The sequence below is a fragment of the Erythrolamprus reginae genome, chromosome 5 (assembly GCF_031021105.1).
Source record: "Erythrolamprus reginae isolate rEryReg1 chromosome 5, rEryReg1.hap1, whole genome shotgun sequence".
NCBI lineage: Eukaryota > Metazoa > Chordata > Lepidosauria > Squamata > Dipsadidae > Erythrolamprus > Erythrolamprus reginae.
In genome coordinates, this window is record NC_091954.1 from 18,782,495 (window position 1) to 18,908,008 (window position 125,514).

Below are 125,514 nucleotides of genomic sequence, written 5' to 3' on the forward strand. Positions count from 1 at the left end.
CTTTAGATTCTCATATTTGTAAAATTATTTAGAATATGTGTTATTAAGCACATGGAGATGGAAATTGTTGGAACTTGTTTGGTGACTAATATAGTTCAAACTCATAAGTAATGCTGACAGGTTTCAGAACATTGGCCTTACAATAATTTTTAGAGTTAAGCATTAAGTTTGATATATAACATGTAAAAATTCCTTCTAGTGGATCTAATTAGAAATGGCATTGACATCCTGGTTGGGACTCCTGGTCGAATAAAAGATCACCTCCAAAATAATAAATTGGACATCTCTAAATTGAAACATGTCGTCTTGGATGAAGTTGATCAGATGTTAGATATGGGATTTGCTGAACAAGTAGAAGAAATCTTAGTGAATTCTTACAAGAAAGGTAAGCATGTGGTCTGTGTATCTATCTGTTCCATTTTGGAATCTTCTGTTCCTGGGTTTTAATGTTCAGTGCAGGACTAGGAAAACCAGTTGGTCCATTCGATCACTGGTTCTATTTCAAATTTAACTTCATAGGGTTAATTTAATTTAATTTGGAGCAAATTGTAATGTGTCGTAGGGCCTGAATACAAAGAACTGGAATGTAGTTAAAAACCTGTATCAAAATAACCTGGGATACAGGTTATCAAAGGCATTTGGGAGTAGAATTAAAATCACTAAGCAACATGGTTGTAAAATGGGATGCCACATGACTGCCTTGCTTAACGACAGCCATTGTAGCGCTTCCTAATTGCAGTCTTGTAAGAGAATTCCATGCTGTTGATAAGCAAGGACATCATGTCATCATTTGCGACCCTATTGGTTCTCCACTGATTTTGCTTGTAGGAAATTGGCAAAAAATGTCACAAATAATGACCAGTAGTAGGCATGCTACAACAGTCGAAACTTTTGAAGACTGTTCATAAGTACCACTTATTCAGAGACATTGCAAGTTTGAATGAGTGGTTGTTAAGCGAGGATCACCTGTATATTAAAAGCCATTATAACTTATTTCTTTATTTCTTTTCTTGTTGTCCCATCCAAAAGTATTGGAAGTACAGTATGTGACAATAATGACAGCATACAAATTGTCAATTTGGTTTTTGTTCTGAGATGTGTCCTCTTGTTGATTATGTTTTACATAACTGTCAGGCTGAAGCCATTTTTGGACTCTTTAGCCTGCCACATTATATATTACTATATCATGCATTTTCTATTGTGGGAAAATGGGAGGGGAGGATAGTATGAGGTTGTTAGCATGTAGCCATAACAAATCCCTTTCTAGAAAGTCAGGGTCATCCTTTGTCTCTGCGCCCCTGCACCTGCGTGGAAGGAGATGGGTAGATTCTGCCAGCCTGGCACTTGATGATTGGAGAACTTGTGGGTGTAGTGGGGGCAGAAATTTGAACTTTCAACTGGGTGGTGAAACTCTTAAGGACTTCAGATTTGGTTTTCACCCAGATGTGCTAACATGACTCTGAGAATGAATTGAGACTTTGAGGAATGCTTTGAGACTAGCAGTGATTAGTGATGTACAAAACATTGTGAATTCAAATCATTGGATGCTAATTTGCTCATTATATGTGTTATTTATTTATAGATTCTGAAGATAATCCACAGACACTCTTGTTTTCTGCAACCTGCCCTCAGTGGGTTTACAATGTAGCAAAGAAATATATGAAAACCAAATATGAGCAAGTTGATCTTATTGGAAAGAAGACTAAAAAAACTGCTATGACTGTAGAGGTAAATTAACTTTTTATAATAGCATAAGTTCAGCACTGTTACTGCATCTGGATGGAAATTATGAACATGTAGGCATACACATTGCTTTTTTTTCAAAAAGGTTTTTATTTTTTCTCCACGATAAAAACATGCTTATAATATCATATATCTTCAATAAAGTTTACCCTTTGGTATATATTTCTTAATATTTGCTACCTCCTTTTCTAATTTTGTCATCTGGATAAACAAATTTACAAATTAAATGTACCTTCACATGCTAAGTAATATATCTCTAACTTCTTAAATCTGAGCCGTAGTGCCTCCTTCTCATCCTTATTTACTTACCTAATAACTAAAACCCCTTATCCCATTAAAAAGAATCTACTTTTACTTATATTTAATATTCAACATCAAATTATAAATTATTTGTATATAATATCTAATTATTAACCTATCTAATAGGAAAACAAATTCCAAATTCACAATCATTTCCTTCATTTTCATCATAATTTATCTTCCTTTTGGTGGTATAATATATATTCACTAAATCTAAATTTAATCAAAATCCAATTAATAATCATTCAAATTACATAAATTTATAGACTATATCATTTACTTTATTTGTGGTCAATCTTTCTTCCAGTAACATATAGATATTTACCAATTTTAAACTTAATTATATCAATTTATATCCCATTAATATATTCCATTCACTTTGTTTATATTTCTTCCTTTTAATTCATGCAAATATTTAACAATTTTAAGTTTTTGTTAGTAGTCATATTTGCTTATAGTAAACAATTTGTGATACCTATAATAATACTAAAAAAGAGAAAAAAGATTAATGTGTAATGATCAAATCCCAATCACCTATTTTCTTTAAATTCCCATTCTCTTTTTCTAAACTCCCCCAGTTTCTTGTCATTTTGTACCCCCAATTTCTTTCCCTTTTCTTTTTTCTCCTCTTTATGTATAATCTTATTGTTCTTCCCAATCTCTCCTATTTCTTTGGCTAGACCATTAGCCTATCCATTTTCATCCTTTTTAAGGGTGTCCATAGAATCTAATGGAAAGTATTGGGATGTCGGGCATGAATATGCAACCAGAATTTCACATTTTTAATGTCTATCACCCCCATCCTTTTCTCTTTGCTAATAGCTAATGAATATCACTTTACTTTGCCAGCATTTAGCCATCGAATGTCATTGGTCCCAAAGAGCTGCAGTGATTGGAGATGTCCTTCAAGTCTACAGCGGGAGTCATGGACGAACTATAGTATTTTGTGAGACGAAAAAAGAAGCAACTGAACTGGCTCTTAATGCCTCAATAAAACAGGTAGAGTGACCCAAAAGTATGAAAAGAAATAAATATAATAGAACACAAGAGAGTGATTAATAACTTATTTAGATATGGAACATTCATTAGAGCAGTTTGTTTCAAAATACTTTCAAATTCACAACCTGATTGATCCTTTCTTTTTCTTTTTTAAGCTTTGATTATAAGATTATTTACGATCCATAACTGCAATGCCTCTTGATCCTTCAAAAGTTTCTGAACACAATTTTTGGTGCTTATCTGACCTCCTTTACTTCTCTGCTATTGAACTCTTCTTTGATTTGTCCCCCTTGAACCTTTATCTTTTTTCCAAAGGATAGTTTCAATCCCAATCCCAATTTACATTTATATATTTTATTTATTTATTTATTACTTAGATTTGTATGCCGCCCCTCTCCGAAGACTCGGGGCGGCTCACAACATGTAAAAACAAATCATAAGCAATCAGACAAATTTAAAATATTTAAATATTTAAAAAACCCCATATGCTAACAGTCACACACACAGACATACCATGCATAAATTAAACGTGCCCAGGGGGAGATGTTTCAGTTCCCCCATGCCTGACGGCAAAGGTGGGTTTTAAGGAGTTTACGGAAGGCAGGAAGAGTAGGGGCAGTTCTAATCTCCGGGGGGAGTTGGTTCCAGAGGGCCGGGGCCGCCACAGAGAAGGCTCTTCCCCTGGGGCCCGCCAACCGACATTGTTTAGTTGACGGGACCCGGAGAAGGCCAACTCTGTGGGACCTAATCGGTCGCTGGGATTCGTGCGGCAGGAGGCGGTCTCGGAGATATTCTGGTCCGATGCCATGAAGGGCTTTAAAGGTCATAACCAACACTTTGAATTGTGACCGGAAACTGATCGGCAACCAATGCAGACTGCGGAGTGATGGTGAAACATGGGCATACCTAGGTAGGCCCATGACTGCTCTCGCAGCTGCATTTTGCACGATCTGAAGTTTCCGAACACTTTTCAAAGGTAGCCCCATGTAGAGAGCATTACAGTAGTCGAACCTCGAGGTGATGAGGGCATGAGTGACTGTGAGCAATGAGTCCCGGTCCAGATAGGGCCGCAACTGGTGCACCAGGCGAACCTGGGCAAACGCCCCCCTCGCCACAGCTGAAAGATGTTGTTCTAATGTGAGCTGTGGATCGAGGAGGACGCCCAAGTTGCGGACCCTCTCTGAGGGGGTCAATAATTCCCCCCCCAGGGTGATGGACGGACAGATGGGATTGTCCTTGGGAGGCAGAACCCACAGCCACTCCGTCTTATCCGGGTTGAGCTTGAGTCTGTTGACACCCATCCAGGCCCCAACAGCCTCCAGGCACCGGCACATCACTTCCACCGCTTCGTTGACTGGGCATGGGGTGGAGATGTATATATACTTTTTGTTCAGTTTGTGACTTAATATAATTGACTACAAAACCTGATGCATAGAGTTCAAGTAAAATAAGGCTTGTGACAGATTTCCATATTGTATTTCTTTCTTCTTTATTTTAATATACCTCAGTTGTTCTTTAATAATGTTTCTAACCATTACTTTCTGATTTTTCAAATGTTCTAAATGATTTTTGGGGGAATATTCTGGGGTGGCAGCCATAGTCATTGGAGTAAAATTCTTTGCACATATTTGAAAGGTAGGTGTCAGAATCAAGGGAAAAGGCGGAATCCAGGAATTGGGTGCAGATTGGCTGTGGTCTGTCATTGTGAGCAGCAGCAATAGAGGAGAGATTGAGTAAATGAGACATAACTAGGTATCATTCAAAAGGAGAGCAAGACAAGGGAAAAGGAAGTTTAGCTCTGCAATGTATAACATCCTGGAGTTTAGCTGAAGGAAAATATAGGAACTTCTGATGAGTCTTTTCTAATTCTAAAATATGTATTACGATGTTATCTACAGTGCTTTTGTCTTGAGGCAGTTTAACTTTCAAAATATTAGGAGTTAACTCTAATATAGTCAAGCGAAGATTTTTGCTATTTCAGTTGAATTGAAGAAAATCAATCCTGTTATTTGGACAATTCTCTTAGTTTATTTCTTTTATGTCTGCAGGATGCACAATCTTTACATGGTGATATTCCACAAAAGCAAAGAGAGGTCACTTTGAAAGGCTTTCGTAATGGAGTCTTTGGAGTACTGGTTGCAACTAATGTGGCTGCCCGTGGCTTAGATATTCCAGAAGTTGATCTAGTAATACAGGCTTCCCCACCAAAGGTAAAATAACTGGTTCTGGGCAGAGGGAAAAGTTATTTGTACCAAAAGATGCTGTTGCTTAGTTAATATGACACAAAAAAATTGCTAAAGCTTGCTGCAAAGAAGACTTGGGGTCCTCGTTTGAATTACTTTGCCTTTTCTGCTTGAAAACTCAGCACAGTTGGAGTGATAAAGTTGGAAAATTATTTTTATTTCTTCAAAAATAGAACTTTATTCTGTCTCTTAGACTGCTAGCTAAAATTCGCTATACTGTCTTATCAGTATATTGAGGTGTGAGGGTGGGCCAAATTCCAAATGTTTTACAAGGATTCCAAAGCAGCTATTACTCCAGGCACGTTCACAAATACTTGGTAATTCTTCATAAATTCTACCTATAATTGTGTAAATTTATTCAAATATCATCTTCCTGTTCCAAGTGGTTTCCAAGTAGATTTTTTTAATCTATTAATTTTAACATTCTTAAAATTTGTTGAATTCTCATTATAAATGTCACACAATGGTAATAACATAATTAATTTTCTGTTGAGGCAATTCATAGTTTACACAAATATAGCTTCATTTCATTTTTCTGCTCTCATTAATAGTGTATTTTAGGGAGTATACCATTCTGTATATTTGTAAGTAAAATGTTGGCTTTTCTGTAACATGCATACCATTTGAATGTTTCTTTGTAAAGGATGTAGAATCTTACATTCATCGCTCTGGACGCACAGGCCGAGCTGGACGTACTGGGATGTGTATCTGTTTCTATCAACGCAGGGAAGATTATCAGCTGAAACAAGTAGAACAGAAAGCGGTAATCATTTCTGAATTTCTTAGTGGAAATTGTGACACCACTGTATGTTGTAGTTTTTTAAAAAGCTTTAAAGTCTTTAAAGTGCTTTTTATCATTTCAACTAAAGTGTTTAGGACTAGTTTTCTGACCAACGTTTGTCAGTGAAATGGTGTGCCTTCTATTTTCAGGGCATTACATTTAAACGTGTAGGTGTTCCTACAGCAACAGACATAATTAAAGCTTCCAGTAAAGATGCAATCAGGTACGTTAATCCTAAATATTAAGTAAAAGTTAGTACAGTGGTACCTCGTGATACGAACCCCCCTTGATACGAACATTTTGAGATACGAACCCGGGATTCGGAAAATTTTTGCCTCTTCTTACGAACTTTTTTCGACTTACGAACCCACCGCAGATTGCAAAATGGCACTCCGCTGGGCGGTGCCACCCGGCTGTCACCTTTTGAAACAGCTGGGGGGCTTCTCGGCATTCTCCCGAACCTGAACTTTTGCCAAACTTTTCGGGTTTGGGTTCGGGAGAAACCCGAGAAGCCCCCCGGCTGTTTCAGAAGGTGATAGGCGGGCGGCGGCGCTTCTCGGCGGCCTACCGAAACCGAAACCGAAAAGTTCGGCAAAAGTTCGGGTTCGGGAGAACGCCGAGAAGCCCCCCGGCTGTTTTAAAAGGTGACAGCCGGGCGCCGGCGCCCAGCGGAGCGCCATTTTGTGATCCCCCCCCCTTGCATGCATTAATCGCTTTTACATTGTTTCTTATGGGAAACGTTTCGTGTTACAAACTTTTCGCCTTATGAACCTCCTTCCGGAACCAATTAGGTTCGTAAGACGAGGTATTACTGTATCTGAAATGAGATAAACAGCTTTATGACAGAATCCACACACTTTTTCTCACCATGTATGTTATACGGATGCTGCTACCACTGTACATTAGTTTCCGTTTGAACATTTCATAAATGGTTCATTCTTCATTTTAGTGGTTTTGTAAATATTCTTTAACATTTTCATTCAGATCTTTGGATTCTGTTCCCCCATCTGCCATTGACTACTTCAGACAATCTGCTGAACAGCTAATAGAAGAAAAAGGGGCTGTAGAAGCTCTGGCTGCAGCCCTGGCTCATATCTCAGGAGCTACAGCTATTGAGCAGCGCTCTTTGCTCAACTCTGATGCGGTAATAAATATACGGAGTTTAATAGTTACTTATGCACATCCTGATTTTCCTAATGCATTATGTGTAATCTGAGGAATTATTTAAAATTCATGCATTATACATATGTTTTCAAAGAGGTCTTCACAGGTACAGTTTTTAATCACAATTAAGAAAATATAAACACAGCTTTGGCAATGATTTCCCCACGGCTAGTGTTGAATAACTAGCTAAATAACAACACCTTTAAGGATTTGACTGGCCAATCTTCCTGGGCATAGAAGCTTAGTACATGGGTGGATACTGAGGAGAGTGAGGAAGATGACCTTGATGGCAATTGGCAGGATGCTACCAGGGAATGGATTATTGTAATCTATCCAAGTGTAACTGGCTAGTAAATTGGTGTAAAGTCATAAAAAGCATTGTGTCTCCAAAGTTAAGTAAATATTCCTGGAATTATTTAATATTTACTACAATGAAGGCATTTAAATACATTTAGTCATTACAGGGTAAGAAATTCAAATGTAAACTTCATGTAAACTTGTTGCCATGTAAACTTGATTTGGTGGAATTACCCTTATTTTTTTAAAAAATCAGCAAAAATGTTTTCTTTGCAAAATAAATTAATCAGTTATTAATGATACTTTAAAACTACAAGGAATGTGCCAAAGCAATTGAATGGCAATATATTCAATTAAAACGTCATATGTTTGCTGTTTGGTCCAAATGCTTTCCTTACTTCTAAAACCTGTGATTTTGAATGTACAGTATTTCAAAGAGATTTAAAGAAAGTATAAAAATAAATATGGTAATTGTATAAGAAATTTACAATTAAGAATTGGAGTTTCCTATATTACAAATCAATGACTTCAGTATCAAGAAATATTAAATGTGCTTCATGAAGTAAATAGAATAGAATAGAATAGAATTTTTTATTGGCCAAGTGTGATTGGACACACAAGGAATTTGTCTTGGTGCATATGCTCTCAACGTACATAAAATAAAATATACATTTGTCAAGAATAATGTGTAAATTAAAAATAATGGACTATTATCCTTATACTGTTGATGAACACATTCAGAGATACATTAGTAATGTCCAAATATGTACGGTAATAATATACATGTGTAATTGGACAACCATTTGACTGGGATAGTAGTGGGTCTTCTGTCTTGAGCAAGGAGAGGTTGGACTCCCAAGCCCCTTCCAGCCCTATTCTTCTACTGTATATTCTATCTATGTATTTCCTTTTTAAATTTTTATTATGTTGCCACTGCCATGCTGTTATACCATTTTTCAGTTGTTCATTGAAAAAATAGTTTTGCAGATCTTTCAGCACTCTTTAATCAAGTTTAATTGATTATTCAATATGGTAATAGTTTTAGTAATTGGTATGTTTGTACATGCACTAATAATAGCATTCTGTATTATAAATGTATGTCATTTTTTTTTTTTTAAACAAAGGGTTATGTGACCATGCTACTTGAGTGCTCGGTAGAAATGCATGCCACTGGTTATGCTTGGCGGGGTCTGAAAGAACAATTGGGTGAGGACATAGACAACAAAATATCCAGAATGTGTTTTCTCAAGGGAAAAATGGTAAGAAACATTTTTTTTCCTGCCTATACAGTTTATAGTAATTGCTTCCTTTCTTGCCTAATCTGGCAGTGAGTGAAACTTAAATCAGGCATTCAGTGTCGATAAGATATTGGAGAAAGTTTGTATAGCCAGATAATTTTATCTTAAAGAGAGTTTTGGACTTAAATAGGAGAAACTCGGACTTGAATGATTGTTTAAAAATTATGAATAAATTACAATTCAGAATGCCTGTGTGGGTCAACTATTAAAACCGTGACAGTAGATTAAATGCAGGTGTTCCTGATTAATCTGTTGCTTGAAACATGTATATTAATGCAAGTATCCTGCTCGTTAAAAGTTTTGAATTTTGTCAGTGACTGATACTCTGTCTCTTTCTTGTATTAAGGGTGTATGTTTTGATATTCCAAAAGCTGAATTAAGTAAAATAAAGGTAAGATTTTATTTTCCAATGTGACTCAATCTTGAGTGGCTCATGCTTACATATTTACTTGTATGCTTGTTTCACAGTCCACTATTAATATTAATAATAATAATAATTTATTGGATTTGTATGCCACCCCTCTCCATAGACCCGTAGAAGTCTTGCAAAAGACTTCATAAAATGCCAGAATGAACTTGGAGTCTGTACAGGTGGCCCCTGCTTAACAACCCTAATTAGACCCAGAATTTTCACTGCTAAGTGATGTAGTCATTAGATGAAACACCATGGGACCACACCAGTTTGCAATGGCAATTTTAGTGATCCAGGTTGCATTTATTAAGCCAGGACCTCATGTTTCTCCTGATCTGCTGCACTTGCCTCTGCTTTGTGTCAAATCAAATCTTAATCACAATCAAAGAACTGTATAAGAAAGAGGATGGGGCACAGAAATTTAAAAAGAATAGAAACAAAGAAGTTACATCAGAGTCTAAAAAATGATTAAAAACCTAGGAGATACTAAACAGAAAGTATACATAAAAGTCTTTAAGAGTCTAAAAGAAAAGTTAGGAGCATTAGATGGTGTAGGGGAGCATAAAAGGTTAGTATGTGAAAGACTATATCAGATTACAGAGCATTCTAATAGATACTCATAAAGTCTAGTTTATAGCACAGCCCATCATCCAAGCAATTTAGAGCACTGCTGCATAGAATCCTGAATAACTGAAAGCAGCAGGGATGTAAAATTGTCCAATACGTCCTGGGTATTTATGCTTCAATGGTGAGAAAAAGCTAGTGGTGTGCTAGCAATGATGGATGCATGTCTTTTTTAATATCTGGGGTTTAAAACTTTGTGATTTTGTTTTATTCTGTATGCTGCCCTGAATCCATTGGGAGAAGGGCAACATATACATTTAAATAATAAATAATAAATATAAATGTCTTTGTAGTACAGGCACTGGGGGAGCACATGCTTTGTTGCTTCTTTGGATTCAAGGTCACAGGGCTACTATCTTTATCATCCTTCAAGGACAGCTGAGTTGGGGGCATGTCATTTTGCCCAGTAAAGGCTCTTGGTGGTTAGGGATTTTGAGGTTAGTTAGGTATGTTGTAGGTAAGGCAAGGCTACCCGTCGATTGACTGGCAGCAAACGTTGGATCCTGGCTAGATCCAAGTTGATAATGCTGTGTCTGCTTCATGCTGTTTAATGAATGCTTTGGCTTGATTGTTCCGTATTCATGCAGCAAGACGTTGCTGCATTGTCTTGACTTTAAATAATGAGTGCTGTAGGTATATAATGACTACTTATTAAGAATTTTTTTTAAAGATAGCCTAACTCCTTTACATTTTCAGCAAAACATTTAGTCCCTATGGGTTTTCCTAATGCTAGAAGAAAAAAGGACTGATTTGTTACAGGGGCTAATAAGTCATGTTGTAAGTACCTCTGGTTCAATTCTCCCACCCACCTATCTTCCCCCTCCCTGCCCATTTAACCACTTTGCAGTGTGTCCTGCACCCCCACTGCCCTGCACTTCAATGCCCCTGCCCCCAGCTACCTTCTTTCTCCCAAGGCTGATGAGTCACATATGACCTGGCCCTTCATGAGGCAGTTGCTGGCTATTTGATGCCTTTCCAAGCCTGTACAAAATTCCTCTATCACCTTAGGGATGAAGTTTTATCCACATAGTTTAAACCAGAGGTTGGTTCTGCTTTTTTCCCCCCTGCTGGTTTGCTCAGTGGCACCCTGTGCTGATGTGCGGGTGCACAGTGCTTAAAACAAGATGGCCCTGACTAGGCTGAGAGAGCTGGTTCGGGGGCGTGGCAGGCCTGGGTCGCTGCCAGTTCTAGCAACTTTGGCCACCAAATTACTACTGTTTCTATAGAACCTGTCAGAACTGGTAGGAACCCACCTCTGGTTTAAACCTTTTATATTTTTTCTGGACGGCTGAATAGGAGATACAGTAAACTGGAATGTTAGTTGATCTACACCAGGATTTCCTTGAGGACCAGATCAGCATTATAGTTCTCTGCAGGCCAGCTGTTGGGGGATGCCCCCTACAGCAGTGTTTCCCAGCCTTGGCAGCTTGAAGATATTTGGACTTCAACTCCCAGAATTCCCCAGCCAGCGAATGCTGGCTGGGGAATTCTGGGAGTTGAAATCCAGATATCTTCAAGTTGCCAAGGTTGGGAAACACTGTCCTACAGCACCTTGCTCGCCAAAACAGGGTACCTGTGTGTGTGTGTGCCTGCGCCCCCACCCAGGTACCTTTGCTCTTTCCAGGCCAGCCCCGTGAGCCATTTTTAACCTCCCTGTGGGCCAGATCCAGCCTACCAGCATTGAGTTTGACACCTCTGATCTACATTATAGGCCATTGGAGGAGCAAATGATGACATCATAATGCCCATTTTGTCACTCTGATGAATCCCCTGAAACTATTGTGGAGAATCTCATGATCTCAAACTTAGGATGAGGATGTGCTGGTGGTGGTTGTACATCCCTTTTTAAAAGAACGGATTTTTCTTATTCAAGGGTCAAATAAGTTGCCTTTTCCTATTATTGTTTTATGAGGGTGTTTCAAACTTATGAAAGCAACCGTCATTTACAGTTTTCTCAGTGTTATCTTAAATACCAAGTTTTGAAATGTCCTGAAAACATTGTTCTGAAAGAAGGCAAAATACTTCTTGAATTCAGGTACAAAAAGTAGTTCATAATAATTCATGTTATTTTTAAAATTATTGTCTGTTTAGTAGTTTATGTTAGTCAGCATGCAAGTTTGTCAACTCTGCTCTCCTTATAGAATAATATTTTTTTAAAATTAGGAAACATGGCAAGATACAAGACGCTGGCAACTTTCCGTAGCAACAGAGTTGCCTGAGCTTGAAAATTTACCACGTGAAGGAGGCCGGAATCCAAGCTCGGACTTCAGGAATGGAAGACGAAACGGTGGTTTCAACAGACATGATCGATTCAGAAACCGGGGCCAAAAACGGAGCTTTAACCAAGCTTTTTGATAATTTGTTAATATGTCAAAATGGGACTCGAACCTCTTCTATAAGTAAAATTAATTTACACTTTATTTATTAGCCTGGTAATTCGTGTTTTAATTATTAGCCTGGATGTGTCTCGTTCATTCAGTTTTGGGCTGCAAAAGTTCAGGTTGAAAAGATTTAAGCACAAGAACTGCTTACTGTCACAATTAGTTGCAGTGCCCCTTATATCTTGGGCAAGAGTAAATCTCTAGCCTTTGTAGCACATTAGAAATTTTGAGAATATGTTGTGGATGCTCCCAATGGCTTTCAATGACTTTTTCTTTTTTTGCATATGCCCTAAGATGGAGGAAGGAGACACTCGGTATTCAATTTAAATTGAAATTGCAAAAGTTGAAATTGTATTATTGTTTTATTTTTTCTATAATACATTCCTTTACTGGTATAAGTAAATATTGACTTTTATTAAAAGATGTTACCTGACTTTTTTCAGGTGATATTTAAAAATTAAATAGAATTTGTATTTTATTTGGGAAACATGCAGATCTCTTTCTGATACATTGTGTATATCATGCTGCTCAGAGATGCCAATCTCTGGCTCACACAATATCTCTCAAAAGTTTTTTTATTATAGAACATGGGTTACAATAAAAAAAAATCCAGGAAGCACTGGTCTAATTAAAATTTGCTTCATGTAAACGGTTGGATGAAATCCCCTATCAGGGATAGGCAAAGTTGGTTCTTCTATGACATGTGGACTTCAACCCACAGAATTCTTGAACTAGCATGGTTGGCTCAGGAATTCTGGGAGTTGAAGTCCATAAATCATAGAAGAGCCAACTTTGCCTACCCCTGCCTTGGGTGATTTGCTTAAGTTAGATTTTTTTTAATACCGTGCATAGTGTAAGGACAGTAATAGAATTACACTGATACCTCTACCTAAGAACGCCTCTACTTATGAACTTTTCTAGATAAGAACTGGGTGTTCATGATTTTTTTGCCTCTTCTCAAGAACCATTTTCAAGAACCCGAGCCTCCGAAACTGTAACCGGAAAAGGCAGGGAGAAGCCTCCGTGGGGCCTCTCTAGGAATCTCCTGGGAGGAAGCAGGGCCGGAAAAGCCGGGGAGAAATCTCCATGGGGCCTCTCGAGGAATCTTCTGGGAGGAAACAGGGTCTCCACCCTCCCTGTGGTTTCCCCAATCGCACACATTACTGTATTTGCTTTTACATTAATTCCTATGGGAAAAATTGCTTATTCTTACAAACTTTTCTACTTAAGAATCTGGTCACAGAACAAATTAATTTCATAAGTAGAGGTACCACTGTATTCCTTTCTTGCCCATAATAGTGCTCTGAAGTGAAGAAAGCATAGGGGGAATTCCCAGGTAATGGATTTGGAGATAAAGTTTTTGCAAGCTCTATGCTATGGTATTCAAACTTGTGGGCACAATTCTTTCTAGTTACTGAGCTGTTGAAGTTTAGTATAAGAAATAGATCTTGCAAGACTGGAGTTGACTTGTTTTATAGAAGTAAGATTTTAAGGTTAATCCCTTGAAATAATAAATTGTTGTCTTGATCTTTTTCTGCTGCTTAAGAGTGTTTTACAATACTTAAAAAAAAGATTTACAGCATGTGTTCTGGATACATCACAGTTAGATCAGGTCTGATCATGATGGCTTACATGGAATGCTATCCTGCCCCTATTTGAAAATTCTCAATATGGATATGGATATAACCAAGGTAAGAGAGTAGAGGAGTCCACCACTATCACCGAGGCAAGCTTGGGAAGTCAGATTTGTGCAATGGGACAAAGCACATACAAAATTCTCAAAATGGCAAATTATCAGATGGTGCTAACTGGTTGATGACATAGAATTCTTCTATATCATTTTTCTTAACCTCGATAATTTTTAAGAGGTGGACTTCAATTTCCAGAATTTCTTAGCCACAATGTCTGGATGGAGAACTCTGGCAGTTAGTCCATCAGGTTGCTGGTTAAGAAACACTATTATCTACCATTGTTTTTCAACTTCAGCAACTTTGTGATGTGCAGATGTGTTCTGTCCCACCCCCCAGCAAGAGTGCTATATTCAATCCTCCCCAAAGAGGCCCTAAGAAATTCAATTCAATTCAATTTATTAGATTTGTATGATGCCCCTCTCCAAAGACTCGCGGCTCACAACAACGATAAAAACAATATTATAATGGCACAAATCTAATATTAAAAATAACTAAAAACCCTATCATAATTAAAAAACCAAACAGCACATACATACCAAACATAAATTATAAGGAGCCTGGGGGAAAGATGTCTTAAGTCCCCCATGCCTGGTGGTATAGGTGGGTCTTAAGTAGTTTACGGAAGACAAGGAGGGTGGGAGCAGTTCTAATCTCCGGGGGGGAGTTGATTCCAGAGGGCCAGGGCCGCCACAGAGAAGGGTCTTCCCCTGGGGCTCGCCAGACGACATTGTTTAGTCGACGGGACCCGGAGAAGGCCAACTCTGTGGGACCTTATCAGTCGCTGGGATTCACCCCCATTGTACAGGTTCAGATTCCAAGCTCAGCATGGCAAGAATCCCTACATAAATCAAGTCCAATAGACACACACAAAGTCCAGGAAAGCAGTCGAGGAGTCAGACAAGATACATAGCACAACCACCCAAGGCACAGAACTGGGCACATTGCTATAGCAATACTTAAGTCCCCAGGGGAGGATTAAGTAGGTAACCCTGGCATACCCCTTCATGAGAGGTGAAGTTTCATCCTCCTGAGTAGTGTAGCTGATCAGCATTATGCCTACCCACTGGAAGTGACCTTGATCAGGAGGATGTTTAGACTCCACCTCAGTGCTAAAGGGTGGCAGCTTCTCCTCACCTGGAGTTCCTGGCCAACTTGCTGCAGCTGTGGCTCACCTCCTTCAGCCTGTCTCCTCTGATGGACCCAGCCGCTTTCTCAGGTTTAGCACTCTGAATCCTGATCCTGACCAACTCAGCTCCATGATTTCTTCTACAGACTCCTACTCTCCATCCTTAAACTCCATCTGGGGAGGGCTTCCAGGAGAGGATCCATGACAAGACTTCATGCGGCTGAAGAATTCTGAAAGGCGAAGTATACATCATTAAAGTTACTGAGGTTGAAAATGATTTCTAGACTGGCTTAGGAATCCATTTATCAATCCTTTTAAAGAAAATGCTAAATATTCTAAATGCCCGAGGAGTGTGTGTAATATTTAAAAAACCACCACACTGTTGGGAAACTTACCATGGCTTTGAATGAGGAAAAAGTTGGGTAATTTCAATAATGAATTTAATTTAAAAATAACAAAAATTGAAATGGCTAGAGTTTGCGCTGCTTATTTTCTTTGTAGAATTATAGTTCTCAGGGTTTTTCAGCTAGAAGTCAAAGTAATTTTTATACTGTGGAACTAGGCTGTTTTTAATGAATTTTTTAGTTTAAAATTGTAATTGGATTGGTGGGTATTGGATTTGTTATTATGTATTGTTTTTACCTTGTTGTGAGCCGCCCCGAGTTTGCGGAGAGGGGCGGCATATAAATCCAATAAATCTAATCTAATCTGCATTAATAGAAAGGTAGAATCAAGATCATATGAAGTGTTAGTGCTGCTTCATGATTTGACAAGACCATACTTGGAATACTATATCCAATTTTAATCACAACATAAAAAAAGATGTTGAGATGCTGGAAAGAGTGCAGAGCAACAATGAGGACATTAGGGAGCTGAAGGTTAAAACATGAAGAATGGTTGCAGGAATTGGGCATATCTAGTGTAGTGAAATGGAGAAAGAGTGAATTTATAGCAATCATCCTATATTTGAAAGGAGTCAACCCATTTTCCAAAACAGCAGAAGGCAAAGCAAGGAGCGATGGATGGAAACTAATTAAGAAGCCAAGCAACCTAGAACTAAGGAGAAGTTTCCTGACAGAACTATTAATGAGTGGAACCACTTGCCTTCGGAGAGGGGCGGCATACAAAAATAAATAAATAAATAAATAAATAAATAAATAAATAAATAAATAAATAAAAGTTGTGGGTGCTCCATCACTGGGGTTTTTTAAGAAAAGGCTGGACAGCCACTTCTTTGAAATGGTATAGGGTTCTTGCTTGCTTAGAAGACCTCCCAGGTCCCTTCGAATTCTGTTATATAAATAGAAGCTAACTTGGAAAAAAAGCTAATCAGTCTGATTAATATCCGGATGGGCAACCCCAAAGAAATGCTAGGGCTATAGTTTAGGAAGGAAGTCGAAAAGAACACCGGAAAAAAAAGCAATGGCAAAATCCCTTTCCATTTTGGTGTCAGAAAAAAAATACATACTCGGCCATATCCCTCTGGGCCAGGAGTAGGCAAAGTTGGCTCTTCTATGACTTGTGGACTTCAATTTCCAGAATTCCTGAGCCAAATACAGTATGCTAGCTCAGGAATTCTGGGAGTTGAAGTCCACATGTCATAAACGACCCAACTTTGTCTACCCTTGTTCTGGGCAAACCTCCTAGGTCAGGGGTCTCTAACCTTGGCCACTTGAAGACTTATGGACTTCAACTCCCAGAATTCCTGAGCCGGCAAAGCTGAGGAATTCTGGAAGCAAAGCTGGCTGAGGAATTCTGGGAGTTGAAGTCCACATGTCATAAACGACCCAACTTTGTCTACCCTTGTTCTGGGCAAACCTCCTAGGTCAGGGGTCTCTAACCTTGGCCACTTGAAGACTTATGGACTTCAACTCCCAGAATTCCTGAGCCGGCAAAGCTGAGGAATTCTGGAAGCAAAGCTGGCTGAGGAATTCTGGGAGTTGAAGTCCACATGTCATAAACGACCCAACTTTGTCTACCCTTGTTCTGGGCAAACCTCCTAGGTCAGGGGTCTCTAACCTTGGCCACTTGAAGACTTATGGACTTCAACTCCCAGAATTCCTGAGCCGGCAAAGCTGAGGAATTCTGGAAGCAAAGCTGGCTGAGGAATTCTGGGAGTTGAAGTCCACAAGTTTTCAAGTGGCCAAGGTTGGAGACCCCTGTCCTAAATGATGGAGACCCTTGAACGAAGACGTTTCTCTCCTAGAGTGCGACGTTGCCTAGCGACCGTTGCCAGCAGCAATTTTCCGCGGTGGCGGTTTCATTTTGACTGAGGGCAAGACGGCCGCGCGAGCGAATAGGCATTATCTCTCCGCGCATGCGGACTATTTGCGAGAGCGCGAGACAGCGCCGGGCGGGGGGGGGGGATCCGGCGACGACAGCCGAGAGCAGCTGCGAACGGCGGCGGCGTCCTCCGAGAAAGCAGCACTGAGAGAGCAAATGGCGGCGGCGGCGGAGGCCGAGTGGCCCTCCCTGTGCGAAACTTTCCTCAGCGCCCTCAACCTCTCCTATGTGGAGTCCAAGAAGGATCCGGACACCGAGCCCTACCGCTCCAAGTACAGCGCGCGGGAGCTGCTCGAAGGCCTCAAGCAGCTGCTCGGCGCCGGAGAGGCTGGAGAGGCCGAGGGCGTTCGCGGCCCTGCCGAGGAGGAGGAGGAGGCGGCGGCGGCCGAGGGCGAACAGCGGCTACGCGCCGTGCGGCTGGCCGTGGTCGAATACGAGCTGGGGGTGAACCACACCGACACCCAGGAATGCTCTGCCGGCGAGGAGCACCTGGCCAAGTGCCTGCAGCTGCTGGAGCGACACCGCATCTCTCGCGACTGCGTCTCCCTCTACATCCAGGCCCAGGTGCGGGATCATCCAACAGGAGCCTGCAGCGAATGGAAGCTCGTTGGCAACTTTAACATTTGTGGACTTCAGGTCCCAGAATTCTCCAGCCAGCATAGCATATCTGGAGCATAGCTGGCTGGAGAATTCTGGGACTTGAAGTCCACAAGTCTTAAAAAATTGCCCAGCTTGAAGGACCTGTGGTTTTGGTGAATTCTTTTGTTTATTTATCTTTGGAATTTTGTAGTGTTAACATCGCTTTTTGTTTCATGTATTGATTCTTGATTTAACTGTGCTTTATTTAGGCAGTAGCTACTCTAAGATAAATAATATGCATCTCAGTGTAATTCCTTCTGTTTTGGTTCTTTCTTTAAAAAATTTTCTATTTCTGTGTATGAATTCCATCCTTCCGAGGTGGGTAAAATGAGGAGCCGGATTGTGGGGGCAATATGTTGGCTCTGTTAAAAAGTGCTATTGCTAACATGTTGTAAGCCGCCCTGAGTGTAAGGAGAAGGGCGGCATAAAAATTGAATAAATAAATAAATAAATTATATTTTTCTGAATGGGTTGACATAATTTTCTCTCATGGAGATTTGTATAAAGTCTTCAGAGAGGGGCGGCATACAAATATAATAATAATAGTAGTAGTAGTAGTAGAAGAAGAAGAATGACTCCTTGTAAGACATAAAAGAGAAACACCAGGGATATATCTATTTCATGCTACTCCAAAACAATAATAGAACTAGAAAATATCCCAAGAATTCTGGGAGTTGAAGTCTTATAGTTGTCAAGTTTGAAGACCTCTGTGATATACAGCAAGACAAGGATGGAAGTATTGCATTCTGCAAACTTTCCCCTTAAGTCAACCAGGATCTTGAGCCGCTTTTGCATGCATTGACTGACTCCCAGAATTTCCCCATGGGTTGAGTTTTTGACATTGGAAGGCCTATTTAGAGGAGTGTGCCATGTTAAAGACACTAGTTTGGCACTTATGTAGAATAGAATGAGAGTTGGAAGGAACCTTGGAGGTCTTCTAGTCCAACCCCCTGCTTAGGCAGGAAACCCTACACCACTTCAAACAAATGGTTATCCAACCTCATCTTTAAAACTTGCAGTGTTTGAGCGTTCACAACTTTTGGAGGCAAGCTGTTCCATGGATTAGTTGTTCTGACTGTCAGGAAATTTGTGTGTGTGTGCTTGTATTTTTGAGTTCTAAAAGAAAATAGTTGACAAAAGGCATGGCTGGATGGTGATGCAAAATTATGAGAGTTGGGTAATAAGACTTTAGTCTGTATGAGCTGGTAAAAGCAGAATATTGCAGTGTGGATGGTGTTTCAGTATTGACAGAAGCATTGTTTTCACCCATTTAATGATCTGTTTCAGCTGTGATCAGACAGCAGTATTGCCTTGATCAATTCCTCAGCTTTGCAATTTGCTAATTAAGAGACCCAGTGAAAGGGGTTGGCTCCTTTGCATCTTTCACAAATCAGAATAAGAACTTTACAATTTAATTATTAGAATTTTTCCCTACTTCATACTGGAAGCCTGCAAAAGAAATATCTATTCTAGGCGATATAAGGGTTGGAGTGGTGTGAGAATAGTAACAGTCTAGCATGCTGTGTCTCTTTGCTGTCATCAGTTCTGTGTTTGTGTTAGTCATCAAGGAAATTCAGCTGTTCTATGTAGCATACATAGACTGGCAGTAAGGAAACTAGTACATACTGCTTGTTGGAAGCCAGCATCCAATATCCTATGCTGTTGAAGGCAGAGTTGAATGCCTGTTCGGTTATTTACCAGATTACTCTGGTCAGCCAGGAATTTTATGCATTACATTATTAAAAATCCCTTTATTGTATTTCCTGCCAAATAACATTTCAGTGATAGGAACCATTGTTCGTAACATCCGGTTTAAATTACGCCTTCAGTGACACAATATTTTCCTTAAAATTATAGAATTGAAAAGAATACCTGATGCAATATTTTAGATTGTTTTTACTGCTCCTAATAGGTAAAATTGACATTAAACACAGCTTGTTTCCTAGGAGCTGTCCCTGACTAAAGCATGATATGTTTCCAGCCCTTGAAATGATTCTGGTATTTCTGTTTAGTGCAGTTTATACAGTATTTATTTCTGAAATGACCCCATGTCATTCCTATGTAATTTCAATTTTAGGTTATCTGCCATTTGTCATTTTAAAAAAATAAACCCATTTGTCCCTCATGTTTTGTAGAATAATCTGGGTATCCTCTGGTCAGAAAGAAATGACATTAAAACAGCACAGACTTATCTGGAATCTGCAGAGGCTTTATATAATCAGTACATGAAAGAGGTAATATGTGAATCCATTTACTTCATAATTTTGTGTTATTCCTTGAATGTGGATGATTGAGTTTTCCGAGAAAATGCACCCAACAATATTTAAAGGTTTTCCTTTTATGTGTCATGCTTTTTAAAATCAATAGCTAAACCTAGATGTATCAAATGTTGCAATTGCAAAAAAAATATTTAAGCATTGGTGCAAAAAACTGCTTAGATTGTTAGCATCAGTACAACATTAAATTGTATTAATATTTTAAACATTTTAACTACTAAAGAATTTCCAAAACAAACTTACTATTACTTCTGTTAGTTTTACTAGTTGTATTGAAATATTATAGTAAGAGTATTGTGTGGCTATAATGCTACAAAGAACAATCAAATTTCATTGTTTTTTTTATAAAGCACTTTGTAATGGGACAGACTCACCATGCATTACAATCAGTTGCTTTTGTTACATTGTTACATTAGTACAACTGACCTATTGTTATAGCCATCTTTGGCTCTATTTATATATGGAGCTACTCCAGGAGATATTTTCAGACACATTTTAATGAATTATAGCAGAAAATTGGTGAATGAATGAATATAAATGTAGAAAATATTTCCCTTGGTTTGTGTTATTGTTCAGGTCTTATGTAACTGCATTTTCGTTCTCCTTTGTTGGACCAAGGAAAACAGAATCTACCCGATGTTAAACAAGTGGCTAACAGAATATGCTATACCAGTGATGGCAAACCTTTTTTTTCCTTGGGTGCCAAAAGAGTGTGGGCAAGTGCTACTGTGCATGCACGAGTGCCCATACCCATAATTCAATGCCCGGGAGGGCGAAAACAGCTTCCCCCACCCACCCCAGAGGCCCTCTGGAGGCCAGAAACGGCCTGTTTCCTAACTTCTGGTGGGCCCATTAGGCTCGTGTTTCACTCTCTCTAGGCTCCAAAGGCTTCCCTGGAGCTGAGGAAGGGTAGAAACACTCTCCCCCACCCCCTCAGAGGCTCTCTGGAAACCAAAAACGCCTGCCCAGAGCCTCTGGGAGCCAAAAATCAGCTGCCCGGCACACACATGCATGCTGGAGCTGAGCTAGGGCAACGGCTCGCATGCCAGCAGATATGGCTCCGCGTGCCACATGTGGCACCCGTGACATAGGTTCGCCATCACTGTGCATTGCAATAAAGTTCACTGATCTGGATGTGTGCTAGAGCCAGTATTGCTGTTTTTACTTTGTGTTTTTAATTGCTTTGTGTTTTTGATTAGTGCCCTTATCTATTGTTAACTGCCCAGGGTCATGACAGTCATATGAATTTAAATATTTTTTTTTCTCATGAAGAAAAATAATTTAATTGCTTTTAATTTCTGCTATTTCATTTTGTTTCTATGTTTGGAATGATTCCTTAGAGCAGAGGTGTCAAACTCTATTTCATTGAGGGCCGCATCAGGGTTGTGTTTGACCTCAGGGGCCAGGGTGGGTGTGGCCAACTGGACTTAACTCGTCTCAGGGGCACCTGTGTGGCCTCCTACTCTCTATTTTCAGCCTGGATGGCCTCCTACAACTCTACCACAGAAAACGGAGCTTGAGAGGGCTGCGGGCAGCCCTCCCTAGCTCCATTTTCCCTTGCAGAGGCACCACAGGCTGGTCCTTCACTCTTTCTAGGGTGGCCCTGCAGGCCAGATCTAAGCACCGGGCAAGCTGGATCCAGCCCCTGGGCCTTGAGTTTGACACCCCTGCCTTAGAGTCTTTCCTAGTTCTAAACAATTTTGCCGTAGTACTCAAATGCAGCCAGCAGAGGGGGCACAGGTTTGCTACATAATGTTACCTTCAGCACACGCTGTCTTTTGCAGAATGGGAACCCTCCCCTTGATTCCAGTGAGCACTTCATGACAGAAGAGAAACTCTCAGACCAAGAGCGATCAAAAAGGTGGGTGAACTGAGGGCTAGAATGGAAATTGGTGAAAGGGTTAATTTTGTATCATTAAAACTAAGACGTTGTTTCTCCAGGTTTGAGAAAGTCTACACTCACACACTGTACTATCTGGCCCAAGTCTACCAACACCTGGAAATGACTGAGAAAGCTGCACAGTATTGCCACACTACTCTCAAACGGCAGCTTGAATATAGTGGTTACTACCCAATAGAATGGGCTCTCAATGCGGCCATTTTGTCTCAATATTATCTCACCAAGGTAATTATTTCCATGTTTTCCTCTATGTATCAAATTTGTTAAATCAAAATATTAAAAGGATGGTGCTTATTGGCAGGCATTAGTTTCTGCATGGACTCATCTGGTTGAACTGGATTGCTGTTAAAATTATTTTGTCAAGCAAATAGATCTGACATTGATTTTCAGTTATATAACTTGTTTTCGTGCATTTGATCAAAACTGGGTCAGTAATGTATAATAATTAGACATATTCAGTAAGAGTTGGTATGAAATCTCAAAATAAATTTGCTACTGTTTTTATTTATTTTTATTTGCTGAGGAGTTTCCTTCAGCCTTGGGCGACATTTGCTTACTGTTAAATGACACCTATTATAGGATATGTCAGTTTAGTGAGTTTTATTTTATGATTACAATATAAAATAGATGAACATATTTATGCCCACATACCCTTACACTCAGATCAGTAAAATATTGCTACAGAAATTATCTCAAATTTTAGGATTCAGGAAGCATGTTTTATCTCCCAAAAGGTAGAGAAGGGAACTAGAGGATTTAATTCTTACTGACAGAGATGACACTAACTCTTATTCTGTATACTGTTCTATACACTCCCTTTGACAAAAATGACTGCAAGTTGCCCACGTCCACATATGACACCCCCTTCTATGATGTACCAATGCATGCTTTGATTGCATCAACCATTTCCAAATAAGAGGGCCATGCAGATTGGTGTGTATTATTTTAAGGGACGCATACAAATCAGGTGACCATTATTTTTACCAGGTCAAACAGCTGTGCAAAAATTTTTAATTAGACATGTTGTTTTATTGTCCCATTGTGTTTTTCTTCAAGATCTGATTGTTGTATTAAACCATTCTTTCTTTTACTGTATTTTTTTTAGTATAAAAGCTAGTCAAAGACTAATCAAGACCATAATGAAAATATTTGGCAAAGTGCTATGCCTTTTTAGAGTGTCTGGCTTTTATATAAGTGAAAGTTATACTCAATAATAAGTAGCAAAAGATTGGTGGTGACAATCATATAAGTATTTATTCATTTTTTAATGATATTCTCTTTTGGAGCAATTTTTATGCAGGCAAAATTTCATTTGCTCTGTGGGTTTTCAGCACTTGATGCTATAAAATCAAGCCACATAGATCATCTAATTTAAATGATTTACAATTAAATAAAATCTAGGAGCGTATTATGGTCCAGACACAAACACTGCTATATTGTTTCCCTACAGCAATGTTTCATGGAATCTAGGCATTGTTTAGCAGCTGCCAGTGTCATCATTGGCCAAGCTGGACAGATGCCATCTGCAGAAGACAGTAAGTAAGCTCATTCCAGTTTCAACTGGGCTGATACTGATTTTGGCTTAGTGTCAATGCTAAAGGCCTTGCTTTCTTTTCATGACTTCAGCCATTGTCCCCCTTCATCCCTGTTTGTAATCCAATCAGTTTCACTATTCAGTTGTTTTTTGTAAGATTAAAATGAGGCTTCAGTTCAGAAAGAAAGTAAAATTACCTCTTTCTTTTTACCAAACTAGAATACGGATAGCTTATAAATGTTTTTGCCCCTACTGTTTCTCTTGCATCAGTAGGAGTAAAAATGATCAGAGGGAAGAGTAGCAGCATGAGAGGAAATTTCACAATGAGCAAGACCTGCTCTTATAGCAGCCATTTCCTCTGAAATCTTCCATGGCCCAGAGATTAAGTAACACAATACTTTCTGAGGTGAGGGGAAAACTTATACTAACCGTATTGGCTATCCCTAATAATTTTTACATTGTTTTAAAATGTTCACTTACGTTGAGAAGGTTCTTTATAAGTACTCCAAATAAGATTTTATTTTCAACGTTACGCTTATATCATTGTGAAGGTTTTGGTGTGGATTTAGGCTATTGCCATGCTAATGCTAGGGGGAAAAGGTTTTGGCTATTTTGCTGTTAGGAAAGAAAACATTTGATAGGTTCTTCATTAATATAATTTATGTTTCCAACACACTCTGCTCCTTTTTATTTATTTAGTTTACTTGAAGAGTTGATATAGAAATTGATTTAAATTATTTTAATCCTACTAGGAAAACTATATTTCACTTCTAAATTATGTTTATATCCTGCTTTCCCAAATGGAAATTAGCGGCGCCAAGGAAGTGTCAAGAAATTGATCCATGTTAATATATGGAATAGCTTCAGAATCAGATTTTGGCTACACAATCAGCTTTTCTTTATAACTGTTGTATAGTTATTAAGAATGAAAGTTGGAATCTTGAAACAATAACTTGTTCTTTTCTTGGGAAAACTCTTCCAGGCCTAGCTGGAGGGGGGGCAGCTTAACATATGGTATATTTTTAAAATCAGATGAATCGGAGCAAGACCAGCAAGATCTTCAACAGAAAAGAGCTGAAATTGCGAGATGTTGGATTAAATACTGTTTGAACCTGTTACAGGAGGCCCGAAAACTGCTTGAGGTATGCAAGGGAACATATGCAAATAACTCTGACTTGTTGCTGTTTACTATTGTAACTATAATCCTAAATAATTACACACCGCCTACTGTAACAGAAGCACTAAGAGAGCTGTTTCATCCTAGCCCTACATTACTTTAAGACTAATCTTCAGTAGCAGTTCTTTACCAGTGGGTGGATCAGGACAAAGGGGCAAAAATGTGAATGTAGAATTCAGTTTTTCTCATATATCAAGCTGTTTTCATATCTTACATGTACACTATTTTGTTCTTGCCTAAGCATAGTACAAGCATCTCATTCAAAACTCTTCCCCATCTCATGCAGTAACAGACGACATTACAAAAAACCTGTTTGCTGTGCAATGAAATATCAGTGGAGTAGAAGTAAATGTTAAGGACTTTTTAAAAAGAAGAAAAAAAGTGGGGAGGGAGAAATCCTATGGGTTTCCTTGGAGGGCTTATTTGAAGCCTAATTTCTCAGGCAGACAATAAAAAGGGAAGGCTATGAGCCAGTTTTGGATGCTTGAAAGCCACAAATTGCTCATCCCTAAGATATCTATTACATCTACAACAATGGGAGCTAGTTGTTAGGTTCTAGAAATTGTGTGGTGTATAAAAGCACACAAGGGCTTCTGTTTCCGTAACAAACATTTAATTGTGTGTCTGTCAACTATAAATACAAAAAAGGCAGCATCGAGTACAGTTAAAAGAAAAGCATACAAATGTGTGATGATAGATTTTGCCCATTCTATTACTTTTGAGTTTAAAGAGATGTTTTAAATTATTTTTGCTTTCATCCTAATAATTAGTCACAGTTTCTTCTTGGAATATTAAGCTTGTCTGTTTCTGTACCTAAATATGCATCTAAAAATTGAAAAAGAGGCCTCATGGAAGAACGTAAAGGGCTGTGTGATTGTTTAACTCTGCTATGTGCATCTAAAGTAGCAAATCGCTCTTAGTACTGCTTTCTTATTAAAGAATTGACTATGTTTGTACAGAGTGGTAATGTAACCATTACCATACTAACTCACAATGCTTGGATTGTTTTCCTGGCACATCCTGATAGCAGGCATAGCCAACAACTGCTCCCTCTGTGATTTGTTTCCCAAGTCAAGATAAAAGAAGAGTTTTGGATTATTTCTCTTGAAAGATTGGAAAAAGGATCATATTTGGCTATCAAGTACAACACAATTAAGAAATTGCAGCTCAAAGTGGAATCGGGGCACAACCAAGTCAGCCGGCATTAAGCAGAACTCATTCATGTCTGTTAATTTCTTTTCAGGCAGGATGGATATTTGTCAGGTTACCAAGATGTCTTTCCAGGTATCTTGGCAGATGTGAATATGTCAACATTTCACAAATATTCACATAAACTGCAAGTGTGCAGTGCGCTGCTTTATGAGAGTTCCTTTAGATATATAATTCTAGTTTTAATTCTTCTATTTGAGTTGTAATATACAGTAATTCAAGTGAAGTCTGAGAAACTAGTTGTAATACACAGAGAATTGTTGCAAAGTTTAGATGCAGATTCTTTCAAATTGCAAATGAAAAGATAGGAAACACCTTCTAAGAAAAAGAAGTAAACAATGTTGGAATTAGTCTAATTAAAATTATAAACAATTGGAGTGGTCTTTGTCATGCTAAGAACTTAGAGCTGTTCTTATGTAAGGAATTAATTCATTCTGTGATATTCAAGCCCATTATTTAAAATCAATTCTGCTGATTTTAGGACAACATTGGTGAATTCGATCCCGACAGGCAAGTGGAACTGAAAGCCCAGCAGGAAAAAGAGGAGGATGAGAAGGAAAAAGAAAGAAAGAAGGCTGTTCTTTTTGGAACTAGTGATTTGTGCGATTCTATATTGGCCATGGAAGAGAAAGTGAGTTGTGTGTTTCCATTAGACTTCAAAGAAGCCAGAGAAGTCTTCTTAGTAGGTCAAAACTATGTCAATGAAGCAAAAGAGTTTTTTCAGGTAGATGGGTATGTCACTGATCACATTGAAATTGTCCAAGACCACAGTGCTTTATTTAAAGTACTGGCTTTCTTTGAAGAAGATTTTGAGAGGCGTTGCAAGATGCATAAGCGTAGGGTCGATATGCTGGAGCCACTGTACTCAGGCTTAAATCCTCAATATTATCTGCTGCTTAGTAGGCAACTTCAGTTTGAAATGGCAGATACCTATTATGAAATGATGGATTTAAAAGTGGCCATTGGCAATAAACTAGAAGAGCTCGACTCCCACACAGTAAAGAAAATAAATTCACTTGCTCAGATGGCAATGAAATTCTATGAACTCTTCTTAGATTCACTGAGAAACCCTGATAAGATCTTCCCAGAGACACTTGAGGAAGATGTCCTGCGCCCTGCAATGGTGGCCAAATTCCACATTGCACGCCTTTATGGCAAGCTTATTACTGCAGATGGCAAAAAGCAGTTGGAGAATATGCAGACCTCTTTGGAATATTACTCATTTCTAGTAGATTATTGTGAGAAGCACACAGAAGCAGTGCAAGCTATTGAAACTGAGCTAGAACTGAGTAAAGAAATGGTTGATCTTCTTCCAGCCAGAATGGAAAGGCTAAAGGCAAAGCTTTTAACTTCCGCGTAACTGCTTTTGTTTCCATGGCATTGTGCAATATTAATATGATGTCTGTCTAAAAAGAGAGTGTCCCTTATGGCAGTTTCTTTGTAGTAATTGAACACCTTTTCTTGCAAATACCTGATGTGACAGGCAGCATGGAACCTTTCACGGGCAGCATGGAACTTGCTACAGGCTGAAAACTGTCCAATGTAGTTGCTCTCCCACACTTCAATATTAAATTATACAGTGAGTGGTCAACTGATGCTCTGTATTATTTGCACCCTTCTGACATGCAAGCCTTCCTGCCTTATCTTTTTCTCCTTCCACTGCATGGCCAGTTTCCAGCTGCAGTGTTGTTTTCCAGCTATTTCCTATACTAGGGAACGTTTTGTACAGTCCTAGCTATCACCATAATCTAGGCACTTGGCTGTGTGGCACTGATCCAGATTTAGATTTACCTTTAAGATTTTTGTTAACGAATCACTAATTTAATTGTGTCATTTTTTGTATATGTTGTCTTTCTATCCCCTTTTAGAGGAATCCATAAATAAACGTACTTGATGGCATATTGTCTTGGCATTTTTTTGTGTGTGCAAAATAATTTCATTCATTTCATTTGATTTATTAGACTTGTATGCCACCCTTCTCCGAGAACCCGGAGCAGCTCACAACATGCAATACAAACAATATGTATAGAAATCTAATAGTTAAAAAAAACAGTAACTAAAATCCCATTATATAAAAAACAGTCTACTCAATCGCATCCATACATAACATTTAACGGTCAGAGAAGAAGGGGGATGATCTAGCTCTCCCATGCCTGGCGACATAGATGGGTCTTAAGGGTCTTGCAGAAGGCGAGGAGGGTGGGGACAGTACGAATCTCCGGAGGGAGCTGATTCCAGAAGCCCAGAGCCACCACAGAGAAGGCTCTTCCCCTAGGTCCTGCCAGACGACATTGTTTGGTTGACGATACCTGGAGAAGGCCAACTCTGTGGGACCTTATCGGTCGCTGGGATGTATGCGGCAAAAGGCAGTCCCATAAGTATTCTGGTCCGATGCCATGTAGGGCTTTATAGGTCATCACCAACACTTTGAATTGTTGTTAATAGCGGTGGAAACTGTCAATTTCTTTTAATATTCTCTTCAACTTTAGATTGGGGGCTTTTTTCACTGTGCCCTAAAATTTACAAACATTCATTTGTTTTCATTTTGCATAATTCCAGCTATGGGAAAGATATTTAAGGGAGGAAAAAGAGAGAGAAATTGATTGGGGAGGAAAAACTCACTTTAGTTCCACAGGAATATCATTTTTAATTGATAAATTCATAAGAACAGAGTTTTTCTACATTTCAAGTTAAGAGGTTTCCCACATATTTAAAGCCTTTTCTATATGAACTGCTAATTAACACCGTTGAATGCTTTCTGTGAATCTAGGAACATCGGTGCCATTTGTTTACACAGGTGCATCTCGTAATATGCCAATGCATATATGGACTTTGGGGAGAGATTAATCAACATGATCACAACAATACATTATAAACAACTAGCTAAGGTAAATGAAGACATGATAGAGAATAGCTACTATAAAAATGCATATTTTGCCAAGACTACTTATTTCAAACAAATAAAACTGGAGAGAAAATATTTGGAAGAATTAAATAACATCAAGGTATTTATGATTAGGAAAGAAAGCAAGAATAGGTTTGAAAACATTGCAGGAATCAGAAAAGATGAGGCTTTGGGCTACCAGATTGGGAATTGTACTACCACGCCTTGGTACTTACATGGGTAAAACAATGGATTAATTTGAGAGACATGAGAGACTACTAACGTTAGAAGGGTATGACCTCCAACTAGGCTGGCATTCTTTCTTATGTATGGGAAGAAAAAAATACATATCTACTTTATGTAAGGAATGTATTTAGTCTGGACTAAAAAGAACAACACTTGGTATTTCAATATCAATTTGACTTTCAACTGTGGGGGCATTGGTACATCCTAACGTTATTAACATGGAAAAAATTACAAGATACAAGTATATATAGAATGACAAAGGGGAATTAACTTAGTTGCCATGGGATAGATATTGCAGGGTGGCCTCATATGAAGATACAATATTGTTATAAGAAAAATGCTAAAATGTATGATTTCAACAAAGATTTATTTATTTTATTTTATTTATTTATTTGATTTCTATGCCGCCCCTCCGAAGACTTGGGGCAGCTTACAACATATAAAAACAGTAAGTTATAATAAGATTAATCCAATTAATTTAATTATTTAGAAGATTGTTTTCACCATAATCTGGTCAATATATAAATATATATAAAATCATATGTTTTAACCCATGATCTACACATTAAGTCAATATGAATAGTTTCCATATATAGCCCATTAACCAGACCTTAACAGTCCCCAGTGAATCGAGACCAAGCTGCTTTGCTGCTTGTTTCAGAATTTTCAAACTAATCTGCATTTATAAATGTGTAGACTTGTTATAAATGTGCCATCTGCTGTGGGGGACATTTTTTGACTTTAGAGTGTTAAATATTCTTGTATTATTTTTTCCCAGATTTTTTTATTTATTTTGGGGTCAGTTATGTGCAGTTTTATTGACTAAGCAGGTGGCATTCTTCTGAAGAAGAAAAGCTTTTGATCCAATGCATCATTCCATTGGTGGAACAGGGAAAGAGAACATTTATCAAACATTTCCATTTTCCTTTGATTTCATGTTTTTAGACAAAATTAAAAGGTTTAAATTTCAGCTATGATGGTAGGATGAACACAAACAGTGGTATACAGTTAACATTAATGTTTAAATGTGGAGCAAACACCAATTTGATTTTTTTTAAACTGAAGAAAGTTGTTTATCTTATTTTAAATTTCAAAATTTGAAATCGAAAGTTTTGCTTTTCAAACAAGGAACCTCAAATGGGTTAACTTACAAAATGTGTCCAAAATCCAGGACCCATGAGTTTTGTAGAATTGATATTTGGCAAATTTTATAAAACATTTTTTGACATAAAATTATCACTAAGCATTTTTTGACATAAAATGTCATAAAACATTTCCTGTGGTCAACACAGATGTCTGACTTCTGTGGAGTTCAACATGGACTACTTTCACTTCTGATTAAGTCTTTGGATTTTTAAGAACTTTTGTAGGTACAGTAAGAAATTTTGGAATAGTTTATCATACAACATCCTAAAATGTGATGTGGTTCCTTGAGCTCCATGACATGGTCTTCAATTGAATCTATTGCACAATTTAGCACCTGAAATTGTTCTATAGGATATCACATATCTCCTAATTATATGTTTTCTTCGTTGACTCTGGCATTCTTTTTTTTAAAAAAATTAATTGAATATAAACATAAAAGACAAACTACACATTGAAATGTACAAACAAAACAAAATACATTAAACATTTTTACTCCTTTTTCGATAAATTGTGTTGATGTTGTATATAAGTACATATAAGTTAAACTATTCCTTCTAGTTTTCAATTTCTAATTAATATCACCTCTTATATATAACTTATATTATTTATATATCTTTACTTATATATTCATTTTTCATTTTAAAACATTTATTTCCCCCCATATTTATACCTATAACTAATACTTTATGTACCCTCCTTTCCCTCTGATTTCTTTTTTCTCTATCCATTGGTAAAACATGTTCCAAACCTCATGAAATTCTGAATCTTCTTTGTCATATGTTAGTTCATCTAATTTTGCATGTTCTAGTATTTTTCTAATAATTAGAAGTTTTCTTCATTGACTCAGGTATTCTTAAATAGTTTCTTCATAACATTCTTTTTACAACACTTCAAAGATTTTGAAACCTCTCATCTCAAAAATATAACTTTGGAGTCTCTTACAACATTTGTTTCAAACAGTAAGTGTGGCAACATGAACCACACAGAAATTGGACGTTAGCTATGCTTTTGGTAATTCCATTTCCCCGTTTCCCCAAGAATGTTGAAGCACTGTTTCCCCAAAATGGCAAATGTGGCATCATCATTAACATTGCCCCAATTTACTCTTTGATAGGCATCATAGCCCCCAGTTTTCTTATTCTGCAGCATTCAGTTTTTTCAGAATGAAAAGTTCTCCAATGTCATTTCAAAAATTGCCTTTCTTGCATCAATGTAGAGCAGGGGTATCAAACTCAAGGCACGCAGGATGGAAATATCAAAGAATGCCTCTGCCGGCCTGTTGTGGTTGGCTCTTGGCCAGCTTCTGTAGCTGGGGATTTTGATATGGATCTGTGAGAGTCCTCTGTTTATAGAAGACCTGTCTTCTTGCCAACTGCCTCAAACAGTGAAGATGAATCACTAGCAGAAGGAGGCGGGGAGGGGGAAGACAGGGGAATGGGTGCAGCTAGCCCACCAGCTAGTTCCCTAGCTAAAGAATCCTCGGACTCAGAAGGGTAAGATGTCATAGATGACCCTATCTTGAATCCCCATGTGCGCAGGATGCTGGGAAGGAGGGAACAGCTGCGCAGGCGCCAAAACAGATAATGGAGTACAGCTGTTCAGGGGTTAATTACACTGCGGAGACTCTGATAAATAAGGGAGATTTGGAGTGCTGGGCGTGGCCGTTTATCGTGTGTTTGGAAGAAGGAAGAAGATTGAGCAGCGTGGGGCTGCTTTCTGTTTCAGAATTTTTGTGAAATCTGACACACTTAAGCTGGAAAGGGATGTGAGTATTGGAGTGTGAAACTCTTGCTTTATTGCTCCATAAATTACTCCTCTGCTTTGGCACACGCCTCAATGTCAAGTGAACTGTTGGTGTGAGTAACTGTCACCTCTTGGGACTAATAAAACAGTAATTGGTTTTTGTGCTTTTCCAAACAAGTATTTTTGCCTCGAAATATAAGAGCCTTTCTGAATTTCCTTGCTGTGTGTTTGAATTCATTCTGAACTCGTAGGTGGCTAATTGCCATTAGCCAGGCAGAACACGGCCAAAATGGGCCACATGTGCTCCCCCACGGGCTGTTTTCTAGCTCCCTGGCTTTCTGCAGCACTCTTCTGGTCAAAAACGGGTTCCATGGAGGCCTCGGGAGACCTCCACATGCCCCACTTTGGCTAACAGAGTGCTGCAGGAAGCATCCATCCTGTCCCCACCTCCATTCCCTGCCAGCCCACGGAAGAGAACTACAATACTGATTTTAAAAAATCCAGTTTGACACCCCTGATGTAAAGTAAAATACACACCTGCCTTGAATTGCTTCTAAAATATCAGTCTCACCAGAAGCTGCTGAAGGCATAGAAAGAGAGAAAAGATCTTAGCTTTTGGATCCGTCTCAACATCACCACGATAAGGAAATGTTTAATTAGGAATTGTTTTTAGAAGAGGAACCATTCAAATTCTTTCATTGTTAGAGATGATGTCCAGAATAACAATACAGTGTTCCCTCGATTTTTGCGAGTTCGAACTTCGTGAATAGCCCATACCATGGTTTTTCAAAAAATATTAATTAAAAAATACTTCACAGGTTTTTTCCTATACCATGGTTTTTCCCGCCTGATGACGTCATACGTCATCGCCAAACTAATAATTTTTGCAAATAAATAACAAAAAAAATAATTATTGTTAATAAATAATTATGTTTATAAATATCAGGATCACTAAGTGTCTTATTCAATGGTGAGTACCAGTAATAATGATGAGTAAATTATTGTTAAGGGAATGGGAAATGGTAATTTAGGGGTTTAAAGTGTTAAGGGATGGCTTGTGATACCGTCCATAGCCAAAAATGGTGTATTTACTTCCGCATCTCTACTTTGCGGAAATTTGGCTTTCGCAGGTGGTCTCGGAACGCATTCCCCGTGGAAATCGAGGGAACACTGTACAGTAAAACCTCTGGTCATGGATGCTTCTGACCACGATCAAATCAGACTGATCAAAAAATTCACTTTTTTTTTTCACGGCCGATTTTGCCTTCCACGCCATTTTTTTTTTGGTAAGCACCAAATTTCCAAAATTAAGTTTAGATCACAACCAAATCGGGTTGTGACCAAAGTTATAGAATGAATTATGGTCATGACCAGAGGTTCTACTGTAATGTCTTGCTGACTGCAGACCTACCATTCCCTCCCCCCAAGCATACACACAACCACCCTGCACATGCACACCAGCCTCACTGAAGCCTGGGACAGTGAAAAATGGGCAAATCGAAAGTTTGGAAAAACGGACTTCCGGTTTACACTGCTGTTTTTGGCACTACAGAGACTTCGTGGAAGCTTCCTGAAGCCACAGAATGCAAAAAACAGCACACTGGGCAACCTGGAAGTCCGTTTTTCCAAACTTCTGGTTTGCCCATTTTTTGCATGTATGAAAGCAAAAAAAAATGCTAAAGTCTCTCGCACGCATCCCCTTGTGAAATTTTGCTTCCTTCCCACCTCATTACCGGACTCTGTAGTATCTTCCCCTAACCCCTAACATTTTACCTTTAGACTATCCACAGTTGACCTCTCCAGATTACTAAGAGGTCAGTAAGTGCACTAATGTGCCTCCCGTCCCCTGTCCTATTGTCTCTCCTATATTATTATTATTATTATTATTATTATTATTATTATTATTATTATTATTTATTAGATTTGTATACCGCCCCTCTCCGAAGACTCGGGGCGGCTCACAACAATAGTAGAAACAATATAACAGTGAAACAAATCTAATATTAAAAATAAAACATATATAAAACCCCAGCAATTATATCTCCTATATCGTATCTACTATTCTTCTATTCTATTCTTATACTACTCTCATAATATCCTTCTATTCTAAGTGATATATTCTATTCCTAAATTTTCACTTCTATTCTTTCTCTAATATATTTTACTCGAGTATAACCTCTATAACCTTCATTGTGTATTATTGTGCATTGGACAAAATAAATAAATAAATAAAGTTGAGGTGAAGCAGTGGGTAGAGTACAGTACTGCAGGCCACTAAAACTGACTGCTAGATCTGAAGGTCAGCGGTTCAAATCTCATCACCCGCTCAAGGTTGACTCATCCTTCCATCCTTCCGAGGTGGTAAAACGGGGACCTGGAAAATATACTGGCTCTATAAAAAGTGCTATCGCTAACATGTTGTAAGCTGCCCTGAGTCTAAGGAGAATGATGGCATTAAAAAAATCGAATAAATAAATGAATCTTGCTCGGACACATGCACATGCTGGGGTCACAGAGTTTAGCAGGAAGTGCACCGGTAGTGGCCGTAAATCGCAACCTCCACCTGGAGATGATACTGGGGCAGTTCCCTGGAGCGTTTAAGTGACTCAGAAGAGGTTTCTCCTGTTTTCCTGAAGCTCCCACCTCTTAGCTCTCCTGCTGCTGCCTGGGGCGTTCTGGAGTTGAAGTCATTAGATCTTAAAATTGCCAAGATTGAGAAGCACTGATCTACAGGCCAGCAAATACACTTCCATAGCGGTAGACACTTTCTTAGGCCTGAGGCCGGGCTGCCTTGTTTCACCTCAAACTAAAATCAACCTCAAGAAAAGATGATCACATCCGCTTAGAAAACACGCAAAGGTGGGCTACTGCAGGAATGCTTAATTGTGCGCAATCCCGTGGCTCTAGAACATGAGTGCGGAATCAAGCACAATTATGCTTCCTGCACCTGTGCAGGTAGCAAAATCGTGTACAGGGACACCCATGCGGGCACATTTTGGCAAGTTTTTTTGCTTCCCTGCATGCAACCATGCCAAAACGCACCTGCATGGGCATCCTTGTGCACGGTTTTGCTACCTGCACAGATGCAACAGGGCTGCACAAAATTAGGCGTTCCGGCAGCAGCCCACCTCTGAAAACACATCTCTAGATAGCCTAGATCAGGGGTCTCCAATCATGGCAGCTTTAAGACTTTAAGCAAAGCTGGCTGAGGAACCCTGGGAGTTGAAGTCCACAAGTCTTAAAGTTGCCAAGGTTGGAGACCCCTGGGCTAGATAACATATCTGAGAAGAATTCTAATAAATCAGAAGTATGAAAATGCAGTAACACAGAGGTGACTCCAGAGACCAAGACAAAATGAAGCCTCCAATACATATCCACTGGTTTGGGGGCTAAAGACACAAATGCAGTGGTACCTCTACCTAAGAATGCCTCTGCTTATGAACTTTTCTAGATAAAAACCGGTTGTTCAATATTTTTTTGCCTCTTCTCAAGAACCATTTTCTACTTACAAACCCAAGCCTCCAAAACTGTAACCGGAAAAGGTGGGAAGAAGCCTCCGTGGGGCCTGTCTAGGAATCTCCTGGGAGGAAACAGGGCTGGAGAAGGTGAGGAGAAGCCTCTGTGGGGCCTCTCAAGGAATCTCCTGGGAGGAATCAGGGCTGGAGAAGGTGGGGAGAAGCCTCCATGGGGCCTCTCTAGGAATCTCCTGGGAGGAATCAGGGCTGGAAAAGGCAGGGAGAAGCCTCCGTGGGGCCTCTCAGGGAATCTCTTGGGAGGAAACAGGGCTGGAAAAGGCAGGGAGAAGCCTCCGTGGGGCCTCTCTAGGAATCTCCTGGGAGGAAACAGGGTCTCCAAAATTCCTGTGGTTTCCCCAATCGCACACATTACAGTGGTCCCTCGACTTGCGCGTTCTCGATTAGCGCGAAACGCTGCAACGCGGTTTTTCAAAAAATATTATTTAAAAAATAAAATATTAAAATATTATTTAAAAAAAAAATTTTTTTTTTTAAAATTTTTTTTTTTATTCTGTTCCCTGAATGGAGACCGCCGGCCGCTCAATCGGGCCGGCAGGGAACAGAATGGAGCCTTCCGCGGCGGGGCTGGTAAGGGGGGGAGCCGAGGGGGGAGCCGAGCCCAGCCCTGTGGCATTCGCTTTCCTCCCGCCGGCAGCCGACTGATCGTGGGCTCCTTCGCAACCTCGGAGAGCTTCCTGGTTTTCGTGAGCTTTCATGCCCCGGAAGCTCTCCGAGGTTGCGAAGGAGCCCACAATCAGTCTCGGCTGCGGGTGGGAGGAAGGCGAATCCCCCGTGGGCTCCGTTACATTTTCCGCTGCCAGCCAGGCCATGCTGGCGGCAGCGGAACAATCGCTGGGTGGAAGGCGTGCTCGGCTCTGCCGCTCCAGCCGCTTTCGGACGAGCCTCCCCGGCCAAGCGACTGCCTTCCGTCGCAGCGGGGAACATCGGCGCAGGCCGCCGCCACGCCTGGCTCAACTTCCCTGGCTGCTCGGCCGAAAGGGGCTGGAGCGGCAGAGCCGAGCACGCCTTCCACCCAGGGAGTCCTGCCCTTTCATTCCCGCCGACCACAGGGGCGAGGGGTGGGGATGAAGGGGCAGGACTTCCCGGGCGGAAGGCGTGCTCAGCTCTGCCGCTCCAGCCGCTTTCGGCCGAGCCTCCCTAGCCAAGCGACTGCCTTCCGTCGCAGCGGGGAACATCGGCGCAGGCCGCCGCCACGCCTGGCTCGACTTCCCTGGCTGCTCGGCCGAAAGGAACTTGAGGATTACTCTAATCAGGTACCATCCAAATACTACCTTCTCTTTATGTTTTGGTTGGAGGTTTATTTGGATATGAATATTGTGCTCACGTTAATCGCATTTGTGATTTAAACAAAATTGTCATTCATTGAAATTTTCTTCCCTGGCTGCTCCTGCCCCTTCATCCCCACCCCTCGCCCCTGTGGCCGGCTCATCCAGGGGGGCGTGTGTGGACTGGCAAGCGGCAAGCGGGAAGACCAAGGGAAGGTTCCTTCAGCCGCCCAACACCTGATCCGCTCCGCAGCGCGGCAGCAGCGAGGAGCCGAAGATGGGGTTTCCCCTTTGCCTTTACCCCATCTTCGGCTCCTCGCTGCTTCCGCGCTGCGGAGCAGATCAGCTGTTGGGCGGCTGAAGGAATCTTCCCTTGGTCTTCCCCGCCGCCCACACGCAAACTCCACCATCTGCGCATGTGCGGCCATGAAAAAAAATGGCGCACATGCGCAGAAGGTTTTTTACTTCCGCATCCAGTATAACGCGGAAATCGGTTAGCGCGGGAGGTCTTGGAACGTAACCCCCGCGCTAATCGAGAGATCACTGTACTTGCTTTTACATTGATTCCTATGGGAAAATATGCTCCTTTTTACAAGCTTTTCTACTTAAGAACCTGGTCACTGAATGAATTAAGTTCATAAGTAGAGATACCACTGTATATAATCCGGTGTGTTTAGAGACTCCAATCCACTTATTGGATTCTGGGTCTCATGCTTTTGCCAACCATTCAAATCTTCATATTCCCTCGTAAGTATGGAGGAAATGGATACATGGGTGAACTTGAAGGCATTCACCACCCAGCATTTAACTGTCCCTATTCCCTCCGAGGTGCATTCCAGCCCATTAAACCAACACAATAACTATATTCAAGTGGGACACAATGGCAGAGGAAGGCTTAAATGGTAAGTTAATAGCAACTTCATGGATAAATGTAGGTTGCCACGAGGCAGTAAATTATAATTGGAAAGCACATTATTTGGTGTCACTTCTCTGTAATTTCTCTCTCCTACTGGTGTTATTTCGGTCTTTGGCTGATGTAGGATTCTTCAATAACAGATCAAGATTTGTGAATAGACACCCTGGGAATTAGAAGGCAGGGTTTGGTTTGTTGTTTTAAATATTTCAAGGGAATTTGGTGACACCAAAAGGTTTTTGACCTCCTTGCTCATACAAAAGCCACCTATTGTTTTGTTTTGTTCCTAGCAAAGCTCCAGGTTGCTACAACCGGTGAACCTAGAAACCTATGGAATTCTCAGCCTTAATTTTGTACAGTACAATGTTCCCTCGACTTTTGCGGGGGATGCGTTCCGAGACCTCCCGCGAAAGTCGAATTTCCGCGAAGTAGACATGCGGAAGTAAATACACTATTTTTGGCTATGAACAGTATCTCAAGCCTTCCCTTAACACTTTAAACCCCTAAATTACCATTTCCCATTCCCTTAGCAACCATTTAGATTATTACTCACCATGTTTATTAAAGTTTATTTAAAAAAATATTTATTAAAGGCGGGTGAAAGTTTGGTGATGACATATGACATCATCGGGCGGGAAAAACCGTGGTATAGGAAAAAAAACCTGCGAAGTAGTTTTTAATTAATAGAAACATAGAAACATAGAAGTCTGACAGCAGAAAAAGAGCTCATGGTCCATCTAGTCTGCCCTTATACTATTTTCTGTATTTTATCTTAGGATGGATATATGTTTATCCCAGGCATGTTTAAATTCAGTTATCTACCACGTCTGCAGGAAGTTTGTTCCAAGGATCTACTACTCTTTCAGTAAAATAATATTTTCTCATGTTGCTTTTGATCTTTCCCCCAACTAACTTCAGATTGTGTCCCCTTGTTCTTGTGTTCACTTTCCTATTAAAAACACTTCCCGCCTGGACCTTATTTAACCCTTTAATATATTTAAATGTTTCGATCATGTCCCCCCTTTTCCTTCTGTCCTCCAGACTATACAGATTGAGTTCATTCAGTCTTTCCTGATACGTTTTATGCTTAAGGCCTTCCACCATTCTTGTAGCCCGTCTTTGGACCCGTTCAATTTTGTCAATATCTTTTAATATTTTTGAAAAAACGTGGTATAGACTTTTCACGAAGTTTGAACCCACGAAAATCGAGGGAACACCGTATTACATTCTGAACTTTTTTAATGGTTAGCAACTAAATCATGGATTTCTGACACGTTGCAAAGTAAAAATTGGTAATAAAGTTCTATTTGTTCAACTTAATCTGCAACATTCTGTGGATTTTTAAAAAAAACAGAACGATTTTAGTATTTAGTGGTTGATCAATTCAGAAAAATGTTGGAATGCTCTTCCTACTTTCATATTACTCTGTAGCAGTGCATTTTTTCCAGGTTTGCTTTGCAGCTGCTCTTAGATTCCCTCTCAGCTACTGCATTTGCTTTGGGGTAGACTTTTTTTAAAAAGGGGGAATGGCTGTTTTAGGTTTTCTGCATTGTTTTAGTGATTTCTGGCACTGTCCTTATGGGGTATACTTCCCTTACTCTTTTTGAAAGCCCCTAGTGATGGCAAGCTATTCCATTGGTTCATTGCTCTCACCATTAGGAAATTTCTCCTTAGACCTAGGATGCATCTCTCTTTAGTGAGTTTCCATCTATTTATTTATTCGATTTTTATGCTGCCCTTCTCCTTAGACTCAGGGCGACTTACAACATGTTAGCAATAGCACTTTTTAACAGAGCCAGCATATTGCCCCTACAATCCGGGTCCTCATTTTACCCACCTCGGAAGGATGGAAGGCTGAGTCAACCTTGAGCCGGTGATGAGATTTGAACCACTGACCTTCAGATCTACAAGTCAGCTTCAATGGCCTGCAGTACAGCACTCTTCCTGCTGCGCCACCCCGGCTCCTTCTATTGTTCCTTGTTGTGCCTTTTGGTGCTTTGGAAAACAGATTGACTCCTGGATTTTTGCAGGAGCCCCTCAAATTTCCTGACCGAACAGTTAATCAGTGGAACAACATGCCTCCAGAAGTTGTAAATGCTCCGACTGGAAGTTTTAAACAAAATATTGCATACCATTTGTCTGAAGTGGTGTAAGGTTTCCTGCCTAAGCAAGAGGGCAGACTAGAAGACCTCCAAGTCCCTTCCAACTCTGTTATTCTATCCTATTTTAAGTATTGGAACTTTGCTATTTTATTGGGAGTTGCACTAAGAATAAATTTCGTAACAGTGAGAGCAACCTGCGGAGGAGTCTGTGGAGAGGGGCGGCATACAAATCTAAATAATAAATAAATAATAAAAATAAATAAAACCTCAGTTTCCTAGGTTGTAGTAATAGCAGGAATGGAGGGGGGGCATGGAGATGGGTGGCTGATCGAGACAAGAAACAAATTCAAATTTGGAATGGATTCAGAAGGATGGTTTTTAGTCGCCGAGTCCAGTTAAAGATCTTGTGAACTCATGCAATTATGCCAAAACTATGATGTGTTAGCAAAGGGAGGACTTGCCTATTAAAATGGCTGCATGAGGAAACATCATCAATGACCAAATAATGTCAAATAATGTCATTCACATCCTTCCATGCAGAGGTGGGAAGCAGGCAGGATGGAGTGGAACACAATTCCACTGGTGGAAATGAAGATGTGTGCGCAGCTCCAGTTGATCGGCGGCTGTCACTTCCTGGATTACTGGTCTTGGCTCGGTTCTCCTTTTTCCCCCTGCTGCTGTGTCTGCAGTCCTTGCTTTTTTCCTCTTTCCTCCTTCCTGGCCTCGGACGAGCTTCCCTCTCTCCTGCCTGGCTCCCCTCCAGCCTCATGTGGCCACCTCCTGCCTGAGGTGCAAGCAGAAGGTGTGGGTAGAAGCGGCATGGCAGCATTTATGCTTCTGGCAGGACCCGTTCGCCTAGCTATCGAATCTGAGGCAGGGGAGAAGTGAACCAGGAGGGAGAGTACGGGACACATGAAACAAATTTTTGCGAGCAACACTGGTAAGGTTGTAAGTCGGGGAGTTAGCAGTTCACTTGAATGATGATGATCGTTCAAGCCATTCCCATCTGGTTACATGGCCAGGAAGCCACTCTTACCTGGTTGCATGACCATTAAGCCACACCCACAAAATAAACCACACCCACAGTGTGGCAGCAAAACTTTTGGCTGCCCATTACTGCTTGTCTGTATGTACAAGAAGTGATTGACTTACAACCATTTTCTTAGCGACTATTCCAAGTTAAAATGGCATGAGAAAAATGACTGTCCTTGCACATGACCGTCCCAGCATCCCTATGGTCACATGTATGCGGGGGTTGCCACTCCCGCCAGTCCCAGTGCGCTGCGCATGCAGCTTCATGTCTCCAGCATGTGTGTCCAAGCGAGATTTTGCTTCTGTGCATGCGCAGGAAGCAAAATGAGGGGACGTGATATTTTGGTGGGGTTTTTTGCTCCTGCGCATGCACAGAAGCAAAAAATGGCTGAAATATCACCCACACGCTTGTAAGATTTTACTTCCTGCACATATGCAGAAGCAAAATCTCGCTCGGATGTGCACGCGCGCACAAAAGAGACGCAAAGGTGAACACACAGCTCCAATTTTACTAGTAGTGCGGGCGTCCTCATTCGTGCCAGTAGGAACCCGATACTGGTCATGTGATCAAAATTCAGTTGCTTGGCAACCAGCTTGCAGTTACGTTGCTTGCAATGTTCCAGGGCATATAATCATCCTTTGCAACCAGCTCCCGACAAACAAAACTACTGGGGGACGCTTGATTGGCTTAATGCAGTGATTTTCAACCTTTTTTGAGCCGCGGCACATTTTTTACATTTACAAAATCCTGGGGCACACCACCAACCAAAATGACACAAAATGACACCCTAAGACACTCTCCTCTTTTTCCCATCCCTGTCTCCTCTCCCCCCCTTGTGTGTGTGTGTGTATATATACACACTCTTGAACCATTTCCAAAAACAGGTGAGGGCTGGGTTTTTTCTCTCTCTTATTCTTTGGGTGCTTTTTATCATATGCTTTAAATCAAGAGTCACTTCTCTCTCTCTTTTGTTTCTCTCTCTTTCCTCTCATTCTCTGTCTCAATCATTTTCCCATTTCTCTTTTTTCCTCCCCTTTTTGCTCATTTCTCTCTCTCTCCCTTCCTCTCCTTTTCTCTCTCTCCTCTCTTGCTTTCTTTCTCTCTCTTTCTCTCTTGCTTTCTTTCTCTCTCTCGCTCACTCTCTCTTTCTCTCTCAGCAAAAAGTTGCGAGACCGGAACCTGAGCTTCCTGCTTCGCGGCACACCTGACCATGTCTTGCGGCACACTAGTGTGCCACGGCACACTGGTTGAAAAACACTGGCTTAATGACTGCAATGATCTACATAACAAACATGGCCAAACAGTAATAAAATCACGCATGATTAACTTGCCTTGCTTACCAATGGAAAGTCTGGTCCCAATTCTTGGTTGTAAATTGCATATGCATGCATCTTAAATATGATTATTTTTGCTGGGTATCTCAGCCAATATTTAAGAAAGCTTATGGCGCCTCCTTCATGTTTTGGACTGATTCTTGGAAGATGGTAGTGGAGACCAGCACTCTGCCTTGACAGAACTGCAGTTTGTGAGATGATGCAAGTCCTCACTGCAGAGACGTCGCAATACAGTTCCATATTCCATATGTACTTTAGAGCAGAGGTCTCCAACCTTGGCAATTTTAGGCCTGGAGGATTTCAACTCCCAGAATATTGGGAGTTGAGGTCCGGCAGGCTTAAAATTGCCAAGGTTGGAGACCTTTGCTTTAGAGTTTCATAAATGTGCATAAATGGGGCTGCAAGTGGTTATTGCTGTGTTTTCATTTATTGCATGGCTTTGCAACACCTATGCTTAACGTCCACTGTAGCCTCAGAATGAAGCAATCTGAATGAGAAACAAGGGAATTACAGAAATCATCACATTAACTGCTAACCCACAAGGGCCCGGAAAGAATTATGCAGAAATCTCCACTAACAAGTTGACTTATTTTTTTTAAAAAAACCAGATGAGGTAGAGCACTTCAGAAGTGCTGATAGGATTCATAAAATCGAATGATTCCGTCTACTTTAAATACTATCCAGCCCGGAAGAGCTAATTATCAGAAGAAAGGCTAATGTTTTCTAGGGCTGAGATGGGTCTGTAAATATCTAGACCACCACTGGGTGCAACAAAGGAATATACAATATATATAAAACCCTAGCTTCTTGCTGCCATCTACTGACCATCTGGATTTTTGCAGTCCTGTCACTCTTAGAGAGGGGGGGAGAGTGAAAGAGAGAGAGAGAGAAGCCTCCATGGGGCCTCTCCAAGAGTCTCCTGGGAAGAAACAGGGACGGAAAAGGCAGGGAGAAGCCTCTGTGGGGCCTCTCTAGGAATCTCCTGGGAAGAAACAGGGCCTCCACCCTCCCTGTGATTTCCGCAATCGCACATATTATTTGCTTTTACATTGATTCCTATGGGAAAAATTGCTTCTTCTTACAAACTTTTCTACTTAAGAACCTGGTCACAGAACAAATTAAGTTCGTAAGTAGAGGTACCAGAGGCTGAGGCAGGAATGAGAGGTACCAGAGGCTGAGTGAGAGAAGAAAGGTACTGTAAAAGCCATTTTCTATTTCTGTTGCTTGAATTCAAAGGGGCTGGTGAGAAACTAGTGGCTGTTAAAGCCATTTTAACTAGTATTGTAACTGTAGCTGTAAACCAAAAATAGTAATAATACATTCAGGGGTACTGCGTTTGAGACTGTGATTCTATTTGACTTCAAAATTACTGGCTTTGTTCAGTGTTATACTTGTTTTACAGCTGTGTAAAATTTTAAAATTTTAATTACAGGGGTTGTTGATTTTCTTGGCAAGTACTTGTTTTTCAATAAATTGTTAAGATGTCTGGTTTGGTGCAGTGTGTTCCGTAGTACCTTGTGGAACTTGGGGTGCTGCCCTCTTTGCATAAGGACATCTAGTTTATATGGTGAGATATCTAGGTTGCAGTCCTTAGTTTGTACCCTGCAGTTAGAAGTGGAAAGATTGTCCAAGCCACATGCTGTAATGCCTCCACTTCTTCAGCGCCCCTCGAGGAGAAGGGCTGTGTGGACAACTGTTGGTTCAGGAAGATTGCGTGCAGTGGAGCACAGACAGCAATTTTGGCCTCTCTTTATCTAATTCCTATAATGTTCTTGCAGATTTAAATAGTGAGGTTGCTGCGGACATTAGCGAGGTCCCCCAGGTAGAGGATATGGGGATGTTCCAAAGGGAAGTTGTAAGAGAGGTGCATAGTGTTACCAAACCATCAGATGTAGTTAGTGGAAATAAAAAGAGGATGCATTTTCTTGTGGGTGACTCGACTGTTAGAGGTGTTGATTTGGGACAGGGTAAGGATGTGGTGAGGCTGATGAAGTATCTCCCAGGGGTCACTGCCAGCAGGGACAGGAGGCAGATTACAAATATTGTGAAGGCTGTAAGTAAAGATGTGGTGGTGCATCTTGGCACAAATGATTTGTCCCAGAGAAATGTTAATCGAGTGAAAAGAGATTTCCAATGTCTTAGTGTGGAGCTGGGCAGAATAACCGATTCAGTGACTTTCTCAGAGGTGTTACTGGTTCGTGGTCAGGAGGATAAAACAACTTGTATTGCAGAGTTTAATGAGTAGTTAAGGCAGTGGTGTCAAGCGGAAGGTTTTGGATATGTTAGTCATGATGTCAGTAGGTGGTCTAATAGGGAGTTGTTTAAGAGGGATGGTTTGCATCCATCATACAGAGGTACCCAGGTGCTTGGTGAGGAGTTCAGAACTTTTTTTGACAGGCATTTAAACTAGGTAAAGGGGACAGAGATATAACTGATGTGGGTGATTTCTACCCTCGGACAATGAGGATAAATCAGTTTGTTGAAATTTATGAAAAGGGAGCTGTAAATGAAATGGATGTAGTTGTTGAGGATAAGGGACAAACAAATAATGTTAATAATGTTCTTCGGGTAATGTGCACAAATGCTCGAAGCTTGAGCAACATGCTCTGTGAGTTAATGGCCATAATATCAAGAGATAACTTGGATCTGGTTGTCATAACTGAGACATGGTTTAAGGATTCTAATGAATGGGAAATATCCATACCAGGATATACATTGTATAGGAAGGATAGAGTAGAGAGAAGGGGAGGTGGAGTAGCCATTTATGTTAAGGAAAGTCTAAAAGGAACACTAATTCAAAATACATGTAAAGAGCTGGAGACTCTCTGGGTTTGCATGCAAACTAAAGAGGGTTCTGTCATTAGATTTGGGGTTATCTATAGGCCTCCAGGGCAATCTGAGGAATATGACAACAAGATGGTGGATGAAATTACCCAAATGGCACTAAAGGGAGATATTGTGGTTATGGGTGATTTCAACATGCCTGATGTTGACTGGAATATCCCCAGTGCCCTTACATGCAAAAGCAAGAATATAGTAGAGGCTCTTACAGGAGCCGCTTTGGCACAGCTGGTTAAGACACCAACTAGAGGGGAGAATATTCTAGATGTAGTTTTTACGAATGGGAATTGGGTTTCAGAGGTTAAGATGGGAGAAAACCTAGGTTGCGGTGATCACCTATATTTGTAGTTTGATGTAAAAACTGATTGTGAGCAATCCTACACTACAACCAAAGTATTGGATTTCAGAAAAACAAATTTTAATAAAATGGGGAAATATTTAAATAATGAATTAAAGGGCAGGATAAAATGGCAGGAACAAGTGCCCAATGGACTGTATTAAAAAAGGCCATCTTAAAAGCCACTGGACTGTATGTAAGGCAAATAACTAAAGGTAAAAGGAAGAAGAAACCGCTATGGTTTAGTAATAATGTAAGGGCTATAGTCAATTTTATACACTAATGACTGCATCTCATGCGATCCATCTGTTGGACTACTGGGGTTTGCAGATGATACAACAGTGATCGGACTCATTCGAGACAATGATGAATCTGCATACAGACGGGAAGTTGAACGACTATCCTTGTGGTGTGACCAGAACAATCTGGGGCTGAACACACTCAAAACCATAGAAATGGTGGTAGACTTTGGGAGAAACCCTTCCACCCTTCCACCTCTCACAATACTGGACGGCACAGTGTCGGCAGTGGAGACCTTTGGATTTCTAGGTTCTGTCATATCTCAAGACCTAAGGTGGTCACCTAACATCAAGGGCATCATCAAGAGAGCACGGCAAAGAATGTTCTTTCTGCGCCGGCTCGGGAGGCTCGGACTGCCCAGGGAGCTGCTGATTCAGTTCTATAGAGGAATCGTTGAGTCTGTCATCTGCACCTCTATGGCTGTCTGGTTTGGTGCTGCAACCCAAGAGGACCGACACAGACTTCGGAGGATGGTCAGAATTGCAGAGAGAACAATTGCTGCCAATCTGCCTTCCATTGAGGACCTGTATACTGCACGAGTCAAAAAGAGGGCGGGTAAAATATTTACTGACCCCTCACATCCTGGACACAAATTGTTTCGGCTCCTACCCTCAAAACGTCGCTGCAGAGCGCTGCACGCCAAGAAAACTAGACACAAGAACAGTTTTTTCCCGAACGCCATTACTCTGCTAAACAAATAATTCCCTCAACACTGTCAGACTTTCTACTAAATCTGCACTTCTATTCTACTAGTTTTTCTCATCATTCCTATCACCCATTTCCTCCCATGTTGACTGTATGGCTGTAACTTGTTGCGTATATCCTAAGATTTTTATTAATATTGCTTCTTCATTGCTTATTTGACCCCTATGACAATCATTAAGTGTTGTACTACATGATTCTTGACAAATGTATATTTTATGTTATGTACGTTGAGAGCATATGCACCAAGACAAATTCCTTGTGTGTCCAATCACACTTGGCCAATAAAATTCTATTCTATTCTATTCTATTAAAAGTCTGCCTATAGGAGGTATAAAGAGTCTGGAAGTATAGCTGACAGAGAGGTGTATAAAATGAGACAGAAGGAGGCTAAACAGATAATATATGTTGCTAAAGAGGGATAAAACCTTTTTCAGATATATTAGTGATAGGAAAAAGAAAAACTGCAGCATCACAGAGCTTAATACTGGAGATAATACATACATTGATGGGAATAAGGAGATCGCTGACCATTTGAATAGATACTTCTGTTCAGTTTTTTCAGAAGGCAGCTTACAATATAATACTATGGGTGGATATAGCATTGCTTCCAGCTGTAGGGATTCAGCTACAGTGATCTCGGAGGCCGATGTTTTAGAAGAACTTGAACAATTAAAAACAAATAAGGCAATGGGTCCAGATGGCATCCACCCCAGAGTTCTTAAATAACTCAGATATGTGATTGCTACCCCCCTGACTGATTTGTTTAACCAATCCTGGAGATGTTCCTGATTGGAGAATGGTCAGTGTTGTGCCTATCCACAAGAAGGGCAGTAGAGAAGAAGCTAATAACTACAGCCCATTTAGCTTAACATCAGTTATAGTTAAAATGATGGGACTCTACTCAAAAAGAGGTGCTGGGCAGCAGAGAGGGAAGCTCGTCCGAGGCCAGGAAGGAGGAAAGAGGAAAAAAGCAAGGAGCACAGACACAGCAGCAGCAGCAGCAGGGAAAAAAGGGGAGCTGTGCCAAGACCAGTAATCCAGGAAGTGACAGCTGCCGATCAGCTGGAGCTGTGCACGCATCTTCATTTCCGCCGTTGGAACTGCGTTCCACCCCGTCCTGCCTGCTGCCCCTCCGCTTTCCCCTCCCTTCTTCTCCCTGACCTTCTCATGGTCTATCTTCTGCTCCCTATGCACATATAGCTCTTCCCCGCTCTTTTTCTTTACTCTCCACTCCCGCTCCTCATCTCTCCTTTGCTTTCCCTCCTTCGCTTTCCACTCTTCCCCTTTCTTCTGCTTTTCACTCCCTTTTGCCTCCCCTCCTCCCATCCCATTCCCCTCTGTCCTCTTCTCTTTGTCCACCTTCCTCCTTTCCATCTTCCTCTTTCTCCATCTGACTAATCCCCCTTATCTCGATCTTCAACCTCACTCTCCTTCTCCCCCTCTTACCCCCCTGAAAAATTTGTTACAAAAAGAGGGAAGAGCCCACCTGAAGACCAGCTTACCTCTTCGCTCTGATAACTGACAATAACTGACAATTTAGCCTGCAGGGATGAGGTCATAAAGCCATCAGAATTTCCAAGGAGATGACAGGCCTCCCTTGGCATCCAATCAAAGGTCAGCTGCCCTTCCTTTTCTATATGCAACAAGGCCAGCGAAATGTCTCTAGAAAGCTGATCACTAAAGCTGATCTCCCCTCTCTCTTTCTCAGAGTAGGCTGGGGAATCTTGTTTAAAAACCTGGCAAAATTGGCAATGGCACAATTAACATTAGCTATATCAATTCTTTTCTTTAATAACAAATAGTCAAACTTCCCCTCCATGTCTCTGAATAATTCATTTAAAAGCCAGCATCTATTTATTCTCTACATCAACGATCTATGCGATCATATCACCAGCAACTGTGTTCTTTTCGCCGACGATGTAAAACTTTTCAACACCACGGACAACACATCTACTCTCCAAAAAGACCTCGACTTTGTCTCACATTGGTCTAGCACATGGCAACTTCAAATATCAACCAGCAAATGTTCTCCCCTCCACATCGGCAAAAAGAATCCGAACCTCATATATAAACTGAATAAACAAAATCTCACAGCCAACCCCCACTCAGTAAAAGACCTTGGAATATTAATATCAAATGATCTAAGTGCCAAAGCCCACTGCAACAATATCGCTAAAAAGGCTTCTAGAGTTGTTAACCTGATCCTACACAGCTTCTGCTCTGGCAATCTCACGCTACTCACCAGAGCCTACAAAACTTTTGCCAGATCCATCCTTCAATACATCCTGTTGTGAGCCGCCCCGAGTTGTTGTGAGCCGCCCCGAGTCTTCGGAGAGGGGCGGCATACAAATCCAAATAATAAATAAATAAATAAATACATACATAAATAAACAAACCCATACCACATCTCGGACATCAACAGCCTTGAAAATGTCCAAAGATACTTCACCAGAAGAGCCCTTCACTCCTCCACTCGAAACAGAATACCCTACGAAAGCAGACTATCAATCCTTGGTCTTGAAAGCTTAGAACTATGTCGCCTAAAACATGATCTAAGTATTGCCCACAAGATCATCTACCTGTCAATGACTATTTCAGCTTCAATCGCAACAACACAAGAGCGCACAACAGATTCAAACTTAATATTAACCCCTCCAAACTTGACTGTTAAAAATATGACTTCAGCAATCGAGTTGTCAAAGCGTGGAACTCATTACCTGACTCAGTAGTGTCAACCCCTAACCCCCAACATTTTCCCCTTAGACTATCCACGATTGACCTCTCCAGGTTCCTTAGAGGTCAGTAAGGGGCGTGCATAAGTGCACCAGTGTGCCTTCCGTCCCCTGTCCAATTGTCTCTCCTTATCTCATTTATCTTTTCTTCCTTTCAAATATGTTCACCTATACTTTTATATCTTTTCTTCTATTCTTTTCTTTACTTATATTATTACATATCTTTCTCCTCAATGTGTATTATGTGTTGGACTAACTAACTAACTAACTAACTAACTAACTAACTAACTAACTAACTAACTAACTAAATAAATAAATAAATAAATAAATAAATAAATAGTCATAGAGACTCTTTTACCACTCCAAATCACATATCCCAGAATAACAAGAGTTGGAGCAGACCTCGGAGGTCTTCTAATTTTCTCCAACCCCCTGTTCAAACAGGAGACCTTATACCATTCCAGACAAACTCCCTAGAGAACAGTGAAGTTACAGGAGGGGAAAAAACCTAATAGTGATTACTGTGCTTTTTGGCACTAACTCACTATGTTATTACAGCAACCTCATTTTGCTAAGCCTACATTATATACAGTACAGCTGAAATCATCACAAATCTAAATCTCTTACTGTATGCACACTTCAATTATTGAAAGATGCACAGACGAAATGCTGACAAAAGGGACCTTGTGGTGGAAGGAGGCAATCAAAGGCATCCCAAAGGCCAGAATTCTGTTCTAATAAAATCTCTCTCTTTTCATACTAAGCTCAGGACATAACTGTGTGTAAAACACATAGAACTGATGTATTACATTAGATTAGCAATTGGAAGGGACCTTGTAGGCCATCTAGTCCAACCCCATGACCAAGCAGGAGACCTTATTTATTTATTTATTTATTTATTTATTTATTTATTTATTTATTTATTTATTTATTTATTTATTTATTTATTTATTTATTTATTTATTTATTTATTTAATTTGTATGCCGCCCCTCTCCGCAGACTCGGGGCGGCTCACAACAGCAACAGAAAAACAGTATAAAATACAAATTCAATAATTAGAAAACTAAAAACCCATAATTTAAAAAACATTCACACAACATACCATACATGTTGTGATTCCTTCTGAGGCTCCTCAGAGAACGGCTGAACTTCTGCCGGCTCTATGCTGAGATGGGGAGGATGAGGAACAGGAGGAGGAGGAGGAGGCCCAGGCAGACGGGGAGGAGGAATATCAGGCCGAGGGAGAGGGAGAACAGCCTGAGTCCCCCGGGGTGGAGCTCTCCCCAGCAAGCAGCCTGGAGTCCTTGGATGAAAATGCACAAGCCATCATCGATCTCAGGCAGAGAAGAGCAGCACAACGAAGGGGACAATTAGCCAGGTATTTCCAGCCCTAAATAGGCAACAGCTGGGTTTGGGTGTGGTTCTCCCCAGAAAGGCTGAAAAGGCAGACCCACCCTTCATGTATTGTGGAGTATTATCTTTGGGAGTCCTGGGACCTGGCTGTGATCTTTGGCGTTTCTGACTCTGGCTTGTGGCCCTGAAGGCTGAAACCTTGGGGGGAAAGACGTGGGTCTTATTCTCTACAGTGGTGTGTGTGCCAGCAAGAAGTCTGCTGTATTGTCTGGTCGTCATGACTATGCTGTGAAGCCTCATAGCCTGTCTGTTGGGAAGAACAGGTTTTTCTCTGTGTTTGTTTTTCCAACTATAAAGTGCCTTTGCTTTTACCAGCGTGTCTGGCTGCTTTTTTCAGTTGGTGTTGAAGTCTGGGGGCACCCAGACAGAACAATACATAAACAGTAGAGGCCTGGGGAAGATATTTCAATTCCCCCATGCCTGATGACAGAGGTGGGTCTTAAGGAGTTTGCGAAAGGCAAGGAGGGTGGGGGCTGTTCTAATCTCAGGGGGGAGCTGGTTCCAGAGGGTCGGGGCCGCCACAGAGAAGGCTCTTCCCCTGGGACCCGCCAAATGACATTGTTTGGTCGACTGGTCTGACAAATGGCGGTCCAGTCTCTTCTTGAAAGCCTCCAGTGATGAATCTCCCACAACTTCTGAAGGCAAGCTGTTTCACTGGTTGATAGGTCAGAAAACTTCTCCTTGAGGGGTGGGGCCAATGGCCGCAGCGGCATGGAGTTCCCCTTCACCCGTGAGGGTGCTCCAAATCCCCGCTGCCTGGGCCAGATCCTCCCTGGAGGGAAGTTGAAGATGGGGTCACTGCTGGGATCTGGTTTGGGGTCAGCATACCCCCCCAGATAAACTGGCTTGACCTCCACCGGCAGCGGTACGAAATCAGCCAGACTGCCATGCCTGAGCAGACCCAAGCTGTGACGCCGACACCGCAATGCAGTGTTTGAAGCAGTGAGGAAACACCTGAGAAGAGATTTAAGAACTGTGCTGGAGAGGTGAAGAAGGAATAAAAACTTATGCTGGTGAGTGAAGTGGCCAAAGAGAGATTTGAGAGCTTTTTTTAGCTTATTTGGAAATTGGGAACAAATTCAGCCTGAAATGGAATGAAGCAGCTGTTTAGTAGTGAAGCTTTGAGAGTTGTGAAGAGCCCAGAATCAGATTTAATATGTAAGGACATTCAAATTGGACCATTGTAATATCCTAAAAAAAAATTCAGAAGATTTTAGAAGATTTATTTGTTAAGACACTGAGATATAGTAATTATGGAATAAATGGAGTAAGAAACGATACAGTGAAAAAATATAAATAGATTAGGAAAGATGATTACACTGGGTTTACAGTGGAAAAATAAAAATAGATTAGGGAAGATGATTACACTGAGTTCGCAGTGAAAAAATACAAATAGACTAGGGAAGATGATTATACTGGGTTTACAGTGAAAAAAATATAAATAGAGTACGGAAGAGGACACTGAAGTATCAATAGAGTAGGGCATGATAATTACACTGAGTTGGCAGTGAACGCACAATTAGAATTGAATACTATATTTACATTAAGTACTGAATAATGGTTTATTGAATCAATGGTTTTGATATGTAATGATAGAAATTAAGTAGATTTAATAGATTTATTATGGCTTTGGATGCCTTGGAGAATAGGTTGACCCTCTCTTCTTTGTGGCATGGAGATGCACACATACCTAAGAGGAATGGTCACTTGGTAGATGGGAAGTTTCCTTGGATAGCAAACGCTCAGCTGTTGTTTCTATTTTGCAAACCACTAAACAATTTCATAAACACACCAAAAACCTGAGCTAGGAGTCACTAGAATGTGTTTTATTTTCTGGGGGGCGGGGGTGGTAGGTAGAGGAGGGGATTTTTGCTATAATGGGATTGGCTCAAGCTCAGGAGATGAAATGTGGTTGGTCTAACTTTGACAGTCTTCTACAGAGTTGCAGCATTGATTTGATCATTGTGTCCCTCTGTGTATTTCCTGCATTTCAGAGTTATTTCTTTTCTGCACTTCAAAATAGAAGACTCCTCTGTGTCAGCTGTAAATTAACAGATTAAAGAAGGATTTAAAACTAGAAATGGCCTGGGGTGGAAGTGCTAGAGAACTGGACTCTGGAGACGGGATTGAATCAAGCCAAGGAGAGAAAATCTTAAATTTATGAAAAGATTGCCGTTAAACCAGAAAGACCATATCCTCGAAGGAGGCATTTATTATCATCAATACTCATATCAGATTTTGCCTGGCAGTTATTTTAAAAGCAGACCTCAATATGCACCCATGGAGGCCGTTGCTTCAAATCTTTTTAAAGAACCCATCTCCTAAGATTTATGCTTAAATCAATTAAAAAATTACAATAGATTATGCTAAGAATGTTATATTTCTATTACCAAAAGTATTTCCTATTTAACTTAACAACATTCATCTCAGAAAATTGCAATGTACCGGAGATGCTAATGCATTTTGTTAAAGTCAAACTACAGGCTAGTCACAAATGCTCATCTGTCTGGAACCCATACCACATCTCAGACATCAACACCCATGAAAATGTTCAAAGATATTTCACCAGAAGAGCCCTTCACTCCTCCCCTCGAAACAGACTATCTTACGAAAATAGACTAACAATCCTGGGCCTAGAAAGCCTAGAACTACGGCGCCTAACACACGATTTGAGTATTGCCCACAAGATCATATGCTGCAACGTCCTACCGGTCAATGAATACTTCACCTTCAACCGTAATAACACAAGAGCACGCAACAGATTCAAACTTAATACGAACCACTCCAAACATGACTGTAAAAAATATGATTTCAACAATCGAGTTATCGAAGCGTGGAACTCATTACCGGACTCAATTGTGTCAACCCCTAACCCCCAACATTTCTCCCTTAGACTCTCCACGATTGACCTCTCCAGGTTCCTAAGAGGCCAGTAAGGGGCGTACATAAGTGCACTGGTGTGCCTTTCACCCCCTGTCCAATTGTCTTTCCTTTCTTTCACCTATCTTATATATTCTCTTCCTTTCATATATCCTCTCCTCTAAGTTCACTTTACCCTTATATATATTACCACATGTCTATTTTTCTCCCTATGTATTTGTGTATTGGACAAATGAATAAATAAAATAAATAAATAGAATTCCTTATGGACTGAGGAATCATAGAATCACAGCACTGCAAGAGACCTTGGAGGTAATCTAATCCTAATGTACACGTAGTGAAAGTTGCTGGAACATGCCTGCATTATTTGGAAGGAGGCAGCAACGGAGGGATGCTTCTTAAGCCTTCTCCGTTTGTAATGGTTAGCTTTTGTGCAGACAATGACCCATTAAGATATGGTGTTATGTATTGGATACAATATATAATTTAATTTGTGGACATGTCAATTAAGGTAATTACAGAGTAATTACAGATTCTGCCTTATTCGGCAAATCACATTTCTCTCTTCTTGCTGAATAATGTAATTTTATCTGAACATGATCTTGTGTTGAGACTTCTTGAGAACACGTAGCCAGGGTTCAATCTCCTTTGAAAGAACAGCTCGCTGAACTAGAATGGCTAGGGATGTATTTTTATTTATTTATTTGATTGGTTTTGTCAAGTACGTACTATACAAAGAGATAACAATGTTTATATACATGATGCTAGTAAGAAAGAAACATCAGGACAGGGGACGGAAGGCACGTTGGTGCACTTATGCACGCCCTTTACTGACCTCTTAGGAATTGGGAGATAGTCTAAAGCAGTAATGGCAAACCTTTTTTTCCTCAGGTGCCGAAAGAACATGTGTGCAGGCTATCGTGCATTTGCGAGTGCCCACACCCATAATTCAATCCTTGGGGAGGGCGAAAAAAATTTTCCGCACCCGCCAGAGGCCCTCTGCAGAAATAGGACAACATAGAGCCGGGGTAGGTGGGCCCACTCTCAAATCACCACTACCGCTTTTCCCAAACTGGTCCAAACTGGTAGAATTACCACCTCTGAAGTACAGATACTCCTTGACTTATGACCAGAATTGATCCCATAAATTCTGTTGCTAAGCAAGTCAGTCGTTCAATGAGTTTTGCCTCATTTTACAATCCCTTTTTTGCCGGTTGCTGTTGTGAATGTTCCCTGTTGTTGTGGTTGGCTCTGGCCCAGCTCGTGCCCCAGGGAATGGGGAAGTGGATGCAGGGGAAAATTCAACATGTCACAGGCCTGTGTTATTGCTGACAGAATCAGATCAGAGTTTAGTTTCCTCGGACGAAGAAGAAGGTGGGAGTGATTTGGAAGAGGAGGGCTTGGCACACAGCCAGGGCAGTCAATCTTCCTTATCTTCTATAGCTTCAGATGATGACATTTTGGATCCATGCAAGCGCAGAATTATGCGTAGAAGAGACCAAGTAAGAACATGTTACAGGAAATAAGGGAGGCCACTGTGTTTGGGGGGGCTTCAGTAATTAGGGCTGCTGCTATAAATAGCAGCATGTGGGTTTGCCCATTGTGGAAGAATATCTGTTGCAGTTTCGTCAGGAATCTTGTGTGCTGGACTTTGTTGCTTTTTCACACCTTTGAAACCAAAGCAGAGCAGCGTGTGTGTGTGTCTCCCTTCCTTGGAAGAAGAAGGGGTGTGAAGTTTCTTCCCAGCTGCGGGCTAAGTACTTCATGACTGCTTAAGGGAAATTGTACAGACTACCTGATTGTTTTGGGAAGAGTGCTCTTTGCAATACAAAAAGAGTTCTTAGTTTATTTTTACTTTTGCGATAAAGAACATTGTTTTGAATTTTCAAACGTGTGTGTGTCTGAAATTTGTATCCTTGAATTTTCGGGGGGCTCCTATCAGAGAGCCCGACAGAACACCTGTCAGCCTTTGGAAATGTCAGATTCAGAGGAGGACGAAGACATAGAAGCTGTCAATTACCCTGATTTAAGAGATGTGGAGGAGCCTAGTGGGGACGAGAATTTGATAGAAGAGCCATCAGATGATAGTATGCATAGTAATAATTCTTCAGATAATGGGGGTATAGAGGAGAGTCCTTGGTTAAGTGCCAAATTTAGAAGGTCAGAGAAGAGAAGGGAAGAACTTGGGGGAAAGAGGTTTTGAAATACTATTCCGAGTGTGTAAATTAATTAATTACCTCACATCCGAGATTGACCGGAAAAGATGGGTGTTTTCGGCAAAGTGAAATAAACAATATGGATGCTTTTGCCGTTTCTCCAGATAAAACTGTTTTTAAGTAGTGTGAACCTGACTCAGAGATAAGAAGATGTTTGAAGTAGACAGCCTGTTCATTTAGAAAGAATTATGACTCTGTAGTCCTGCTTGTAAGTTTGAAATGCATTTTGCATGCCGGAGCTTTATACTGACACATTCTAATATGGAAGAAAGTAAATAAATGAAATATGATGAAAATTACAAGCCTCTAAAGATTGTATTCTTGGAGCAGCCAGCCAGACCCCAGCCAGACTCAGAACAGTTACTAAGGGAATCATTTTATTTATTTATTTATTTATTTTATTTATTCAATTTTTATGCCGCTCTTCTCCTTAGACTCAGGGCGGCTTACATATTAGCAATAGCACTTTTGAACAGAGCCAGCATATTGCCCCCACAATTTGGGTCCTCATTTTACCCACCTTGGAAGAATGGAAGGCTGAGTCAACCTTGAGCTGGTGATGAGATTTGAACCACTGACCTGCAGATCTACAGTCAGCTTCAATGGCCTGCAGTACAGCACTCTACCTGCTGCGCCACCCTGGCTCATCAATGCAGTTGTTATGTGAATCACGCTGTCATTAAGCAAATCTGCCTTCCCCCATTGACTTTGCTTGTCAAAAGCTGGCTGGGAAGGTCACAAACAGTGATCACATGACTCTGGGACAGTGAAACTGTCATAAGTACATGCCAGTTGCCAAGAATTTTGATCATGTGACCATGGGGATGCTGCAACAGTTGAAGTGTGAAAACTGGTCACAACACTTATTTTCAGCACTGTTGAATAGTCCCTAATTGAATGTCTGTAAGTCAAGGACTACTGTAATGATGACTTCCTATTTTGTTAATAAATGTTACATTAAGAGGTGAGAAAGAGCATCAATTGGAAATAAACTGGGTAGAATGACTCTGTGGTATGCATATTTGTTGAGTGCAACTTCCTTTATGCTACACAAAACGTTCTTTCATATCAATTTTTCCAATGAATACTTTTCACACTGCTGGCCCAGAGTCATAAAAACACATGAGCTGTTTTTTTCGATATAAGTGTTTGTTAGAGTAGGCAGCTTTCATTTTCTCTGCTCTGGCCATGTTCTGGAAAAAACACACATTGGTGTTGCGGTTATGAACATACCAGTCGCCGAATCCCATTTACCAAAGCCAAGCCAACCATGCTAAAAGTTTAAAAAATAGATGCAAGAGTAAGGCACTTCTGGTGTCAGCTGCAACCCACATAACGCCTTTTAAGATTAATCTTAATTAATTAATCCGTGGAACAGCTTGCCTCCAGAACTTGTAAATGCTCCAACACTGGAAGTTTTAAGAAGATGTTGGATTAATTTGTCTGAAATGGTGTAGGGTTTCTGTTAGATATTTGCCTGGGTGACCTACCCAGACAAGGTAAAAGTCAAAACTTCAGATTTGTTTATTGCATGTTGATTGGTTGCCTTCTTTTGGCGCTAAAAATGTATCTTTGTAAAACTGCCCTGTTGCTGGGCTAGATTGTATAAATAGGAGAACTGTCATTGTACAGAGCTCTCAATACTCCATTGCTTCTTGACTGAATTGACTTCCTTGTCCTGTTAGCGAAATAAACCTTGCTTGATTCAACCTTGCTTTGAGAGTTATTACATTGGCGACGAGGAAACCGACCCTCCGTGTGCTATCATGGCTACTCCATCGGTAGTCCAGCCACCTGAATTCTTTGACCCAGAAAGAATGACCTGGACAGCCTACATGGCGAAGTTTGAAATATTTTTGGAAGCGGCCAGCATGAAAGACGCCGACAGCGGCCGCAAACGTGCCCTTTTCCTCAATTACTGTGGCACACAGATTTTTGAGCTGGCAGAAACCCTCACTGACCCTGAACCGACGAACTCAGTTTCCTGGGACACTCTCTCATCCAAGCTAGCCAATCACTTCAAGCCTACAAAGCCAGCTAGAATTTTTCGCCATCAATTCTCCTGGATGTCACAAGCAGAGGGGGAAACGATCAATCAGTTCGCGACTTGCCTCAGAACTGTTCTTTCTAAATGCCAATTTGATAATCCAGAGGCTCGTCTCACTGATGCCTTAATCTTTGGCATGCGTAACATTACGATCCGGAACAAGCTCCTCTCTGAGGAGGAATTCTCGCTACAGGATGTCATTAAAGCCGCACAAACTTTTGAAGTTGCCCAAGCCACGGCTGCGGAACTTAAGAGCAATGACAAACATACCACCGAAGATATTGACAAAATTGAACGGGTCCAAAGATGGGCTATAAGAATGGTGGAAGGTCTTAAGCATAAAACATATCAGGAAAGACTTAATGAACTCAATCTGTATAGTCTGGAGGACAGAAGGAAAAGGGGGGACATGATCAAAACATTTAAATATGTTAAAGGGTTAAATAAGGTCCAGGAGGGAAGTGTTTTTAATAGGAAAGTGAACACAAGAACAAGGGGACACAATCTGAAGTTAGTTGGGGGAAAGATCAAGAGCAACATGTGAAAATATTATTTGACTGAAAGAGTAGTAGATCCTTGGAACAAACTTCCAGCAGATGTGGTTGGTAAATCCACAGTAACTGAATTTAAACATGCCTGGGATAAACATAGATCCATTGTAAGATAAAATACAGGAAATAGTATAAGGGCAGACTAGATGGACCAGGAGGTCTTTTTCTGCCGTCAGTCTTCTATGTTTCTATGTTTCGAAGAAGGAGAAGGAGAAGGAGAAGGAGAAGGAGAAGAAGAAGAAGAAGAAGAAGAAGAAGAAGAAGAAGATGATGATGATGATGATAATAATAATAATAATAATAATAATAATAATAATAATAATAATAATACAGAGAGAAGCTTGATATGCATACTGCCAATGTTTCTTCAGTAGCAAAGCATTATGACTGACAGACTTTATGTTTTGGGGGTTCCTTGAACATGCCTGTAATGTTCCCACCACTTATGTACTGGTATTTCTTGACTTACAATCATTTGTTTAATGAACTTTTGAAAACTACCACAGCACTGAAAAAAGTCTTAAGGTTGCCAAGGTTGGAGATCCCTAGACTAATCTGAATGCAGGTCTTTACATTTCCACGACTAGGAAACCACTATTGATGGCTCAGCTTCATGGCGGCAGATATGTTTTTGCAAGAAGGAGGAGTTTGGCTGTGTCAGAACCTATAACATCTGCTCTTTGTTCTCAGAATTTTAGTAAGGCAGAAGGAAAGCCAGTTACAAGTTCCCTTCACACTGTTTCCAAGGATTTAGAAGATGAATTCAGAGACAGTATTGATGTGTGAGTTATACACCCTCTGCTCTGATTAACAACCTGTGTAGTCAATGACTGCATCAGGGAGAGCAGGGATAAGGAGTCATTAAGTGAGGTGATCACATGGACACTTTGTTTAACAGCCCTCATGACTTGTGGCTATCATGGCAGGCTCCATTTCAGCCATAACCATAGTTCCCTCTAAGCTGAGCAGTGAGCAATCGCTCACTTAAAAATCATCATCAACTCAGAGTTTTCCAAACCTGCCCAGAAGCTGAGAGGGAAAGAGTGAGAGGGAAGGAGAGAGAGAGGAAGAGAGGAAGAGAGAGAAACAGATAGAAAAAAGAGAGGAAGGAAAAGAGAAAGAAAAAGAATGGGAGTAAGGAAGAGAGAAAGAAAATCAAAATCTAGTTTGAAACTAGCTCAACTATTTAAGTGGCATTTTGATATTGATAGAGTTGCCCTATTATGAGCTCACTGTTATAGACACACAGTACAGTAAGCCCTCACCTATCGCTGGTGTTACGTTCCAGACCTGGCCACGATAGGTGAAATCCGCGATGGGGAATTTATCGACTGATAGTACTTATTTAAGTATTTATATTGTAATTGTTTGGTAAGTTTTCATTGTTTTAAGTGTTTCTAAACCCTTCCCACACAGTATTTATTTTAGATACAGTATTTAAATACAGTATTTACAATTTTAGATATATTTTTTTTGAAAAACCTGCCGATCGATTTCCGCGGGCTGTTTAAATCTGCTGATCGACTTCCTCAGAAACCCGAGAACCAGCGAAGATCCGCGAATGATTTTTCTCATTAATATTTCTTGAAAACCCGCGATGAAGTGAAGCCGCAGTAGGTGAAGCGCGATATAGCGAGGGACTACTGTATTTTATTTTGAAATTCTCTGAGGCAAAACAGGGTGGGTTTTTTATTTATTTGTTTCTTTCTTTCTTTTATTTATTATTTCTGTGCCACCCAGTCCCGAAGGGACTGCCACTCAGAGACTATACTTTTCTGCCCACCCCCCAAAAAAATTAGAGGGAACACTGGCCATAACTCGAGGGCTACCTGTAGGTTACGATGGTACAGTTTTATATCAATAAGTGTTACTTTATTTTAATACAGTATATTCTGACATGAATTAATTTACAATAAGGAATGATAGCTTTAATTTACGGTAATTTACAGACTGTAAGACATACCATTCCCCCCCTAAAAGAAGTTGAAAATTTGGGTGCGTCTTATATTCCAAATGTAGCTTTTTGAAGCTTTTTTTTCCAGCCCTAATGTGGTACTAATGATCTTCTCGGCTCTTCCCGGCTCTTCCCGGCTTACAGGCTTCTTTTCATTGCTACTCCCTCCGAAAAAGGTTTTTTCAGCCCTAAGGATCTAACAATCTAACAGTCTTCCTGGCTTGCAGGATTTTTTCATTCCTACTCCTTCCAGAGAACTTTTTTCCAGCCCTAAGTCTTTGCAGGCTTGTTTTCATTGCTATCCCCTCCAAATAAGAATTTTTTCAACCCTGACCAGGGGATAAAATAATGTTCTGAAGCTGACCAGAATAAGGACGCTAGCCAGATGAATACCTCTTAGGTAGATTCCCCCCTACCCACTCCTATTTTCCTCACCCAAAACTAAGGTGCGTCTTATACTCCAAAAATACAGTATATTAAATATTCTTCATAGAAATTTGGCTGCTGATAGAGGAGAACTTCCAAAACTGCTAAATATTCTCGTATTATGAAAGCCAATGGGTACCAATTCATTTACTCCTAGGTAAATGATCCCCGCAATATTGAAACCAATGCTGCAAACAATAAAGAAACTTGTTCTTTACTGAATCTGGTAAGATTTTACTCTGAGTAGACCTTCTACACTTTATCTGCAGAGGAAACCTTGGCTTCCTGTAGCAACTACATCAAGAGTTTAGAATTAGGATCTAGGCTTTGTTAGTAGAGGTGTCCCTTTTCTGAGCTCAGGAAGTCGTGATGCAAGGAAAGGGTTGGGTTTGAGGTTTGGAAACCTTTTGTAAAGGCAGCCACTCGCCTGCCCCTGTTTCATTTCCACATCAGCAGTGACGGTTGGCAGAGTGTGGACGTGCCCAAGCCAAATTGGAGATGCTTGTCAAACCTTTTGGAAGGATCTTTGTGGCTCTTGGTGTAATCCTCTTTCTGGGATGCCCAGGACAAGGTAAAATTTCCGGTGGCTGTTCTTTTCCTAATCTCCTTGATAAGAGGCGTTAACAAAGATGAGATTTGAGCAGCAATTCCGTACATGTTGATTCAGGAATAGGCTTCAGAGAGTTCCGATGGGTTTACATCCAAAGAAACGAAGGCAAAATCTTGGGCTCTGGCTGATGTTTTCCCCCCTGAAGTTTACGCTTAGCATGTGACAGCCACATCCCTTCCCCAAATAGGAATGGGGAGGCTCATAAATATAGGGGACTGAAAGGTGGCATTGACATTCCAATATGGTTTTTTTAAAAAAAATAAATTCTTCAGACAAAAAGGCACAATCCCTGAAGCTTAACAAGTGCAACAAAAATGACTTTGTTAAAGGAAAGCAAACAGAGTTTTGGACAATTTCTTTATGATTATGTTGGTGTTTAATATTTCTATTTGTTGTTCTGTCTTTAAATGTTTTCAAGGGCACTTCTGGAGGGGGGGGGTTGAGCAGGATGGGGCAATTGTCTCACCCCCTTTTATGAAAAAATGTCCTTAGGGGTGCCATAGCAGCTCACCATATTCCATGCGGGGTCTATAGCAGCAATAGAGGTGGAGGCTGGGTGGGTACGAAGGTGCTTTAATCATAAACGTTGGGAGCAACATCTGTAAATAAAAGTACAGTTTCTTATTGCAATTTTAAAAATATGATTGTCTTAAAGATGATCTTATTTTCTTGCAAGTAATAAGTTGTTGCAAGTTGTTAGCCGCCCCGAGTCTGTGGAGAGGGGCGGCATACAAATCCAATAAATAAATAAATAATAAATAAATAAATAAATAACACAAATAAAATTAAAGATGATGATGATGATAATAATAATGATAATAATAATTTAAAAATTAATCCACCCAAAATTATAATCTCTGGAATACTGATTGCAGAACTAACTACACAAATTTGGAAGGATTAAGCATACGGTTTTACCATTATAAAAAAAATTATGTGCATACTTTATTACAATTGCTAATCATAACTTAAAATATGGTACATGTGATAAAATACAGGAAAGTTAAATTTCAAAAGCTGTTTATTTATTCATTTATTCATTTACTTATTTACTTATTTACTTATTTACTTATTTACTTATTTATTTATTTACTTACTTACTTACTTACTTATTTACTTATTTACTTACTTATTTACTTACTTATTTACTTACTTATTTACTTACTTATTTACTTACTTACTTACTTACTTATTTATTTATTTATTAGATTTGTATGCCGCCCCTCTCCGAAGACTTAGAGTTTAATGTGACACTAATGTGACACTATCTAAGGGCACTTTTATTTTATATATCAGAACCAAGAATCCACTGGACAACTGAATTCTATACATTTTTACTCCCATGTCAATGGAGATTCTCAATCAGCCAGCTCATGGTTATCCCACATGTGCTTTTCTAAAAGGCAACTGGACTTCCAAAAAGCATGATCAGTTCTGACACAATGGTAGGGGTAATTTTCCCCACCATTCAGTCATAAATGAAGAAGTTTCTTGGATGAGAAGTAAAATGTTTTCAAGGGAAAAAGCCAAGGAAGTCCAGTTGCCTTTTAGAAAACCATCTCGGGGACATATTTACTCAGAACTTAATAGGATTTATGCTGAACTAGTTGCAGCTAGCTGTAAAGATTGATCTGCTAGTTATGTGCCAAAGACATTTGTTCTGTGCCAGTTACATAGAGAGAAACATTCAAAACGTTAATTGGAAAAGGGGAAACAGTTACATTATCCATTTTTAGTTCTTGGATATCTAGGCTGCAAAACTCCTTGTTTCTGCTAGATGACAGCAGTGTGATACAATTTTCTGGTTCATTATTACCCTTCTATTCCCTCTGGAATTGGCCTGAATTGTGGTGCAATAAACCATATTAGATTAAAAACACAACTGTACATAGCCAGCTTAATATGTCTTCACGCTTAACCCTTGTAAGGAAAGACAAACTGAGCAGGAACAGACTTACAATACAATGGTTATCAAGAATAAAGATGATTTTAAGCCAGTGTTTGCTATTGGCTTACAAATGGTGGTTTGTTTGGGGACTTAACTATAATCCTGATATAATGGGAAGTTACATGTTACACTTTCAGAAATATGTACTTGAGTCCTTTGGGATTGAGCAGCATAAAAGTCAAACAAATAAACAAACAAACAAACAAAACAAAACAAATAAAACAAACAAATAAATAAAAAAAGCAATCATGCTCCCTTGATCACATAGCTTAGAAGGATCCATTTTATTCCCTGTTTCTTCCTGCTTGGCATCTTTTAAGAAACAACTTTAGCAGCTCATTTGGCATCCTAGCAAGATATTTCAAAAGGTAATTTTTCTGTTAGAGCATTAGGTTTGTCTTGTGATGCAAAAGGAAATTGGTGTAAGTGTGAAGAAATTGAGGTCTCTGTTCTTTACAGGTTACCACACAGGATGTATTTGCTGTCTTTATTCAGAACAAACTCCCACTTTCAGTGAGCTAAATTCCTGCTGGATATATGAGCACAATTTTCAAAAGCTAAAAGACAAATCATAAATGATCCAAATAGATCATATTTTCTAACCCCGGTCTCATTTTTAAAATGTGGATTTGCTCCGCTCAGTCAGAAGTGCTTCTGTACATAGCATAGTGATAATAGTGAGGTCATACAATTTGCAAAAATAGTATGAACACAATCGCCTTTAAAAAGTAATATAGGAAGGGAATTTCAAGGCCATTTGTTCATTAGTGATTTATAGATTATTCAACTATTTATTTATTTATTTATTCATTTGTTCAATACACAAATACATAGGAAGAAAAATAGACATGTAGTAATATATATAAGGGTAAAGTGAACTTAGAGGAGAGGATATATGAAAGAAAGAGAATATATATGATAACAGAGAGAAAGGAAAGACAATTGGACAGGGGACGAAAGGCACACCAGTGCACTTATGTACGCCCCTTATTGTAATTTATATTATCCTAGTCAGATAAAATCTAGAATTCTTGGTGCTTTCTGAGCTTGGATGCTTGCTTGCACATGATTGATGATGATCGATGATGTTATCTAGCTGGGTAATGAAATGTCTGCAAAAGAACAACTAAGCTCAGAAAGCACCAAGAACTCCACAATTCAACCCTTAGCTATAGATATTCTTTTATTGGGGATGAAGTCTGTCTTTGTAGGGATCTGCAACTATGATGAAATAGTTGAGTGATGCTGCACGGTGCTAGAAATCACTAGGTCTAATTTTAAAGTCATTCAATAAATATTAAGTAAGTATCATTAAGTATGATTAATGTTGTAGAGGTTAATAAAATAGCACTGTGAAGAGTATGACTGGCTGAAACTTTGAAGAAAGGCACCTAGTAGTAAATATTAAAAAAAGCTAACACACTGTGCAAAATTTTCTCTTTTGTACCAGTCTTATTGGTACCCCTGGTAATCCACCAAGAAATTTCTGATGCAGCAAATCTTTGAGTTACACTTTCACTGTTGAGCAAATTTAATTACGACTTTATTTAATTGTATACAATGCAGTATGCAATTAAAAAAGGCTACTTGCTGAGTTCTGTTCTTGTGTTGTCTCTCTCATGTATAATATCATAATATATCATTTTGGATTCAACCAACAGTGGGCTACTAGCCGGAATGCTAAATTGTGCTCGTCGCCGCGGCTCATAAGTGCTTGCGGGGCCAGCGCCATTTTGCTTCTGGACCTGTGGAGGTAGCAAAATCTGGCACGGAGCCGCAGGTGCGCCCATGTTTCAGTGAGTTTTTTTGCTTCCGCGCATGCCGAAACACGGGGGCACCTGTGGCTCCATGCGCGATTTTGCTACCTGCGCAGATGCAGAAGCAAAATCGCACTGGCTGGATTCAACCCACTCAACTCTGGAGCATGGCATGATACAGCTCATCTGTTTGGAACCCATATCGCATCTCAGACATTAACACCCTTGAAAATGTCCAAAGATACTTCACCAGAAGAGCCCTTCACTCCTCCACTCGAAATAGAATACCCTATGAGACTAGACTTTCAATCCTGGGCCTAGAAAGTTTAGAACTAAGACGCCTTAAACAAGATCTAAGTATTGTCCACAAGATCATATGCTCCAACATCCTGCCTGTTGGCGACTACTTCAGCTTCAACCACAACAACACAAGAGCATACAACAGATTTAAACTTAATATTAACCCCTCCAAACTTGACTGTAAAAAATATGACTTCAGTAACCAAGTTGTCGAAGTGTGGAACTCACTACCGGACTCCATAGTGTCATCCCCAAACCCCCAACACTTTACCCTTAGATTATCTACTGGTTGACCTATCCAGATTCCTAAGAGGTCAGTAAGGGGCGAGTACAAGTGCACTAGAGTGCCTTCCGTCCCCTGTCCTATTGCTCTCCTATATCTCCTATACCTTTCTTCTATTCCTATATCTCTTCTTCTTTTCTTTCATTGATATGTTCTATTACTTTATCTTCTTTTCTATTATTTCTTAGATATATTTTACTATGAGTATCTCCTCTATAACCTTCATCATGTATTTTACTATGTATATATAGATATATACCCACTAAAACCCTCATTGCGTATTGGACAAAATAAATAAATAAATAATAAATACAAGAGAGTTAATCCCACATATCTCACCTCCTCTCTGACAGTTTGAAAGGCAGACATAGCTCAACTCTCTTTTGTAACTTCCTTCAGGTTTACAATTAGGCTACTGCTGAAGGAAGGCTAAGAAATGCTGAAGGAATGATGTAAGATCCTGTATGTTGGGGCAGTCAGCGTCATCCGTTTGGGTTCTTAATCAGTTAGTGTTGATGACAAAAATTGACAAAAATTATCCTTCGTAGCTAGTATAAAAGAGTTTTCTGGGGGTATGGTTGAAGATAGCTTTAATCTAAGAAATCAACTTCCAGTGGTTTTTCTTTTTCTTTTACTGACATGTGATTCTCTAAAGAATAGGGAAATCATTTAACGCCTTAAACCGAAGGAAATGTAACAGAAAAATGCGACCGTAAAAGCTCAGTGAGACTGAGTTAAAAACAGCAGTGGATTGAACACTGCTCAAAAATGTCTGCTCTATAACCAACTAATATTTCTGAGAGAGGAATGGAAGTGTAAGTCTATAAATTGTTCAGCAAGATTTCAAATACTACTTGCTGTTAGAAATAGAAGCAGAAAAGGCTTCAAGGGAATGTGGTTAATCTAAAAAAAAAAAAAGAGGAGGTTAAATGATTTCAATGATTCAGTCACTTAAATCTTCAAATATCAAGGAAACATCTGCACTCATGGTTTCACTACTGATAAGCAGGTGTAAGAATGTAAAATGCTCCTAATGATCCAAAAGAGGGGTATTTGGGTGGTGGACATTAGGGGATAAGGTCCAGTCTGGTACTCTGTAGATGGGAGGTGTGTTTGGAATTATACTTATTTATTTTATTTATCTATTTTTTAATTTATTTTGTCAAGTACATATCGGTAGTATACAAAGATATAACAATGTTTATATACTGTATATGATACTAGTAAGAGATAAATATTAGGACAGGGGACGGTGGCACCCCCCTTACTGACCTCTTAGGAATTGGGTGAGGTCAACTGTGGATAGTCTAAGGGTAAAGTTTTGGGTAAACTTCTGCGTGCCTGGTGGACAACAGATTGAAAAAGCTGAGTTGTCCTTTTCCCATCATCTCTTTTTCTGCTAAATCTCCCCACCTTCTGAGTTTGGGTTTGCGCTACATCAGATTACAGATTAACAGAGTTGGAAGGGACCCTATAGGTCATCTAGTCCAACCCCCCACTCAAGCAGAAGACCCTACACTATATTTGACAAATGGCAGAAAACTGATACCCGTCCCTGGGTGGACTCAAACCACCAACCTTTTAGTAAACAGCTGAATGTGCTAACTGATTGTGCCACATCAAGATAGCTTAACGGTTAACCAAGGCCTTCTCCATTACTGAATTCCACCTCATGTGCTCTTCAGGCAACGTGGACCTCTATGGAAGCTCTCTAGAGAAAATTGAGCTAAATGGAGGACCTGATGTGGGAAGGGTTTTGAAGTGATTCTCATTTCTTTTTATTTGTGCTACCTACATTTCCAGGATCTTCTCCCATTATAATGTCATGATTTAGATGAGTGGCCCCACTAATCATTAGCAATAATTTATTTGCTGAGAAATTGTAAAGAAGGAATTGTATAAATTCCTGGTCATGCACAGTTCACTTAGTTTTTAGTTTTCCTTCTAGCTATTCACCAACCTAAACTAACACAAAACAAAGTACAGTTTGATTACTTCTTTTCTCATATAAACCTATCCCAGGATCCTACCAGGTTTTGTGCATTTCTTGATTTACCGGGATTGTGTCTTGGGATAAATGTGAGAATAATACCTCCTGTGTTCACAAGGAAATGTGGTCTTTTCAGCATTATCAGTTCATCGTTATGATGTTCTTCCTTGAAACTGAAGTTATGCTAGAATTATAAACAATCCACAGTGCAGTCAAATAGAAGGAGTAAGAGATTTGAGAATAGATGACTTGGCTCCCCACAATACAGGTAGTCCTTGACTTGCAACAGTTTGTTTAGTGACTGTTCAACATTGCAACAGCATTGAAAAAATGTTATTTATGGCCATTTTTCACTTTTCACAACAGTTGCAGCTTCCCCATGGTCATGCGATCAAAATTCAGATACTTGGCAAGTGACTCATATTTCTGACAGTTGTAATGTCTTAGGATTGTAGGATAGCCTTTTATGGTCTTCTGACAATCAAAATCCATGGGAAAATCAGATTCACTTAACAACCGTGCTACTAAGATAACAATTGCAGTGATTCACTTAACATCTGGCAAAATTGTAGCTATTAGAAGAGGACTATCTGTACTTTGGAACATCAACTTTCGGCTGTGGCGAGGAGGGCATTTGCCCAGGTTCGCCTAGTGTACCAGTTGTGGCCCTATCTGGACAGGGAGTCATTGCTCACAGTCGCTCATGCCCTCTTTACCTCGAGGTTCGACTACTGCAATGCTCTCTACATGGGGCTACCTTTGAAAAGTGTTCAGAAACTTCAGATCGTGCAGAACGCAGCCACGAGAGCCATCGTGGGGCTTCAAAGATTCACCCACGTTTCTTCAACACTCCGTGGCTTGCATTGGCTGCTGATCGGTTTCCGGTCACAATTCAAAGTGTTGGTCATGACCTTTAAAGCCCTACATGGCATTGGACCAGAGTACCTCCGGAACCGCCTGCTACCGCACGAATCCCAGTGACCGTTAAGGTCCCACAGAGTTGGCCTTCTCCAGGTCCCGTTGACTAAACAATGTCGTTTGGCGGGCCCCAGGGGAAGAGTCTTCTGTGTGGCGGCCCCGGCCCTCTGGAACCAACTCCCCCCGGAGATTAGAACCGCCCCCACCCTCCTTGTCTTTTGTAAACTACTCAAGACTCACTTATACCGCCAGGCATGGGGGAGTTGAGACACCTTTCCCCCAGGCTTTTTAATACTTTGTTTTATGTTTGGCATGAATGTGCTGTTTGGTTTTTAAAATAATGATAGGGCTTTATATGTTTTTTAATATTAGATTTGTTCCACTACTATATTGTTTTTATTACAGTTGTGAGCCGCCCTGAGTCTTCAGAGAGGGGCGACATACAAATCTAATAAACATACAACATACTTTCGTATGTGTTTACTATTAAGTTAGTTCTATCCCATTTTCATACATTTATTTATTTGTTTGTTTGTTTGTTTGTATGCCGCCCCTCTCCAGAGACTCGGTGCGGCTAACAGCAACGTGAAACAGCATATAACAATAATCCAATACTAAAAACAGTTAAAAACCCATTATTATAAAAAAACAATCATACATACGGACATACCATGCATAAAATTGTAAAGGCCTAGGGGGAAAGAGTATCTCAATTCCCCCATGCCTAAAATACATATATACAGTATTTTAAAAAACAGAGCAATATTGCATATCCTTCTAGGCATTTTTTTTAAACCAGCGTCATCGTTTGATCAGGAAATGTGCCCTTCTACACCATCAGGATTTTCATTTCTCCAAATTTAGGAAATAATTGTCTTTACTTCTGCCAGTTTGAAATGGTAACAAGCTGCCAATTTTGACTCTGTTACAAGATTAGAAATAGAAGCTGAAGTCAGCAGATATCTATGGAAAGAAATCACTGATAAATAGGTTTATCGTCAAAATAACGTTTATGAACGGTTGCAGGAACTGCGCATATCTAATCTAATGAAGAGAAGGACTCGGGGTGACATGACAACAGTGTTCCAATATTTGAGATACTATCACAAAAAAGAGGAAGACAATCTATTTTTGGTCACTAAAAAAAGATGTTGAGACTCTAGAACAGTGATGGCGAATCTATGGCATGTGTGCCACAAATTGCACACTGAGCCATATCGGTGGGCATGTGACATCAAGTCTGGTGCACATGAGTACACCGGCCAGCTAATTTTTGAACTTTTCTAGGCCTACTGGGAGTTGGGAAACAGGCTGTTTCCACCCTCCAGAGGGGCAGGGAAGGTCCATTTTTTGCTTTCCCCAATCTCCAGAGCATGAAAACAGCCTCCCCTACCATCCCGGAGGTCCTCCGGAGATTGGAAACGGCCTGTTTGCTGACTTCCAGTTGGACTGGAGGTCCAGGGTTTTTTTCTGCTTTCCCCAGGCTCCAGAGGCTTTCTAGGAGCCTGGGAGGGTGAAAATGGCCTTCCCCACACATCCTGGAGGCCCTCTGGAGGCCAGAAATGGTCCATTTGAAGTTGGGAAGTGGGCCATTTCTGGCCTCTGGGGGCCTCTAGGGGTGTGGAGAAGGCCGTTTTCACCCTCCCCAGGCTCCTAGAAAGCCTCTGAAGCCTAAGGAGACTGAAAAACAGCTATGCCATTGCATGCTGGGAGTGGCGGGGGTTCACGCAACAGATAGAGTGCTGTACTGCAGGCCACTGAAGCTGACTGTAGATCTGTAAGTCAGCGGTTCAAATCTCATCACCGGCTCAAGGTTGACTCAGCCTTCCATCCTTCCGAGGTGGGTAAAATGAGGACCCGGATTGTGGGGGCTGTCTCTGTTAAGAAGCGCTATTGCTAACATGTTGTAAGCCGCCCTGAGTCTAAGGAGAAGGGCGGCATAAAAATTGAATGAATGAATGAATGAATGAATGAATGAATGAATGAATGAATAAATAAATAAATGTGCAGGGGCTATGGAATTATGGATATGGGTGTGGATGGGTGTGACCCCCGTGCTGCCCCCCTTTTGAAATGCAAACCAAAAAAGGTTCACTATCACTGCTCTAGAAAAAGTGTTGAGAAGAGCAATCGTGATGCTTAGGGGACTGGAAACTAAAGCATATGAAGAACGGTTACAGGAATTTGACATGACTAGCCTAGTGAAGGGAAGACATGATAGCAGTGTTCCAATATTTGAGGGGCTCCCACAGAAAGGAGGTGATCAAACTATTTTCCATAGCACCTGAAGGCCAGACAAGGAGTAACAGATTTAAGCTGTTAAGTTTCCATCCACACTGAAGAGACAGGAGACTGGTGGAGTGACTTCAGTTCTTTATTAAGTTACAGGGAATAACTTCCAGCAGCAGTATACAAAAGGAAGGGGCTTTAAATAGGGAACCAGTCCGGCAGGAAACCAATGAGAATTTTCCTATCTTCTGTTGTGGTTAGCTCTGGCCCAGCTCCTGCCCCAAGGAATGTGGAGGTGGATGTGGGGGAGACATCCACATGCCGCAGGCCTGTTTTGCTCCCAGTAGAATCTGACGATGAAGTCTCCTCTGACCAAGGAAGCGTGAGTGACAGGGAAGAGGCAAGTTTGGCAGACAGCCCAGGAGGAGATCAGTCATCTGTATCATCCCTGGATTCTGAACAAGAATTAATGACACATCCACGCATGCGTAGAGTGATGCATAGGAGACAACAACTGAAGGATTATTACAAGAGAAAATGAGGCCACCTGTGGTTGGGTGGGGCTGCTGTAATTAGTGCTACAGATAAAAGTGCAGCCTGGTGTTTTAGCCTCATGGCAGTTTATCTGATTCATTGTTTCGTCAAGATCGTGGTTTTTGCTGTTCAGGATTGTGTGTGTGGACTCTCTGGACTTTAGAATTGGACTCAATTTCCCATTTATTGGGTGAGCAATTGGACTGCATTTAACCTGTGCCTTGTGTGTACCAGGAAATCCCTTTGACATTTAAAAAGGGAGCTGTTTCTGTTTTTCTGTTTATAAAAACTTTTGGGTTTTCCTTTTATCGTGTGGTGTGTGTCTTCCTGGACTAATTACCCTGTAATTACGGATGATTGAGACACGCCAGCAGAACATCTTCCTTCCCTGTTGGATTGGAATGAAAACTTCCCAGCTTTTTTGGGACATAACAGAAACTAACCAAGGAGAGATTCAACCTAAAAATAAAGAGGAACTTTTTGACAGTGAGAACGATCTACCAGCGGAACAGTTTGCCTTCAGAAGTTGTGGGAGCTTCAACACTTGAGATTTTTCAAGAAGAGGTTGGACTGCCATTTGTTGGAAATGGTGTAGGATTTCCTCCTTGAGCGGGGGGTTGGACTAGATGACCTAAAAGGTCCCTTCCAACTCTGTTAATTGCTCTGCCTCAAAGCATCTGAGGGCAGGACAAGAAGTAATGAATGGAAAGTTATCAAAGGGAAATTCAACCTAAAATTAATGTCAATGAGAGCAACTAATTCGTAGAACCATTTGCCTCCAGAAGCTGTGGGTACTAAATCAGTGAAGGATTTAAATAACAGTTTGGACAACCATTTGTCCAGAATGGTACAGGATATTCTGCTTGGGCAGGGGATTGGACTAAGAGATCTCCAACATCCCTTCCAACTCTGTTATTCTTTACTGTGTAAGCCATTGCAAAAGAATTCCAGTGACATTTATAGTGACATCTTAGTGGTACAAATGGCTTAACCCAAGTTGATTGTTGGTAATGGACTAGATTTCTGAGCATATGCGAGTTATCTCTTTGCCCTGAGCTGGTTCAGAATAACCTACGATAAAAAATCCCCTCTTATTCCACAGGAAAAGACACTTGACACCTTCAAGCTGCAAAGGCAATGAATGAGCTTTGTAATTTCTCTTACAAGATCTCAAGCTGAATGAAGAAACGAACAAACAAACAAATGAACGAATGATAACTTTGCAGTCTGACAATTACACCACAATTTAAACTGCACATTGGCACAACCTTCCAATTCTCTCTTGTGGGAACGTCAATACCAGGAACTTTTTTCAACCTATCCCAGAACTCTTATGGAGTTCATTTATAATGGAAGTTTCAGAAATTCCCATTCTGAAACTTTGAAAATGATTCCTCTCCATTGACGTGGGGATTCCTGATTGCGTGCCTAGACGTGCAAGGAACTTAACTAGGGGAACTATCCACAACGATCCACAGCTCACATTAGAGAAACATCTTTCAGCTGTGGCGAGGGGGGTGCTCGCCCAGGTCCGCCTTGTGCACCAGTTGCGACCCTACTTGGACCGGGAGTCACTGCTCACAGTCACTCATGCCCTCATCACCTCAAGACTTGACTACTGTAACGCTCTCTACATGGCGCTACCTTTGAAAAATGTTCGGAAACTTCAGATCGTGCAGAATGCAGCTACGAGAGCAATCATGGGCTTTCCCAAATATGCCCATGTTACACCAACATTCCACAGTCTGCATTGGTTGCCGATCAGTTTCCGGTCACAATTCAAAGTGTTGGTTATGACCTATAAAGCCCTACATGGCACCGGACCAGATTATCTCAGGGACCACCTTCTGCCTCACGAATCCCAGCAACCAGTTAGGTCCAACAGAGTGGATCTTCTCCGGGTCCCGTCAACTAAGCAATGTCGCTTGGCGGGACCCAGGGGAAGAGCCTTCTCTGTGGTGGCCCCGGCCCTCTGGAACCAACTCCCCCTGAAGATTAGAATTGCCCCCACCCTCCTTGCCTTTCGTAAGCTACTTAAAACCCACCTCTGCCATCAGGCATGGGGGAAATGAGATCCTCTTTCCCCCTAGACCTTTACAATTCTATGCATGGTATGTATGTATACATGTTTGGTTTTTTATATTAATGGGTTTTTTAATCATCTCTAGTATCAGATTACTATTGTACACTGTTTTATTGTTGCTGTTAGCCGCCCCGAGTCTCCGGAGAGGGGCGGCATACAAATCCAATAAATAAATAAATAAATAAATAAACTTAACTAGGGTAACTTAAATCTCAGCCATGTCATGGAAACTCAGTTATCTATGTTGTGGTGAGAAAAAGGAAATGGGCTGAGTTTTTATATTAAGGTCACCCAGATCTGTTATACAGTTTGAAAAGAATGGTGTTTGCAGTTTTCTTTAACCTGGTGCTTGCTAGCAATGATGTTACTTTGACACATTTGGAAAGCAGTAGTGGGTTCAAAAACCCGTTGCTACCGGTTCGCACACATGCAGTGAAGGGCTACCAGATTTTTTATTACCACACTGTGGGTATGGCTTATGCAGGACGCCCTGCATTTTCTTTCAACATCTTTCAGTGCAAAATGGGTGCTCCGGAGTGGAGCACCATTTTCGCTACCCCGCTGCGTTCCCCCTCGTCCAGGGAGTAGCCCACCCTTGCACGCATGTGTGATGCTTCTGCACATTCACCAAACCTGGCTGAACCAGGACCAACTCACCACTGATGGAAAGCACCTGGTTTGGGAGGTGGATTAAAAACTAATATATCCTCCTACCCCAACCTGAACACTATTTGCTAGAACATTTGATATACAGGGGTTATCCACAGGGGTGGACAGCAGGCAGGACAGGATGGAACACAGTTCCACTGGCGGAAATGAAGTTGCATGCACAGCTGCAGCTGACCGGCGACAGTCACTTCCTGGATTACCGACAGTCACTTCCTGGATTACCGACAGTCACTTCCTGGATTACCGGTCTCGGCTCAGCTCTCCTTTTTTTACCTCCTGCTGCTGCTGTATCTGCGCTCCTTGCTTTTTTCCTCTTTCCTCCTTCCTGGCCTCAGATGAGCTTACCTCTCTCCTGCCTGGCTCCCCTCCAGCCTCACGCGGCCACCTCCTGAGTCCAGGAAGGAGGAAAAAGGAAGAAAGCAAGGAGCGCACAGCAGCAGCAACAGGAGAAAAAAGGAGAGCTGAACCAAGCCGAGTCATGCCAAAGCGATCTGGGCTGTGGTCTTTTTCCCCTTGCAAAGCCCTTGCAAAGCGCCACGGAGAGGTCGCAAAGGCGCAATCCGGTCAAGAGCCTCCGCCGCAGCCCTGTTCCAGGCCTCCGCAAGAGACTCCGCCGAACTGTGGACGAGTGCCTCTGGAATAACCCCAAGCGCCGTCTGAAAGCCCTCTGGGTCCATCAGGCGTCTGGGGCGGAACATCTTGATTGGTTCCGCCTCCCTGCGGGGAAGGATTTGTGCCCACCAGATGCATCTAGATCATGGGTGTCAAATTCAAGGCTCAGGGGCTGGATGCAGCCTGCGGGGTACTTAGATCTGGCTTGCAGGGCTGCCCTGGAAACAGCAAAGGACCGGCTTGTGCCAGAAAAAAAGGACCCTCCATTGTGTTGAAAGATGCCATCACAACTGAAAACGGAGCTCGGGAGACTGTTTTTGCTGGCAGAGTGCTCGGGCCACTACAGGCACCCCCCCCCCGACACGAGTGATGCCAAGCTGGTAATGCCCATTCTGGCCACACCCATCATTGCCCCCCACCCTGAGGTCAAATACAACCCTGAATGATGCGGCACTCAATGAAATTCATTTTGAAATCTCTGATCTGAGAATTTTGAATGAATGTAGCCAATGGAAATTTAGGAATATTTTCCCACTCATCTGGAATTTTACAGTTTAGCTGCTTAGTTATTACTTCTAAATTTATTTCATTTCATACCTTTATATCAGTTTTTCTTTTCAATAAGGTACTGAAGCCCCTAATCTATTTAAATCTATTCGTCTAGCAGGACCCAGGGGAAGAGCCTTCTCTGTGGCGGCCCTGGCCCTCTGGAATCAACTCCACCCAGAGATTAGGACTGCCCCCACCCTCCTTGCCTTCTGCAAACTCCTGAAAACCCACCTATGGCACCAGGCATGGGGAAATTGATATACACATAGCTGTTCCGGTTTATGTATGGTTTGTTTGGGCTGTATGATTGTTTTTTATAAGGGTTTTTAAAATTGTTTTTAATATTGGATTTGTATACTATGTATTGCTTGTTGTGAGTTGCTCTGAGTCCTCGGAGAGGGGCGGCATACAAATCTAATTAATAATAATAATAATAATAATAATAATAATAAAATAATAATAATAATAATAATAATAATAATAATAATAATAATAATAGAAATTAGTGAAATACGAAGATCTAAAAATCGAGCTGCAACGACTCTGGCATAAGCCAGTGAAAGTGGTCCCAGTGGTACTTGGCATACTGAGCGCAGTACCAAAGGATCTCAGCGGACATTTGAAAACCATCGGAATTGACAAAATCTCCATCTGTCAATTACAAAAGGCCGCTTTACTGGGATCGGCAAACATAATTCGCCACTATATCATGCAGTCCTAGGTGCTTGGGAAGCGCCCGACTGGTGATGAAATACGAAATCCAGCATAGTAATCTCATTTGCTGTGTTGTACTGACATAATAATAATAATAATAATAATAATAATAATAATAATAATAATAATAATAATAATAATATGGAACAAAATATTTGCTGGGTAAGATGCCTACATCATGTTTAGGTTTATTGTTCCTAAATAGTCTCTCTTAACTAAGATCTTTTAAAATATAAAATTAAATCTTAAACACTTCTGCAAGAGTTTTCTTGTGAAAGGAAAACCATTTTGACTTGGTTATTTGAGGGACCGCCTGTCTCTGTCCATTTCTGCCTATCCCATAAGATCGGGCAATGTGGTGTTCCCTTCAATCAAATAGTGCCATCTATTGGGACCGAGGAAGCAACATCTCCCAAAGGATCTCTGCCTCCCAGCCTGACATTGTTCAAAAAGGCATTGAAAACTCACCTGATTCCCCAGAACCTAGGGAAAGATGGCTGCAGCTCCTTTGGAATTTTTATTTAATAAAGTATTCCTCTTTTTCCTGACATGCACAATAGTTTTTACTTTGTAAATTTGGTTTTCTTGCTTTGCCAATAGCAAGCCACCCAGGGTCTTGGTAGCCTCTGTTTTGAATTGTTGGATGGATGGATGGATGGATGGATGGATGAGCGATCTATCTATCTATCTATCTATCTATCTATCTATCTATCTATCTATCTATCTATCTATCTATCTATCTATCTATCTATCAATCAATCGAGGGAAGCTCAAGTTTATTTTATTTATTTATTTTTTGTTTATTTATTTTGTCCAATACACAATGAGGGTTTTAGTGGGTGTATATCTATATACACAAAGTAAAATACATGATGAAGGTTATAGAGGAGATACTCATAGTAAAATATATCTAAGAAATAATAGAAAAGAAGATAAAGTAATAGAACATATCAATGAAAGAAAAGAAGAAGAGATATAGGAATAGAAGAAAGGTATAGGAGATATAGGAGAGCAATAGGACAGGGGACGGAAGGCACTCTAGTGCACTTGTACTCGCCCCTTACTGACCTCTTAGGAATCTGGATAGGTCAACCGTAGATAATCTAAGGGTAAAGTGTTGGGGGTTTGGGGATGACACTATGGAGTCCGGTAATGAGTTCCATGCTTCGACAACTCGGTTACTGAAGTCATATTTTTTACAGTCAAGTTTGGAGCGGTTAATATTAAGTTTAAATTGATGTTGATGGTTAAAGTTGATGGTCCTTTGGTTTTGACAAAGATTATCATGGTTTATACAGTTTTCTGTTATTATTTTTGCAGAGTATGGTGGGCACATTGAATCAGCAATGCTATTCCAACATTACGAAATGGTCATAGTAATACTGAATAAGTTATAAGCTTGATTTTAACAGAAATCCCCTTTTTAAAAAATTTAAATTAGGAGCTCCTCAAAAAGGCCGGTACATGTGGGTCCGATGTAAGCCTGGTGCCAATTCTGCCAACTGCATTGAAGAAAAGGGGCCAAGTTTTGTCATGACAGATGAGGATGGGAAGATCCTCTATGAGCCAAATCCCACACGGTAAGATAAAATAAACCTTCACGATTGTACTTTAGCATCTTGAAAATGGTCTGAGCATGCAAAATGGTCAATCCACCCAAAATCACCCTGTGATGAGATGAGTGGAAGACAAATTTATAAATAAATAAATAAATAATCGTTGCTATTTACAGGGCCATTATGCAAAATCATATATTTATTACATAATAAAAGACATCTATTCATATATTTCAGTTTTTCATCGTGTTTTATTTTTATACTGCCTACAGTTGCCTTGGTGATTGAGCCGGCTATCTACTTGAAATAAATAAAACCAATCAATTAATACTACCGGCAGTGATGTTACAAAATAACATTATTTTTGGCAATATATAAATTGGTATGATGAAAGTTGTAACGATCTGTTTCTTTATAACTTGGACTTTAAAAATAGAGGTGGTCCTTGACTTATGACTTGAACTGAGCCTGGCAATTATGGTCATAAGTCATGATGATTGTAAACTGGGTCACCAGTTACTACTTTTTCTCACTGGTTGTTAGATTTCAGATTTAGATTTAATTGGATTTGTATGCCGCCCCTCTCCAAGGACACTGTTAAGCAAACACTGTGATCATTAAGTGAAGCCTTTTTTTGTTTTGTTATGGGCCAGTTTTTGCCAGAAACTGGAAGTCAAGGTTCCAGGTAGCATCCAAACTAAATCAAAGTCAAAGTACAAGTGCACTAGAGTGCCTTCCGTCCCCTGTCCTATTGTTCTCCTATATCTCCTATACCTTTCTTCTATTCCTATATCTCTTCTTCTATTCTTTCATTGATATGTTCTATTACTATATCTTCTTTTCTATTCTTTCATAGATATATTTTACTATGAGTATCTCCTCTGTAACCTTCATCATGTATTTTACTATGTGTGTATATATATATATACCCACTAAAACCCTCATTGTGTATTGGACTAACTAACTAACTAACTAACTAACTAACTAACTAAAATAAAATAAAATAAAATAAAATAAAATAAAATAAAATAAAATAAAATAAAATAAAATAAAATAAAATAAAATAAAATAAAATAAAATAAAATAAAATAAAATAAAATAAAATAAAATAAAATAAAATAAAATAAAATAAAATAAAATAAAATAAAATAAAATAAAATAAAATAAAATAAAATAAAATAATAAAATAAATAAATGCTCCTCAAAGTTCCAATTTATTGCCGGAGACCATTCTGGCACCTACACTGGGAATCCTGAATCTGCGTTTTCCCCGGTTGAAAGTTCACATCCCTTGTCCCCCACCCACAAACATGTCAAATTCCCCACTCAGATTGTGCCAGCCTGACCAGTCCTTCTTCCACTTCCGCCCAGGTGGGTGGGCATGGGATGGCCTTGAACCACTTGAAAGAATGCTTGGTGGCTACATTTGTTCCCTCATGAAAATCACTCCTTCTAAGTTCCCATAAGCATCAGGCCTTCTGTAGAAAGTGTGGCAAGCCGTTAATTTATCCCCAACGTCTGCATTGGCTTGACGCTGGAAGTAAAAGCTGATATATTATGGTCACATGACTCCAAAATGCATTATGTGACAAGGGGGAAGTTGACGCTGTAGCTTTGAAATAGGGTTGCAAGTAGATTTTCAATAATCCATTATACCCTCAGATGGTTATGGAGTGATTGGTCACAGATCAAGAACTATATGTGATCTGTGGGGCGTGCATAAGTGCACTAGAGCAGTGTTTCCCAACCTTGGCAACTTGAAGCTATTTTGACTTCAACTCCCAGAATTCCCCAGCCAGCGAATGCTGGCTGGGGAATTCTGGGAGTTGAAGTCCAAATAGCTTCAAGTTGCCAAGGTTGGGAAACACTGCACTAGAGTGCCTTCCGACCCCTGTCCTATTGTCTCTCTTATATCCCATATATCCTCTCTTCTATCCCTATATCTTTTTTCTATTATCTCATTGATTATTTTATCCTATACTGTATCGTCTATTCTTTCTCTAATTCTATTGCTTCGAAGGTGTCCTCTATTACCTTCATTGTGTATTATTGTGTATTGGACTAAATAAATGAATAAATGAATAAATGAATGAATGAATGAATGAATGAATAAATAAACAAATAAATAAAACAAATAAATAAAATAAATCAATCTTTTTTTCTTTCTTTGCCGGCAGTACCTGTTTAACAAATTAGGCTAAGCTTTCTCCCCTGCCCCCAATCAGGAAAAGCCATGTGGGGCACAGGCAGGGGTGGACTGCTGCCCGGACCAGTGTGTGTGTGGGAGGGGGGCGGGGGGGAAACGCAGTGGGGTAGCAAAAATGGAGCTCCACCCCAGAGCACCCCATTTGCACTGAAAGATGTTGAAAGAAAATGCAGGGCGTCCTGCATAAGCAACACCCCCAGTGTAGAAGTAAAAAATTTGGTAGCCCTTCACTGGGCACAGGATTCCAACCCACCAATAGAAGCACACCTTATTGAGAGATGAAAACTTAGATGAAGTATCTGACTCTCAATGAGGCCCATCTGCATTAGAGAGCTAGAAGCTGGTATGTGGCTTTCGAGTCAAGGAACGATGAAACCATCACCTTTTTAATGTGGTTGAATTCTGATTTATCCTGAATCTATTTTGCAGCATCACTTCTAAAATAAGTATAAAGAATAGGCTGTCTTATTACATTGTTAGACCTTCTCTTTTTCTCACATGCTTTTGGAGATGATGCTTTTAATTTAACCCCTTTTTTCTAGGTATATTTTTTTCAAAAAATAGATTTGCTCCATTTCCATTGGTTCACTCATTCCTTATATTTAGTTGGCAAGCTCTGAATGATAGGGAGGGAACCAGAAAAACCTGAGAGGTAGGTGTGTCTTTTAGGAAAGTTTGTGCCGTTACTACTTTATTTATAAAATAGAAAGGATTTATGTGTGCTTTTGTTGCAAAGTAGTTAGTTGTGTTTATATTATTATTATTATTATTATTATTATTATTATTATTATTATTATTATTATTATTATTATTAATTAGGTTTGTATGCCGCCCCTCTCCGTAAACTCGGGGCGGCTCACAGCAATGATAAAAAATATATATAACAACAAATCTAATAGTTAAACTCTAAAATAACAATAATACATTTAAAAAGTCTAAAAAATAAGAAACCCCAATATATAAAAAACATACATACAGTCATATCATACACAGAAAACTACATGGGCAAGGGGGAGATGTCTCAGTTCCCCCACGCTTGACGACAGAAGTGGGTTTTAAGGAGTTTACGAAAGGCAAGGAGGGTGGGGGCAGTTCTAATCTCTGGAGGGAGCTGATTCCAGAGGGTCGGAGCCGCCACAGAGAAGGTTCTTCCTCTGGGTCCCGCCAAACGACATTATCTGAATCAGCCTTTGACTATACTGGCTGGGGATGATGAAAATCAAATATTCAACTAATAGTTAATAGTAATAACTGATAGCAGATCCACCGATTCTCCAAAGCACTTGAGGGTGGAACAAAAAGTAAGGGATAGAAATTAAACAATTAAAACAATTAACCAATGGAACAATTTGCCTCCAGAGGTTGTGGGTGCTCCATTGTTAGAGGTTTTAAGAAGAAATTGGACACTCATTTTCTGGAATGGTATAGGGCCATGATGCCGAACATATGGTACTGTGCCACAGGTAGCACATGGAGCCATATCGTAGGGCATGCAAGAAGTTGCCATATGCAAGCTCCAATGCGCATACACATACTAGCCAGATGATTTTTGGCCTTGGGGAAGACCGTTTTGCCCTCTGGAGGCTTCCCTGAAGCCCCAGAGGGCAAAAAAACACCCAATGGGCAAATCGGAAGTTCAGAAAAACTTCCGGTTTGCCCATTGTGCTGTTTTTTTTGCACTCCAGAAGCTTCAGGGAAGCTTCCTGAAGCCCCGGAGTGCAAAAAACAGCCCATCAGGCAAACTGGAAGTGTGGAAAACAAAAGGTTGTGGATTGCTAGATTGTACTAACTATCTGAAAGAGGCTAGCGAAAAAACGTAACAGTTAACAGAAAAATGCATACTGTGTTTCCCCGAAAATAAGACACTGTCTTATATTAATTTTTGCTCCAAAAGTTGTGCTACGTCTTATTTTCGGGGGGTGCCTTATATTTCTCAAATAAGACAAATTCACAGGCAGAAAAGCTGACACCCCCAAAGAAAGTGTACCATACGGTACACTGATTACGGTACGGTACCTGTCAGTATGGCACCCACCCACACAAACGACGGCACTTATATGGTACAACAGTATACTCCCGCTATTGCAGCTTCCGGCCACCAGAGGAGCTACAGTCTAGGCACTGTAGTGGAGACTGTAATGACGGTGAGACAGCAGCAGACTGTGTCTGCTGTACTGGACGGTACAAAGCGATGGAAGGGGCCAGCAGGGGACGCCACATTATTACAGTACCGCTATGAACAGCTGTGAATGGTACCGTATGTTTTTCCACCGTAAACTTGACTACGCCTTATTTTCGGGGTACGTCTTATTTTCGGGGAAACAGGGTATTTAATTTTTGTCTGCTCTACACATAAATTTGCCTGATGTTTTCAAACCGACAAATAGAACAGACACCTTTTAAAACTTTATTTTCATATCATGCATTACACATTTGCTTATTTCCAGCTAGGGAATAAAGAAAATCTAAACAGTGTAGCTAAGACTTAATGATTCTTTTAAAAAATGTGTATTTTCAGAGAGCCACTTCAAGACCAACTCAGTACTTTGCCATTTTCTGGAGATGAAGAAGGATCTGGCAATGAAGTTGATCCCGAGAGAGGATCGGGCTTTGACTATGATCCGGAAGAGCCCGATGGGTCTGACTTTGTGAAAGAACCAAATGTGAATCTGAACCTTAAGCTATCAACTGAAGGCTTACTTCCCCAGTATGGGAAAAACTTACTGTGATTTCTCTTACGGCTCAATGTGATTTTTTCTTTTTACATATCATAGGTTTTGATAAAATGCAAACCCTAGACCAGGCATATATGTTATAAAAATATTACAGCTAATCGTGTATATCTTAAAATGTCTACTGCTTTTCTTTGATAAAATTTATATTGTTTGTAAGCTGAAAAACAGAAGCAAACAAAACAAAACAGTTAAACTAAATTCAAAATCATCATGAAGGAATGAGTCATACTAGGAGATGGAATGCTAGACAAACTCTTTTTATGTCAACATTTCATTTCTTTGGCTATCCAGGTAGTCCTCAACTTATAACCATTCATTTAGTGACCGTTCAAAGTTACAACAGCCCTAAAAATGTAAATGATTGTTTTTTATGCCTACGACCACTGCGGCATCCCCCATGGTTACATGATCAAAATTTGGATACCTGGCAACTGGCATGTGTTTATGACAATTGCACTGTTCCCAGATTCGTGTGATCACTTTTTGGCGACATTCTGACAAGCAAAGTCAATAGGGAAACCAGAGCCATGTAACAATGTTAATAACTTAACAGCAGTAGTGATTCACTTAACAACGGTGTTGTGAGAAAGATCGTAAAATGGCACAACATTCACGTGATGACTGCCTTGTTTAGCCATGGAAATTTATGGCTCAATTGTGTAAGTTGAGGACTGCTTGTAATGTAGGAAAAGATCAGTTCCCAGGGCAAATAAACGGGAACGTGCCATATCATTCTGGAATATTTTGTGAACTTTTTTTGTACAAGAAATTTGCCAAAAGCAATGCAAGAACCTGTTTAGGAATTATCTCTAGAAATACGAAAGGCCAGAAAAAACCCATGAAGTTTCTGTTTTTCCTACCAGCCCCTATATATTGTGTTTCTCCAAAAATAAAACCCTGTCTTATATTTTTTTGAACTCTGAAATAAGCGCTTGGCCTTATTTCAGGAGGAAATAAGCTGTATTTGGGGTGCTTGCATTGCTTTTAAGAAAGAGAGGATCAGCAGCTTTCTATTTTACAAAACAGTAACATTGCCTTCCTTCAAAAGTTGTTGCTTGCAAACATGCTAAAGAACCAGTTTTAAAATGCATTCATGCCTTGTGTTATTTTGCTACATCGTAAATCGCCCTTATATTTACAAATTTGACATATTTCGTATTTTATTTCTTCAATGCAAACAATAGTGCTTGTTTTGAAACTATTTCAGCCACTTGATAAGCATTTTCTCATGCCCGCAATTATTCAGCTATCTTTCTATTAAAATCTAATGCAACTAAGGACTCATATTTATTTCTTAAATATTATTTATTAATCAGATGTATTATCCCACCTCAATTGTAAAACACCCTTCAATGGCTAATTAATAATTATTACTAGTCTATTACTTTACATGTACATTGAGAGCTTCTGCATCAGAGACAATTGGCCAAATGAAGTACAGTGGTACCTCATCATACGAACTTAATTGGTTCCAGGAGGAGGTTCGTAAGGTGAAAAGTTCGTAAGATGAAACAATGTTTCCCATAGGAATCAATGTAAAAGCAAATAATGCGTGCAAATCCTTCAGGAAAATCCCAAACTTTAGAAGGGAGGCAAACAGAGGGCAGGGAGGAGCAGCTAAAGGGGGCGGGTGGAAGAAGCAAGGCTAGGCTAAAGGGTGAGTGGGAAGGAAGAAAGGCAAGGGGGGCGCCCCTCCATTTTCTTTCTTAAAAAGACACCCTTTCAATTCCTTTGCAAGCACCTTGTTCTCGGCGAAATTTTCCTACTCCAAGCAGCCCCTCCCTCCTCCCGTTTCTTTCTTAAAAAGACACCCTTTCAATTCCTTTGCAAGCACCTTGTTCTCGGCAAAATTTTCCTACTCCAAGCAGCCCCTCCCTCCTCCCTTTTCTTTCTTAAAAAGACACCCTTTCAATTCCTTTGCAAGCACCTTGTTCTCGGCAAAATTTTCCTACTCCAAGCAGCCCCTCCCTCCTCCCGTTTCTTTCTTAAAAGGACACCCTTTCAATTCCTTTGCAAGCACCTTGTTCTCGGCAAAATTTTCCTACTCCAAGCAGCCCCTCCCTTTTCTTTCTTCAAAAAAGGGGGAAAAAAGAAACCCCTTCATCCCAGCAGCAGCTGCTTGGGTTCGTAAGGTGAAAATAGTTCGGAAGAAGAGGCAAAAAAATCTTAAACACCGGGTTCGTATCTTGAAAAGTTCGTTAGAAGAGGCGTTCGTAAGATGAGGTACCACTGCATTTATTTATTTATTGGATTTGTATGCTGTCCCTCTCCGGAGATTCCTCTCCACATCACTCTACAGACCACTCCATTCTATTTTAGGAGCAATAACTTAATCAATAATATTTTTTTAAAAAAAATAAAATACAATTTTTACAGAATACATGGCCAAAATAATACACAATGTCAACTTTCAAATGTTGTGTGGAAACCAACTGAAATATTAGATTAGTGATGGTGAACCTATGGCACGCCTTTCGCAAACTCCTTAAAACCCACCTCTGCAGACAGGCATGGGAAAATTGATTCCCCTGGGCTGTTCCGTTTTATGCATGGTTTGTCTGGGATGTATGACTGTTTTTATATTAAGGGTTTTAAACTGTTTTTAATCATTGGATTTGTACTGTGTTTTGTTGTTGTGAGCCATTCCGAGTCTCCGGAGAGGGGCGGCATACAAATCTAAATAATAATAATAATAATAATAATAATAATAATAATAATAATAGAAAAATCAACAGACGATCCAAAGTGCAGACTCTGTAAAAGAACAGATGAAACAATCGATCACATACTCAGCTGTTGCAAAAAGATCGCACAGACTGACTACAAGCATAGACATGATGCTGTGGCACAGATGGTCCACTGGAACTTGTGCCGGAACTACCATTTACCAGTGTCAAAGAACTGTTGGGATCATAAGCCCAAAAAAGTGGTTGAAAATGAGCATGCAAAACTACTGTGGGACTTCCGACTTCCGACTGACCGAATTCTAAAGCATAACATACCAGATATCCTGATTGTGGAGAAAAAGAAAGTATGGATCATCGACATCGCAATCCCAGGAAGCAGCAGAATTGAGGAGAAGCAGCTAGAGAAAATAGTGAAATACGAAGATCTAAAAATCGAGCTGCAACGACTCTGGCATAAGCTAGTGAAAGTGGTCCCGGTGGTACTTGGCACGCTGGGCGCAGTACCAAAAGATCTCAGGGGACATTTGAAAACCATCGGAATTGACAAAATCTCCATCTGTCAATTGCAAAAGGCTGCTTTACTGGGATCAGCAAACATAATTCGCCGCTACATCACGCAGTCCTAGGTGCTTGGGAAGCGCCCGACAGGGGATGAAATACGAAATCCAGCATAGTGATCTCATTTGCTGAGTTGTATTGACATAATAATAATAATAATAATAATAATAATAATAATAATAATAATAATGAGGGTCATGTAAGGCATTGCTCTATGTCAGCTCAAGCTACATGCACACACTGGCCAGCTGATTTTCATCTGTTTTTGCTGTCCCCAGGCTTCAAGAAAGCCTCCTGAAGCCTTTGGGTGGAAAAAAACAGGCCAACGGGCCAATGGAAGTTTATTTCTAAACTTCTGGTTGGGCCATTTTTCGTTCTCCTAAGGTTTGAGGAGGCTTTCTAAACCCTGGCGATAGTGAAAAATTGCCCAATGGGCCTACCAGAAATCTGGAGGGTTCAATGAGGCCTGAGAGCATGCGCAGGGGGGGTAGTGCAGGGGTGGTGCACATGCATAGGGGGGAGGGCATTGCATTATGGGTATGGGCACACACGCTCACACTATTTATTTATTTATTTATTGATTGATTGATTGATTGGATTTGTTTGCCGCCCCTCTCCGTAGACTCGGGGCGGCTAACAACAGTGGTAAAACAACATGTAACAATCCAATTTAATAAAACAACTAAAAACACTTATTATAAAAAACCAAACATACACACAAACATTCCATGCATAACCTGTAATGGCCTAGGGGAAAGAATAATTTAACTCCCCCATGCCTGGCGACAAAGGTGGGTCTTAAGAAGTTTGCGAAAGACAAGGAGGGTGGGGGCCGTTCTAATCTCTGGGGGGAGCTGATTCCAGAGGGCCGGGGCCGCCACAGAGAAGGCTCTTCCCCTGGGGCCCACCAAATGACATTGTTTGGTCGACGGGACCCGGAGAAGGCCAACTCTGTGGGACCTTATCGGCCGCTGGGATTCGTGCGGTAGAAGTCGGTTCCGGATGTATTCTGGCCCAATGCCATGTAGGGCTTTAAAGGTCATTACCAACCCTTTGAATTGTGACCGGAAACCGATCAGCAGCCAGTGCAGGCCGCGGAGTGTTGCAGAAATGTGGGCGAATCTAGGAAGCCCCACGATGGCTCTCGCGGCCGCATTCTGCACAATCTGAAGTTTACGAACACTTTTCAAAGGTAGCCCCATGTAGAGAGCATTGCAGTAATCGAACCTCGAAGTGATGAGGGCATGAGTGACTGTGAGCAGTGACTCCCTGTCCAAATACGGCCGCAACTGGTGCACCAGGCGAACCTGGGCAAACGCCCCCCTCGCCACATATTGCTCACATGCGCACCCTTTTGGCACCTGACCCAAAAAAGGTTTGCCATCGCCGAACTAGATGAAAACAGTATTATTGAAATTTTTATTATGCTATTCAGTATAGAAAATCTAAGATGTGAAATCCATTAAAATGATAATTAAGTCAGAGAACAAAAATGCACTTGAAATAACATTTAAGGAAGCAGAACATGTATGCATGAAATCATTTCCATGGGGCATGCAAGGGTCATAGCTAACTTTATAGGCTGTCTTGAGTCCCGGTCTGGGTTGAAGCTTGCTGATGCAATGAGGGGGCTTGTAGTGCTCTAGCTATGGTGGCTGAATGGCTTTGCCCTGAAGGATAATCCCATCACCATGGAGCTTTAGGTCTTTTGTTTTGTAGATAGGCTGGCCCAGTCTTTTCTCTTGTAGATAGATTGGCATCAAAATACCTGCTGGGGGCGGGGCACTGGGGCTGAGCTTTGTCTCCCTTAAGATTTCTCTTTCTCTTTTAGGGGAAATATTTTGCCTTTTTTATATTTCCTAAAATATTTCATTCTTCTTGGAGAGAGGTGGGTGCTAACTTTCTACAGAATATAGGTAACTAAGAAGAGCTATTGACCTAATCTTACTGTAAGTTTTTTTTCCTACATTCAATCATTTTCCCCACTTGTAACTTTTAATCTATCTGTCTGTCTGTCTGTCTGTCTGTCTGTCTGTCTGTCTGTCTGTCTGTCTATCTATTTATTCCAATACACAATGAGGGTTTTAGTGGGGATATATCTATATACACATAGTAAAATACATGATGATGTAAAATAATGTACTTGGGGAAAAGGAATCCTCAATCTGAGTATTGCATTGGCAGTTCTGTGTTAGCAAAAACTTCAGAAGAGAAGGATTTAGGGGTAGTGATTCCTGACAGTCTCAAAATGGGTGAGCAGTGTGGTCGGGTGGTAGGAAAAGCAAGTAGGATGCTTGACTGCATAGCTAGAGGTATAACAAGCAAGAAGAGGGAGATTGTGATCCCCTTATATAGAGCGCTGGTGAGACCACATTTGGAGTACTGTGTTCAGTTCTGGAGACCTCACCTACAAAAAGATATTGACAAAATTGAATGGGTCCAAAGATGGGCTACAAGAATGGTGGAAGGTCTTAAGCATAAAACGTATCAGAAAAGACTTAATGAACTCAATCTGTATAGTCTGGAGGACAGAAGGAAAAGGGGGGACATGATCAAAACATTTAAATATGTTAAAGAGTTAAATAAGGTTCAGGAGGGAAGTGTTTTTAATAGGAAAGTGAACACAAGAACAAGGGGACACAATCTGAAGTTAGTTGGGGGAAAGATCAAAGGCAACATGAGAAAATATTATTTTACTGAAAGAGTAGTAGATCCTTGGAACAAACTTCCAGCAGACGTGGTTGGTAAATCCACAGTAACTGAATTTAAAGATGCCTGGGATAAACATATATCCATTGTAAGATAAAATACAGGAAATAGTATAAGGGCAGACTAGATGGACCATGAGGTCTTTTTCTGCCGTCAGTCTTCTATGTTTCTATGATGAAGGTTATAGAGGAGATACTCATAGTAAAATATATCTAAGAAAGAATAGAAAAGAAGATATAGTAATAGAACATATCAATGAAAGAATAAAAGAAGAGATTCTATATTCTTATTCTATATTTTAATTTCTGATATATGAGTTGTCTCAGGCATCACTTAGACTCATTTAGGTGTTTGAATGTGGGCAGCTAGGAAGCTTTCAGACATTCTCCCTTTCTCTCTAAAAAGAAGGAAAGAGCGAAGCACTTCTGAAAATGTTTGCCAAGAAAATGGTGTGGGTTTATCCATGAAAAGCAGTCCGTGGTTTAAGAACATACAGTTTAAGAACAATCCCTATATAGAAATGGTGGATGACGGTAAAGCATTGAAGTAAATGCTAAAGTAGCGGTGCCAGCTTTCTCTTTCCTCTCCTCTCCCCTTACGGCCCCGTGCAGCTGGACGCCAAGAAGAGCCCGCTGGCTTTCCTCGCGCAGACCTGCTCCCAGATCGGCAACCCGGACCCGTCGCCTTCTTCCAAGCTCACCAGCGTCGCGTCCAGTGGCGCCGACAAAGAGACGTCCAAAGGTGGACCCTTGAAGCTCAGCGACATCCTGGGTAGCTGACCAAATGGAGTGGAGAGTGAGATATACTTTATACACTCTCTTGGGCTTTGAACTTGCTTCCTGTTCCTGTGAAAGAAATGTATTCTGATTGGTTGTCAGACTCCCATTGTGATGCAGGGACGACCTTTCTAGGTTGTATTGAATACCAGGCTTGGTTGAATCCTGTTGGGTTATGTAATCTTCCCAGGTGCCATGTGGTATAGGGCTAATCCTATTATGTTCTGAGGTTGAAGATCTTTTGTGTTGTAGATAAGCTGGCCCAGCCTTTTGTCCTGTAGAGTCCCAGTCTTTCTGGGGCTATTAACAAAGCTGGGAGCTGCTTTCCAAGAGCATGTATCTCCTTTTCTCATCCGGGGAAGTATAATATTCTGCCGTACAAACGGCTGTGAAAGCTGCGCCTCCCAAAACCTGAGCCCTTTAAAAAAGGGAAACCCGAGCCGCATGTAGTCACATGCTGTTACATGTTGGTAGCTCCTGGGATTTTTCAAAGCCTCATGGAGCGGCTACTAAACGGCTGCCAGGCATCATCCCATATTTTGATGTGTATTAATATCAGGGGACTCAAAAGCACAACTGGAATCTAGAATAAGGGCCGTGCTTAAAAAATTCCAAGAAAGGGGTCTCCGGTTGAGAGCAGATAAATGTTCCTGGGGAGTTCCGAGCGTAGAGTTCCTCGGCTTTAGAATAGACGCCGCTGGAATTCACCCGACCGAGGAAAAGGTGCAGGCAATTAAGGAAGCGCCGGAATTGCAAAACAAAACAGACCCACAGGCGTTTTGGGGGCTATTAAATTTGGGTAGCTACATGACACCGTGTCAACAGTCTAGACCAAACCCACCAAAGACTTCGCCCTCAGAGAACCATGGTCAAGACTTCACATAGACTTTGCAGGACCATTCCCTGCTCAGACCTTCCTTATAGTTGTAGATGCATACTCCAAATGGCTAGAAGTGATTCTGATGAATTCAACGATAACCGCAACCGTAAAAGCGTTGCACAGACTGTTCTCTACCCTGATGTCATTGTCTCCGATAATGACCCGCAATTCACAGCCAGGCAAATGGAAGTGTTTTTAGTGGAACTAGGCATTAGGCATGTCTTGACTCCCCCCTTCTCACCAGCCGCCAATGGCCAAGCGGAACGGATGGTAAGAACTATCAAAGAAGCTCTCAGCCGAGTTACGGGGGGATTGGCAAAATAAAATTGACCAGTGCTTATTTTTGCAACATATCACACCCAGTGAAACAACCAACAAAAGCCCAGCTGAACTACTCATGGGCAGGAAACTTAGATCCAGCCTGGATTGCATCAATCCAATATATTTAACACCAACAGAAAGGATTTAAAAAGCCCCAGAAAGAGCCTTTGAAGTGGGGGACAAAGTTTATGCAATAAACTTTGATGGGGGCCAGAACTGGCAACTGGGAACAATTATACATAAAGTGGGCATAAAACCATACACAGTTACATTAGACGATGGACGAGAGTGGAGGAGGCACATCGACCACCTCCGACAAAGACTAGAAAGAAACCATTACCAACATACAGGAGATAAAGGCATTAACTCTCCAATTCTTGCAGGAAACAGTGACACCCAGCAAAACCAAGGAAACGTAGATGTCCTACCTTTGCCACCACGGAGCTCCAGCGAAGGGAGCAGAGAGACCCAGGAGGCCGGCGTTGGTATTGCTCACTCGACATGGAACTCTCTGGTTAGCTTTAGCACAATATTTTATCCCGATTAGTGCTGAAAAATTCTTTTTCAGAGGGAGTAGCAATGAAAACAAGCCTGCAAGCTCAGAAGAGCCAGGAAGATAGGGGGGAAAAAGCTTAGAAAAAGCTACATTCGGAGTATTAGACACACCAAAATTTTCAGACTTTTTTAGGGAGGGGAGTTGTGTCTTATACTTCAAAAAATGCAGTATTTTCCCCGTATCTGAAAACCTTTGCAGGTCAACAAATTAATCGCTTTCAACCCCATTACAGTATTGATTATAGTACAAGTAGTACTAATGCAATAACACAAGAGCACGCAACAGATTCAAACTTAATACGAACTGCTCCAAACTTGACTGTAAAAAATATGATTTCAACAATCGAGTTATCGAAGCGTGGAACTCATTACCGGACTCAATTGTGTCAACCCCTAACCCCCAACACTTCTCCCTTAGACTCTCCACGATTGACCTCTCCAGGTTCCTAAGAGGCCAGTAAGGGGCGTACATGTGCACTGGTGTGCCTTTCGTCCCCTGTCCAATTGTCTTTCCTTTCTTTCACCTATCTTATATATTCTCTTCCTTTCATATATCCTCTCCTCTAAGTTCACTTTCACCCTCATATATATTACCATATGTCTATTTTTCTTCCTATGTATTTGTGTATTGGACAAATGAATAAATAAAATAAATAAATAGTTCTTGACTTACAATCACAATGGAGTCCTAAACTTCCATTGCTACCGTGTTTCCCCGAAAGTAAGGCAGTGTCTTACTTTCTTTTTATCCCCAAAAGTCCCACTATGTCTTACTTTCGGGGTATGTCTTATATTGTCCCGGGCACTGGGGCCGGCTCGTCTTCGGGCTTCGGCCCGGGCGAGGCCTCTTTGGGCGCCGGAGCCGGCGGCGACTTCCTGACGGGCTACCGGCTGGTGTCGTCTAAGCTCCGACTGCGCTTCCTGCGCAAGCCCAATGTGTCGGAGGCGTCGGAGCAGTTCGCGGCGCTGGAGAGGGAGCTTCACGCCCAGGAGAGTCTCCCTTACGCAGCCTGGTGCCAGCTTTCTCTTTCCTCTCCTCTCCCCTTACGGCCCCGTGCAGCTGGACGCCAAGAAGAGCCCGCTGGCTCTCCTCGCGCAGACCTGCTCCCAGATCGGCAACCCGGACCCGTCGCCTTCTTCCAAGCTCTCCAGCGTCGCGTCGAGCGGCGCTGACAAAGAGACGTCCAAAGGCGGACCCTTGAAGCTCAGCGACATCGGCGCCGAGGACAAGTCCAGCTTCAAGCCTTACTCCAAACCCGGCGCGGATAAGAAGGACTCCTCGGCCGGCGGAGGAAGCACGGCGGCGGCGGCAGACTCCGGAGGGAGCTCGGGTGGTGGCAAGAAGATGGGATTCCGGGTGCCGAGCGCCACCTGCCCGCCGTTCACGCCAAGGACAGGCAGCCCCAGTTCCAGCGCCTCGGCCTGCTCGCCCAGCCTCTTGCCCGGCGGGGAGAGCAAAGGCGGCGGCGGGAGTAGCGGAGGCGAGGCGGAGAAGAAAGAAGCGGCGGATAGCTGGCGAGGCGCCGGCTAGAGGGCTGGACCCCGCCGCTTTGCCGCTGCTCCCGCCACCGGCTTTGCTGGGGTCGAGCGCCACGCCTGGCGGCAGGAACTGCGGGGGGTAGCCGGTGTACGCTCCGGCTAACGAGCCCGGGTAGCTCATGCTGGCCGGCGGCGGCAGCGGGGAAAACGGTCTGGCCCGGCTTGTAAGGGGAGACGGGCGACACCAAGCCGGCAGAGTCCCGCCTTGGAGCCCTTGTGGCTTTGGCTCAGCTCGGCGGAGAGGCCGCTGGAAGAAGCCAAGTGGGACGCGCCGTCGGATGCACCCTTGCCGCAGCTATCCGCCGCTTCTTTCTTCTCCGCCTCGCCTCCGCTACTCTCGCCGCCGCCTTTGCTCTCCCCGCCGGGCAAGAGGCCGGGCGAGCAGGCCGAGGCGCTGGAACTGGGGCTGCCTGTCCTTGGCGTGAACGGCGGGCAGGTGGCGCTTGGCACCCGGAATCCCGTCTTCTCGCCACTGCCCAAGCTCCCTCCGGAGCCTGCTGCCGCCGCGGCGCTTCCTCCGCCGGCCGAGGAGTCCTTCTTATCCGCGCCGGGTTTGGAGTAAGGCTTGAAGCTGGACTTGTCCTCGGCGCCGATGTTGCTGAGCTTCAAGGGTCCGCCTTTGGACGTCTCTTTGTCGGCGCCACTGGACGCGACGCTGGAGAGCTTGTAAGAAGGCGACGGGTCCGGGTTGCCGATCTGGGAGCAGGTCTGCGCGAGGAGAGCCAGCTGGCACCAGGCTGCGTAAGGGAGACTGTCCTGGGCGCGCAGCTCCCTCGCTTTTATTACCGTGTTTCCCTGAAAGTAAGACATATGTCTTACTTTCGGGGTAGGGCTTATATTAGCCGACCCCCCTGAAACCCCCCATATGTCTTACAATCGGGGGTGTCTTACTATCGGGGAAACACGGTAAGCAAGGCAGTTGTGAGATTTGATTCATTTTATGACTGTTTTTCCTACAATTGTTAAGCGAATCAATGCATTTGTTACATTAGTAACATGGTTGTTAAGTGAATCTGGCTTCCCCCATTTAGCTTGTCAGAGGGTCCAAAAGGTGATCACATGATCTTGGGACATTGCATACCATCCTTAAATACATGCCAGTCGCCAAGCATCTGAATTTTGATCACATGACTCTGGGGATTCTGCAATGATCGTTAAGTGTGAAAAATATGCTGTTGTAACTTTGAACGGTTGCTAAACGAATTGCTGTCAGTGCAGGACTACCTGCATTTGAGGATTGTAACATAAATATGAAATCTAGAAGGGTCTGATAACCCCTTTTCCAGCCTGGCATGCTGCCCATCTCGCCAAAGGTGACTCCTATTAATAGGCCTGAGCTTTCCTGACCTGTAGCTGCCTTCATCAGGCTCGACTATGAAGTCAATAAGAGTTGCTCCATTAGGTTTAAGCACAAAAGAAAAAAAGATGACTTCAATAAATTAAATTTGAGTTCCAAACAGATGCAGCCTGTGTAGTTAAATGGTTGAGAGACCCAGAAACTTCGTATGCACCAGGAAACTCTGACAAAATTTGACATCGGTTACATTTATCAAAGAGCAGATTTTATCTCAGGAGTCCCCAAGCTTGGCAACTTTAATACTTAGGGGGAAAGATCAGAAACAACGTGAGAAAATATTATTTTACTGAAAGAGTAGTAGATCCTTGGAACAAACTTCCAGCAGACGTGCTTGGTAAATCCACAGTAACTGAATGTAAACATGCCTGGGATAAACATATATCCATCCTAAGATAAAATACAGGAAATAGTATAAGGGCAGACTAGATGGACCATGAGGTCTTTTTCTGCCATCAATCTTCTATGTTTCTATGTTTCTACTTGTGGACTTCAACTCACAGAAGTTTCACAAGTTGCCAGGTTTGAAGACCTCTGGTTTAGGTCTATTCTTTATTTATTCATCTTGGGCATTTTGTAGTGTTTACATTGCTATTTTATTTATTGATTCTTGAATCAATTGCCCCTTATTTAAGCAGCAGCTACTTGAACATAATATGCACCTCTGTGCATTCTTTTCGTTTTCGTTTCTTCTTTTAAAAAATTTAAAAGGTGTTGGAAGATCCTGACCCACCATTTTTGCAAACAAAAGACTCCATTCTGTCCATAATAACTCAAAATCAGAAATATAATTACCATGACTTTGAGTGGGAAACACATGAAAAACACAGTACAGTATAAGCCAGAAGTTTTCAAACTCGGCAACTTTAAGACTTGTGGACTTCAACTCCCAGAATTCTCCAGTCACCTATGCTATGAGGCGAAGTCCACAAGTCTTAAAGTTGCCGAGTTTGAAGACCTCTCCTTTATCCATTGAGTTGCCGGGGCGTGGGGGGAGGGGGAGAAAAGCATCTTCACCACTGAGTTATGAAACCTCCGAAATCCTAGACAAGACCTTTCCTTGCTCGGCCCGCCCAGGACAGCGCCCCAACCGTCGCCCAGGCTACCCGAGTCGCCCGCTTCGCTTCTTACTCCTCCTCTGTCACGTGCCTGGGGCGTGGAACGAAGTGACGGCCTCTTCGGTCACATGATAGTGGCGCGGGCCGGAGTTGCTACGGTTGCTTGGGGCGGGGGGCCGGAGAGTCTAGCTTGACAATGGTAAGCGAGCGGCTGACCGGTTTAAGTAAGCGTGGTGGTGAGGTGGGTGGGGGTTGGAACAGCAAGGTCGTCGGGACGCCCCGCCCTGGAGCCGGCGGGAGGACCGTCGTGGTGACGGCGATTGGCGCCGGCGCTGATTCGTTCTCCCCCTCCCTCCATCTGGCCCCGGTTTTGCCACCCTGCTTAGCGGGCCGGGCCTGGGGCGCGCTCGAGGCAGAGGCTGTGTGAGAACGGCTGGTCGTTTCCATGGAGACGGGATTCTCGCGCCCCCCCCCCTCCGTTCCTTCTTTCCACCGCTGTTGGCTCCGCCCCCTACCCCGTTCCTCGGCTCGCGGGGGCGGCCATTCGAGTTCGCCCCCTTCCCCTCCCCTTGTCCCTGCACGCGCGCATTCCGCCTGCCTCGCTGACGTTGAAATCAATCCCGCGTGCGCGCGCGCGCGCGTGCTCGGTGGGGCGGGGAGGGGAGGCCTGGGGGCGCTTTTGCCAGGCCGTCGCCCTTTCGGCCGACCGCTCGTGTGTCTCTCTCTGACCGCGACCCGCAAGGTCTGAGGAGCGGAGAAATAGTTGACAGGTGGAAGGAAACGTCGCGGCGGCTCCTTTTTGGATGTTGGACCGCTGCACCTTCCAACTTAACGTCTCGCCCTTAAAGTGTCCCCGAGGGCGACCAGATAGAACGAGGCAGCAAAAATCTGAAGGGTGTTTTTTTTCTTTTAAATGGCAGCTTTTAAATCAGTGGATCTCCAAATTTGGCAACTTTAAGACTTCTGGACTTCAACTCCCAGAATTCTCCAGCAAGCTTTGCTGGCTGGAGAATTCTGGGAGTTGAAGTCCAGAAGTCTTGAAGTTGCCTATTTTGAAGACTTCTGGCTTATAGACTTTGAAGACTTCTGACCAATAAATGTGATGTGTGGTGTGATTGGATTGGATTGTCTGACTGAGTGTTATCCAGAGTTTTTAGTTGTATTTTTAAAAATACTGTATGTTAGATTTGTTTTAGATGCTTTGTTTTATACTTATTCTGTGAGCCGCCCCGAGCATACAAATCTAATAAATTGAATTGAATTATACTATGGTTTTCATGCGTTTCCCACTCAAAGTAATGGCAATGATATTTCTGACATTGGCTTTTATTGGGAACTATGGAGAGCATGGAGTCTTTTATTTGCAAAAATAGTGGCTCAGGATTCTTCCAAAGCATTTTCAACTGTTTAAAAGAAGGAACTAAAATGAAAGGAATACACTGAGTTGCATATTATTATCTTCCAAATAGCTGCTGCCCCAAATCCTGGCAGTTCATTCAAGAATCAATAAATGAAACCAATAGTGATGGAAACCCCAGAAAATTATTATTATTATTATTATTATTATTATTATTATTATTATTATTATTAATTAGATTTGTATGCTGCCCCTCTCCGAAGACTCGGGGTGGCTCACAGCAACAGAACAATATAAATCCAATAGTTAAAAACAATTTAAAACTCTTAATCTAAAAAACAATCATACATAAACATACATAAAGCGGGAACTGCCCGGGGGAATCAATTTCCCCATGCCTGACGGCAGAGGTGGGTTTTAAGGAGTTTGTGAAAGGCAAGGAGAGTGGGGGCAATCCTAATCTCTGGGGGGAGTTGGTTCCAGAGGGTCGGGGCTGCCACAGAGAAGGTTCATGCCAAAGATGAGTAAGTAAAGAATACACCTAAACCAGAGGTCTTCAAACTTGGCAACTTTAAGAATTTGTGGACTTCAACTCCCAGAAAGGCTGGGGAATAATGGGAGTTGAAGTCTACAAGTCTTAAAGTTGCTAAGTTTCACCATCACTCCGCAGTCTGCATTGGCTGCCGATCAATTTCCGGTCACAATTCAAAGTGTTGGTTATGACCTTTAAAGCCCTTCATGGCACTGGACCAGGATATCTCGGAGACCGCCTTCTGCCGCACGAATCCCAGCGACCGATTAGGTCCCACAGAGTGGGCCTTCTCCGGGTCCCGTCAACTAAACAATGTCGGTTGGCGGGCCCCAGGGGAAGAGCCTTCTCTGTGGTGGCCCCGACTCTCTGGAACCAACTCCCCCCAGAGATTAGAACTGCCCTTACTCTCCCTGCCTTCCGTAAACTCCTTAAAACCCACCTTTGTCGTCAGGCATGGGGGAACTGAAACACCTCCCCCGGGCATGTACAATTTATGCGTGGTATGTTTGTGTGTGTGTTTGTTAGAAAAATGGGGTTCTTTTTTAAATATTTTAAAGTTATTTGGATTTGTTATGAATTGTTGTGTCTTGTTGTGAGCCGCCCCGAGTCTGTGGAGAGGGGCGGCATACAAATCTAAATAATAAATAATAAATAAATAAATAAATAAGTTTGAAGACCTCTGGTTTAAATGTCCTGTTTCTTTTTGGTGCTGCCATCTTAGTGTTCCCCCTCACCACCTCCAGCTTTAGTGGTGCTGGGCGGATGTTTAGAACTGTATGTGTGCGGAAACCTCTCTTGCAAGGGGTTGTTGCCCTTTATGACAGATAGGATAATTCCACTTCTTATAAGTTCTTAAAGAGCCAAAGCTATGCTGGGAATCCTTGAAAAGGAAACCTGTTTTTCTTTGTGCAGCAGTTGCTGAGCTGCTTCTTAACCTGATGTGTATATTAAACTTTATTTAGGTAGTGAACCTAAGGAGCAGTAATGGGCTTGATTTAACAATCCAGCTGAGGAAATATACATTAGTTGTGAAAGCTGATAAGTAAAGGAAAATGAATTGGCCACAGTATGTTTAACATATCTGCGGGATCCTCCATTCTCTCTGAGCAAGTTACTGACAAAGTTTCACTAGTATGTTGCATTTATCTAGAATACACAATTGTATGACATTGCTTTTATTTTGAGTTAGTTTTAAACTCTGCCCTTTTGTGAGGTAAAAATGAATATCCAATGATTGCTCCAAGGAAAAGTATTGTTAGATACTTTTGTCAGTGCATTCCTTGCCATATGTTGAGTAACTAGTGTGCTTTGGCTGCATATTTGGGATAGTGAGATGTTGCAACAATATCTCAAGTTCTTAAGTGATTTCCTTATGAAATATACCAAATGTGTATATATTAAACAGAAAAAACAGGGAAAGAGCCTTCTCTGTGGCGGCCCCGGCCCTCGGGAACCAACTCCCCCCAGAGATTAGAATTGCCCCCACCCTCCTTGCCTTTCGTAAGCTGTTTAAACCCACCTCTGCCGCCAGGCATGGGGGAATTGAGATACTCTTTCCCCCTAGGCCTTTACAATTTTATGCATGGTATGTCTGTACGTACGTTTGGTTTTATAATAAGGGTTTTTAACTGTTTTAGTATTGGATTATTATTATATGCTGTTTTATTGCATATGTTTTATTGTTTTATTTTTATTAACAACTGTCATGAGGCAAATGAGTCTCCTAAAATTCTAGTACTCATTATTATTATTATTATTATTATTATTATTATTATTATTATTATTATTTATTATTAGATTTGTATACCGCACCTCTCCGTAGACTCATGTTTTCTTTCATTGGATAGATATAGGTCTATCATATCTAGGCTAAAGAAATATGAGCAGTCATTGGATGATAAAGAGCAACAAAAAGCAAATTCTAGTAACTGCCTGGTTTGTTGCCACTCAGATATGGTACTATATCGAAATATGGTCAACATATTTATCATTTAAAGCAGAGCTGTGAAACTCACGGCGCACAGGCTGAATGCATTGCGCACTGCCCATGGCCACGAAAGAGGAAAAAGTTGCAAAAAGCATCATGTGATGCTGCCATGACAACGTGAGTTTGACACCCCTCATTTAAAGTATGGTATATGGAGTATAAGGGGAGTCAGTTGCAGATTTGGAGCTCATTCCCCACAGACACTAAGCTGTGGTGATTGCATTGTGTGATCATATTTAGATGCTTCATTTACATGATATGAGACTAAACCTGTGGAATGAATCATAGCTAAATTGGTTTCTCAGTGATGCTGAACTAGCTGGCTCAGCAAATTAAAAAGAGTCTTGGTTTGATAAGGAGCCACCATGTTTCTATTTTTGTTTAGTTGTTGACTGTTACTTTCTTTTTCTACAAATGTTGTTTAAAGTTGCTTAGAGAAGGGCAGCAAAACAGTCTAATAAAAAAAAAAATATAATAAAAATATAGACTGTGGGTCTTACCTGCCAAGGACAATTCCATCTGTCCGTCCATTACCCTAGGGGGAGAATCACTGGCCCCCTCAGAGAAGGTTCGCAACTTGGGCGTCCTCCTTGACCCACAGCTCACATTAGAGAAACATCTTTCAGCTGTGGCGAGGGGGGCATTTGCCCAGGTTCGCCTTGTGCACCAGTTGCGATCCTACTTGGACCGGGAGTCACTGCTCACAGTCATTCATACCTCATCACCTCGAAACTCGACTACTGTAACGCTCTCTACATGGGGCTACCTTTGAAAAATGTTCGGAAACTTCAGATCGTGCAATCATGGGCTTTCCCAAATATGCCCATGTTACACCAACACTCCGCAGTCTGCAGTGGTTGCCGATCAGTTTCCGATCACAATTCAAAGTGTTGGTTATGACCTATAAAGCCCTTCATGGCACCGGACCAGATTATCTCAGGGACCGCCTTCTGCTGCACGAATCCCAGCGACCAGTTAGGTCCCACAGAGTGTATCTTCTCCGGGTCCCGTCAACTAAAGAATGTCGCTTGGCGGGACCCAGGGGAAGAGCCTTCTCTGTGGCGGCCTCGGCCCTCTGGAACCAACTTCCCCCAAAGATTAGAATTGCCCCCACCATCCTTGCCTTTCGTAAGCTGCTTAAAACCCACCTCTGCCGTCAGGCATGGGGGAATTGAGACCCTCTTCCCCCTAGACCTTTACAATTCTATGCATGGTATGTATGTATGTATGTTTGGTTTTTTATATTAATGGGTTTTTAATTGTTTCTAACATCAGACTACTATTGTACACTGCTTTATTGTTGCTGTTAGCTGCCCCGAGTCTCCGGAGAAGGGCGGCATACAAATCCAATAAACAAACAAACAAACAAACAAACAATCAATCAATCTGTGGCATCCCGTAGCAGATCAATGGTGGGGAGGCTTGACTAGTCCACAGCCCTTATACCCTTTTCAGGTGACAGGAGGGAATTATGGAGGAGGGAAAGTAGTGGCTGGACTATTCCCATTCTGTAGGGCCTCCTTAGTCTGTTTCTGTGCCAGAAGCTATATGCTCTTCTAAATGTAGATGATATAGCAAGATCAAGTTATAGTAAAATTTACAAACATTTCTCCCTCTTAACTTAGAATTGTCTGGGAATTGAGATTTATATGACAAACTGTGGTTTCCCCCCCATAATTTTGAGCAAAATAATTATACAGTAAATGAAAGGCAATGTGTTAGGTGATCATGGAAAAGGGTGAAGGAGAAAATACATTTGAAGTTATGCATTTGGGTCCCCACTGCCATTCTTAGTGCCAAAATACCTACCATGTTTCCCCGAAAATAAGACACTGTCTTATATTAATTTCTGCTCCAAAGGTTGTGCTACGTCTTATTTTCGGGGGGTGCCTTATATTTCTCAAATAAGACAAATTCACAGGCAGAAAAGCTGACACCCCCAAAGAAAGTACACTGATTACAGTACGGTACCTGTCAGTATGGCACCCACCCACACAAACGACGGCACTTATATGGTACAACAGTATACTCCCGCTATTGCAGCTCCCGGCCACCAGAGGAGCTACAGTCTACACACTGTAGTGGAGACTAATGGCGGTGAGACAGCAGCAGACTGTGTCTGCTGTACTGGACGAAACAAAGTGATGGAAGGGGCCAGCAGGGGACGCCACATTATTATGGTACCACTATGAACAGCTTTGAATGGTACCGTATGTTTTTCCACCGTACCGTATGTAAACTTGACTACGCCTTATTTTTAGGGGGTGCCTTATATTAGCAAATTCTGCAAAACCTCTGACATGCCTTACTTTCGGGGTACGTCTTATTTTCGGGGAAACAGGGTAGTAATACTTCCTTCAATTCCTGCTAATTTCCTTTCTTTCTTTTTGAGTTTTGGTCACATCAACTTCAGAGTAGAGGCATTTCCAGAAGTGCCTCTAGTTCTCAGAATATAAATGGTACATAGCTATAGTTCAGTGCTTTGTTTTTTGTCAGTTGCACTTCCCTTTGGTCAAAGAGCAGCATAGAACATAACAATTAACATACTGTGGAAAAGTAAAAAAAGAGGACCACACAAAATGCAAGCTAAAAGAATAATACAGAGTATTATGAATGAAGGCAAATTCATAGTATTATCACTATAGTTATAATTTCAAGCTACATCAGCAGTAAGAAAACCTCCAGATTATTTGTTTAAAATTAAGAAATAATACTAAAAAACTTAAAATAAAAGTAGCTTAATATAAAGTGACATCTATCTATACGTATTTTAATATTGTTCAAAAGTTAGGCATACTGTAGTTACAATGTATTTTGGAATTGGAATTAGTTTAAATCGTGCTTTACTAGCAGAATAACAATTTGGTAACATCTGGAAAGGCAGAGTCCCTTTGATTAAGAAGCAGAATATGTATGTTGAAAGCGTCAGTGTATATTTATTTACCAGGTAAGGAAAAGTATCTATCACAGCAACAATAGAGGTAAGTCCTTTACTTACAACCATAATTTGGACTGGCATTACTGTCAAAATATCAATATGATATTTAAGATACATCTCATAAAGTCAGATGTCCTAAGACTGCACCTATTTACAAAGCAATCCTGGTATTTCCTATTGCAGTCATTAACTGAGAATCGTGGGTTATTAAGTGAGCACCCACTCCAATTCGTGCCATTCTGGGCTTCAAAGAGTTGAAGTATAACAGAATAGAGGGAGTTTATGTGATAGTAACTACCGGTAGTTAGGTTTTTACTGTAGCAAGATAATTGCTTTTTACAGTAAATTTATCAGTATTCTGCTCCTAATATCTTGCTGTAAGAATTTATATTATGAATGTATAGATTTTTAATTTTACTTTGAATAATTACTTCAAAGCTTCCAATATTTTTGTCTACAGCATTGTACTAGATAAAGTTCCTGTTTCATACATTTAAATAAGTATTACTTTTATTGCAGAGTTTTCTTGGAAATTTGTTTGGTCCCATATGTGAGATTGATGTTGTTCTAAATGATGCTGAATCACGAAAAACAGCTGAAATCAAAACAGAAGAAAACAAAATAGAAAAACATTACTTGTTCTATGATGGAGAATCAGTTTCAGGAAAGGTAAATTATATCTTTTTTACCCTCAAAATGGTCCTTAATAGAACATATAAGCAGAAGCACACATTAAAATAGCTTTAGAATTTCAATGATTTATGAAACTGCAAGCGGTACAGAAGCACTACATTAATATATTGGGTTTTTTTCAGGTAAACATAGTCTTTAAACAACATGGAAAAAGGCTAGAGCATCAAGGAATAAGAATTGAATTCGTCGGGCAAATTGGTGAGTTATAGACCTGGCATTGAATCTGGATAAAATGTAAAATGTTCACTATGATTTGAAGTCGATAGTACAATTCTTGAGAAGAAAAAATTAAAAGTTTTCTCGACTGTTTTATCAAGCTGCTATCCTATAAAAGTGTACATTTTACAATATGATTCACATAATGATGGCTTGTGCAAAATATTCAAAAGAGAAGTGTGAAAGCAGTCTCATCTGCATTGGCACATGAATAAAGATAGCCAGAGGCAACTTCCGAACCTGTTGTGTGAGCCTTGCAAAAAGCATATAATTCAAAGAGAATCACACGGTCCCACATGTTGTGAAATGCTTTGCACAACACATTGGTTAGTAAGTTGGTCCCAAAACTGGTACAGTAAGTAAAGATGATATAATTGATTGAAGGAAGGAGAGTAGAAAAAGGAGAGTAAAAGAGACCTGTTGCACAAGAGGAAGTTGGTTTGTGTAATACTAAATTTATATTAAGTTTCATCACCAACTTTTTCTAAAAAATTGTTCCATGCGGAGGCTATAAGAAATGTGAAACTAAGAGGAGGAAGTCATACTAAAACTTGAATTGTTAAATAATGCAGTATGAAAATGTTTGTTGAATTAACTATGTTGATATTAAAATATACCAGGCTATTTAAGCAGCATTATTAACAAAAGACTTCAGAGTTCTAGTGAAATATAAGAACTTTGTATTGTAATTGAACTTTTGAAAAACTATTGCATTAAATATTGTTTATAAATGTTTTTAAAAAGGTCCTTCCACTTTCACTTTAAGAAATAACACTTATGTCTTCTTTGCCAGTTGCTTACAATCACCCAAATAATAAATTGTTAAAAAAAACCTGTTGCATTATCTTCAGAAATATTTCTTTTATGTATTTTCTGACTATTCCTTAATTTTGCAGAACTTTTCAATGACAAGAGCAATACTCATGAATTTGTAAACTTAGTGAAAGAGCTGGCCTTACCTGGTGAATTAACACAAAGTAGAAGCTATGACTTTGAATTTATGCAAGTTGAGAAACCATATGAATCCTACATTGGGGCCAATGTTAGATTGAGGTATGAAATTTTTATGTATCTAGTTATAGCACTCTCATTTAGCTGAATTGGAATGTCAGTATGTACTGTATACATTTTAAACTTCAATAGATACGGTATGTTCTTCTGTAGGAACATTTGATCAAAAAAGAGGTTTTCACAAACAAAAGGATGATTTTTTTTTTGCTTTTATTATAAAAATCCCCTAATACTTTAAAGTTTAAGAAATAGAAGCATTCAACAGTTAAAACTAAATGGGTCCCAAATACATTCTTTCTATAGATGTGCGCATATATTTTTAGTGTAAATACCTCCCGTTTTACTTTGGGGAATAAGCAATTCTTATTAACTAAGATGATTGTGAAACTAGAATAAGTAAACTGATCTGATTGACTGGTATGTTTCAAACTACCAGTGCAATTTCTGAGCCTTAGAAACAGCCTACTGATGATTTAATACAGGTGACTGTCTCTGCAGTTGCTAATATTGAAGGAGTGTATGTGAGTTTTAAAATACTCTGTTATGCAGTCTCCAATAATGTCATTCTTTTATAGGTATTTCCTTAAAGTGACGATAGTAAGAAGATTGTCAGACTTGATTAAAGAATACGATCTTATTGTTCACCAGCTTGCAACTTACCCAGATGTTAACAACTCTATTAAAATGGAAGTTGGCATTGAAGATTGTCTGCATATAGAATTTGAATATAACAAATCCAAGTAGGTCAGATTTAATTGAATTATGCACTTGAACTTGAAAAAAACAGCCAAGAACAGTTCAAGGCACATGGAAATAATTAGCAACTCAAATAATTGTTGTACAGTGGTACCTCTACTTAAGAACGCCTCTACTTAAGAACATTTCTAGATAAGAACCGGGTGTTCAATATTTTTTTGTCTCTTAGAAACATAGAAACATAGAAGTCTGACGGCAGAAAAAGATCTCCTGGTCCATCTAGTCTGCCCTTATACTATTTTCTGTATTTTATCTTAGGATGGATATATGTTTATCCCAGGCATGTTTAAATTCAGTTACTGTGGATTTATCTACCACGTCTGCTGGAAGTTTGTTCCAAGGATCTACTACTCTTTCAGTAAAATAATATTTTCTCATGTTGCTTTTGATCTTTCCCCCAACTAACTTCAGATTGTGTCCCCTTGTTCTTGTGTTCACTTTCCTTTTAAAAACACTTCCCTCCTGGACCTTATTTAACCCTTTAATATATTTAAATGTTTCGATCATGTCCCCCCTTTTCCTTCTGTCCTCCAGAGTCCAGACTATACAGATTGAGTTCATTAACTCTTTCCTGATACGTTTTATGCTTAAGACCTTCCACCATTCTTGTAGCCCGTCTTTGGACCCGTTCAATTTTGTCAATATCTTTTTGTAGGTGAGGTCTCCAGAACTGAACACAGTATTCCAAATGTGGTCTCACCAGCATTCTATATAGCGGGATCATAATCTCCCTCTTCCTGCTTGTTATACCTCTAGCTATGCAGCCAAGCATCCTACTTGCTTTCCCTACCGCCTGACTGCACTGTTCACCCATTTTGAGACTGTCAGAAATCACTAACCCGAAATCCTTTTCTTCTGTAGTATTTGCTAACACAGAACTGCCAATACAATACTCAGATTGAGGATTCCTTTTCCCCAAGTGCATTATTTTACATTTGGAAACATTAAACTGCAGTTTCTATTGCTTTGACCATTTATCTAGTAAAGCTAAATCATTTACCATATTACAGACGCCTCCAGGAATATCAACCCTATTGCACACTTTAGAGTCATCGGCAAATAGGCAAACCTTCCCTACCAAACCTTCCCCTATGTCACTCACAAACATATTAAAAAGAATAGGACCCAGAACAGACCCTTGTGGCACACCGCTTGTAACCTGACTCTGCTCAGAATACTCGCCATTAACAATAACTCTCTGATGTCTACGCTTCAGCCAGCTGCAAATCCATTGAACTATCCAGGGATTAAGTCCAATCTTCACTAATTTATCTATCAGCTCTTTATGTGGAACCGTATCAAAGGCTTTGCTGAAGTCCAGGTGTGCCTTAACCACACATTAAACTCTCTGATACACGTTGTTTTATCCTCTTGGCCACAAACTGGTAACACCTCTGAGAAAGTCACTGAATCAGTTATTTTACCCAGCTCCACACTTAGACATTGAAAATCTCTCTTTACTACATTAACATTTCTCTGGGACAAATCATTTGTGCCAAGATGCACCACCACATCAACGTTATTACCTTTACTCACAGCCTTGACAATGTTTGTAATCCGCCTCCTGTCCCTGCTGGCAGTGGCCCCTGGGAGACGCCTCATCTCCTTCACCACATCCTTACCCTGTCCCAAATCAACACCTCTAACAGTCGAATCACCCACAAGAAAATGTGTCCTCTTTTTATTTCTACTAACTGCACTTGATGGTTTGGTGACACTATGTACCTCTTCTTTAGAACCATTTTCTACTTAAGAACCCGAGCCCAGAAAAATTTCCCAGGAAATTTGAAAGTGGCACAAAAGCCCGGCCAGTTTCCTGCCATTCCCCCTTTAATCCCAGCCATCTCAGGCTTTTCTGGGCTGCCAGAGGAGACTTTCAGTGGCGCTTAAGGAGGCTTTGGCAGACCAGAGTGAAAAAAGCATTTTCCTTTCTCTAGGCGCTTGGAGAGGGAATAAACCTCTCTCAGCGCCCAGAAAAAAGAAACACCCCCTTTGCTCTGGACAGTGACTGTCCTCCTCGTCTTCTTCCTCCTCCTCCTCCTCCCACCCAAATTCCGAGCTTTTATTTCTTTCCTAATGGGTTTGCACGCATTATTTGCTCTTACATTGATTCCTATGGGAAAAATTGCTTCTACTTACAAACCTTTCTACTTAAGAATCTGGTCACGGAACGAATTAAGTTCTTAAGTAGAGGCACCAATGTATTTGGAGAAAACTAGACCCCCCCCCCCCATGGTGATCAAAATTCAGAAAGATTCATCTTTATTTTGAAACAGTGCTTATATAGTTTTTCTTTTCCTTGCATAAGAAATGTTCTACTCATAGAAAATGGAAGTGAGATTTGACACGATAGATTGGGCTCCAGGCTTTGATCACAATCTTGCATATTCCTTAGTGTTTTAAGCAGTGATGGCTAACCTTTTTGTTGTGACGGGCCACGAATGCGCATGCATCCCCCTGCGCTCCCTCCACTTTCCCGTGGATGTGTTCAACCCCACATGCACCTTGCGCACGCACGTGCAACCCACCCGCATGTGGCCTGCATGTGCATGCATCTCCTGCATGGGCCCTGCGCCCCCCTATGCATGTGTGGCAGAAGTCCAAAAGCCAGCTGGCCAACAGGAGGCATGTGTATGTGTGCGGTGGAACTGAGCTGGGCGATGGCTTGCGTGCCTGCAGAGAGGGCTTTGTATGCCATCTGTGACATGTGTGCCATAGTTTCACCCTCACGGGTTTAAGGCATCCACAGAACATCAAATAAAACCTTATAGAATAGAATAGAATAGAATTTTTATTGGCCAAGTGTGATTGGACACACAAGGAATTTGTCTTGGTGCATATGCTTTCAGCGTACATAAAATAAAATATACATTTGTCAAGAATCATATGGTACAACACTTAATGATTGTCATAGGGGTCAAATAAGCAATGAAGAAGCAATATTAATAAAAATCTTAGGATATAAGCAACAAGTTACAGTCATACAGTCAACATGGGAGGAAATGGGTGAAAGGAATGATGAGAAAAACTAGTAGAATAGAAGTGCAGATAATTATAATACTGTAAATAATAAATTACAATGATAGATTTCTCTAATGAAGCAAATGAGTTATTTACAGGAAATATTAGAATATTGCACATCTGAGTTTTGAAGAATATACATGGCTGTCTCATGATTTTGCCATATTTTTTCCCTATACATCAGTATGGTAGTATACTGGGAACACGCTTGAGTATTATGTTGTTGCTGACATAATCAAGCAATGGCTAAGCTAGGAGTATTTTTATTTAATTTAAGCTAGTGTTCTAATTGCATGTCTGACTTCACCTAAATATGGCCAGAGTATGTGTCTAGGAGTTTATTTTGACCAAGGCATATGGGACAAACTTTGAAAAATATTGGCAGTTGGAATTTGACTGTGACTAGGGGTTTTTTGGATCATATTACTCTAGCTGTTGTCTGTTTCTGAGTTCAGCTAGTAGTATGCTAGTAATATGTTTAAGAGCCTAACTATTTAAGAAAATATGTTTAAGTGATACTAATTTGTATATTCCCTCCCTACTCTTGAATTGAGGGAAATCCTTCTTTGTACTGATGGAACAATTAACAGCCGCTAGTTAGTTGTTGATCATCCCAATTTAATAGTTGTGTTTCAACCTGTGATCTCTATGAGATCAAATGCATACGGAGATGTTAATGCATACAATGTTCAACTTTTTACAAATCTCTTTCTTTTAAGGTATCACTTAAAGGATGTGATTGTTGGAAAAATCTACTTCCTTTTAGTAAGAATAAAAATTCAACATATGGAATTACAGCTGATAAAAAAAGAAATAACTGGAATTGGTAAGATGAAGAAAAACAGTTTGTTGTTAATCATTTAAGTCTTGCTTTTTCTATTAGACTCTTGGGTTTAAAAAAATAATATTTGAATATAATTTGTTCACATGAATGCCATTTAATATATTATGAAAATTTACTGTTACTGTATCTTCAAACTTTATTAGTTTGATTTGCAGATAACAATATTCTTCCAAGGGACCTCTGAAAACTTTTTTAAAATATTACTCTTGAATTGCCATATGTAATTTTGTTTTGTCCTTTAATTGCATTACAAAAGATTGAAGACTTTGTACAACGGCTTAAAATATAGAAGAATCTCAAAAAAAGCATAGCATAATAGTTTTTGATAATAGAGATGATTCAGAACAACAATAAATTATAATAAATATTCAGAAGTTATGGTTACATTTGTTCGCTTTGGCAAGTTAATATAGAGAAAAAATGAGCATGTCTTCTGGGCATGATTTACTACCCCAAAATAAGACCCGGTCTTATTTTCCTTTTGCCCCCAAATAAGCACCAGGTCTTGTTTTTGGGGAGTGTCTTAACTATTTACCTTGCCTCCCATACCCTGACACCTGTCGTGCCATTGCTGTGTAGCTTATCGCACCAGTACTGCCGTTTGTAGCACAATACCGTGAGGCTCGTCGCACTAGTGCTGCTGCTTAACTAGGGTTTATTTTTAAGGTAGGGCTTATATTAGGCGCAAGTGTGGAAAAATGGGCTACGGCTTGTTTTCGGGTAGGTTGTATTTTCCAGGAAACATGGTATATTCAATTCCCTTGAGAGTTTATTTTAGTATTACAGGAATACAAAAACCTTGCTCGTATTAATTAAAATTCTGTTGTATTAAATAATTTTTTAAAAGAAATTGTGTAATCAAATAATATGCAGTTGTATAGTTACAATACAAGTAATCCTTGACTTACAGCAGTTCATTTAGTGACCATTCAAAGTTACAATGGCACTGAAAAAAAGTGACTTATAACCGGTTTTCACAGTTAGGACCTTTGAAGCGTCATAAGCATAGTTCATGCTTATGACCATTGCAATGTCCTGGGTCATGTGATTACCTTTTACTACATGACAAGCAAAGTCAATGTGGATACCAAATTCATTTAACAACTGTGTTACTGAACAAATGTGGCAAGTGTCATAAAATGGTGCAAAAATTCACTTAACAAATGATTCAATTAATAACAAGAATTTTTGAGCTCAATGATGGTTGTAAGTCGAGAACTACAGTTAAAGCATATTTCAGATTGGATTTTACCTTGCTGAAATAATTAGAGTTATAAATAGAAAATTGGGAAAAGGCTATACTAAACATCATGCTACCTATTTGTAATTCTATATAACTAACTAGGACCCAGTACAACAACAGAGACCGAGACTATTGCAAAATATGAAATAATGGATGGTGCACCAGTTAAAGGTGAGTGGGTGCATTTAGCTCTTATTTATTTATGATCCAGAATAGCTAGGATATCCTATTTATATCTGCTGAGATTTTTAAGGACACTTGAACAATAAATCTTGAGGTATTAGAAAAGAATAGCTGAGCTCTTAATTAAGAGGTTCCTTCCTGTACAACTTGTCTTCCTTTTTGATGAAGCAAGTAAAATGAGAAAACATTACTTGCTTTCAAGTAAAGTAGGGTCAAATGTGTTCTTTTATTGAGATAAACCAAACGTGCAATGAGAATTTATTGGATTAAAAAGCTTTCTAACTCTACAGTGAGAGTCAGATGTCAGGCATAAGATGAGTGCAATACTCTCCAAATGATATGCAGAGGGATATCTTAAATTCCCTAAATGTAACTTCCACACAGCCATTTGTGCCCCCAGGAAATTAACTCGGCTGGTTTTATTGAAAAATGGTTGTTAAAAAAATGTGCATTTTCAAATAATTCAATATTAAACTTTTCAACCCATTTATTTAACAAAACTAAAATGACTTTGTTTTTCATTTAAGGTGAATCTATTCCCATAAGACTCTTCTTGGCTGGCTATGATCCTACTCCTACAATGAGAGATGTAAACAAAAAATTTTCAGTAAGATACTTCTTGAATCTAGTGCTAGTAGACGAAGAAGACAGACGGTACTTCAAGCAGCAGGTATAAGGTTCTGTAATTGTAATAGTTAAATGAAATTGATGTATTTATAATAGCTTCCAGATATGATAGACTTTTTACAGCTAAAAAAATCATATGGATGTGATTTTAAAAATCACAAACCTTTGGCTTCATCTCTGTTAGAGAAATTGATATAATTAAATAAGTTGTGTCCACTGAACAGAAAGCTTTCAGCATTAAACTCTGTGCTTGTGAATACTGTGTTTAAACAGTACGTAATGACTATTCCTTCTCAATTAATATTGATTTTAATGCATTATTACAGTTGGATTCAGATAACTCTTGCCTAATTATCCTAATTTGGGCTGGTATTTCTATCACTAAGTGAAGTGGTCATTTAGGCACTTATTGGTCATTAGCAGTGGTCATTATGACCACACTGCTTAGCAACAGCAGTTCTGGTAGTGTTGGTTGCAGCTGTTAGGCCAGAACTGCACTGTTGTTAGACAAGAACCTTGCACTTCTGCCCCGCTGTACTATTATTATTATTATTATTATTATTATTATTATTATTATTATTATTATTATTATTATTATTATTATTATGTCAGTACAACATAGCAAACGAGATCACTATGCTGGATTTCGTATTTCATCACCAGTCGGGCGCTTCCCAAGCACCTAGGACTGCGTGATGTAGCGGTGAATTATGTTTGCCGATCCCAGTAAAGCGGCCTTCTGCAATTGACAGATGGAGATTTTGTCAATTCCGATGGTTTTCAAATGTCCGCTGAGATCCTTTGGTACTGCACCCAGCGTGCCAAGTACCACTGAGACCACTTTCGCTGGCTTAAGCCAGAGTCGTTGCAGCTCGATTTTTAGATCTTCGTATTTCACTAATTTCTCTAGCTGCTTCTCCTCAATTCTGCTGTCTCCTGGGATTGCGATGTCGATGATCCATACTTTCTTTTTCTCCACGATCACAATGTCTGGTGTGTTCTTCTTCTTTTTCTTCTTCCTCTTCTTCTTCTTCCTCTTCTTCTTCTTCTTATTATTATTATTATTATTATTATTTAGATTTGTATGCCGCCCCTCTCCGAAGACTCGGCGGGGCGGCTCACAACAGTAATAAAAACAATATAGTACTGGAACTACCTCCACTTTAACTCTCTCCCAGCTTTTTCCCCCAACACGTCTGTTCTTTTGGCCATCCTGCATTCTACTTTTGCCTATCTGTGCCCTGAACTCTCTTTTGCCATTTTCTTCCTTCTTCTGCGTGCATGGTCTTGTGAAGGGTCAGCAGTTGCTTTGGCCAGGTGCGCCTTGCCTGCTGCAGGAGGAAGAAATTGACAAAGACCAGCAGGGAATGACAGGAGTAAGTGCAGCATGGACTAGAGGTGGAGACAAGCGGGTGAGGGAAGTTGAAGCACATGCTGCTGTTATAAGTGCAGGAGGTTGCCAGATGCCCAAATTTTAATCACATGACCCCAGGGGTACTGCATTGGCTGTGACTTTGAGGACCAGCCATAACATTTGCTTAGTGCCATTGTAAATTTGATGGTCACTCAACAAATGATCATTAACCAAGGACTACTTGTGCTATGACCTTCATTTTGTTTTATAAAGGAGAATAAAAATGGTGCAGCTAAATAAAATATGCTGTACTTCAATCAGAACAGAAGTACAGTAGTACCTCTAGATACGAGCTGCTCCACATGCGAGTATTCCAAGTTACGAGCCGAAACGTGAGCAAAATTTCTGTTCGACACCCGAGCTCAAATTCGGGATACGAGCCGAGCGTCCACTAGGTAGCGCAAGAATTCCATGTTTCCAGTTATCTCGGTGCCAAAAACAAAGTCTAAAGGCATTCGTTCGATATGCGAATTGATCGACATACGAGCTCGGGTCTGGCACGAATTAAACTTGTATGTCGAGGTACCACTGTACGTGCAAAGAAGTGGGCTGGTCGGAGAGTTTACAGTGCAGCTGCTAGGTCTTTGACCAAGTAATTTTTACTAGTATTTTAATCCAGTATTTTCTTGCATCCTGAAATAGGAAATCATTCTCTGGAGGAAAGCTCCTGAAAAACTGAGGAAACAAAGAACCAACTTCCACCAGCGGTTTGAAAGTCCAGAGCCCCAGGCATCTGCAGAGCAGCCGGAAATGTGAACTGGATCTATGGGATGAAAAACTGGGATGTCAGTCTATGGGCAGATGATAGGTGGCAACAGCCTGTAGGAAAGAAAGGCCAAACTCCCATTACAACAGTCTTCCTCATCTTACAGTGCTGCACTTCCCACACTACTAAAACATTCTTCAAGTAAATATTGAGTTTTGTACATACATTTAAGTAAGTGCTTTCTGAAACACTGGAACTTTCTTAAGCTATTTTATACTGCACATTTTACTTTTGTCTGGTGTGATGCAGTCAGAAATACATAAAGCTTAAAGAAGTCTAGTTATGTGTTTCCATGCATGTAGTATATGGTGCATCAAAGTTTTGCTTTCATTGATGGTAAACTAAAGCATTTCCTCTTTCTATATCCGACTGCATATCATACATATTTCCTCAGTGTCTGCTATCTGTAACATTGGAGACTTAATAAAAAAATTGTCTTAAAATGACAAATTCAGGTTTTATAATGATACTGTTGTCCTTACCCCAGGGAAGTAGATACTATATATAAAATACAATGTATTTGGAATAAATCTGAGAGCATATTACTGTTTTCGGAATCTTTTTGAGGAATGTGTATAAACAAGTTCCTTTTGGAATCAGTTTTTCAAGACAAGCGGCTGCACGATCTTTTCTTCCCCTTAGTGTACACATTCCAATGACTATGATCAGATTCCAATTCATTTAGAGATTTGTATGACCTGGACTAAAATACAGCATTCTCTCATGAAACCCTGTTTGGTTAAGGTTACGTGTATATGATAAAATGTTTTAAGATAATTTTTACTAGTTTACACTCTTGAATACTGGATCATTTGCACCCAAATTTTATTTTTCACCATCCTCTTCAAATGTAGATTATTGTATTCCTTTTCCATGCTGAGCTTCTGTGAGGAAATGTGGGCTTGTACAAAAATATATAGATGAAAAACACCTGAATTTCCGAAAATGGTATTCTTGTGCAGCAAAAGACTGGTTTATTTTTATAATTCATTCTGGAATGTAGTATCTTCAGGTAAATCTTGTTAGCCTCCATTACGTTAGTCCTCAATTAACGTATAGTTTTTAGAACCACACTGCCTGTTTAGCACACTATGGGGACCGGTTGAATAGAAGGCTACTCACATTTCCAATTCACTTGGCCTATTTATCAAAAATGTTTCTAAAGTGCAAGTATTGTTGGTTATCTTGCTGTATGAAGTAAGCAAAAGCGATAAATTATATTTAGGAAAGAATTGTTTTATTACTGCGGCACTTTGAGAAAGCCAAGAATAGTCTGCGTGCTGGGATATTTCTCTTCTTAAAACCTGTGACAGAGACAACTTGATTCCCTCATGTAAGTGCCTGTTCAGAATTTCAAAAGAAAAAAAAAAGCCAAATATTTTCATGGACACTTGCATGTTGCAATCTAGAAAACTATTCCAAGAAAATTTTGAAAATTGATTGTATTTAACCAGCCTCAAATTGTGCAACTATGTATAATAGACATAATAAATTGCTATTTGAATTATTAAAAATAACTGTATTCTCACTAAACTCTCTTGACTACTTTTATGTACACTATCCTGTGAAGTAAATCTGTCTCTTCTAATTAGTAATATAGAACTTTTACTGACCTGCATGTTTTAAATGGCATCTAGTGCATCATGGGGACAAGGAAAATATACTTTCATCTCCAAAATTCAGTGATTTCTCCATTGTAAGTCCTTAGGTGGAAGGGGCTGATGATTCTCAACGGATGCTAAGCTTTGTTCATAAATACCTTCATGATGTCTTTTAAATGGTAAAAATTGTAGGTGTAAATCCTCCAAAACTCCAAAGAGACAGTAATATACTTTGTGGTACAATCCATTTATTGCAGAGACAGCATCAGTTATATAAGCAGTTTCAATCTATTCTGCCATGCAGATTGAATTATATTAATCTCCAGGGCAGCATTAGTCAGCATGGTTAATGATGAGGGATGCTGTGTTTTCATGTTTATCTGAAGAGCCAAAAGTTCTACTTAAGTGCTATAATGATTTAGGTTAATAATTTCTTTTAAAAAATATTTTTAAATTGATTTTAAAATATAAAACACACATACAACATACAACAAGTGCTCAGTGATTTGTGTACACCACCAGACAACATTCACACCCCTCCACCAAAATGGGGGTATATTTTATATGTATCATTTTAACTCACAAGCAATATATCTATTTACATATTATAAACTGATTCTAATTTATTCCTTGTAACTTGGTCTCGAATTCTACAAACATATATTCTCTTAACTTGTCCCATCAGTTCTCGCAAATCAGTTTCATTAGCCAAATTCATCCTCTTGTCCATAATCTCAAATTGAATATGATCCACCAATTACCGGTACCAATTTTGTATTGTCCATTTTGTTTCATCCTTCCAACCCAAGACCAACCAACCGCCTGAGCGCTTTCTATCGCTGCTTGTTTTATTTCTCTAAATTCTCCCATCTCGTTGCTTTTAACTTATACTGCCATTTAGGTTAATAATTTCAAATATATAAATCAAACATGCTGAAAGCATAATGCTGCGGATTTGGAAAAAAAGATTATTACTGATTATCCTGGCAAGATGAGACCTAGCAACAAAGATCACTTAATGGTCAGCAGTTTGTGCTAACGGACATTAAAAAAAGAACCCAGATTGAGAATTTATTTCATTTATTTATTGGATTTGTATGCCGCCCCTCTCCACAGACTCGGGGCGGCTAACAACAATGATAAAAAACAACATGCAACAATCCAATTTAATAAAACAACTAAAAATCCTTATAAAAACCAAACATACACACAAACATACCATACATAACTTGTAAAGGCCTAGGGGAAGGAATATCCTAACTCCCCCATGCCTGGCGACAAAGGTGGGTCTTGAGTAATTTGTGAAAGACAAGCAGGGTGGGGGCCGTTCTAATCTCTGGGGGGAGTTGATTCCAGAGGGCCGGGGCCGCCACAGAGAAGGCTCTTCCCCTGGGGCCCGCCAAACGACATTGTTTGGTCGACGGGACCCGGAGAAGGCCAACTCTGTGGGACCTTATCGGTCGCTGGAATTCGGGCGGTAGAAGGCGGTTCCGGATGTATTCTGGCCCAATGCCATGTAGGACTTTAAAGGTCATTACCATTCATAGAATATTTAGATAGGAAAAAATGGTGGCTTCGCTAAACCTCAAAGAACAAAATATTTTTAGCTTCTTTATTGGTTGGATTGGCTCTAGCGTTATCAGAGACAAAATGGTGGTCACAGCCATGCATTTGCAGCCCTACTAAAACTCCTTTTTTATAGCCTTCACAAGGAAGAATGTTTTATGTCTTAAGAAAAGATAGTTTTGAAAAGGAAACAGTAGTTTATGGGGAAAACAAAGACTTCTCAGTATCCTGTTATTTTACCGGCAGGTTGGGTGAAAAGTTCTTGTGGTAGGAAAATTGTTTGTATAAACTGGGCAGATACTTGATTGCTTTGTTGAAATAAAAAAGTATGTAAGTGGGAAGCCAACGTAGCAAAGTGGTAAGGCACCAGGGTTAGAAACAGACTGATTCTGGTTCCACAGTAGGTATTACCAGCTGGATGACTTGCACTCAGCTCTAGAAAGAACAAACCACAAGTGTTGGTTATGACCTATAAAGTCCTTCATGGCATCGGACCAGAATATCTCCGAGACCGCCTTCTGCTGCACGAATCCCAGCGACCGATTAGGTCCCAGAGTGGGCCTTCTCCAGGTCCCGTCAACTAAACAATGTCGTTTGGCGGGCCCCAGGGGAAGATCCTTCTCTGTGGCGGCCCCCGACTCTCTGGAATCAGCTCTCCCCAGAGATTAGAACTGCCCCTACCCTCCTTTCCTTTCGTAAACTCCTCAAAACCCACCTTTATCGTCAGGCATGGGGGAACTGAGATATCTCCCCCAGGCCTATACAATTTATGTATGGTATGTTTGTATGTATGTCTGCTTAATAATGGGGGTTTAGTGCAGTCAGGCGGTAGGGAAAGCAAGTAGGATGCTTGGCTGCATAGCTAGAGGTATAACAAGCAGGAAGAGGGAGATTATGATCCCGCTATATAGAATGCTGGTGAGACCACATTTGGAATACTGTGTTCAGTTCTGGAGACCTCACCTACAAAAAGATATTGACAAAATTGAATGGGTCCAAAGACGGGCTACAAGAATGGTGGAAGGTCTTAAGCATAAAACGTATCAGGAAAGACTTAATGAACTCAATCTGTATAGTCTGGAGGACAGAAGGAAAAGGGGGGACATGATTGAAACATTTAAATATATTAAAGGGTTAAATAAGGTCCAGGAGGGAAGTGTTTTTAATAGGAAAGTGAACACAAGAACAAGAGGTCACAATCTGAAGTTAGTTGGGGGAAAGATCAAAAGCAACATGAGAAAATATTATTTTACTGAAAGAGTAGTAGATCCTTGGAACAAACTTCCAGCAGACGTGGTAGATAAATCCACAGTAACTGAATTTAAACATGCCTGGGATAAACATATATCCATCCTAAGATAAAATACAGAAAATAGTATAAGGGCAGACTAGATGGACCATGAGGTCTTTTTCTGCCGTCAGACTTCTATGTTTCTATGTTTCTATTTTAAATTGTAAATTATTAGATTTGTTATGAACTGTTTTATTGTGTTGTGAGCCGCCCCGAGTCTACGGAGAGGGGCAGCATACAAATCAAATAAATAAATAAATAAAATAAATAAATAAACCAGTTACCACAAAAATTGCATAGACTATCACCACAAAAATACATACGTCTGAGAATTTCTATTTTAATACAATTAGTGTAATGCTATATTTAAAAATAGCATTTTATTTATTCTGAAATGTCAGCGCTGACCATGATGTCAGGAAGAATGATTTGTAGGGCAGAGGTGGGTTGACTTCTGATCTTGCTGGATTCTTTCCTTCCCATTTTATAAATTAAATTCAGTCTTTATGGTTTCATAAATTAAACAATATGGAGATCCTTACATTGTTTAATTTATAAAACCATTGTCTTATTGCTTGAAGTGTAATTAGTTTTTGAGATGGTAATGTTGACTTAGTACAATTACCAAGGGAAAGTCTTTAATTAAGTGGAGTTCCTTAAGAAATTATAATTGCCCAGTCAACGAAGCAGTGGAAGTGATGTGCCGGTGCCTGGAGCTGTTGGGGCCTGGATGGGTGTCAACAGACTCAAACTCAACCCGGATAAGACGGAGTGGCTGTGGGTTCTGCCTACCAAGGACAATCCCATCTGTCCGTCCATTACCCAGAGAGGGTCCGCAACTTGGGCGTCCTCCTCGATCCACAGCTCACATTAGAAAACCATCTCTCAGCTGTGGCGAGGGGAGCGTTTGCCCAGGTTCGCCTGGTGCACCAGTTGCGGCCCTATCTGGACCGGGACTCATTGCTCACAGTCACTCATGCCCTCATCACCTCGAGGTTCGACTACTGTAATGCTCTCTACATGGGGCTACCTTTGAAAAGTGTTCGGAAACTTCAGATCGTGCAGAATGCAGCTGTGAGAGCAGTCATGGGCTTACCCAGGTATGCCCATGTTTCACCATCACTCCGCAGTCTGCATTGGCTGCCGATCAGTTTCCGGTCACAATTCAAAGTGTTGGTTATGACCTTTAAAGCCCTTCATGGCATTGGACCAGAATATCTCCGAGACCGCCTTCTGCTGCACGAATCCCAGCGACGGATTAGGTCCCACAGAGTGGGCCTCCTCCGGGTCCCGTCAACTAAACAATGTTGGTTGGCGGGCCCCAGGGGGAGAGCCTTCTCTGTGGCGGCACCGACTCTCTGGAACCAACTCACCCCGGAGATCAGAACTGCCCCTACTCTTCCTGCCTTCCGTAAACTCCTCAAAACCCACCTTTGCCGTCAGGCATGGGGGAACTAAACATCTCCCCCTGGGCACATTTAATTTATACATGGTATGCCTGTGTGTGTGTCTGTTAGTATATGGGGTTTTTTAAATCTTTAAATATTTTAATTAATTGAATTATTTATGATTTGTTTTACACTTGTTGTGAGCCGCCCCGAGTCTTCGGAGAGGGGCGGCATACAAATCCAAATAATAAATAAATAAATAAATAAATAATATTATGTCATTTGATGACCTGGTGAATTGTTACTTAAAGTGAGAATAGGGCAGAGTATTGTATGATTTCTATTTCATATTAAACCATTCACAAGAGCCTACAAAACTTTTGCCAGACCCATCCTTGAATACAGCTCATCTGTCTGGAACCCATACCACATCTCGGACATCAACACCCTTGAAAACGTCCAAAGATATTTCACCAGAAGAGCCCTTTACTCCTCCACTCGAAACAGAATACCCTACGAAAATAGACTAACAATCCTGGGTCTAGAAAGCTTAGAACTACGACACCTAAAACACGATTTAAGTATTGCCCACAAGATCATATGCTGCAACATCCTACCAGTCAATGACTACTTCAGCTTCAACCGCAACAACACAAGAGCACGCAACAGATTCAAACTTAATATTAACCGCTCCAAACTTGACTGTAAAATATATGACTTTAACAATCGAGTTGTCGAAGCGTGGAACTCATTACCGGACTCAATAGTGTCAACCCCTAACCCCCAACATTTCTCCCTTAGACTATCCACGATTGACCTCTCCAGGTTCCTAAGAGGTCAGTAAGGGGCGTACATAAGTGCACTAGTGTGCCTTTCGTCCCCTGTCCAATTGTCTTTCCTTTATCTCATATATATTTTCTTCCTTTTATATATCTTCTCTATTTTTACATATTATCTTTAGGTATATTACTTCATGTCTATTCTCTTCCATATGTATTGTGTATTGGACAAATGAATAAATAAATAAATAAATAGATAGATAGATAGATTACAGCATAAATTACGTTTTTCCCAAGGCAGAGCAAAGGTAGATCTCTGTGCAATGTTCCTTGTGTTATGAGATCAGATAGAAATGACTATGGACTTCCATCTCAGCTGCACGACAGATATGCCCTAATGGTCATTTTTAAATGACACACCTTCACCATCACTCACCTCTGCCGCCAGGCATGGGGGAATTGAGATCCTCTTTCCCCCTAGGCCTTTACAATTCTATGCATGGTATGTATGTATGTATGTTTGGTTTTTATAGAAACATAGAAACATAGAAGTCTGACGGCAGAAAAAGACCTCATGGTCCATCTAGTCTGCCCTTATACTATTTTCTGTATTTTATCTTAGGATGGATATGTTTATCCCAGGCATGTTTAAATTCAGTTACTGTGGATTTATCTACCACATCTGCTGGAAGTTTGTTCCAAGGATCTACTACTCTTTCAGTAAAATAATATTTTCTCATGTTGCTTTTGATCTTTCCCCCAACTAACTTCAGATTGTGTCCCCTTGTTCTTGTGTTCACTTTCCTATTAAAAACACTTCCCTCCTGGACCTTATTTAACCCTTTAATATATTTAAATGTTTCGATCATGTCCCCCCTTTTCCTTCTGTCCTCCAGACTATACAGATTGAGTTCATTAAGTCTTTCCTGATACGTTTTATGCTTAAGACCTTCCACCATTCTTGTAGCCCGTCTTTGGACCCGTTCAATTTTGTCAATATCTTTTTGTAGGTGAGGTCTCCAGAACTGAACACAGTATTCCAAATGTGGTCTCACCAGCATTCTATATAGCGGGATCATAATCTCCCTCTTCCTGCTTGTTATACCTCTAGCTATGCAGCCAAGCATCCTACTTGCTTTCCCTACCGCCTGACTGCACTGTTCACCCATTTTGAGACTGTCAGAAATCACTACCCCTAAATCCTTTTCTTTTGAAGTATTTGCCAACACAGAACTGCCAATACAATACTCAGAACTGCCAACACAGAACTGCCAATACAATACTACAATACAAGATAGATAGATAGATAGATAGATAGATTACAGCATAAATTACGTTTTTCCCAAGGCAGAGCAAAGGTAGATCTTTGTGCAATGTTCCTTGTGTTATGAGATCAGATAGAAATGACTATGGACTTCCATCTCAGCTGCACGACAGATATGCCCTAATGGTCATTTTTAAATGACACACCTTCACCATCAGTCTTTGAAACTTCGTCTCATCTCCCATCCACACCTGAGGCTTAACCAGCCTTCAATACTTGTTCAGGTTGTAAGGTACTGCTTCCTTCTGATGTGGGGCAGTTAGCAGACTTTCATAGATTCTATGATTGATCTATGACGTGGTCGGATATTGGAATATGCACAGCTTGTATGGCTGTTTCATACTGCCACAGACCCTCTGCTTGCATAACGCCGAGCTGAAACTTTGCAAACCACTTAAAGCTTTTATAAACATGGGCTTGGTCCTCTTTTGAGTGCGTCTGAGCGTGGTTTGACAAACTTGCTTGTTCTGTTGTCTGAGGTGCAATACAGATTTTTGCTTTTCTGCTGGCAATGGTTCCCATGGTCACAATTGTTTACTTTTTACAATCATGCTCCTGTTTCTGACAACTTGTGCATCACTACCGTACCTGCCACCTTGATCACTACCGTATGCCTGGAACCAATATTAAAAAATTGCACCGCTGTGGCAACTTATGATTTATTCACATTGCTTCTGATAGAAGGGCATCATTTTGCTTGAAGTATTTTAGCTTTGGCCTAATTATAGCAGCCAATCACAACCATATATCCGTGCTACTTCCAGGTGTTAGCAGCCACAGAACTGGACTTATTAGCACTACCATTCCCTTGCATCACTACTTGTGGATGGAATTAATTTGCTTCCTTGGTATTGGGATTTCAGATTCTTTCCTTATTTATTTATTTATTCATTCATTCATTCATTCATTCATTCATTCATTCATTCATTCATTCATTCATTTATTTAGATTTGTATGCTGCCCCTCTCCGAAGACTCGGGGCGGCTAACAACAGTATAAAAAGACAATGTAAACAAATCTAATATTAAAAATAATCTAAAAAACCCCAATTTAAAGAACCAATCATACATATAAGCACACCATTTATAAATTCTATAAGCCTAGGGGGAAGGGAAATTTCAATTCCCCCATGCCTGACGACAGAGGTGGGTTTTAAGGAGCTTGCGAAAGGCAAGGAGGGGTGGGGGCAACTCTGATATCTGGGGGGAGCTGGCTCCAGAGGGTCAGGGCCGCCACAGAGAAGGCTCCTCTCTTGGGTCCCGCCAAACGACATTGTTTAGTTGACGGGACCCGGAGAAGGCCGACTCTGTGGGACCTAACTGGTCACTGGGATTTGTGCGGCAGAAGGCGGTCCCGGAGATATTCTGGTCCGATGCCATGAAGGGCTTTATAGGTCATAACCAACACTTTGAATTGTGACCGGAAATTGATCGGCAACCAATGCAGACTGCGGAGTGTTGGTGTAACATGGGCATGCCTTGGGAAGCCCATGATTGCACTCGCAGCTGCATTCTGCACGATCTGAAGTTTCCAAACACTTTTCAAAGGTAGCCCCATGTAGAGAGCATTACAATAGTTGAACCTCGAGGTGATGAGGGCATGAGTGACTGTGAGCAGTGAGTCCCAGTCCAGATAGGGCCGTAACTGGTGCACCAGGCGAACCTGGGCAAACGCCCCCCTCGCCACAGCTGAAAGATGGTTTTCTAATGTAAGCTGTGGATTGAGGAGAACGCCCAAGTTGCGGACCCTCTCTGAGGGGGTCAATAATCCCCCCCCCCCAGGGTGATGGACGGACAGATGGAATTGTCCTTGGGAGGCAGAACCCACAGCCACTCCGTCTTATCCGGGTTGAGTTTGAGTCTGTTGACACCCATCCAGACCCCAACAGCCTCCATGCACCGGCACATCACATCCACTGCTTCGTTGACTGGACTTATTCTTAGTAGCCTGATGACAAATCAGCCAACTAGGAAAGCAGCTTACGAAGTGTTGATGGGGAGTGACTGAAAGACACCAGAGACAACCGCATTGTTGGGAATTTCAGGTGAGGCAAAGATATACAGTTTAACTACTGTAATATTAATATTTTACAGTAGTTAATAAATAAACCTAAGGGAAATTATCCTGGGATGCACACTGGTCAAGATCGATGTGCTTTTGGAATATAAGCCCATCCTAAGTCATAATTTGAAACACTGAAATGCTGTAAGGTTGGTTTATTACCAGCTGCAATGATTACCTGTGAAAATATTTGATTGACAAAAAGTTTCAGAAAAAATGGCAGCACTTTCTATGTTCAATAGAAAATGCCTGAATTTGTTTTGAGAGAAAGCAGTATTATTATTATTATTATTATTATTATTATTATTATTATTATTATTATTATGTCAGTACAACACAGCAAACGAGATCACTATGCTGGATTTCGTATTTCATCACCAGTCGGGCGCTTTCCAAGCACCTGGGACTGCGTGATGTAGCGGCGAATTATGTTTGCCGATCCCAGTAAAGCGGCCTTTTGCAATTGACAGATGGAGATTTTGTCAATTTCAAATGTCTGCTGAGATCCTTTGGCACTGCGCCCAGCGTGCCAAGTACCACTGGGACCACTTTCACGGGCTTATGCCAGAGTCGTTGCAGCTCGATTTTTAGATCTTCGTATTTCACTAATTTCTCTCGCTGCTTCTCCTCAATTCTGCTGTCTCCTGGGATTGCGATGTCGATGATCCATACTTTCTTTTTCTCCACAATCACAATGTCTGGTGTGTTATGCTTCAGAATTCGGTCAGTCTGAAGTCGGAAGTCCCACAGTAGTTTTGCTTGCTCATTATTATTATTATTATTATTATTATTATTATTATTATTATTATTATTATTGTATGCCGCCCCTCTCCGAAGACTCCTATTGTTTGATTCATACACGCGAGAAATCAAAGCGGCTCAACACAATCCTATAATCAATGTGACTTAGTCTCTGGAATATCGTTAATATATGTGAGTGAATTTGCCAGCGATAGGGGTTGTAGTGTAGCAAAGAATTTGGGAAAGAATAGTACAGTGGTTAAGAGATACTGGACTAGGTCTTTATTTCAGAGATGCTGCAGTGGGGAGAAAATTGAGGGGAGAGTGCTGTATCTCCCAGCCAGAACTTCAGGATGAAAATCGAGTTATAAATCAAATGAGTAAAACAAACATTTTGTTTGATGCCCCTCCCCCTTCACAATTTTTTTTACGTAAATACATACAAAACCCTGAAACATGGAAAATGAGACATAGTGGAGGACTGAAGAATGTGGAGGGTTAGGGCAAACCGTTTCTATGGGCCTCTGTTTCCGCCCTCCATTCTTCCAAGGCACAGAGTCTTCTGTTCTGTGCCTCAAGACGACGGTTCATGGTTTTCACTGTCAAGAGAGATTAGATTAGATTTATTGGATTTATATGCCGCCCTTCTCCGTAGACTCGGGGCTGCTCACAACAATGGTAAAAAAACAATACATAGTAACAAATCTAATACAGTGATACCTTGTCTTACAAACTTAATTGGTTCTGGGACGAGGTTCTTAAGGTGAAAAGTTTGTAAGATGAAACAATGTTTCCCATAGGAATCAATGGAAAAGCGATTAATGCTTGCAAGCCCAAAATTCACCCCTTTTGCCAGCCGAAGCGCCCGTTTTTCCGCTGCTGGGATTCCCCTGAGGCTCCCCTCCATGGGAAACCCCACCTCCAGACTTCTGTGTTTTTGTGATGCTGCAGGGGAATCCCAGCAGGGGAATCCCAGCATCGCAAAAACAAGCACTTCGCTGGCAACGGAAGTCCGGAGGCGGGGTTTCCCATGGAGGGGAGCCTCAGGGGAATCCCAGCATCGCAAAAACAAGCACTTCGCTGGCAACGGAAGTCCGGAGGCGGGGTTTCCCATGGAGGGGAGCCTCAGGGGAATCCCAGCAGCGCAAAAACGGGTGCTTTGCTGGCAATGGGAGTCTGGAGGCGGGGCATCCCAGCGGCGGCAGCGGATTTGTCAGGTGAAAACCCCGGGTTTGTATCTCGAAAAGTTTGTATGATGAGGCGTTTGTAAGATGAGGTATCACTGTACTTAGCCATCTAAATTACAGTTTTAGGTTAAAAAATCCAAAAAACCCCCAATATATATATAAAAAGCACACAATCGAATCATAAACAGAAACTACATGGGCAAGGGGGGGATGTCTCAATTCCCCCATGCCTGATGGCAGAGGTGGGTTTTAAGGAGTTTCCGAAAGGCAAGGAGGGTGGGGGCAATCCTAATCTCTGGGGGGAGCTGGTTCCAGAGGGTCGGAGCCACCACAGAGAAGGCTCTTCCCCTGGGTGCCGCCAGACAACATTGTTTAGTCGACGGCACCCGGAGAAGGCACCTAACCGGTCGCGGGGATTAGTGCGGCAGAAGGCGGTCCCGGAGATATTCTGGTCCGATGGTCAAAGGTAAAGTGAGAAGCTACATCACCAAAGCGGATGGCAGTGATTGCATTTAGAATTGGGGGGAAAAGACGGGTTGGTGGAGAAGCAGAGGCAGCTAGGATAGGGCACGACTTTGCAGGCTTACCTGGCAGGCAAAATTGGGGTGCAGTATTTCAGGCAGGCAAGCTGCAGAGTTTGGGGAAGGGCAGAGTGAGCGAGCAGCAACCGGGGGACCGGTTCGGTGGCATGGCTAACCAACCATTGCTACCTGTTCGGAAAACTAGGCCACATGTCCGAACCAGTAGCATTTCACTCCTGGAGCCAGGAAAGTGTTTCTCTACCTTGGCAACTTTAAGATGTATGGACTTCAGCTCCGAGAAATCCTCAGCCAACATTCTAAGGAACATTCGACATCTCAGTTATGCATCTTCCTCAAGTTAAAGCTACTCAATGCTTTCCTCCTCAAGATTGCCCTGATGAGCAAGCTGAATCTCTAGATGTCATCTTAGAACCATCATTGCTTTGGGGAGCACTGTGGCCACAGCACCATGGTTTCAACGAAGATGGTTCCTTTCCACTAGGCAGGTCTAACGGGAGCGTGGAAGTAAGAAAGACTTGGAACTCATGCCCTCATCACCTCGAGGCTCGACTACTGTAACGCTCTCTGCATGGGGCTACCTTTGAAAAGTGTTCGAAAACTTCAGATCGTGCAGAATGCAGCTGCGAGAGCAATC

General features: G+C 40.9%; 4 protein-coding genes across 4 annotated transcripts in view; all 4 read left to right on the plus strand.

The window, feature by feature from the left end:
* Positions 1-12,704, plus strand: part of DDX21 (DExD-box helicase 21) — a 24,388-nt gene extending 11,684 nt beyond the window's left edge. The window contains exons 6-15 of the mRNA XM_070752181.1: positions 200-385; positions 1,583-1,728; positions 2,893-3,042; positions 5,091-5,252; positions 5,929-6,048; positions 6,216-6,289; positions 7,051-7,210; positions 8,652-8,786; positions 9,172-9,216; positions 12,025-12,704. Of these exons, the coding sequence (XP_070608282.1) occupies positions 200-385; positions 1,583-1,728; positions 2,893-3,042; positions 5,091-5,252; positions 5,929-6,048; positions 6,216-6,289; positions 7,051-7,210; positions 8,652-8,786; positions 9,172-9,216; positions 12,025-12,216 (1,370 nt within the window). The 3' untranslated portion in view covers positions 12,217-12,704. The remainder of the gene's footprint in view (positions 1-199; positions 386-1,582; positions 1,729-2,892; positions 3,043-5,090; positions 5,253-5,928; positions 6,049-6,215; positions 6,290-7,050; positions 7,211-8,651; positions 8,787-9,171; positions 9,217-12,024) is intronic.
* Positions 12,705-17,210: 4,506 nt separating this feature from the next.
* On the plus strand, positions 17,211-27,976 carry KIFBP (kinesin family binding protein). The gene is made up of 7 exons (XM_070752182.1): positions 17,211-17,906; positions 20,117-20,215; positions 22,042-22,118; positions 22,199-22,382; positions 23,608-23,692; positions 24,724-24,833; positions 26,559-27,976. Exons 1-7 carry the CDS (start codon positions 17,499-17,501, stop codon positions 27,435-27,437), a joined length of 1,842 nt encoding a protein of 613 aa, XP_070608283.1. The 5' UTR covers positions 17,211-17,498; the 3' UTR covers positions 27,438-27,976.
* A 33,147-nt stretch (positions 27,977-61,123) lies between these two features.
* SRGN (serglycin) lies at positions 61,124-83,652 on the plus strand. The gene is made up of 3 exons (XM_070753949.1): positions 61,124-61,253; positions 77,320-77,458; positions 82,159-83,652. Exons 1-3 carry the CDS (start codon positions 61,181-61,183, stop codon positions 82,367-82,369), a joined length of 423 nt encoding a protein of 140 aa, XP_070610050.1. The 5' UTR covers positions 61,124-61,180; the 3' UTR covers positions 82,370-83,652.
* An 11,091-nt stretch (positions 83,653-94,743) lies between these two features.
* VPS26A (VPS26 retromer complex component A) lies at positions 94,744-113,933 on the plus strand. The gene is made up of 9 exons (XM_070752183.1): positions 94,744-95,011; positions 102,146-102,295; positions 102,442-102,517; positions 103,432-103,588; positions 104,122-104,286; positions 108,043-108,149; positions 109,513-109,581; positions 110,121-110,263; positions 112,277-113,933. Exons 1-9 carry the CDS (start codon positions 95,009-95,011, stop codon positions 112,388-112,390), a joined length of 984 nt encoding a protein of 327 aa, XP_070608284.1. The 5' UTR covers positions 94,744-95,008; the 3' UTR covers positions 112,391-113,933.
* Positions 113,934-125,514: the final 11,581 nt, after the last annotated feature.

Excerpts from the sequence above, each read along its gene's own strand:
- SRGN (XM_070753949.1), top strand. The coding sequence starts at position 61,181 with ATGCTTGTCAAACCTTTTGGAAGGATCTTTGTGGCTCTTGGTGTAATC. Across the intron at positions 61,254-77,319 it reads TCTGGGATGCCCAGGACAAG|GAGCTCCTCAAAAAGGCCGG; the intron begins GTAAAATTTCCG and ends AATTTAAATTAG. Across the intron at positions 77,459-82,158 it reads TATGAGCCAAATCCCACACG|AGAGCCACTTCAAGACCAAC; the intron begins GTAAGATAAAAT and ends GTGTATTTTCAG.
- KIFBP (XM_070752182.1), top strand. The coding sequence starts at position 17,499 with ATGGCGGCGGCGGCGGAGGCCGAGTGGCCCTCCCTGTGCGAAACTTTC. Across the intron at positions 20,216-22,041 it reads ATAATCAGTACATGAAAGAG|AATGGGAACCCTCCCCTTGA; the intron begins GTAATATGTGAA and ends TGTCTTTTGCAG. Across the intron at positions 24,834-26,558 it reads AGGCCCGAAAACTGCTTGAG|GACAACATTGGTGAATTCGA; the intron begins GTATGCAAGGGA and ends TGCTGATTTTAG.
- VPS26A (XM_070752183.1), top strand. Across the intron at positions 104,287-108,042 it reads TTTGAATATAACAAATCCAA|GTATCACTTAAAGGATGTGA; the intron begins GTAGGTCAGATT and ends CTTTCTTTTAAG. Across the intron at positions 109,582-110,120 it reads GGATGGTGCACCAGTTAAAG|GTGAATCTATTCCCATAAGA; the intron begins GTGAGTGGGTGC and ends TTTTCATTTAAG.